The sequence below is a fragment of the Acomys minous genome, assembly GCF_964271855.1.
Source record: "Acomys minous genome assembly, chromosome: 13".
NCBI lineage: Eukaryota > Metazoa > Chordata > Mammalia > Rodentia > Muridae > Acomys > Acomys minous.
The window spans coordinates 4870165-4989980 of NC_140495.1; the positions used below are offsets into that span (position 1 = coordinate 4870165).

General features: G+C 51.2%; 3 protein-coding genes and 1 long non-coding RNA gene across 9 annotated transcripts; 1 reads left to right on the plus strand and 3 right to left on the minus strand.

Annotated features, from left to right (window-relative positions):
• Window positions 1–17065: 17065 nt before the first annotated feature.
• EXOG (exo/endonuclease G) lies at window positions 17066–41166 on the minus strand. 2 transcript variants are annotated; one of them, XM_084754928.1, is made up of 6 exons: window positions 40792–41166; window positions 38870–39019; window positions 35648–35787; window positions 34431–34507; window positions 32115–32229; window positions 17066–17754 (listed from the first exon to the last, which is right to left on the minus strand). In XM_084754928.1, the coding sequence occupies exons 1-6, from the start codon at window positions 40952–40954 to the stop codon at window positions 17293–17295; spliced, it is 1107 nt and encodes a 368-aa protein (XP_084611054.1). In that variant the 5' UTR covers window positions 40955–41166; the 3' UTR covers window positions 17066–17292. The 2 variants fall into 2 exon arrangements, with proteins under 2 accessions (XP_084611054.1, XP_084611055.1); XM_084754929.1 differs by lacking the exons at window positions 35648–35787; window positions 40792–41166 and having other exon boundaries at window positions 38870–38989.
• Window positions 41167–42566: 1400 nt separating this feature from the next.
• ACVR2B (activin A receptor type 2B) lies at window positions 42567–77618 on the minus strand. Of its 5 annotated transcripts, none has more exons than XM_084754917.1 (11): window positions 77196–77618; window positions 56532–56739; window positions 56130–56239; window positions 55855–56006; window positions 55620–55763; window positions 54322–54465; window positions 53993–54141; window positions 53143–53257; window positions 51793–51931; window positions 51578–51708; window positions 42567–51161 (listed from the first exon to the last, which is right to left on the minus strand). In XM_084754917.1, exons 1-11 carry the CDS (start codon window positions 77245–77247, stop codon window positions 50967–50969), a joined length of 1539 nt encoding a protein of 512 aa, XP_084611043.1. In that variant the 5' UTR covers window positions 77248–77618; the 3' UTR covers window positions 42567–50966. The 5 variants fall into 5 exon arrangements, with proteins under 5 accessions (XP_084611043.1, XP_084611041.1, XP_084611042.1 ...); XM_084754915.1 differs by lacking the exon at window positions 77196–77618 and adding an exon at window positions 71171–71883; XM_084754916.1 differs by lacking the exon at window positions 77196–77618 and adding an exon at window positions 59142–59451.
• A 6753-nt stretch (window positions 77619–84371) lies between these two features.
• Window positions 84372–119449, minus strand: XYLB (xylulokinase). The gene is made up of 19 exons (XM_084754920.1): window positions 119278–119449; window positions 117961–118043; window positions 115566–115635; window positions 111834–111914; window positions 110033–110119; window positions 109198–109326; window positions 108086–108151; window positions 106177–106249; window positions 104856–104974; window positions 102508–102589; window positions 100340–100380; window positions 99718–99833; window positions 98846–98961; window positions 98196–98269; window positions 95977–96073; window positions 92764–92822; window positions 90412–90499; window positions 87126–87220; window positions 84372–86230 (listed from the first exon to the last, which is right to left on the minus strand). The coding sequence occupies exons 1-19, from the start codon at window positions 119377–119379 to the stop codon at window positions 86153–86155; spliced, it is 1656 nt and encodes a 551-aa protein (XP_084611046.1). The 5' UTR covers window positions 119380–119449; the 3' UTR covers window positions 84372–86152.
• Window positions 85142–108030, plus strand: LOC311582152. Its single transcript, XR_014774020.1, has 2 exons — window positions 85142–85212; window positions 107469–108030. It is a non-coding gene; the product is annotated as an uncharacterized lncRNA (long non-coding RNA).
• Window positions 119450–119816: the final 367 nt, after the last annotated feature.

Sequence of the window (119816 nt, forward strand, 5' to 3'; positions counted from 1 at the left end):
GAAAACTGTACCTCAGAAATACCAAACCAGAGCCAGCCTCAGGCAGGGCCACTGGCTGGCTGGGACCCTTGACTTGGCCTGGTCCTCTCGTCCCCTCACTCCTTGCTGCCACATGACCACGTGCCACATGCTCTGCTAGCCTACAGGACCTCCTTGTGGCTGGACTTAGTAGCATCCCCTCTGTCCTCATCTGCAAATCCTTACCTCTCGGTGCGCAGCGGGTCACCCAGGAAGTGCTTCCCTCCCCTGCCTGGAAACCGCCCTTTCTAGGCTTTACCTGCTGCTTTCGCTCGGTTCAGTTATTTTTTAACAGTAGTAAAACACGCATAGTACTGAGCTCACTGCCTTAACCGTGTTAAGCATGCAGTTCAGTGATCGTCACCGTCTTCCCACCCACCCACCATCCATCTCCAGAATGCTTTTCGTCTTGTAGAACGGAGTATGTGTGTCCAGCAAGCCCGTCCTCAGTCCTGTCCACTGCTGTACCTTGCTCTCTGACTAACAGCTCTCTAAGAGCCTTATAGCCAACCCTTGTGGTTGGTTGGTTGGTTGGTTGCTTTTACTTTTCTCTCTTGCTGCCCTGCTTCCTCTTGGCTCTTGACTGTGCCTTTCCAGACCCACACGAGGCTTTGAAGACCCTTTCCTGAGCTGGGCCTCTCCACTGAGCCCCCAGCCAGTGGTCAGCAGTCTATGCTGGGTTATTACTGGACCTGGCAGCCAAACCACCCAGTGCTGAACTCAACTCCCTTGCCTGGCTCCAGGCCCATCAGTGCCATCTTAAATGCTGACCCTGACATCCAAGCCCTGGGGCCCCACCTCCTGGGTGACTCTGAAATCCCACTGCTCCGTTCTAAACTGTTCTTGTTGGGTTACGGGCTCTATGTCTTACCTCTTGGAGACCATCAAGATGTTCCTCTGCTAACTTCATCCACTCCAAATTCTTCCCTCAGTGGCCAGGGTGATATTTCAAGCCAAGATTACTAACTCTGAATAAAGTTGCTCTGTGGCTTCCTGATGCTTTAGGATCAAGGCAAAACTGTCCAGGCCTCCGGCCCTGCTGGCCTCTGTAACCACATCTCTCCAGCCCCCAGGGCTCCAGGCTCTCAGCCTCGCCAGCTGCTGCTCCTTCTACCCACGATACTCCTTGCTCTTCTTCTCTGGGTCATGACTCTCCTTCTCCATGGCCCAGCTCCCTACTCATCCTGACGCTTCCTGTCTCAGCTCCCCTCTCTACAAATGCCAATGGAGTGGTGAGCAAACAGGACCCCCGATGTAAAGGAGACAGGTCTTGCCTAGTGGGAACCCCTCCCTGGACCTGAGTGGGAACAGGCAGGGCCTGTGGCACGTCTGCTTGGGGAACACCAGTAGCCTCTGCCTCAGCCTGGCATGAGCATGTGCAGTGCTAGGGGCAGGGTGGTTTCTCTCAGGGCAGGGCGGCTGGATGGTTTCTCCCAGGCCAGGTGTGCAGTTAGGAGAGCTCTGCTGCACCTTCTCCCTGCGGTTTCCCAAGAGAAGCCCTGAAGGCTCAGTTTTCTTAACAAATATATTTTATTACAAACTTATTAACCGAGAGCACCTCACTTATAACCCAACTAACCTGAACAATAGGAAAAGAAGATTAAAGAACACAATAACGAAACTGTAAGGATATCAGTTCCGAGGAATGAATCTCCTGCTGGAACCTGGAGCAACCAGAACCTGGAACCTCAGCCGGAGCCCGGAGCCGGGAACCCTGAAGCCTTCCCTCAAGTGGTTCTCTCTAGGAGCATCTCGGAGTGGAGCGATGAACAGCCAAAACTATCCCAAGTCTCCAAAGGCCCCGCCTCCTGTTTTTGGCTCACATTTATACCTCCTCTCAGAATTTGTTCAAGGATGTTTTTCAGCTGGTTAACAACCAAATCTCCCTCACATGGTGGTTCAACTTCTAAGGAGATAAACATCACCTGCTCTCTCACAAGTATTTTTCTCATCCCTGACTTGTGATCTAAACAAAAACCATGTTTATCTCTCCTTCAAAGCCCCTTTCCAGGATCCCTGCTGGCCTTTGTCCTTGTCCCCAGGGATTCACGCCAAGATGATCACCATGTACTTGAGCTTGCTGAGGCCTAGCAAGACGTCATCCTCCACGTCACCATCCTCCATGTCACCATCCTCCATGTAGCATCCTGACACCCCCCACCAAAAAAGCCCGAGTGTAGAGGTGTCACACACCTGTCTCCCAGGACCTTCCTCAAGAGGAGGCTCAGGGGCCTGGAAACAGCACAGTGATAAAACTCGCCAAAGGAACCTGCTCACAGCTGCCCTCGGTTCCCCTCCTCCCTCTTTGCAATGAGACCCAGGGGTCTGAGTGGCGTTCACGTATGAATGATCCCCAAGTGAAAAATAGTTGTCTGACACTGTTGGTCACTCCCTTGGTCACCTCCTTTGTTGTCTTTCCTCCAACCAACCAGGGCCTTTCAAGGGACAGTCCACATCCTAAGATAGTAGGCCACAGCCAGTGTTTTAATAAACATGAGAACCCCAAACCTCACGACATGTGTGATTTTGTGGAGCACTCAGGAGTGCCTGCCTGTATGGTCCCTGCCAAGTGATGACATAAATGTCTCATGAAAACATCCACAGGATAGAATTTGAAGAAATACCAAAGGGACTGGTGAGAGGGCTCCGTAGTTAGGAGCACTAACTGCTCGTCCCAATGAGCCAGGTTTGATCCACAGAGCCACACCCATCTGTAACTGTGGTATAGCTCCAGGGGACCTTACCTCTGCTCTGTGGGCACCCGGCACAAAGGGGCAAGGCATCCGTATACATTTAAAAACAATAAGAGAAACACAAGGAATGGCTTCATATTCCTTTCCTCACCACTGTGTCCCTCAGAGGCTGGGTGTGCAAGGACTTCAGTGGCCGCCATAAAGTGAAGAAGACTAAGGAGTCTGGGGCTGCAGCCCCCACCACAGGACCGTACGGGGCTTGAGTCTTCTCTCTCCCAATCTCAGGGACACTAACTACTCCCTCAGGCTGGATCAGCATTTTCCACTGCTCTGGAAGCCAGGACTTGGAGTCTGGGGCTCTTGACGGCCTATCACTAGAGCCTTCCCCAGTTCCCTGAGGTGAGAGCATTCAACTGTCTTAGAGAGTTTTGCGATTGGACCAAGTGGGGCTCTGAGAGAAGGCCTGTCCTGTACCTGCTAAAATGCCACAGCTGCCACCAGGCCAAATGGGAGTAAGGCTGGGGTCTGGGTAGCAGATGACTCTATGAGTGGCAGATGCCAGCTCCTGTGTCAAGGGGGAAGGCATGCAGCCGGGAATCTCAGTGCTTGGCAGGGAAAGAGATGCCCCTGGACAGACATCAGCTCTCACCCCCAGGCCACGGCATTGGCAGCCACCCTGGCCCATGCCAGCAGCCCTCCATCAGCCCTGACAGCCATGAGACTCAGTGTCCAGGAGATGGGGAGGGGCAGGGAGAAAGATGCCTGGGCCCTGCTAGAGGCAGAGGCCACAGTGAGGGAAGTGACCAAGGGCAAGGCAAGGGTGTAACAGATCTGTAGTGGACTCAGGGGAACCCCCACATCCAGTGCCTCCCAACCCTGGCAGCTTCTCAGGATTTGTGCCGCCACAGTGCCTCTGTGCCCTGCCCCCAGTACCCTGAGCACACATATCACGGCCATCCATCACGCTAAAGGCTGCGGCAGGCTGGGCCAGGCTCATAAGGTTTACAACTTTGTCTCCAATCCTAGCCTAGGTGCCCTGCACAAAGGAGGCATGAGGATGTCTGTAGAATCTATCAGTAGACTGGTCAACCAATCCGCTGTGTGGCTTCACCTGGACCATTTATCTGAGCCCTTCCTGTCCCTGAGGTCTCCAGCCCTTTCTCTCCCTAGCAGTCGTGCCATCTGCTCTGTTTTTCTGGAAGAAGGCAAGATGCAGGCCCTTTTGGGATCTTCACCTGGATGGGTTCCACCTATATCCAAAGTGCCAGGAATGAATCTCAGGCTTCCTGTCCCAAACCCACTCAGGCCACAACAAGCCTCAGGATATTCCCAGGGGGCAGAAGTAGGCTGACAGGACCTGGGGACTTCAAGCAGAGTGGCTGCTGCGGGACTTTGATCAGAAATGATCGTGAAAGGTCAACAGCTGCCCAACAGTCTGAGGTGCAGGGTGTCTCAGGGCGGCCTTAAGGCCGAGCAGTTGGCACCGCTCTTCGTGGTATCCCAACCATCTTGAGCACTAGCAGTGAGAGCTGAGGAGCCTGAGCCCAGCACGGGTAATGACCACTCTAACAAGCACTTCCTCCCATGCCAGCTCACAGGGCTGGCATCCTGGGCAGCCGCCAGGCACCTGCTGCTGACAAGAAAAGACCCATCGCCCCAACCCTTATGGGGAGACAGGCCGGCTCAGATTCCTGAGAGGCATGTAAGGTCCCAGCTGAAGCCCTTGCCCGGATGTGGGCTGAGTGGCCAGCAGTATGACCTGTCCTCCTGTCACTCCCGACCTATGCCTGGCTGTATATGGGGCACAGCACAACAGGGAACATGCTGGGATGTAAGTGCAAGCAAAGCAGGGCTAAGCTTGCCTCCAGGGGAATCACCCTGTCATGGAGACACCCCTCTTCGTGGACAGCCAGAGCCGGTCCCCTTCTATGTGCAGGACTGTGGAGACATCTCGAGGTAGGAGAAGCAAGGAGGGCTAGGCCAAAAGAAGAGGCCAGGTTAGCAGAGATGACTGAGCCGCCTACATCCTGTCCCAACCCATCACATTTACAGCCTCCACTCCAGACAGGAGACAAGGAAGCGACAAAACCAATAAGCTCATAAAGAAAGTGTAGAAGAGGATCCAGGATGCACAACCCATCCTGAGCTGAGAGCCAGGAGCAGCGCTGACCTGAGCCTCCCTCTGCCTCTGCCTTGACTTAACCCACAGGTCCCAGGAGACAGCTAAAACCACTAAGCAGTGCCCACGGTGGTGCCCAGCCGGATTTCCAGCTTCCCAGGCCAAAAGCCTTGATACCATCCTTGCCTCTTCTCTTTCCCTCACACCCCATATCCAATCCGGCAGGAAATCCTGTTGGCTCTGCCTTCGGAACACATCCCAAGTCCAGCCGGTCTTCAACGCCACCCCAGTGCGCTGAGCACCTCCCTCCACTGGCCTCCTAACTGGTTTTTGTTCCTGGCTGTTCTTGGTGCATCAGAGAGTAGGGAACCAGTTAACATGGCTCGCTTATACCCACCACTCTGCTGAAACTGTCTGGAGTCCTCCATCGTGGTCCTCCGAGATAGGCACAGCTCCCCCTTACTGGCTTCTGGGCCGCACCAAGCACCATGGGCTGAGGCCTCTGCACTGGCTGACGCTCTGCTGGACTGCTTTTCCCAGGGGGGTCGGCGTCACCTACTTCTATGCCCAAATCATTTTATAGATTTCGCTCTTGTAATGACAATGTGACACAGTGACCATCCTGTCGCAACCCACTATTTTTAAATCAGATTTATTTAGTGAGGTATAATTTTTTCATAATAGAATTCAGCCTTTTAAACACTTTTTAACCTTATTTAATGGGTGTGTGTAGGAGCAGATGTGGAGGTCAGAAGAGTGCTTGTGGGAGTCAGCTGAACTCACATCACCAGGCGCAGTGGCCAGCACCTCTGCCACCATGCCATCCCACCAGCCGTCACACTCCGGGTTGGGTCAGTCTTTGCATTTTGCCATCAGCATTACCTATCGCTTGATTGCTCGCTTGTTTTGGACAGAGCATCTCAATATAAAGATCAGCCTGGTCTCAAACCCACCTGCCTCTGCATCCCACCTGCTAGTATTAAAGGTGTGCACCACCACACCCAGATCTTAAATAGTTTTTGGTTGGTTGTTTATTTTTGGTTTTGGTGTTTTTGTTTGTGTTTGTTTGTTTGTTTTTTGCAGGGTGTTTTGTCAGGTTTTGTTTTGTATCTCAGCAATTTCATTTTGGATTTCCTCAGTGACTAATGACTGAGCCTTTTTTCATGCAGTGATTGGCTGTCTTTCTATTCTTTGGTGAAACGCTTGCCACTGTTTCTAACGCTCTCTATGAAGACATCTAAACACTTTCAGCATCATTTGGAAGTACAGGACCCCCCAGGTGAGACAGTGTTCTGTTGCTGGGCTGGGGCTCGCTGTATGATCTGGCTCTACCTCCTCAGCTGTGACACGGGGAAGGGAGTGACACCTCCCCAGGCTCTGGCTCTACCTCCTCAGCTGTGACACGGGGAGTGACACCCTCACGGGGGTGTACGTGACTTTGCATGCTCACACGAGGAAGGAACTCACAGTGTCCCCAGGATATAGTACGCACCCAATGAATGTCCGCATAGTGATGGTTGCTGGGATTGTCCAAGTGTCCTGTGTGTTCAGATGCTGAACTCTGAGGCCCTGAGATCTGCTTGCAGTCTGGACGACGGCATTTGTCACATACACTGATCAACGGTGTGTAAACTTTGCTCCCTAGTTATCTCTGATTGGTTAATAAAGAAGCTGGACAGCCAATTTTGGGCAAGAGAGAGGTAGAGAGCTGCCATTCCCGGTCTTGGGGTCTGAGGTAGGGACCACGAGAGGGGGGGAGGGAGGGAGGGAGAGAGAGAGAGAGAGAGAGAGAGAGAGAGAGAGAGAAGAGGGAGAAGGAAGAAAGTATAGAGAAAGGATGTGACCTGATTAGCAGAAACAGCCCAGACAGGACCAATATGGCAAGTAACTTGGGGCGTGTAGCTAGGAAGTTGCCACACTAGCATAGAGGATTAGAAAGCGTATCTGCCCAGCTACTAAACCTAAAGCCTATTAATAAGTCTAATAGATCTGTCTCATTAATTTGGGAGCTAGAACAGGCGGTTAGAAAGGCCCTCCCAAAATATAAACTATCTTCATCAGATGGTCATGACTAACTCCTGAGTGACTCTCCCCGGCTAACCCTTGTCCTTTTCAGACCTTGTGTTTCTGTGTGGATGGTTGTGTCTCCTGGACAGGGGTAGAGAGCTAGACAAACAGCACCTCTCAACCACAGTGCCAGCCAGCGAGCTCCAGAATTATTGTTTGGTGTCATCCTCCAACAGGTCCCTTCGCCATCCCAGGGTCGCCCCCAGCAGCCATGCCAGCATGGAGATAGAGCTATGCACACAGGACAGCAAGAAGGTGACCTCATCACCTGACAGCCCCGCCCCCCTCAATGGCCCAGAGCGGTTCCTCAATGAGTGATGGAGAAGGCGTGGGGGAAGTAAAATGGCCTTTGAGGGTCTCATCTACAACTCTGCAGACTCCATCCGCTTGCCGGTCTACCACATGACTCTCCCCGACTCAACTCCATTGTTCTGTGTGGACCCCAGTTCATGTGTCTCTCGTCCCTGGGCCTCCTCCCTCCAGGGCAGTGGGGTGGGAAAGGAGGGCAGCTGCGTTAGGAAATCAGCACAGGCAGATGTGGGGCCAGTGCCAGGGTGCCACAGAGACGGAGGAGAGGTGATGAGAGGACACTGCAGCTCAGCAGAGCCCGCCTGGGGGCCATGGGAGGGGAAGGCGCGGAGCTGGGGTGCTGGGGTGCAGCTGGGGCGCTGGTGGAAGGAAGGAGCTCAAAGGCTGAAGCTTCCAAGTTCTAGGAGATCAGAGGGAAGCAGAGGCACCCAGAAGCCAGGGTGCAGAAGGGTAAGGAAGATGGAGGGCAAGAAACAGGGAAGACTGGGGGAGACCAACCTCTGCCCGCCCCAGCCCAGCCCTTCATCTCCACTAAACACACTCTCCACACTCATTGTCACCTCCTTGACTGCCACAGGGTTGTCCTTGGCTTCACGTAGCTCACAGTCAAGTCGGAGATGTGAGCAGCCGTGCAGCACTGCCTGGAGCTGCTGTCAGGGAGGCAGCACATGAACAGTGGGTAAGACTTGTGATGACAATAAACACCTTGGGCATTGCTAAGGTACACCGTAGCTGGGGCTAGGTCCTTTCCAAAAGGCATCAACTGAAAGAAGGGAACCTCTGAATGTAGTGGCGCCATCCCATATGCCGGGGTCCTGGACTGAATAAAAGAAAAAGGGAAATGTGCTGAGCCAGGCATTTCCATCCCCACTTCCTGATCTGCCCAGATAGGACAAGCAGGCGTGTGCTCCTGGGGCCACAGCCAAGGGCTGGTCTTTTGTTATTGTTATTTTGTTTTTGTTTGTTTGTTTGTTCAAGACAGGGTTTCTCTGTGTAGCCCTGGTGGTCCTGGGACTAGCTCTGTAGACCAGGCTGGCCTTGAACTCACAGAGATCCACCAAGAGCTATTCTTTTTTTTTTTTGTTTTTTGTTTTTTCGAGACAGGGTTTCTCTGTGTAGCCTTGGCTGTCCTGGGCTCGCTTTGTAGACCAGGCTGGCCTCGAACTCACAGTGATCCGCCTGCCTCTGCCTCCTGAGTGCTGGGATTAAAGGCGTGCGCCACCCAAGAGCTATTCTTAATCACCTTGTTTTCTCCAACATGCAGGCTTGCACCTTTGAAAACAAGCTCTCCACATTCCTCACGTCATTTCTGGCCAGGAATTGGTCACTGAAGTGAGAACAGTGACCAATACAACATTAAGGGACAGAGCTGGGGGAAACCATTTTCGATGATGGCGTTGAATTCGACCGTGTGGGCCTTTTCAGGCAGAGGGACAGGTAAGTGTGAGATGCTGAGGTGGAGGGGACGTGCTCTATTCAAGAAGGGCAGCATGGCTCATGTGCGCGGAGCCAGCGAGTAGAAGTGGTGCAGGCTGGCAGGGTCCAGGAGAGCGCCTGGGGCACGTGAAGCTGCTCAAGAGAGTGACTCCAGCATATACTTTTGTTTATGAGGGAGAAGGCTATGCCTCCTCACAAGGCCTGTGCTTTAGCAAGACTCTACACTCTGCTCTGCGGAAGGAACTGTGCGAGAGAAGAACTGCAGGTGAGAAGTGACCCGGTGGCCTCCACAGGAAGAGGCAGTGGAGGTTAGGCTGAGGGTAGATGAGGGGACACTAAGTGGCTTCCTTGTTACTTCCTGGGGAGACACTCCTACCCCAGCTGCCCCCTTGACACTGCGAGAGGAACTGGTGAGCCCCTGGGGACTCATTCCATCCAAGAACTAGTTTAAGGTCCCATCTGATGGACCCTCTCACAGCAGGAGCTCTAAAAAGTTCCCTGTTGGAGGCGGCACAGGTGCGTGATCACTAACAACTGGGGGAGGGGGGGAGGCGGGGGGGGGGGGGAGGCAACCCTGGCTTCTCTGGTAGTGTAAATGTAGCTGTGGTAACTACCTTCTCGGCACATAGCATAAAGGTGCAAACTTTTTCTGTGAACTAATCAAGAATGCACACGAGTCAGGTGGTGGCGGCGCACACCTTTAATCCCAGCACTTGGGAGGCAGAAGCAGGTGGGTCTCTATAAATTCAAGGCCAGCCTGGTCTACAGAGTAAGTTCCAGGACAGCCAAGGATACACAGACAAACCCTGTCTCCAAAAACCAGAAACAAGCAAACAAACAAAAAAAGGTGGACACGGCGGCACCTTGCACTCCCAGCACTTGGAAGCTGACATGCGAGGATCACAGATGCAAGGTGAGCCTGCACTAAGTTCAATGCCAGCTTAGCCACACGATAAACCTGAACCCATGTCTTAAAATTCAGAAAACGTGGGCCAGCAAGATGGCTCATCTGGTAAAGGTGCTTCGTTGTAACTCTACTGACCTTAAGTCCGATCTCTAAAACCCACATGGAAGAAATGAGAGACTCCTGTGAGTTGTCCTTTGACCTCCACAGGTGTGGCATATGCACTCCCACGTGCACGCACACGCACGCGCATGCATGCACATACAGTTGGGGGTTGGGGGTGGCGGTGGATAACCAGCATTGCCATCTTGCTTTGAGGATGATCATAGCATCCTTACTGTTCCAGCACAGACCACCAACCGGGAGACAGTCAGGAAGGGCCCAGGGGCCCCACTTTACTTCCCACCCTGGATTCCCGTGGACGGCTGCAGCCGCAGATCACAAAGCACAGCCTGAGCATTAAGGAGTCTCTAGAGTGCTCAACAGCAGCCTGAGCAAAAACAAGGCTGGGCCCTTGTTAACCTGTCACCACAGGAGACTCCTAGTCCAAAGCTTTCACTGCGGATGCCTGACTACACCTCGCTAGGTCTCCTTCGCTTTAACCCCAGGGGGCAGCCTCCCTCCAAGAGGCTCCAGGAGGAACTTTGAGTCTAATGTCAAGAGGGAACCAGGGAAGAAACTACAGCTACCCACCCATCCCACAGTTGCATAAGGAAGGAAAGCATGTGAGTGGCCTTCATTAGATTGTGACTTCTGTCCTCCACTGTCCCCGCCACTTGTGATAGGAGAGTGGTGCCAGCATTTAAAACCTCACAGTTCTCAGAGTCCTAAGGTGTCTATGGGGAGTGGACCCCCAATGGATGCCCAAAGCCAACCTCCACTGGGCTTAAGACTGAGTGCTCTCATACAAAAGAAACACTTCCAGGTGGAAACCTTCCAAATGTGTCTTCCCAGTCACCTTGTCACCAGATTGTCCTAAGCACAAACTTTCTCAGGAATTATCTTTGCCTTTGGCTCGTCACACAGAAAGGTCACATAGTTGTCTGCCTCTGATAGCACACACAGAGCAGGGGAAATGGCTTCGGAGGTTTCCACAGCTGGAATGCCCAAAGGAATGCTTGACTAAGGGGAGATGAGGTCATGATGACTGAAGGAGGGGCGGGAGGCGGCAGGGAAGGACAAGGGACCCTCGCACAAGTCGTCCCACTCTGTCTCCCTCTCCTCAGCCACCCCATCACTGCATGCTAGTGAACAGACATACAGAAACAGCTGGGGGCTGGGACACGGCAGTGCCGATTAACACCACCACCTAACTCTTCGCCTCTGGTATCATTGTCCACTAAAAAGAACCAGAATTCCAGGTGAAATGGGCCATTCAGGGGTAGAGCAGGAAAAAAGGACCAACTGTGACTGTGTTGTGCTAGGACATAAGGTACCAGAAGACAGATGGACAGATGTCCAAGGGCACCGGAGGCAGCGCAAATGGGATAGCCAAGAAGGGCGAAACCCAGTGAATAAAGCTGGTAAGACCAGAGGATCACTGGAGTTGCCCATAATTACGTGTTAAGAACAAGGAAAAAGGGATCTCATAGAAGACCTGGCAGGTTCCACTGAAACTAGGCAACCAATGGGTGGATAAGGACACTGTGTGCTGCCTGACGTCAGAGACACCCAACGTCATCTCTGCAATCATCTTGCCCAAAAAAAATGCACAGCCTGAAACTACCAGACAGCATCAAATGGACTGAGCAGCTGCACCCTACAAAACTGCTGTCTTGTACTCTTCAAATGCCAAGTTCAAGACACACAAAGAACGAACGATGATGCATGATCTCTCCCAGTCTGAAGGCTAAAAGCCCATGACAATTAAATGCAATGGGTGACCCAGGGTCAGCAAACAACGGAGAAAAGATGCAGTCAACTGACAAGGTGTGGGACTAGACGACATTGGATCAATGTTAGAATCCCTGATTTGGGCAACTACACTGTGGCTTTACAAGGGTATATACACTTCCACCAACAGATAGTGAAGAATTTAGAGGGTCAAACACCTGTCAATTTATTCTTAAATAATTCAGAAAATGTGTATGAGTTGTATTATGTGTGACTTCATAGATGTATAATATAGAGATTATGTATATACATGAGGAACGAATGATAAACTAAGTGAGCAAAGCACAGACAATGACAGCTGGCACCAGAGGCCATTTCCTGCGATGTTTCTTTGAGTTCGCCATGGCATTAAAGTAAAATTTACTAAAATATTAGTCGCCAGCAGTCATAAGGTGCACACTCTGAGGCCTGCTTGAGTTCACTCTGTGAACTCACATGGTGTTCTGTGCAGCTATCTGTCATTAAAATCAGGTGCTTTGGTTTACAGAGGGGGGGTAACAGAGGCACACAGAGATTAAACTGCTTGCCTGAGCTTTCCTATCTGCTAAAATGACAGAGCTAGGATGTGACACCAAGTCAGCCTGTCTGGCTCGAGTCTGTGCTCTTAGCCAGTAAACCGCTCTGCCTCTTGAGCTGTTCAGAAAGCCGAGCATGGAAACACAGACAAGCACGCGGAGCGGTTCCCATCTCCCTCCCCCCCCCACTCTCACACACACTCACACACACACACACACACACACACACACACACACACACACACACACACACACACACACACACACACACACACACACGCCTCTGGTACAGAATGTCTGCAGCTTGAAAAATCAAGACAATGTTCAGACTCAAGGATTTTAGAAGGTGGCCTTTCAGCGTAGCGCCCTAAGCCTTGAAGGCTCACAGTACAGAACAGGGACCTAGGGCCCCTGCAATCTGAGGGTGACCTGCAGCTTCAGGCCCAGCACAGATTTGTCTTCTCTAGAGACCCAAACTTCAGTTTCTGTCTCCAAGACTTCTCTGCCCATTATTCCATTCTTTTTTTACTTTCCTCCTCCCACCCCCCACCCCCCAACCAGAGACAGGGTTTCCCTCTGTTAGCCCTGGCTGTCCTGATAGACCAGGCTGGCCTCAAACTCAGAGATCCACCCGCCTCTGCCTCCCGAGTGCTGGAATTAAAGGTGTGCGCCACCACCCCCACCCCCACCCCCATGCCATTCTCATTAATGCATGCGTCTATGCGCACACGTCAAGGCACATGTGGAGATCAGAGAACTGACGAGAGTTTGCTCTCTCCGTCTATATGGACCCTGGGGGATCGAACTCGGGTTGTCAGGTTTGATGGTGACTGCCATTACTCCATTACCCACTGAGCCTCCTGCCTGGCCTGGAAAATGGCCTTCTGGTCAATGGCTACAGCCATTGGAGGAAAATGTGGACCCAGACAGAGTGGCTGGAGGGTGGCAGCTGACTGACAAGAGGCTCGGTCACTGAGGTGATAAGAAATGCTGGATGTGCCAGGCCCAGCAACAGGGGTCACTGCAGGAACCACCCGCGGGGGGGGGGGGTGAGGGGTGGGGTGGGGGTGGGGGATGGGTGAACACCTTCCTTGGCACTCTGCCAGAAAACTGGAGGAGATATAGTCCTCACCAGGCCTTGGGCAGCAGAGAAGACCATGGCAGAACCAAGGCTGAGGGTCAGGGATGATACCACTTCACTGGGCCGGCCTAGCCCCGCAGGGAAGTGGAAGTGAGGGGAGAAAGAGGCTGACGTCTGAGCTCAGAAGTGGAGCGGACCCTCCCTGCCGAAGGGCCTGTCACAAGGCGGCCATGGCTCACACCTGCTTATCAGGGCTGGGGTGTGGAGAGGGTGTCTCAGACAGGAGATAGAGCTGGGACAGGGCTGTCCACACCAGCTCTGCTCTGCCTCCCTCATTCACACCTCCTCAGAGGCCCTCAGTCACTCTGCCCCTGCGGCCTCCTCTGAAAACCACCCCTGCAGAGGGCCTTTTCCCAAGGAAGGCTGGGCCTATACAACTAAAGGACCCCAAGTCAGGAGGGACCCTGAAGACTGTCTAGCCCATCCCCTTACCTAACAGGGAGGGAAACTGAGGAATAAGGTGCCGCTAACCTGAAATCATATCATAAACACACCTAAAAATCACAGTCAGAATCCAGGTACTGACCCACACCAGACATGCGAGGGTCCAAGGCACAGCACAGCCCAAAGGTTTAATGCAGGGGAGTGGTGGGCATGCGTCTTTGTATGTTAGTCTGAGTTTTAGACTTACATAGGGAAAGAAGACACAGTGACATTATGCTGTCCTGGCTCTATTCACCGGGGACAGCACGGTCAACGTTCCATCTCAGCCCACAGAGCAGAGAAGGTCTCCTTCACCTGTGTCAGATGACAATAGCGGGCAAGGGGTCTAAGGCTCTGTCCAAGGTAGTGAAGGGTAGGGAAAGGGAAAGGGGGCATTGTGAGATCTGTCTGCCTCTGCCTTCCAGAGTGCTGGGATTACAGGCATGCGCCACCACACCCAGCCCACTTCTGTTGTCCTGTATCTACTAAATATACACTTGAGGAAAATAAAGCTACTAGTTTAGCATGGAAATCATGAAGCCTACCCGGTGGGGTAACCTCTGCTCTCCTGCCAGGCCTCAGGCCACAGTCTGAGTGTGAAGCTATCACAGCCCAGCCCAGCTGACTCCTGTGGAGATGAGACCATACTGACCCCTAGAGGCAGCCTCAACAGTCAGCCAGAACACCCTAACCCCACACTGGTCATGCCCATAACCAATCCCATTGTCCTCAAGTACATGGGGTTCCCGTCTCTGGTAACTTACTGATCTCCACACGTGGGGCTGAATGCAGAAGACCCACGGCCAGGGTGAGGCCAGCCCATCAGCTCCACCAGGACAAACCAGTGAGGCTCTGGGAAAGGCCCACAGCGAAGAAACGGGGTGAAGTGCCGAGGGCCTAGTAGGAGCAAGAACCAGTCGACAGGGTGCAGTTAGGGTAGGTCACGTATTACTTCTGTCACTGTGACAAATAAACTTTTTTTATTTTTTGTCAAATAAACTTTGGGTTTATTTGAGCAGCAGGCATTCCAGTCCATCCGGGCACGGGAGGCGGGGCAGCAGGAATGGCTGCCTGTGTGCAGAGTGTGAGGCAGACGGTATTTACATGGTGGCAAGGCAGGAAGGCAAGCACACAGGCCAGAACTGAGGGGGCGTGCAACCTTCAAAGCCTCAACTGATCTACTTCTACCAGCGAGGCCTCCCCTCCTAAGAACTCTACAGCCTTCGAAGCTGCACGGGCTGGGGTTTGTGCTGGTGGCGCACGTGTCAGACGCTAGCTCTAACAGGTTGTTAACAGGAAGCCTGCCATCGTAACTGCAGTGAGGTCAATAATACCCTCCGAGATGAGGCAAGGGACACAAGTGACAGGGCAACACTCAGGATCATTGGTGTCAGGCTGCAAGGTGAGTGCAGCTCTGCAGGAAGCCAGTCAGGACCAGACTGCCTTTCCTGCTGGGCACTAATCAGAGGCCTAAGAGGCAGAGGTCTCTGTTGGTTAAGACGTAAATGCGGAAAGGCCACCCTTCCTAACCTTTGAAACTTTTAGAGAGGCCTTTGCTGCATCCAACTTTGGCCAAACAGCCTCAATCCAGAGGCTAAAGAATTGAAGATGTCACTAGAAACTGAGAAGGATCAGGGATTAAGTCCCCTCCTCACAGGCTGGGACTCCCCAGGCCACAGCCCACCCGCCTGGTCATTTCTCTGACCTGGAACGGTAAATGGCCCAGAAGGCAGTGGCCGGGCTCAGCCTGAGAACCTGAGGGAACCTGCTGAGGAGATGACTGGACAGTGACCTGCTCTGGTCTGGCTGGTCACAACGTTGGTCTCTGACACATCTTATACTCAAATGAGGCCCTGGAGTCTGGTGCATTGGAACCCAGAAAAGCGGACAGCCACACTGAGGGGACCACAGTGACCTGATCTAGAGGAAACTAAGTGTTAAATGTTCACATCAAATTCAAACATCACTATTGAATACCAATACACTTTTTGCACATAAAAAAATGAGGTCAGTGATTAAGAGCACTGACTGCTCTTGCAGAGGGCCCAGCGTTCACATGGCGGTGGCTCAGAACCATCTGCAATTCCATTTCCAGGGGATCCAACAGCCTCTTCTGACCTCTGTGGGCAACAGGCACTCATGTGGTGGGCACGACACATAGAAACGCTCATATAAATGAAGATTAAAAAAAAAAAAAAAAAAGAAAGAATGTGAGGTCTAGCGCATTGTCTTTTTGTTTTGTTCTTATTTCTATTTTCCACATCGACCAAGTAGACAGCATCTTTCATAGGAGACAGAGACTTACTGATACAGCCGAGACTCCTCATCGTCCAGGAGGCAGGAGTGAGGAGGGCATGGCAAGCCACTCCAGCCCCCCAGCCGGTCAGGGGGCACAGGAGAGTGGAGCATGGCCACAGGAGTGGGGCTCACCTGCATATACATGGCAGGGACCTGCGATACAGCCCACGAGGCACCCGCCTCCCTCCCGGGGCCCCACCATAACCTTCCTCCTGAGGAGAGAGAGTAACAGATCTTTTTTGGTCACGGTGACATTCTGGCTTTCCACCCTTAGAAGGACTGGCACAAGCTAATGGGGACAGCGAGATAAAACAGAATGGCATCAATCAGCGACTGTGCCCTACACCCGGCTTTCTCGTCTTACTCAAACGAAGGAGCAGAACACGGTCATGTCTTTGTTGTAAAGCCGTGGCATTTCCATCAGAGGCAAACATGCCACAAAGAGCACCCTTACTGCTTCGACAGCCAGTGGCAGAGTGACAGATTCGCACAAGTCCTTCTTCTGGAAGCTGCTGACTGTGCGTGCTTAGGACAGCTCAAGATCTTCGTAAAGTAGCCCCGAGATCACACAGAAAGCAGCTGCTCTCCCACTCCTCCCCCCTCCCACTCCCCACCCTATCACCCCTAGAAAGAACTGGCTTGGACCGTGGGCCTAGCCCTGTCTTCCTGTGGTGTGCTGGCCTGGTGAACAGCAGGACCAGAGGTACCTGGTAACGCTCAGCGCACACCTTTCTCGGGCTCCTTCAGAAAGCCCCTTAGTGAAACAAGAAACACACCTACGTGGTACCACACGATCCCTGGAGGGAACTGCAGGCTCTGATTAAACCCACAAAGGGACTCCATCTTTCAAAGACATAGTCTGTTTCTTCCCACAGAAATAAGGCTCTCACTCACTCCTCCTTAGGAGACAAACTTAAAAGGCCAGACCCTTCTCACCAAGCAGATCACAGGACCGGAAATAGCCATGGATATAGGTACATACTTGAGTCGAACCCCCACCTAACCTTGTCTTAACTCTGAGGTACCCTGGATGACTTCTGCAGAACACCAATGGGGAAAGCACCAAGTCCTGTGCGCCTCAACTTCCCCACATGTAGAATGAGAACAGAGGGATCCCGCACAGAGGATCACGGGCAGACAACGCAAGCAGAGCACTGGGTTTGCACAGCATACAAAATGCACTAGGGACGCAGTCGTCGGGTGCTTCAACACAGGTGGGAAGGCTTTCAGGTCATGAGGAAGAAGCGATGGGGTAAATCATAATGCATTTGGACAGGATGAGAGGGATTCTAAAAGCCATCGCAGCCAGCTCACCCTAGCGAAAGAAGACACCACTGAGTTTTGAGCTAGTGAGTCTTCAAAGGGATTTTTAGTCAGGATTCCATCGTTTCTTGGAAATAAATCTGCTAAAACACATGTGCCTGGAGACGCACACCTGCTCATCCATCACAGGTCAGTGCACACGCAGGCGAGCACTAGGACTGCTTCTCCAGGTGGGTGTCTGTCTGCTCCTTAGCTTTCAGTTCCTCTAGTTTCTTCCCATAACGACTCAGGAAGTATTCGTCGGGCTCCACCCCTGAGTTCTTCAAAGCTTCCAGGACCTTCTCCAGTCTGGCCACGGACCGGGCTCCATCGATCTTCCTGGTGCTCAGATACAGAGTGAACTCCTGGAAACCCAAGAGCTTGCAGGTGTCCACAGAGCAGATGTTCTGGATGTCCCTGGTTCTATCCAGACGGGGGAAAAACACCAGGCCTGCCATCTTCTCCAGGGCCTGGAGGCTCACCTGGAACTCTGGTAACTGGGCCTGGAACCCAATGGCCTTATTTGGCACCACAAAGGCCCCAAGTGCCATCGGTTCAGTCGATTCCGGGCTTCTGCGAGCCAGGATCACCTTGTAAAGGTGTGAGGGGACTGCCACATTGTCCTCACCGATCACCTAAAAACAAAGCAGCCCAATTAGCGGCACCAACGGTTTCCAAGGTTCTGTTCCCACAACTTCTTACATGTGTTACCGGAAACGCTCTTGTGAGCAGCCTCTGCGTACCTCGATGCATTAAAGTCCAACTGCCAAGGAAAGTGAAAAAGATTCAAAGTTCTAAGCAGTCTTTAAAATAGCATTATCCCTGCTGGGCAGTGGTGGTGCATGCCTTTAATCCCAGCAGAAGCAGAGTTCACAGGGTTCAAGGTCAGTCAGGTCTACTGAGCTAGTTCAAGAATGACTAAGGCTACACAGAGAAACCCTGCCCCGAAAAACAAGCAAACAAAAGTATTGCCCCCAGAGCAAGAGTCCCAGCATCACAGGTCAGAAGATGACAGGCATCATAAGCAAGCACTGAACTCTCAAAGGGAAGAGGCTGTGCTCATCTCCTCATCCCTGACCTGGAACTTGTGATGCTCTAAGCACAGAGGTCAACTCCCAGCTTGTACAGTTAAGAACGTCTCGGCCCAAACCCACCAAGAAACAACAGGCAGCCTTTGCACAGAACATTCTACACCCCTCCATCGCAGCTCACATCTTAAAGTTAAGTACATGTAACTGCTTTTGCTTAGTTTCAAATGCTCTTGGACTACCATACACTGAACTTCTAAATTGTGTTGTCAGCCACAAATGAGGAAGGCAGAGACAGAGAAACAGCTGCCTATGTGGGTTGGCCATATTAATGACATAACAACATTATGAAGCCTCTTCAAATGTCCTTCCAATATGCTAAAAAGCTTCGTCTGTTGTCTAAGAAAACAAAAGCTGAATGTCCATTTCCTTAATGGTCCTCGATAAAACGACAAGACCCAACTGAGCAAGCTCAGAGTGCCCCTTGCAGGCCTTTGCCTGCTGCCAAGCTTTTCTCTGCTGACCAGACAGTTCTGGCTATAGATTCCTTGTCAGAAGCAGCAAGGGTCAAAGCCAAAGAGGATTCTTTTCTGATTTTACAAACTCCTGTCCACACTGCACACAGCCAGAAGCCCCTGGCCATGTCTGTCTGTCACATATTGCCGCAGCCAACCACAGGGCTTTAGGGAGACCACTGTTGACCATACTGAAAGACGTTAGTCAGGGTTCAGTACACACTGTCCATAGGTTGAAGATTCTTACACCCAAGAATGACGTGCAACTAGGATCAGGTCAAAGCAAAGAGGATGTGAGGAAAGCTGTCGTATGTTCACCTCTGGCTCACAGATATCCGGGAGATGGGAACCAACGATGCTCAAGGGCCTGAGCCTTGCACGGACCCTCCAGCACAGTGCAAAATGAGCGTGGTGGTGCAGCCAGTAGTCTTAGCATCCAGGTGAAAGCAAGGATCAGAAGTTCAGGGCATCCTTGGCTTTACACTTAAGAACTCAAGGCCAGCCTGGACTATACATCTCATTAAAAAGAAAAAGAGGGGAGCAACAGCAACTCTGCTCTTATGCAGCGACCTATCTGAGGGGGGAGCCAGCTCCCACACTTTCCCTGTAGGCAAAATGCTAAAGATGATAAACAACCACAACCAGGGCCGAGCCAGAACTAAGGGCACAACTGCTATGGAGCCATGTTCACAAGGCTACGAAATGAGCTTCCCGAGACCCACAGCGGCTGGGGACGCAGCTGGCAAGCAAGCGTTTGGTGCCACCTGGTGGGCTTCCTACACTACTACAACACAGCGTGAGAGCCATGGCAATCAAGTCCATGGAGAGCCTTCTCCTCCGTCCTCTTCTCCTCCATCCTCTTCTCACAATAGCTCGAGGACCTTCAGTGCTGCGGTCCAGCTCAGTTACATCTCAGTCCCTGACAATAAGTGACTCTTGTAGCCGAAACCTTCCTGACAAGTAAGAAAATGAACCCACATGTCTGAGTCAGCACTTTGTTCTCCGCACGTGGAATTCTAATACCCACTGTCTCTTCCTTAAATGTGAGACTTAGCCAGGTGACAGTGGTGGTGGCACACACTTTTAATCCCAGCACTGGGGAGGCAGAGGGAGATGGATCTGAGTTCGGGGCCAGCTTGGTCTACAAATGAGTTCCAATACACAGGGCTATACAGAGAAACCCTGTCTCAAAAACCATACAGCAACAAATGTAAGGCTTATAAATAATTTTACAATAACAGGGTTCTCTTCCTTATAGATAAGTCAGCAATACACACAGTGTTTCTCCCTCTGAGAAAATCACTTCCAGAAAATGCTCCTAGACCGTACACACAGAAGCACACAGCTCAGTGGACGAGACAGGCATCTGTCAGGGTCCACTCTGCCGTAAGCTGCACTCACACCAGGGCTCCTGCCTACATTTATAAACAGCACCCGTACCCCAAATGCCCCACAGATCTGTCGTAACAACAGACTGACGTGCTATTTAAAAAAAAAAAAGCACATGCCTTTAATCGCAGCACATGGGGGCAAAGGCAGGGGAACTACTGCAAGTCTGAGTTGGGGTCATCCAGGGTTATATAGGGAGACCCTGTATCTAAAACCACAGGGGATGTGATGGTGTGCACTTACAACCCCAAAGCCTTGAGAGGTAGAAGCAGGAGGATCAGGGCTTCAGGACCAGCCTAGGGTACAGGGGACCCTGCTCCAAACAACAACAAAGACCTCCAAATCATCAAGACCTATAAAAAACGACTTTTTGTAGCGGATGTCGGGGTTAGGCAGGTTTTGCAGAAGGATGGTGGGGAAATGAGCTCCAGCAAGATTAGAGCAGTTCAAAGCCAACAGCGGCGAGTCAAGACTGCAAAGGATTTCTGTATGGCTTAACCACGGACCAGGCTCTGAATATCAGTACATCAGCAGCAAACCTTTTCACAGAAGACTCGGCGGAACAATGCTTTACAAAGGAGATCGCCACTGCTATTAAAACACTCAGGGGGGAAAAACACTCAGGAACCCTGAATGCTTGTCAAGTCTAACAAAAATTGGAAAGCAACCAGGTGGAAGTGACCAGAAAATACAACACACATAACATCTGTAAGACAGACTCTTGTGTGAGCTGGTTATTGCCTAAATACTGGTGGGAGACTGCTTCCCTCCTTCTAAGCGACAGAAATAATAAATTATCCCTATCATAGTCACAAAGTTCACCCCCAGTTGCAGAAGGTGGCAAGAAACAATACAGGTTTACCCTGCTGTTTGTAATGTCATATAGTTATTGTGTCTTGAGTGAAGTTCTTAAGATAAATGTATTTAGTGATGGTATTCCCAGTAAGACAAGAAGGAAAAAAGAAAGTCAGACCAAAACTAAAACTGCTGGCAAACGACAGAGACCAAGCCCTTAAAGTGCGAGTTATACGAAAGAAAAAGAAAAGAAACAAAACAAAAAAACAAAAAGATGGTAGTTTGAAAAACAGGGATTCCACACATACATAAGGACAGAAGGAAGAAGAAAAGTGAGCGAGGCAGCACAGAAGTCCACAGGAATGTTGGTCCACGCCCTGCAGAGACCTGGTAGGAAGGTGGCTCGGGCTGGGTAGAGCCTCCACCTGCTGGGCAACTGCCTCATGGAGTTGAAAGGGAGCAAACTTCCCCTCTCCTACCCCAGGATGCCAGACTCCTGGAGCAGGTTTTGGGTTTTCTCCCTCCCTGCGAGTGACTGGCAGAAACCTGAACTGTGCAGGGCGGCTCACATTGCCACCACACTGCAGGTCGTTTACAATGCTCACACCCACATCTCCAGCTTTGTTTCACTTGTCTGGACTCAGCCCCTCTTGTAACAGACACACTGGAGGAAGCACACGGACGGCCTCGGCTCCACTCGGGGTGACTATGATTCAGGCTGTCATGATTCACTTCTCATAACATCACAGCTACCCATCCTCCCTGAGGCTCACATGCACTCAAGTTCTAGGGTGCTCTGATCAGTCCCCCCAGATTCTAGTGGACATTTCTGCCTGGCTATCAGGAGCCCTCTTGGCCCATTTTCTACTATTTCTGCATGCTAGCAGACAGCCCTTGCAACTGGCCTCCACCCACATCACTGATGGCAGCTCCGGACACTCAGTCACCCCTTTGCCACAGACCCTTGAAAGCCTCAAAGGACAATGCTCTGACTAAGCATGCAGCTTGCGGAAAGACAGATACAGGTTTGGATCGCGCCTTGTAATGATGACCTGGATTTGACCCCTGCAGTCCTCAGTCTTCTGTGTGTGAAAGAACAGGGCTTCTTTTTGGTTAGGGTTGCAGTGCGGACTGATAGGGGCAGCGTGGTGAAAGCTACTGTGGTGAGGCACAGTATAACGGGCCTGCTGAACGCCAGTCGATCTGTCTCGCTTCTCCAGAGTCTAAGTGCACACGCTCCAGGCCTGCACAGCAAACCCAGGAAGCGCTCACACTGGCTGTGTATGTCCCCCTGAGGGGAGCCTATGCACAGCTGAGACCAAGCAGAGCCTGAAACACCACGTGACTCGGACTCGTCAGGCCTTACTGCCAAGCACCGCCTCCGAGCGCTCACAGTGCATACTACTCCTGGACAGCCGTGCAGTGTGCCCCCTTCCCAGCACCGTGGCAGGACACCGCTGGACCCAGAGGTGCTTGACTGGAACTGATACATGCTAGAGAGCCACCTGCACTTTAGCTGGACTGTCGGGTGTCTGCCACCAGGCCCCAGTCCTTCGTCTCGTCTCTTCTGCATAAATGTACTCTCTGCTTCTCTACACAGGCTGCCTCTCCCGACTCCTCCCAGCCCCTCCTCCCCTCGACTGTGCTGTCCTTAGAGAAATTCCAAGCTTATATGCATCTGTGTGTGCATTCAAACACAGTTTTGTCCAGTTGAATTCTCTCTTATTTTTTCCTTTTACTGAAAATTATTTGCCTGTCATAATACACAGCTTATAGTTTCGCCCCCCTCCACTCCTCCCAGCCCCTCCCCACCCCCATCCGGATCCACCCCCTCTCTGTGTCTAACTAGAAATCAGACAGGCTTCTAAGTGATAATAATAAGACAAAACTAGCACACTGGAATAAGACAAAACTAGCAAACAGAAGGAAAGAGCACCAGAGACAGACACAGACTCACTCATTTACACACTCAAGAATCTCATAAACACACAAACTGAAAGTCCTTACACACTAAGGACTAAAGACCTTAGGGTAAAAAGGAGAGGGGAAAATGTGTGTGTGTGTGTGTGAAATTAAAAAATTTTAAACAAGATTATTTCTTTTTTAAGCCCAACACAAAATTATCAGACAAGGAACTGCCAAACATGCCCTAGAGCTCTTTTCTGTTGGCCATCTGCCAGACCTGCACCCTATCCTTAAGAGTTGTTGGTTTCCCCAGGGAGACTCGTTTGGAGAAAACTATTACAGAAACTATTATAGAAAACTATTTTATAGTTATAGAAAACTCCACTATTGAAAGGAGTAAGTACATTAAATTAGAAGTCACATTACAGGTCCCAGGGAAGATGAAAACTAGATTCTAGGATCAAGTGTTATCAACACGCAAATTGTCAACACGCAACTTCATACACATATATATATAATTTTTTCCAACATATAATGGTTAGTGACAGGTTCGCAAACTCCCTTCTCAAAAACCACAGTAAGAAAGGCCTTCTAGACAGTGAGCACTGAAGGCAGAACTGGACTCGACCCTTCGGGGCTCTCTGCCCACTAAAAGGGTTAAAAGTGTATGTAGTGGACACAGGACAAGCCAAACAGCACACACAAGACCAGCTTGTCCAGACCTCAGAAGCAGGGATCCTGGAGAGGCTGACAGAAAAACCCACTGCAGAAGCAGCGGCCTTGCTCTGCCTGGAGGACGGTGCTAACAATTCCCCAGGGAGGGCTTCTCAACCCTATGGTCCACGTTAAGATGCACTGGGGAGCTTGTCACATATGGAAATTCCAGAACCACACTCCTAGAGTTTTAGGATAAACAAAGACTGGAAAGTTTATCTCCACTGCCTCTTCCAGAAAGTGAGGCTGAACCCCAGCATAACACAAGAGAGGTAAGAAGAGGGGTAGGTGGAACTTAAGACTAAGTGGCCCTAAGCTGGAAGTGTAATAAAGACACAGTAACAGACAACTGATTTAAAACTAAAACTGCTCATGAGTCTCCAATGGCCAATTAATTCCCCCTGAAATATCCTGTCAGCTTTAGGCCGCCCTCCCTTTTTTCCTTCCACTTTAAAGGCTACTTTCTTCCCCTTAATCACAGTCCCTAGACCTCTCAGGCCTCACTGTATCCGGGAAGAAGCTCCATCTGTCCCGCCATCTATACCCACTCATCGCATCGTGGCTTTAAATACCACACGTGTGCTCACGACTCCCAAGCTGGTCTAGATGCCAGGCCAGCCCTCTGAGGTCCGAACTCATATCCTGCCTACACAGCGTCTGAGTGGTCGTCACGTGACACCAACTCTACAGAGCACAGCCCCGTGGTTATCCCTGCTCCTCTCTGCCGTTTTCATCTCAGACTGAATGTGACTAGACTCTTTCCTCTTCTCTCAGAGGAACCCCCAGGAAACCTCTACCTCAGCACTCTTGGCCGCAGTGACTTTCTCTCAGCCACACCAGCCTCTCACTGCTCAGCTCCCATTTCTACTCGTTCTCTTCACAAGCAAACTGGGGTCTGCGATGTAAACCAGATTACACCGTTCTGCCGACCAAAACCCTGCAAGTGTCCTGTGTCCACAGCCCAGGCTTCCTCCCAGCTCTGTCACCAGCGACTGCTCCCTGCACAGCACAGGGCAGTGCTCCCTGCACAGCACAGGGTAGTGCTCCCTGCACAGCACAGGGCAGTGCTCCCTGCACAGCACAGGACAGTGCTCCCTGAACAGCACAGGACAGTGCTCCCTGCACGGCACAGGGCAGTGCTCCCTGCACAGCACAGGGCAGTGCTCCCTGCACGGCACAGCCCTCACTTCCCCACGTGACCGGCCCTGCCTTCTTTCCCACCCTCCTCCCTCTTCTGTGGTCCTTTACCATTCCTCTGTCTACGTGGCTTTTGTTTGCCTTTTCACTGTATGAGAAGCAGGCCGACCTTCCAGGTACACACTAGAAGCTTAGTTAAAATGTGCTGAGCAGCTGAGGTCTATCCTGGCTACGTGAGAGCCTACTGCAGGACTGCCTGACCCCAAGGGTTCCAGAACAGCCTGGGGACCGGCAACACTGTCTTTACAGCTAAGCAAATAAACGTAAAAATGAAAGGGAGGAGGAGGAAGCAGGGGAGGGAACAGAAAGTTAAAGGACTCTAAGAATAATGTCTTCAAAAGCCTCATTTCTGAATTAGAAAGTAAAAGCACATCCCTGCATTCCTAAAGACAGCGCCTGCGGCTCCCTGCCACCTGCACCTTCCACTCTGTGTCTCTGCTGTTTGTTGTCATATTTATCTTCCAAGTGGCACAAACTAAAAGACATAGAATTATATCTACTTCCCTACGGGTCCAAACACAGGACACAAATATGTGCACATGCACACGCGCGCGCGCACACACACACACACACACACACACACACTTTGTTTTGTTGTTGTTGTTTGGGTTTTTTTGACAGGGTTTTTCCGTGAAGCCTTGGCTACCCTGGACTCACTTTGGAGACTCACTTTGGCTGGCCTTGAACTCACTGTGATCCGCCTATGCCTGCCTCCCCGCGTGCTGGGATTCCAGCGCCACTGTGCATGGCTGGTTGTGTAATCTCAGGGACCAACAGGGGCTGGACAGGGATGCAGAGGAGGGAGACCACCAGGAAGGTGCTAACACAGGAGAGGAGCGGGTACCCCATCTAGGAAGCAGACCCTCTTCTAACAAGCCGGCCATCAATGAATATGGAGAGAGAACTGTTATATACACTGGAGTATTGCTTACTGTGTAGGTTCCTCTTATTTCAAGAACTGTTGCATATTTGGTCACGTTTTAGTTTTGCTTTTTTTTTTTTTTTTTTTTTTAGCAAAATTACCAATTTACTCTCATCCTAGTAGATTAAAGGAACTTTAATCCCAATTACTAATGTTACCAACTAAAATACAAGTAACAGACATACTGTCACATGGAGCCTTTGTTCACACCTCTGCTGTAGACAAAACAAAGTCCATGACCGACAGAAACTAGAGTTGTGCAAAGGTACAAGTTATATAAGAACAGGCATTTCCTAGATAAAATAACAGTTAGTAATGACAAGTCAAAATTTTAAAATGTGGCATAGCCCTCTTTAATGAGACGAAATGATCAGTAGAAAGCAGGGGTGACACCTGTCATCCCAGCACTGAGGGGCTAGAGCAGAGGACATGCTATTTGAGGCCACCCTGGGCTACACGCTGAGGCTTTGATGTTTGAGGCAAGCCTGGGCTACATGCTGAGGCTTTGATGTTTGAAGCAAGCCTGGGCTACATGCTGAGGTTCTACCTCAAAAACAAAAAGGCCCCTGAGATGACTTGTTGACATAAAGGTGACTGCCATGCTAGCCTGCTGACTCAAGCTCACTCCCAGGACCCACATAGAGGTGGAAGGCCTGGGTCCACATGCACACTGCACACACGCTAGCCAATTTACCATGTACACACAAGGCACACACAAAAGAAGGAATGCAACAGACAATATTGTTTGGGAAATGGCACTTACAGGTGCACACCTCCCTCCCACATGGCAGGCCTTTGTGGAAAACTGAACTAAAGCTCTGCTGATGTAAACATCAGTAGGCCCTATAAATTAAGATGCATGGGATATGGGCTCAGAAGCCCAGAAAGGACAAGTAAGGCTTTTAAGATAAAACTAAAGTCAGCACCATCACTCAAAGCACACCCTCTGAAAGCTAACCCTGACTGACACGATCACTGTGAGGAGAGCTGACAGTCTCTAGAAACTCTTCCTCATCACTGTGAGGAGAGCTGACGGGTCTCTAGAAACTCTTCCTCATCACTGTGAGGAGAGCTGACAGTCTCTAGAAACCCTTCCTCATCACTGTGAGGAGAGCTGACGGGTCTCTAGAAACTCTTCCTCATCACTGTGAGGAGAGCTGACAGTCTCTAGAAACCCTTCCTCATCACTGTGAGGAGAGCTGACAGTCTCTAGAAACCCTTCCTCATCACTGTGAGGAGAGCTGACAGTCTCTAGAAACCCTTCCTCATCACTGTGAGGAGAGCTGACAGTCTCTAGAAACTCTTCCTCATCACTGTGAGGAGAGCTGACAGTCTCTAGAAACCCTTCCTCATCACTGTGAGGAGAGCTAACAGGTCTCTAGAAACTTTTCGGCTACCTGAACACCTAGAACATCATCCGTGTTGTGTCACTGCATCATCACTTGCTCCAGTTAATGAACACTGAGACCAGAGACACAGCATCTTTATGGTTTTTTTTTTCTTTCAATTCTGAACTTCAAACAGACTTGGTGAGTACTCCAAGAACTTCATTACTCAGCTACTCCAGCAACTGTCAGCACGTTCCCTGATTTCTTTATCATTCTCTTTCCTGTGCCCCTAAACTTACTTAAGTCACAGGCCTGGTCCCACAGGCCGTACTGAGAACAGAGACACTCACTCACACAGTCACAGGCCCATCGCTTGGTCCCACAGGCCGTACTGAGAACAGAGACACTCACTCACACAGTCACAGGCCCACCGCCTGCTCCCACAGGCCGTACTGAGAACAGAGACACTCACTCACACAGTCACAGGCCCACCGCTTGGTCCCACAGGCCATACTGAGAACAGAGACACTCACTCACACAGTCACAGGCCCACCGCCTGGTCCCACAGGCCGTACTGAGAACAGAGACACTCACTCACACAGTCACAGGCCCACCGCCTGCTCCCACAGGCCGTACTGAGAACAGAGACACTCACACACACACACAGTCACAGGCCCACCGCTTGGTCCCACAGGCCGTACTGAGAACAGAGACACTCACTCACACACACAGTCACAGGCCCACCGCCTGGTCCCACAGGCCGTACTGAGAAGAGAGACACTCACTCACACAGTCACAGGCCCACCGCCTGGTCCCACAGGCCGTACTGAGAACAGAGACACTCACACACACACACAGTCACAGGCCCACCGCTTGGTCCCACAGGCCGTACTGAGAACAGAGACACTCACTCACACAGTCACAGGCCCACCGCCTGGTCCCACAGGCCATACTGAGAACAGAGACACTCACACACACACACAGTCACAGGCCCACCGCTTGGTCCCACAGGCCGTACTGAGAAGAGACACTCACTCACACAGTCACAGGCCCACCGCCTGGTCCCACAGGCCGTACTGAGAACAGAGACACTCACTCACACAGCCACAGGCCCACCGCTTGGTCCCACAGGCCGTACTGAGAAGAGACACTCACTCACACAGCCACAGGCCCACCGCCTGGTCCCACAGGCCGTACTGAGAACAGAGACACTCACTCACACAGTCACAGGCCCACCGCTTGGTCCCACAGGCCGTACTGAGAACAGAGACACTCACACACACAGTCACAGGCCCACCGCTTGGTCCCACAGGCTGTACTGAGAAGAGAGACACTCACTCACACAGTCACAGGCCCACCGCTTGGTCCCACAGGCCGTACTGAGAACAGAGACACTCACTCACACAGTCACAGGCCCACCGCCTGGTCCCACAGGCCGTACTGAGAACAGAGACACTCACTCACACAGTCACAGGCCCACCGCTTGGTCCCACAGGCCGTACTGAGAACAGAGACACTCACTCACACAGTCACAGGCCCACCGCCTGGTCCCACAGGCCGTACTGAGAAGAGAGACACTCACTCACACAGTCACAGGCCCACCGCCTGGTCCCACAGGCCGTACTGAGAACAGAGACACTCACTCACACAGCCACAGGCCCACTGCTTGGTCCCACAGGCCGTACTGAGAAGAGAGACACTCACTCACTCACACAGTCACAGGCCCACCTCTTGGTCCCACAGGCTGTACTGAGAACAGAGACACTCACTCACACAGTCACAGGCCCACTGCTTGGTCCCACAGGCCGTACTGAGAACAGAGACACTCACTCACACAGCCACAGGCCCACCGCTTGGTCCCACAGGCCGTACTGAGAACAGAGACACTCACACACACAGTCACAGGCCCACCGCTTGGTCCCACAGGCTGTACTGAGAAGAGAGACACTCACTCACACAGTCACAGGCCCACCGCTTGGTCCCACAGGCTGTACTGAGAACAGAGACACTCACTCACACAGCCACAGGCCCACCGCTTGGTCCCACAGGCCGTACTGAGAACAGAGACACTCACACACACAGTCACAGGCCCACCGCTTGGTCCCACAGGCCGTACTGAGAACAGAGACACTCACACACACAGTCACAGGCCCACCGCTTGGTCCCACAGGCCGTACTGAGAAGAGAGACACTCACACACACACACAGTCACAGGCCCACCGCTTGGTCCCACAGGCTGTACTGAGAACAGAGACACTCACTCACACAGCCACAGGCCCACCGCCTGGTCCCACAGGCCGTACTGAGAACAGAGACACTCACTCACACAGCCACAGGCCCACAGCCTGGTCCCACAGGCCGTACTGAGAACAGAGACACTCACTCACACAGTCACAGGAAACTGAGTCAATCATCTGGTCTCCAGACCGCAGCCGTAGCCAAGGGCTCCACATCAGTCTCAGCACCCTTGCTCTCTGCCTTGAAGGTTTTGTTTTCCTGTGTTTTAGTACACCCTCCCCTGGGCTCTGCCACACAGTGCAGTTGCATGTTATGCACTTTTGTAGAAGGGGCAGAAATGCCAACTATCAGTAATTGTCATTACTAAGGATATGGGCACTGGTCATTTGGTTGGGAAGGGAAAGTTTTTTGATCATTAAATGGCTTACAGGGGTAAGCGGCACCCTGTTCCTCACAGAACTGTGCCCGCCTACACTTGGGCGTCCACTGACGGTACCTGCTTGAACCGCTGTGACTGTGATGGCCACAGACTGACTCTTCAGGCTGCCTCCCTGACAGCTCCCAGCCGACACCCGTGCAGAACGTGCCAGTAACCAGTGTGCTCACACACCCACGGTGCTCTGACTTAGCCCGCAGGCTTACATACTTAGTCACAGACACAGTGAGTGGGTGCTCCGTCCAGCTCGTGCCTTGGGGTGATGTCCATCTCTGGGCTTCCCTCCTGGACTCTGAGGGGAGCCAGGCCCTTCTCTGCAGTGCTGGGGCCATTTTACAAGAGGTGATTTTCAGAAAAAAGAACTTCCTAGGGCTTAAAGCATGGATCATTGCTTCTAAGCCCTCTCTGCACAAAGAAGCAGGACACGCATTTTTATAAATTGTAGTTTGGAAAAAGCATATCCAGTAAGAAAAGGAATACATAAAATGTACATTTTCTATGACCAAATTTGACCAACACAGGTTAAAAAATAAAACAAAACAAATAAATAAATGAATATGAATAAATAAATGGTTTTTTTTACCTTTTATGGTATTGCCTTATCTGTCTTCTTGATGGGGGGGTTATTGTATTAAGTTTTTGTTTGTTTTTTAAGAAATAACTTAAAGTTGGGAAGGGAGGGAGAGGGAGATAGTCTAGAAGGACTTGGGGAAGGATATGATCAAAATATATTTAATTTTAAATTTTGACTTATATAATAAAAAAGAAAAAACTGAGGTAAAAGATTCTGAATTAAGAGTTAATTTTTCCTTTTATACTGTATAAAATTTTATTACATAGCAAGCTCTTTCTATAAATCTCTCAATTTCATAAACACAAGGCAAGTAAAAATGTAAATCATTTTAGGTTTATGAGTCACCAGTCTTTTTTGGTGGTAAAAGCAAGAGGATTTAGACAAAGCAAAGAATAATTATATTCCCAAATTAAAATAACCAACAGCTTTAAGCACTTTGGTCTGAAGACTTAAAAAAAAACCTAACTAAAATTAAATTAAGTTGGTCAGAAAAGAAAACTGAAAATGAATTAGTCTTAAAACTCAAATTCCTCTGCCTTCCTTCACCATGGTTAAGAATGAGTGGATTCCCGAGGAGTCTGCTCAAACTCCTGCACCAGCCAAGGACAATACGTGCAGTAAACATCCAACCCCTTCTCAGGTCTATCCAGTGGACAGGACGTTCTCCACAGCTGAGTGGAGAGCAGGGACTGACTCGGATGTGAACTCTGGTGCCCCATATGTGACCACGTCCCTGTGGTGGGGAGGCCTGGTGTCACTCAGAGTAAGGATAAGCAGGCTACCCAGATGAGACTTGACAGCCTATGACCATATACAGGGGGAGGGGAATAGGGTGAAAGTGGGAGGGAGGGAGGAACAGGAGGATACAAGGGATGGGATAACAACTGACTGGCTTCCACGACCCTGGGAACCTGGGAGAGCATTAGGCGCCCACCCTGCATGGCACACCCTGTCCAGACCGCAACCAGCGGCATTGCTCTCCAGCTGCTTCCTCAGCCTGTGACCACAGACTCTGGCGGTCTAACCTAACCTGCATTTACTAAACACCTGCTCTATTCCCAAAATTAGTGTCCCTCTGCAGCACGGCCCCCACAGTGCCACTCGTGGCATGATCCTCAGGGTGCCTTTCCACGGAGAGTCCCGACACACTGTTAGAAGAACACTCAACCTTGCTAGTGCATCACTCCGTGGGATGCCCAAAAACCCCACACTAGAGCCTCCTACAGGGCCCCGGCAACTAGAGCCTCCCACAGACCCCCACCACACTGGAGCCATGGACCCCCCACACAGTGAAGCCTCTCACAGAGCCCCCACACTGAGGCCTCCCACTGATCCCCCCCCCATACTTGGGCCTCCCACGGATCCCCCCATACTTGGGCCTCCCACGGACTCCCCACACTGGGGCCTCCCATGGACCCCCCATACTTGGGCCTCCCACGGACTCCCCACACTGGGGCCTCCCACGGACCCCCCACACTGGAGCCCTACCCCACAGACCTCCCACACTGGGATCTTCCCACAGAACCCCCCCCACTGAAGCCTCCCATGGACCCTCCCAGTGAAGGCCTCCCCCCCAGACCCCCACACTGAAGCCCCACCCCACGGACCCCGACACTGGAGCCTCCCCTCCCCCCTCCCACCCCCATAGCAACTACAGCCTTCCTACATCACTAAGAGCTCCCATACAGTCAGCCTGTTTCCTGCAGTCCAGTGTCTTGAATGTGAAAAAGACAGAAAAACACCTCCTCATAGTTGGATGCTGAGAATCCGAAGTCAACAGCTGTTCTTACTCGTCCCTCCGTCCTCTACTCCTACAGTCCTAACAGGCACCAGGAACCAACGCCGAGGAGATGAAATCAAAAGCAGAGCGCGGAACGAGGCCGTAAGCGTGACTGTTACAAGCCCCTGCAGAGCGCGGAATGAGGCTGTAAGCGTGACTGTTACAAGCCCCTACCTGGTAACTAACTGTTTTCGTTCCGTCACTTCTAGTGTGAGGTAAGGTCAAAGGTCCTGATACTATCCAAACATCTTCAAATCTCTCCGTCAGCTCACGACAATACATCTCTATTCTGAAAAACAAACCATGTAGGAAACATGTAAGAAAGCAGCAAGCCACCCAGTCCCTAAGAAAGACACCAAGACATCTCATTTAAGAAGTTAACTTTGGGGCTGGAGAGGCGGCTCAGCAGTTAAGAGCACCGAGTGTTCTTCCAGAGGACCCGGGTTCAACTCCCAGCACCTACATGGTGGCTCACAATTGTTTCTAACTCCAAGATCTGACACCCTTGCATGCATGCAGGCAAAACACCAATGCACATAAAATAAAAATGTTTTAAAGAAGTTAACTTGGGGCTAGCCACGTGGCACACACCTTTAGTCCTGGCACCGAGACAGAGGCAGGAGGATCTGTCTGACCAGACTAGCATACAGAGTTCCAGCAATCTAAGGCTACATAGTGAGACCCTGCATCAAAAATCAAACAAACAAGTGAAAATTCCTAAAAATTACAAACAGTATCAAGACTGCAGCTCTGAACCCTACCCTATGCAGGCTCATCTGACCCTGAGACGTTTCTCAGACCACGTCTCCTGCACTTGCCTGTAAAAGTAAAAGCTAAACTGCAATCCCCTAAGTCCGGGCCACTTCTAGAGCGCAGTGTCCTGAAAGGCCTGCTGGGCTCTTGTCGCCAGAGGCTAATGAGACTGGGGTCGTGGACTCCTTTACTGATCGTAAGACAATGAACGCATAGGTTGCGGCCATCCCAAGCAGCAACTGTCTCTGGTCAGAGTCATCTACACAGCACAGCGGAGGGACAGAGGTGGAGGTTCATGACAGGACCGTCCACTCTTTATACTGCGCCTGGACGCAGCCTACGGCGATGGCCACCACTCCTGTCAGTTTCTCTCACAGTGCAGATGCCTGTTACAAGGTGAAGTGTTTCTCCCTACCAGCATCTCCGAGGGGTGTGCAGTCAGCAAACACAACGTGACAAGGAATGAAAAACCAGCCAGAACCTCAACAAGTTGAAAGAGAAAGAGCAAGGGGGCCTCTACAAGGCCTGAACCTTAACTGACGCCAACAGCAACAAGACACTCAGGGAATTTGAACACTGTAAAACCGGCACTAAGGAACCACTGTTAACTTTTTAAGGGCAGTAGTACTACATTTTAAGACAATTCGTTTCTCTTAAATTATACATCTATAGAGTCGTATCTTATCATCTGAGCAGGTGGTAGGGGTCAGAGATACAGATGAAACACATTACAGGTTCACTTCACAGCTTTTTGTGTGTCTCTATGTGCATGTGAGCACACAGATGCAGGTGCCACAGGACAGAAGAGGGTGTGGGGTCACTGGAGCTAGATTTACGGCCGTGGGCTACCTGGGACAGGTGCTGGGAACCAAACTCCTATCTCCCGGAAGAGCTGCCTGAGCTCTTCGCACCGAGCTGTCTCTCCAGCCCTAGAGTCTTTTAAGTATGGGGCATTTTTGTAATAACTTTTTTTTTTAGATTTATCTTTTTCTTTTGTGTGTGTGTGTTGTTGCCTACATGTAAATGTACCACATGAGGGCCTGTAAAGGACCCTGGATTCCCTGGAACTAGCATGACAAACAGCCGTGAGGCACCACATTGGTGCTACACACTGAACCTGATGCCCTGGAGGGGCAGCCAGTGCTCTCAAAGGCTGAGGCCTCTCCAGCTCATTTTTTCTTTCTGGTCTTTTGTTTGTTTGGTTAGGTTTGGGTTTTTTTGGTAGTAGGGATGGAAGCCAGGACCTCTGCGCACCTGAAACAAGCATTTATCAATGAACTATACCACTAGCTCTACTCTGAACCAAAAATATTATATAGGAAAAGCACACCTGCCTGAAACCACCTCAGTCCGGGCTAGCCTCAGGTGGCGGAAGTCAGCACCGTCAGAAGCAGCAGAAGGCCCAGGTGTCTTCCAGCTTCTACACTACAATGTCGAGCTGTACCACAGCAAAGCTTTCCTCCTGCAGAGCGCAGAAGCACGCCAGGGGATGGTGCGCGCCTGTCACCTCAGAACTCGGGAGGCTGAGGAAGGACAGTCACAGCTGGAGGAGCCTGGGCAGCTGCCTGAGCCTTCCCCACAAAGCTTAGAAACAAAGCGCCTTTCCTGGGCGCACTAGCAGGAGTATCAGAGAGGCAGGCTGTCTCCCAAACACGGCAGGGAGGGCGGCATGGGAAGAGCAGACACTGAAATGGCACAGTCACTCCAGCACTCCCGTCACCCACCGTGCACACCTACCTATTCCAATAGCCAGAATTATTATCAAAATTCTGAGGCACAATATTCGAAAGGTAAAAGGTTTCTGCCATGGCTTCCTGTGAAGGAAAAGGAAACAGTTTGTTATTCTAGAATGCCTTCCCTCTGCAGTTCCACAAGGAGATGAGAGTTAACACAACAGCTCTAACAGACAGACGGTGACTACACTCACCACTCACCAGGGCAGGGATCCAACCGCAGCCCAGCCTGTGCCAGGCAACACGCTACCCCCATCTACACCCCCAACCCACTAACGTTCATTTAGATAAACAGAGACGTAAATAAGCTATGGCTATGCAAAATAACCACTCCAGGGCCAGTGAGATGGCTCAGCAGGTAAAGTGTTTACCCACAGAAACACATAAAGATGGCAGGAAAGACCTCTACAAAGGTGTCCTCTGGCTTCCACATATAATCCACGCATGCACGCACACAAGATAATCTTAAGTTTAAAAAAGGACTACAAGCTGGGTTCAGTGGTATGTGCCTATCATCCCAGCATGTCAGAGGTAAAGCAGGGGCATCCTAAGCTACGTAACAGGTTTTAGGCCAGCCTGGGCTACATAAGTCTGTCTCAAATAGTAATAATAATAAATAAGAGCCGGGCGGTGGTGGCACACACCTGTAATCTCAGCACTCAGGAGGCAGGTAGGTCACTGAGGCCAGCCTGGTCTACAAAAGCGAGTCTGGGACAGTCAAGGCTACACAGAGAAACCCTGTCTCAAAAAAAAAAATAAAAATAAAGTCCAAGATCTGACACTCTTACCCAGATACACATGCAGGAAAAACGCAAATGCATATAAAATAAAATACATTTGAAAAACCACAAGACACAATTTTTTTTTGTTGTTGGGTTGTTTTTTTTGTTTTGTTTTTTGTTTTGGTTTTTCGAGACACGGTTTCTCTGTGTAGCCTCCTTAGCTGTCCTAGACTCACTTTGTAGACCAGGCTGGCCTCGAACTCATAGAGATCTGCCTGCCTCTGCCTCCCAAGTGCTGGGATTAAACGTGAAAAAAAAATTTTTTTAATTAAAAAGAAGGGAAAAAATGAGTAGCTTGAGCTCCTAGTGGCTTTTCAGCCCCTTTACATTTAGAATTTAGCTTTCAGAGACAGGCAGACAGACAAGGACATCCTGGAGCCTTACAGTTTGGTCCCAGACCATCAGCCACATAACCCTGTCCGCTCAAAGGTATGCCTACACTGGAAAACTTGTTATTTCCTGCCGGGGCCATGTGTCCTCGTGACCAGCCACTTCCAACATAGTCCTCATTGAGAGCACTGAAGGCTGGAGGGACGCTGGGGTCAGGCTTGAATTTACAGTGTTTTCTGTCCGCATCACCTGAAGAAAAACAGAGAAAATGATCATCCGTGGGTCCTCTAAGGCAGGCAGTTAGCTAGTGTGGGGAGGTACAGAGTCCAGCAACTGGTATTCGGGGCCACACACATGGCCTAAACCAGTTCAGATTTTCACCTGAGGTTGGCACGGGTTGGTCTAGGACAGGATGCCCCCCATACAGAGAAGCCATCTCACATTCTTTTTCTGCCCTTTCCAGTTAAAAGAAAACTGCCCTGGACAAAACTCAAGTGAAAGCAGTGAGTAGCAAGGGGCACAGAAAACCTCACTACTGCTGGGCGTGGTGATGCACACCTTTAATCCCAGTACTCGGGAGGCTGAGACAGGTGGATTGCTGTGAGTTCGAGGCCAGCCTGGTCTGCAAAGCGAGTCCAGGACAGCCAAGGCTACACAGAGAAACCCTGTCTCAGGGGAAAAGAAGAAGAGGGAGGAGGAGGAAGAAGAGGAAGAGGAGGAGGAGGAGAGAAAGAAAGAAAACCTCACTACCAAATAAACCTGTTCTATGAAAGTACCATGGTGTAACTCACAGTGCTCCCATAGCATGCCCAAGATAAAACCAACAAATGGGGCGGGGAGGGAGGGGGCACTTGTCGCCAAGGCCCACTTCTCTCTGAGGAGCCACTGGTGACTGATGGCTGTTGGGAGAAGGAGAGTCAGTTACTTCAAGAATGCTGCCCCTAGAAGCCACCCACGCTCCAGACAGCGCAGGCAGCACTAAGGGGTGGGGGCGGGGTGGGGGATAGGGGAGGAACTGAAGGGAAGGGAATGGGTGGACTTGATCAAAACTCATTATATGCATACTGAAATCATCCAACAATTAAAAAATAGACCCTGCGTATTGTGTTTCACTGTTATATTCTGGCAAGTACTGTGTAGAGGAATTTTAATCCAGCAACCAAGTGGAGACAGGAGAATTCCCAGGAGCTTGGAGACAAGCCAGCCTGGAGAACAGGGGACCTTGTCTCAGACAAGGCGGAGGAAAAGGAAACCAACCTCTGCGGTTGTCCTCTGACCTGCACACATACATGGGCCAGTGCAGGCCCACACTCGAGATGCGCGCGCACACATGCACAAACTCACAAAAAAGTATGACCGACTTCCGACTTTCAACTTCCACAATTGTTTTCCCATGAACAAGGACATTCTAAGGTCCCTACTCTGTCGCATTTTGATGTGATTATTCTTTTTGTTTGTATGTTTTTTTTCAAGACAGGGTTTCTCTGTGTGGCTCTGGCTGTCCTGGAACTTGCTCTGTAGACCAGGCTGGCCTTGAACTCAGAGAGCTAGGATTAAAGGTGCGGGCCACCATGTCCAGCTTTGCTGATGGGTTTTTCTATGTCTTGGAAAGGTATATGCTCTTCCTAATATCAACATTTGTTTTGTTTTTCGAGACAGGGTTTCTCTGTGTAACAGTCCTGGCTATCCTGGACCCACTTTTGTAGACCAGGCTGGCCCTGCCTGCCTCTACTGGGATTAACGGCATGCACCACCACACCCAGCTTAATATCAGCATTTTATTCCTCACAGACAACATATGTTCTTGATCTCTTTTGGTTTTTATTTTTGTTTTTTGAGACAGGGTTTCTCTGTGTAGCCTTGGCTGTCCTGGGCTCACTTTGTAGACCAGGCTGGCACTGAACTCACAGCCATCCACCTGCCTCTGCCTCTGCCTCCCCAGCGCTGGGGTTAAAGGCGTGCGCCACCACCGCCCTGGCTACGTATTTAGTTTTTGAGGCAGGGTCTCTCTGTGTAGCCCTGGCTGGCTGAGAACTCCGTTTGTAGAGGTGGCTGACCTTGAATTCGCAGACATACCTGCCTCTTCTAAGATTGAAGCTGGGCATCACCACATCCAGCAGCATGGCTTTTAAAAGACTATCCCACGTACCTTTAATCCTAGAATTCAGGAGGCAGAGAGCAAGCAGATCTCTGGGAGTTCAAGGCCAGCCAGGGATACATAGTGAGATCCTGTCTTAAACAAAAACAAAAAACAAAAAACTATTCCAACTTACATAAAAAGAACAATTCCCAGAATACCACCTTTCGGTGACAACAAATGCAGTAAAATCAGCTATCAGACTGGTAAAGGCCACCAATGCTCATCACAAGGGGAAGGCTAGGAGGCAAGACACCCAATAGTGGCAGCGTAAACTGAGAAAATCTCCTTAGAAACCAATTTGACATTCCTTATCAAGGCCTGGTGATTTAGCTAGAGAATCTTCCAAGTGACAGAGGACACACAGGGGGACTTCACAGGCGGCAGGCTCCAGCCTCACTGCACATCACGTTCTCCCCGCTGCTGCTGCTGCTGCTGCTATACTCTGGCTTTCCGAGGCCCACCCCACCCAAGCCGGGGCAACGCTCATCCACTCTTCAGTCCACTTTGTCAGAGAAGCAAAACCTTCTATGTGCTGTTCCTTAATTATATTGCCCTTTCCAGCACTCTGTTCCTTCAGAAAGGTTACCAGACATCCTTATTATATGCTCATAATTATTTGGCATGTCAACCTGAGTCCCTAATTCAAAATGTCACAGGACTAGAGACTACTCTAGTCACAGCTTTATCGTCCACAGCTTTGTGCCACCAGGCAAACACATTAGTGTTTTGTTTTGTTTTGTTTTTAATCTGTTAGCTGGGCGTGGTGGCACAGCCTTTAATCCCAGCACTCAGGAGGCAGAGGCAGGAGGATCTTTGTGAGTTTGAGGCCAGCCTGGTCTATAAAGCCAGTCCAGGTCAGCCAGAGCTATTACACGGGGAAAGTCTGTCTCAAAAAAACCAAACAGAACAAAACTCAATCTGTTGTGGTGAAGAGGATGCTCACTGCATCAATGTCTGCGATAAAGCCTTGAAACTCAAGTGTTGAAATACAGATGTTCTCAGCCCCTGAAACAGCTGGGTAGGGGTCTTGGGGCTCCCTGGATACTAGCTGGATCCGTTTAATCAAAGAGCAAACAAACATCATTTTCAATGTGTGCTAGGAAGAACAAAAGTTGAAAATATTACCAACAGGCCCTTATTCTAAACTTGGAAATCCTTCCATCAGTGTCTGTACTTTCCCCAACCACCTACCTATGATTTTGTCCTTGGATATGTGTTCAAGAACCCATCTGGGCACCCGTTTTGCCTGATCGTAAGACAAGGCATGGTTAGTGTAATGCCTCGTCTCTGTGCCAGTCAAAGGGACTCCAAACTGTTCCAAGACAACTTTTTCTGCAGATTCTAAGAAAGAAAAATAAAATAAAATAGAACATTATGAACAAAAACAGTAATTAGTGACTCTTATTAAGAACAAAAGATTATAAAGACTACAGTGATCTCTGAAAACATCATGACTCATAAACTGTCACTAAGGGGTCTGTTCCCCAATATTGCATCAAGAAGGGCCTAATCAAATAGACCTCATCTTTGCGGTCACTTTTTAAGTTCAAACAGTTTAGCAAAAGTCCTCCTTTGCTCTTAACCCGTGGGGTATTCATAACACGTTCAGCTCTAAGAGACCATGTTCTGTTTGGTGCTGGGGAGTGAGCACAGGGTCTCATCACAACTGTGAACTCACTGCGGCCTAGGCAGGCCTTGAACTTTAGTTCATGCTGAGATTACAGGGACGATCTTAGCTTCTAAAGGCCCGGCTGCAAGTGTGCTGGGCGGAGGCAAAGCATAGCACAGGGACAGAGCTGTAGCTTCAATTCCTGGTACCAAAAAGAAACAAGGATCCATTCTAACTAGTTTTCCAAATCTGCCTGCACCACAAACGATATATAAGAGACCTCAGTAGAAAACCATCATTTTCTTTTTCTTTTCTTTCTTTCTTTCTTTTTTTTTTTTTTGAGACAGGGTTTCTCTGTGCAGCCTTGGCTGTCCTGGACTCACTCTGTAGACTAGGCTGGCCTCGAACTCACAGTGATCCACCTGCCTCTGCCTCCCTGAGTGCTGGGATTACAGGTGTGCGCCACCACCGCCATCATCATGATATCTCAATCTGCAGGTTAAGTATTCATTTTAGTTTTCCAAGAGACCATAACCCCATGAGTGGGTGCACACACCTATTACTCCGACAAGTTTGATGCCTGGCGGGTCACAGTGAGCACTGGCTCAAAACAAACAAACAACAACAAGAAACCCCCAACCCACCCAAACTGTCCCTCACTGACATCTCCCCAGTGTCTTAATACAAGGAAAAGCTGACATCTTCTGCGCGGGAAGGCTGGGAAACGGACAGAAACCATGCACACACTCAACGGTGAGCTGCTCCATGCCCTCCCAGAGGCCAAGCGCCTAAGTAGTCCCCTGGCAGGCACGATGGGCAAGTATCAAAGAAACAGGGCCTGCTGTTACTCCTCTGACTGAAGACGGGTGCCCTGTTAACTGAAGGATCTACACACTATGAAAACTGGGCGGCAGATAAGTCTTCACGGAGGCACCTTCAAACACACCTGCTGTGGGGATGGTTAGTGGCGTCAATTTGACGGAATCTAGAAACACCTGAGACAGGCCTTTGGGTTTGCCTATTGGGGGGCGGGGTGGTAATCTCGATTGTATTAATTGATGCGGGAACCCCACGCTTAATAGTGGGCGGGGCCATTCCCTGCCTGGGATCCTGCGCTATACAGATTGGAGAAAAGGGAGCCGAACAGCAAGCAGCATGCAAACCGTCCCTGTCTCCTGATCGTGGAAGCGACGTGGCCAAGCTGCTTCGAGCTCCTTCCCCCCCAGTCCGATGGGCTGCACCTCGAACTGGGCGCTAAAAAGGAAGCCCTTCCCTTAAAGTTGCTTTTGTCCGGTTTATCTTGTCACAGCAACAGGAAAAGAAACTAAGACACTTACTGAAGGCCAGTTCTGCACCAGGCACTGTGCTGCACCTAAGGTGGAGAACAAACAAGTCTCAGCTCGGCGCGGAGCTAAGGATGGAGGGGCGGTGACGTGTGAACCCGCAGAGCGAGGTGAAGAATTTGGGGGAGGCCCCGGGCTGGAGGCCGACCCCGCAGACTCACCGTGCGGCTGCCTCGCCGGCCACGCAGATCCCGCGTCCCGGCGCTGGAAGAACTGCAGCGCCGTCAGCCCTGCTCCCGCGGCGCCCACTACAGCCCCGGCCAAGAAGCCATTGAGAAACCGCCGCGAGCCCCTGAGACGCGAGGAGAAGCTCTTAGCAGCCATAGCCGCGCCCGCCACCACTTCGCCTCTGCCGCGCTTGCGCACGCCGGGGCTCCCGAGCCAGGCTGGCCCAATCCCGAGCCCGGGAACGAAGCACGCATGCGCATCTGGAGCCGCCTCCCGGAGGCCTTCGCTGCTCAGGAGCTCCTGCGCCCCCTAGTGACTAGCAGGGACAGGCGCCCCTGCGTCCATCCCTGGTCAGGCCAGGGCCAGTGACGGATGAGTTGAGGGTTTAATGTTGTGTGTGTGTCCTGTCCTCAGAAGAAAAATGCCTTTAGTCGCCTCTAATAGTGAGTAAACGCGTGCTCGTGATCCACCAAGGGTCTTCTAAGCAGGGATCCAACTCGGTGTGATTCCAAAACCTCTGCCATATTACATCTGTTTGCGACATCTGGGTTCAACGTCAAAATGTACGCGTAACTCTACGTGTTTGTACCTCCTATCGAGTTTCTTGGCAAAACAGTGCTCCACGGTATCCAGAACTCTGGACCTGAGCTCAGAAGTGCAAACCCTGCCAGGGTACTCAAGTATGTCAGTCCATCATGTCTCCTCTTGTGTGAGCGTGTGCCTGGGCCAGCAATATGCCTCAGCCAGTAAGAGTGTTTGCCACCAAAACGGACAGCCTGAGTTCATTTATTATGTATACAGTGCTCTGCCTACTTGTACCCCTGCAGGCCAGAAGAGGGCATCAGATCACATTATAGATGGCTGTGAGCCACCATGTGGTTGCTGGGAATTGAACTCAGGACCTCTAGAACAGTCAGTGCTCTTAACCGCTGAGCCATCTCTCCAGCACTTTATGTAGCTGATGGACCTGAATGCACGATCCTTCTGCCTTCACCTCCAGAATGCAGATTACAGGTGAGCACCACTATGCCCAATTTAGTCAATGCTGGGCGTTCTAACCCAGAGCATGCATGCTAAGTAAGCATGCCCTTAACTGACCCACAACCCTAGGCAAATCCCACTTCTTAACTGGAAACAATACCTTTCATCTGCCCTCAAGGTGCAATTACTCACGCAGGAGGCCATTTCTAATGACCACCTAAGTAGAGGCTTTTAAGCCTCAGAGAAGGCTGCTTGCTTGAGCTAGGCCAACTGCCTTTTCTGTTATAGGTCTGATAGACTCTCTAGGAAGTAAACCTGTGATTTGCCAAACTATCATTTCCAGCCAGGTAAACAACTGAGCAAATTACAGAGCAAATCTCCACCAAGTACAAGTCTGAAGGACTTGCAGCTCTATGACTCCAGTTCTCAAGGCTCCGGAAGCCCACCCTCCATACCTTGTCCCAAGACAGGTGGCCACCTCACCCAGGTCCTCCCACCACAGCCCGATAGCCTGATCACCAGTGTTGGCCTCTCTAGGCATCCACAAGACGACATACAAATACACAGATAAAGATAAAATACAAGTTTTTAAAAAGACAGACAAGGTTATTTTATTTATTATTTTTTATTTTCATATACAAAAAGATAAAACTTGAAATAGTTCTAGACTTTTCCTCCTATTCTGTTGGGGGTGTGGCTGCTCCTTCACATGGGGAGGGGGGGAGGCTACATTCACATCGGTTTGTTTGAGGACCCAGTGCAGAATTCAGCAGCAAAACCCCAACTTAGCAGATCTAACTTCAAACTTGACACTCGTTTCTAAAATTACCACAGAAAAAAGGAGCAAAGATCCACTGCAAATGAATGAACTATGATACAACGTTCTTCCTAAAATGTTTGCATTTTGCAACTGTAGTTACACGAATGTCTGCTTCAGGCCATTGAAGAAGGTGTGTGTGTGTGTGTGTGTGTGTGTGTGTGTGTGTAATATATATAAATCAGCACACTTTTCAAATCCAGATAGGGCAACAGCAACAAGCTTAACTCTGTGTGTGTGTATATATATATATATTTTTTTTTTTAAAAGACATGATACTTTAGTATAACTTTTGTTAATTCAGTAGTACAAGCTATTTTCTGTTCTACAAAATGTTTATTTTATAGCTACACGGGTGAAAAAGTGTCCTACTACATTTACACCTCACATACTCTGGCGTACAAACAGTACTTAATCGAATTTGAGCCCAAAACTAGAAAGTCTTTCATCTTAGCCCTTCGGAGAGCTCCCTCACTTCTACAGCTGGAAAGCATAGACTTCGCAATGACTCGTCATTTTAAACTGTGAGAAACAGATGAGCCCAAACTTTTAATTACAATTCATATATACAAGTTAGACAACACAGCTCAGTGACTCTTAGCTGCCCATCCTAGGGGGCAGCACACACGTTTCCACTATCTTAGACAAGCCTTAAGGTTTTTCTCCCAAATAATGTACAAATTTAGAAGTAGCTGGTAAAACTGATATAGAAGATGGTAAATAAAAAGCAACATTTTCTGTTGGTTCCAAAATTGTCCCTGCAAAATCCCGTGCTCTGCTGTTTAACTCACTGGCTCCCACGCGCCCAAAGCTCTTCTTCCCAGGAATCGACATCAAACTCGATGCAAGGTTAACAACTTTACAGTACTGCCTAACAACATACTCAGATTCAGTGACAAATGTGGAAGATATTAACAGGTGAAAAGTTTGGCCTTTGACGTCACCACCGGGGTCGTGTGAGGTTCGATAGCAGGTTCTCTTGTACAGTTGAAAAAATGGCATCGTGCGGATTTGTAGCATGGAACTGAAGTCTAGAGGTAAGTTTCTAATCTGCAGTAACCCTCTCCTTTCACTCTCGAGTACCACTCAACTTTCTTTGCATTTTTACAGAATTCTGGGGGGGAAAAAATAAGGGGGAGCAATTGTACCCTTGCTGGTGGGCCTAGCATTTCAAACGAGATCTCCTGCCCACATAACAACTGCCTGCTCCCACAGCCTCCAACAACTAGTCTTTCCTACTCCGGGCTCTGCGGAAGTAGGCAAACTTTCAGTGATCGTGCTTTTTCCTTATAGAGAGATCATTTGGCTAAACTCATACACTTACTCACGGCAGTGCTCTGGGAAAACCCCACTTGGGCTAAAGCACGCACCAGAGCCGAGGTCAACAGTCCTCTAAGCCGGGCAGACACCAAACACCCAGAGGGCTGAGCTGAACAAAACCCACCAGGAACACACTGACCTTGGTGTCCCATGGTCAGTGGGACTGCACGAGAGCTCAGAGCAGGCAACTCACGGCTGAGTTACCGCTTTTCATCTCGGCCTGCCGTTGATGCCCCAGAGACAAAAATTCAGATGTGGTGACAGCTGGTTAGTTAAGCTTTTTGAACTGGTAAAAAAAGGCTCTTTAAAAATATATATATTTATTTATTTAAAATACATCAAAATGACAAGCAGCCATATCCCACAAGGCCTAACTCCACAGCAATGTATACTATAGACATCTTCCCAGAATGCACTGCGGCAGTGGATGGGGGCTTCTATCCTGCTGTTTGAAGGAATGTTCTATGTCTGAGCTCCAGCAACTGGAAATGTGTTATGAAGAGCTCATCTTTGGAGCTGATTTGTGAGACCAGCCATTTAGGTGTCTTTGCCTATTCAGACATGTGAGAATACTGAATAAGACAGAATACACAGGACACAGGAAGCACCTTTCGGATGACACCCCCACCAGCCCCACCACAGTGCCAGGACAGGCCTGCCAGAGCCCCTGGTTCCATCCTCGGGAAGAGTTTGCCCGCACTCAGCAGGCCTCCTGCATGTGTGCTAGGATTTCGCAGGATCAAGAGGGCCCGGATGGTGACACTGTCCAACATGAGGTCTGAGGTAACTGGATCACACAAGCGCATCCAGAAATTGGGGCTGGAAAAAGGGAGACAGGGAAGGGGTGGGGTCTAGAAAAGACAAGTAGAAAAAAAAAGCTCACAGCAGTTGCTTTTGAGGAGTGGGTGAGGAAAACAAAGGCACAACAGAATTACATTCCAAGACAGGCGGCTGGAGAGCACAGAAGTAAGTGTTCTTTTATGGGAAACAGAAGTTGGGGGTGGGGGTGGGGGGTTCTCCCAGGATGCAGCTGGATCTGGAACTAAGCAGCATTCTAAGCCAGGATGAACAGAGAGACAGCTGGTTTGACATGACACACTACGACGCTCTTAGCAGAACCGCCCCGTCCAGTGAAGTTCTATAAGCAGCAGCTAGAGCCAGCAGGCAGGGCGCAGGGACCAGGCCTTCAGCTGGACCCCAGAACTGACCATCGTGGACAACAGGACTGACCTGAATTCTCCACCTCCCCCACCCTCAGGCAAGGTCCCACACATGCAGCCTTACACTCTCTCCCCAAAATCAATCGGTGAGGGAAGGCTGCGGTGGCCTTTTCAGAAACCCTCTACAGGCATTTGAAAGACACCCTGCTGTGGGGCTGGGGTCCTGACCTTCCTCCCTTGGTTCCTGATTGACTCAACAGAGCAGAAAGCAGCCTCCAAGAGGGCCCGGACCAAACATGCCCAACAACTCTCCACTCCACCGCTGGCCCCGGTGGCCCCACTTCCAAAGAATCTCTCAGTTTGGTCCTAGATAGTTCTGGTTAGAGGAACGCAAAGCCACCAATCCCCATTTCAATGTTTTCTGTACCCAAATCTTTCTCTAGACACGACTTCTGTCCTACCGCTTCCTAACCCACTCACGTGACAACCTCCTATGGAAGGAGCTGACAAACTTTCAACCTCAGAAGCCTTTGCTCAGCAGAAATCAAACCCACTATGGAACTGCCTCCCCTCACGCAGCCACTGTCCTCACCACAGGCAGGGAGCAGGACTGAGATGTCACTGCCCTGTGAGTGGGAGCTGGAGCCAAAGGGGACCCACAAACCAACTCCAGGCTGCCAGTGTATTCAGGAAGCCATGCAAGCCCTAAGCTAAGCTCCCAGCACTCGGGTCCAGTGTGCACACAATCCTGAAAGTAAAGCTCATTGGCTTGGATTACAGAAGCATCGTCACTCCACCTAACTAGTTTATAAAAATAATCTGTGGTATAAAACAATTTCCACACAGTGTGGAGGCAATCTGTCAAGAGATATAACTAAATATATGTGTAAGCTATAGACTTCTTAAAGTAAAATTTCAAGTGGCGTCTGCTATGTAACCTACTCTTTTTATTTACAATACTATCTAACAACGCTGATGGAAAGTGATCAGGATCAGGGAACGGCCCGTGCAGTGAGGATGGGTGCTCCCAGACTGGAGGCAGCATTTGTTTATTCATGAAAAACCCACCTTCACTTGCCCAAAAAACTAATGGGTCACACTTTTCCCAACTGTAAACTCAAAAACACAAAGTCTACAAATGAACCCAGGAACTGTCATCTGCCGGTGTCCAGAGCACCCCGTTTAAACAGTACCACATATGCCCACATGGCTGCATACACTAACCCAGCCTAGACAGCTTGCGGACACTGGCCTGGAGAACGAGAGGCCAGTGAGGGCCCATTGGACCACACTGGCATTTTGGGGAACATGTATTGTAATTCTTGAGGAAAATCATCGCCAGGGGCCACTGTGAATCGGGAGAAACAGCACTGGTTTGGGCACCAACTGAGCAGCACAAATTCAATCTTGCTTCCTTCACATCTGGAAGATGCTGGCATGAAAATGCTACAACGTGGTTGGGGGGTGGGGAGTGGGAGGGCATGCCAACATTCCTGATCTCAATTCAAACTGTCAGCCCAACAATAATTTATAGTAACCACAGCTACGTCCAAGAAGTAATACCCCACAGCCCACCTAAGAACTTGGTATATTTATTGACAGTTTATGGGCCTTTTGCACCTTTTTAAACATAATCAACTAGTTGATTCCCAAAGGAGTATTTTAAACATCATTTTCCTTTTTCTATAAAACTAAGTATCTCCAAACATTTTCCTAAACCTCTTAAAGGTCCGGGTACATTCACAGGAGGACTGCTGGCTACAAACCAACGACCCAGACCCACGCATGAAAAACTAGGCACCTGATCTTGAATGCGCGGAAGGTTGAGCATCCAGACTGTAAAGCACTCATCAGATGACTCACTGGGCCTACCATGCTAGCTGCAATTTAACATCATCACCAGGCCAAGCAAGGAAGCTGTTTCCTACTTCTCAATTTAGCCTTTACAGACAGCCAAGGACGGAGGAGAATTCATGTCACACAAGCGGAGAGAAAGGGACGCCGTGACACCATCCCTTTCTGGCTGTTTCCCCAGTTAGTGAGTGGATGGGTAGAGGGCACACTGCACTTCTGGGACAGGCGTCATCTACAGTCCTGAAATGAGGACCAGGCTGTCACCAAAAGCCCGAAAAGATGATGTAGCCGATGCTGCAGCTCAAGGTGGGAGAACTGGAAAAGTGCTCTCTGACTCTGGGTGCAGAGAGTGACCTGAGTCCTCAAGAACAACAGCAGGAATCCAACTTACAGTGCAGTGTGCTTTTACTGTGTTAATTATTTAGGGGAAATAAACAGGGCCTTCTCCTATCCACCAGTATACACCAGGAGCGTCACACACAGTGTGTGTGAGTGAGAGAGCCATGCAGCCCTCCAGCTCCTGATGGGACAGTCACTTCCTTGCCTCAGTGGCTGAGCATAGGAACCACGCCACGACGCTGTGTTTCTGGCTTTCCGAGCCAGAAGGCGCATGGCCACCTTTAAACATATGTTAGGCCAGCTACCAAGAAAAATCCTTCACACAAGCCCTAAGGCAGAGTAGCAAGTCAGAGAGGGTGACAGGTGTGGTCCAGGGAGGACAGGGCAGAATGAAAGGATCACACACTGTCCTAGAAGCTCAAGCCTTGTCAGGAAGGTCAGTCCAGCAAGCCTCATAGCCCAGGGATGAGAACAAGAGCTGCCCTTCGCTCTGGGTGTGTGAGCAGAAGGCTCAGCACTCCCTTGCATCTGGTGGCCATGGCACCGGGCCAGCCCATGCTAGCCCAGATGCTAACGACTGTTCACAGCCTTCCTTGCCATCCCAAGCCCCTGACTCATCAACTCTGTCTTCACTTGCTTGGCCCCTTCTCTGACTTACTCACAGAAATCTCCCGGCAACAGATGACTGCCTGCTATTGCGGGTATTTTCAACCAGAACCTTCCTCTGCCAAAGCCCATTGCCACAGGAGCCTGTTTGGACCACAACACGCAGTGGAGGAAGGAGAAAGCACCTCTAGCTATTTCTCTCCCCTGACTTGTCTCATCCTTTCCATACACAGGGACTTCCTAGTCTTCCAAAAAGCTTAGGGGAGAGGGGACTAGAAAGGAAATGACAAGAAATCTAAGGGAAAGTGCAAGGCAGAGGTCCCAGCACTCAACTGGGCACAAGAAGAAAAAAGAACAAGGCCCACGCAAACTTCCGGGCCACACCCTAGATTACCACCCACCTTGCAGCTATAAGCAACCGGGTGTGTTACCTGCTACGGCCCCTGTTCACAGACAGCGCCTCCCAGAGTCTCCCTTGTCCTGGTCACAGCAAACAGGAACCACTTCTTGAGACTCCATTCTGACCAGAAAGTCTGACAAGGACACCGCTGTGGCTGGTCAGCAAAGAGGAAGGCCACCTCAGAAAAGGTGTCAGGCCTGTCCCACTGCATTCGTGTCCTGCCTGGGACGTCCCACACCAGAGCTTAGCCAGGCCAGGATGCTTCCTACAACCAAGCCAGCACGCAAGAGAAAAGCCACCCAAGGTCCAAAAGACCACACGGGAAAGCCAGGTTCATGTTTGGCACAGCATGTGACTGGTGACTGGGTCACTCCTACATCAAAGCAGCTACATTTCTTAGTGGTTGGTTTGTTAAGGGTCAAAAGTAGAGGTGTCCCCACTGCCTGAGGAGAAAGCTAAAGAAGTAGATATGGCACTTCTCAATAAATATTTAAAGCTTCTTAAAGAAATAAGTGGAGAAGAAAAGCAACTGCTGTAAGACTTCTTTTGCCAGTGAAAAGCATTCTGAGAGAGAGGAAAAAAAAAAAATACCACAGCACAAAAATCAAATGGGGGAGAAAGGGACACACATAGCTTACAGAGACAGATTATATGACCCCCTAACTACTTAGCCAGCCCACATTGACCCATGGAAACAGCGACTACAGTCTAAGAGGGAAGCCAGCTGGCCTTCCTCAGCACCCTGTGCACAAACACCCACAAAGAAGAACAAGCCCAGGGCTGCCCCAGGCACCACACACAACATGCTGAGGGGAGCAGCTGCGCAGCTGTGAGCTGTACCCTCCCAGATTTCACAGCACGGTTACAGAATCCACCCGCTGCCGCAGGAATTAAATCAAGTAAAGTTACCTAGCATGGGTCTGAGGGCTGTGGTATTGCCAGGTTAAAGTGGGGGTGTTATTCTGAGTTCTACCCAGTGGCCTTGTGGAACAACGCCTGACCTCTAAGCAATCCGGGAGGAAGCGGCCTACGCTCAAGATCAAGAGATGTGCTGTTTAAATAATACAGTCTAAACCAGAGTGATGAACGGCCAGACTCGGCCCAGACAGCCGGCCTACAGCTGACGACAAGTATTTACAAGGGAGCTTTTATCAAACAAAAATGGTAGGACTGACTAGAAGACACAACCTTTTTTTTTTTCTCTATTTCTTTTAAACGTCCTTGTCATAAAAGCCAACTTACATTAAAATATACTTCCTACAAGACAACACAACTAACAAAATATATAATTAATAAAACATACACAAGTAGAAAATTCTGAGGTATTTCTGGTCTGAGGTGGTCTGTGGTCGTGAAGTTACTTCTTTTACTTTTTAAAATTTAAACCTCGGAAGCCACACAGCAAAGCATGTGTATGTATGTGGATGTGTGTGTTCTGTCTGAAAAAAAAAAATTTAGCATGTTTCATAAATTAAAAACAAAAAAAATCCAATGTCGAAACAGCAGCATTAGGAACATTCACCGCCTCGAGCAAGGTTACGGCGTAATAGAAACACAGTTTTTAGAATATGCACCACTTTAAAGGGTCTGGAGAAAGCCGTGTCCATGAGCCTCAGAAAGAAGTTGGTAATGCCACTGCACGGGGCCAAGCCAGAGCTGCAGATGGGCAAGACCCCCACCCAGGGATCCACTGGCCCACCCACACTGTGCAGGGGGTGCCCTGGGGTTTCCCCCAAACTGCCAAGAGGAGAATGCAGTTCAGTATCTCCCCCATGAGAGATCTGCAGCAGCACATCTCAAGAAGAGTTGTCTACTAAACCACCACGCCCTCACCTAGTCCTCACACAGGAGCAAAGCAGTGTTTCCTCCTGCGGCCAAGCCCAAGTTACTGGGAAGAGACTGGGCAGGAGGGGCAAGCTGGCCCCTGCTCTTGGGCTTTCTCCAGACCCTGTGCTTGCTAGTATTACTGCTCGGCCCCCACAAGGTCCTTGCCCTCAATCCCTTGTTACCTGAGAAAGTAGCCTCCATAGCCAAGGGTGTTGCTCCAAATGTGCCCAAGTCCAGTGTAGCTCTGTTCCTACCCAGAACCCTTCCCCCCTTCCAACCGTCCTCCTCATCTCAGTCCCCTCGCTGGGTCAGGATGGCACCCGTTAGATCCATGAAGACACATCTGCCATTCCTTAAGCTCACTGCCTGAAAAGGGAGAAACACAAAACGCAGGGGTGGGGGAGCCCTCTCCTGAGGGAGGCTATGTCCACGTAACAGTCTTCAGAGGCTCCTCTAGTAGAGAATTGCAGCATTGAGTTTCCTAAGACAGGAGATGGGTTTCTTTGTGGTACAGATTCTGAGACAACAAAGAACGCGCGGGGGAAATGACTCCCAAAGGGCAGGAGTGGCTGAGGCTCTTCAGCAGGGCGCTGGTTCTGCGTTCACAGCTCAGCACCTCAACGCCTGCTGACATGTCCGCTGTTTGCGATACAGTAGAACAATATGCTGGTAAAAACTCATCCGATCCAAAAATAATATTATTAATAATAATTATAATAATTATAATAATAATAAAAGTCACGGTAAAATAGCAGCTGCATTTTATGTGTTTGTTGGTTTTATGGGATTTCCAAAACAAAACACAACTTCTTTCCTTTCTCTCTTCAGATCCACTGAGTCTGAAGAGACGCTTGTGTCCTGGGCTTAGATGCTGGACTCTTTAGGGAGCAGGTCCACATTGGTGACAGAGGTCACCAGAGAGACTAGACAGTCCGAGGTAGTGCCGTTGACCGACCTCCTGATCAGGGACACCCGCTCCTCCACGCATCCTGCGGAAAGGCGAGCCTCTGCATCGTGGTCCCAGCACTCCTCAATGGTCACACAGAGCTGCGCCAGGCCCTGCAGAGCGGGGGGGGGGGGGGGGGGGGAGGGGGGGAAGGACCTTGTGAGGGCTACTCAGCGAGGGCAGCAAGGGATGCTGTATCAGAGGCCCAGGCAGAGCCTATGGCCCATCACAGCCATGGCAGGTTACCGCAGCCCCTGACTCCCTGCTCTCTGCTGGTCACCCACTGAGATCAGCCTCCCTCACAACCCCAGGGACTCAGAGCACTGGGACTCAAGTCAAATTACACACAAAGCCCAAACACAAAGCTTTGAGCCACAGCGGGGACAAGGAGAAGGACAGGGCCTCCCTTACTCCCCAGAACCTCTAGGATAGCTCCCTGGAGTTCAGGGACGGGGCAGCCTTCCCTCCTTGTCCGTCGGCTTCTGCCGACAAGGCAGGTCCCTTCACACAGCCCTGTAGTCTCCCTCACCGGATGCTTCAGCCAGTGATCCTTAATAGTGGGCCTCATCTTCTTGTGGACAACCACCTCCTGCAACTCCTCCAGGGAAGGGTGTTGGCCAATCTCCTCCTCAAAGGGCAGCATGTACTCGTCGACAGGCCCTGAGAGGTGAGGGCTGATAGGATCACCCAAGGCCCCGCTCCCAGCCCCCAACCCAGGGCACCCAGGGCCGCCACCTGACTCACCATCTGCAGCCTTGCAACGGGACACAAGCTCCCACAGCACCAGCCCCATGGCATACATGTCGATGCGCAGGAAGGCGTCTCTCTGGAAGTTGATGGCTCCCTCCAGCACCTCAGGGGCCATGTACCGTCTGGTGCCAACCTACATGAAGACAAAGGAGGGCAGGACCTTCAGAGCCCAGCCACACTTCACACACTCAGCCGGGAGGCGCGACCGCAAGTGTGGCAGACCAGGTAAGACAAGCCTCTGAGGCAAAGCTCGGCTCCAGCACATCTGAAGCAAGAGTTAAGAGTGTATCTGGTAAAAACTGTGAAAGTACCACAAACTGGAGACAGCGCTGATGCAACAGCTAGGCAGGTCCCAGACCATCCCAGCGAGCTACTGAGGCTTTGTACTCGGCTAAGATGAACAGCTAAAGCAAAGCTGGGCACTGAGAAGGCTGAGGCAGGAAAAGCAAGAGTTCCAGATCAGCCTGAACTACACAGGGAGGGACCCTCTAACAGACAAGGAGGAGACAAGGAGGTGACTTAGCTACCAAGGTCCCTGTCACCCACATAAATGTACCTGCCTGCAACATCAGCAATGGGAGACAGACATGAGGTCCCCAGAGCAAGCTGGCTAAACTAACTGGTGAGATCTAGGTTCAAGTGAAAGACCCAGCCAGCATTAACGAACAAGGTGGTAAGTGATCAAGGAAGATGCCCAGGGGCTTCCTCAGGCGTCCACACACAGACATGCTGCTCACATGGAAACAGGAAGACGCAAGCTAAATAAACAAGTAAATAAAGCAAAAATCAAAAGGCCGAAACAAAGCGGCAAGAACACATTTAAAAGCCCCAAGGGACTCTCCCAGGATGATTTGCTCGCTTAATTTTCACTGCTTTTTCTAGGCATTTGGCCGGAACTCTCTTTGTTTTTATTTTAATCTCACTTAATAACTACAACTGAGGGCAAGCAGTTGTCAAGCGGTAAGGGTGCTGGTGGCCAAGCCAGACACAAGGAACCCACATGCTAGAAAAACAACACTGACTCCCTAAAGTTGTCCCTTGACTTAAAACTGCATGCATACACGCACGCGCACACACACACAGACACACAGACACAGACAGAGAGATGCAGACATACTAAATGTACTTTGGAAAAATAAATAATTTTAAAAAACAAAGAGAAAGACTGAAATGCAATGAGGAGGAGCTGAAGCCAAGTGGAGACCCTAGATAGCTCAGCCGGCTGGAGGAAGCCTCAGCAACCTCCAGGCCTTGGTTTCTCTGCTGTTGAGACAAGAGCCTGGTTCTCTAAGTCGCTGGGTAGTCTGAGTCCCGGCCCCTCCTCCCGCTGCCCAGGCTCCCTACCTGCCCATGGGTGTCCCCTGGAGGCTTCCCTGGCTCAAACCGAACAGCCAGGCCAAAGTCGGCCAGCACGGCAGTGAGATCACTTTTCAGCAGTACATTCTTGCTTTTGAAATCCCTGTGGAAACAAGAGAGCAGCTGACACACAGCATTAAGCCCCGGCCCGCAGGTCGTACCCTGGTGGTTGGGCAGACCCTACACCACACCAGCCCACAGATCCTCAGAAGGCATGGCACAGTCTTCCCGAGAGGTTTTCAATGTTTAGAATGTGAACAAGAATTTAGAATCAGCTTGCTACAGTTGCAGCACAGGGCAGTGCAGGAACCAGTGCAGCCAGTCAACTCTACCCGGACTAGAAAAACCAAAACCAAACCAAACAAATGAAGAAAAGTATGGTTCAGAGATCCAAAGAGGTCCTAAGACAGTTTCCTGAGCCCCATGAGGGCAAAATATTTTTGTAAAATTCTATCATTTACCTTTTTTAAGCTCATCGGGGAGTATAGAGGGGCATTCCCCAGGGAATAGTGGCCAGCTAATGTCATCGTGATGACACATAAAAACACATGTGCCCTGTGCCAGCAAGCACCAGCAAATATAACTTACAAGGACTGGATTAACAGAGCCCTTCTAAAGATACAAAATGGTCTTGACCAAAATCTGAAAACCTGAAGAGATGGAGCCAGTGCTTCCTCATATGCCCAGGAGAGGGCGCAAGAGCACTGACCTGGGAAGGCCAGGTTTGCTCTCACACCCCACAAGCACCTCCAAGGAAGCAAAGGAACCTTTGGTTTCCAACACCAGCCCTCTGTGCAACTGCAGCCCATGTGCGGGGAGGGCTCCTGAACCCAAGTACCTGTGGGCAATAGAAGGCTTGTGGCCCTCGCCACGGCACCAGGGCACATCCTCATGCAGGTAAGAGAGGCCTCTTGACATCGTCTCCGCCACATGACACAGTTCGTTCCACGTGATGATGTTCCCCTTGAGGTAATCCGTGAGGGAGCCCTAAGAGAAGGAGGCTATGGGCAAAGGCTTCAAATGCAAGCACACAGTGGGCAGAATGGCAATCCTAGCCAGGGAAGTGACAGCCAGCGAGAGAGATGCACCTGACACAGGGGCCATCGCATCACACACCCACTGGGACCTATCTGTCCCATCTTGGGGTCTTCCTGGGGAGCCGCTCACCTTGTCGTGGAAGGCTGTGATGAGCCAGAGCTCCACCTCCAGGTTGGAGCCGCGCTTCTCAGCAGCAATGAACTGCAGCAGGTTCTCGTGCCTCATGCCCGGCGTGCTGAAGATCTCCCGCTCGCTCTGCCACGACTGCTTGTCCTGAGGCAGGGACGCAGCTCAGCCACCACAGCCTGAGCCGCCCCCACACACACACCCACACACCCTACTCCATCCTCAATCTGTCCCTGAGAAGGCTACTGAGTGACGTGCCCACTATCAGCTTCATTTGCTGAGTCTCTGGGGCCACTAACTGCGAGGTGCGGAAAGCCTCTGAGAAGATCATGAAAACCCAGGCGCTGAGGAGCGCGTGGTCGGTTGGTACAGTGCATGCCGGGCGAGCACGCGGACGCAAGTTCAGTTCCCAGCACCTATACAAAAAGTGCTGGAAGCAGGAGGGGCAGAGACAGAGGATCCCTGGGACCTTGCTTGCCAACTAGTCTACCCAATCAGTGAGTTCCAGGCTCAGAGAGAGACCTTGTCTCAAAAAAACTTTAAAAAGCAGAAGGCTGGAGAGGTGGCTCTGGCTGCTCTTTCTGGGCACCTGGGTTCAATTCCCAACACACACACTGCGGCTCACAACTGTCGGTAACTCCAGCCTCAGGGATCCAACAGTGCCTTCCGGCCTCCACAGGCACCAGGCACACATGCGCTACACACGGGTGCATACAGGCAAAACACCCATACACGTTAAAAAAAATTTTTTTTTCCAAGATAGGGTTTCTCTGTGTAGCCTTGGTTATCCTGAACTCACACTGTGGAGGAGGCTGGCCTCGAACTCACAGAAATCCGCTTGCCTCTACCTCCCGGAGTACTAGGACTACAGGCGTGCATCTCTGCACCCAGCTAAAAATAAATATTTCATTAAAAAAAAATTAAAAACAAAAAAATTGTAAAAAGTGGAGAGCCAGGCAAGGTGGTACACATCTTTAATTCCAGCAATTGGGAAGTGGTAGCAGGTGGACCTCTGTGGGTTCAATACTGAAATTCTGTCTCCAATCAATCAATCAATCAATCAATGAAAACACTCCGAGTCAATCTCTGGCCTCCACACAAAGACTTATGCATACATAAACCATGTAAACTGCATACATAACACTGAAGTAAGAGCAAAACCCAAACCCAACTTGGGTCACAGTCCGGCACAGCCTGACCCTGACCCTCTGGTGGACGGACTCTCACTGCTGAGTCAGGAGCCTGAATTGTGCTGTGGGACCACAAGGAAAGAACACGGCCAGGGACCCCCAGGGGCTCACCTGGAGTGGGAAGATCTTCACAGCTACGACGTCATTCATGAGCTGAGCCTTCCAAACGCAGCCAAAGCGACCCCGAGCTTTGATCTCCAGCAACTGTAGCGGCTTCAGGCCCACCAGAGGGGATGGAGGTGGAGGCCCAGGGTCCTGGGAAAGCCAGGGCTTAAAGAAGTCGGCCCGGCCATCCTTCCTTCCTCCCTGCCCTGCCCTGCCCTGCCCCATGCTGTCACTGTCTTACCTCCTGGATGTCCACATGGCCGTAGGGAGGCTTACGATGTCGATACATCCAGAAGGCCAGCAGGACGATGAGCGAGAGGCCCCCAATGGGCAGCAGCGAGTAGGCCAGCACCGTGAGCAGGGTGGGGGCTGTCGGGGGTGGCTCGTACGTGACTGGGGGACACATGGAGCCCTGTGTCACACAGCCCGCCCACTCCAACACTCCAGCAGGCTCCGCACCCACCCCCCACCAGCCCCCCTGTGCCACATTAGGCCCCTCTTCCCTCTGCCCCTCACCTTCTGGGCCCCCAGGCTCTGGCAAGTGAGTGAAGCGCTCGTTGCAGAAGTTGCCTTCACAGCAGCAGAAGTACACCTGGGGGTTCTCCTCAGTGGCCACACACTCCTGCCTGAAGGCCCAGAGTCCCCGTTACAAACTCCAGGGCAGAGGCAGCAAAACTTTCCCGGGCCCCTCCCCACAGACAAAGCAGCTCTGAGAACAACAGCAGGTAGGGTGAACCCACTTCCCCCAAGAGTGACCCAAGGCTGAGAGGGACAGCTAGGCACAGATGTGCTGCCTGAGCTAAGGCGAGCAAACACCCCAACAGGGATCCTGGGCACCGCCTCAGAAGATGCCCTGAGCTCAGTGGGTGGCGCAAGCTCAGCTGGGACTCAGGCGCGGGCGGGGACGCCCCAGGGTACCTGTCGTAGCAATTGAAGTCATCGAGCCAGCAGCCTTTCTTCACCAGCTCGATGGTGCCCGAGCTGTTGCGCCACGACGCGTAGCAGTGCAGCCGCTTGTCCTGCTCGCCCTCGCAGCGCTCCAGGCCGCTCTGGTTGGTGCGCTCCAACTCCCAGTTGGCGTTGTAGTAGATGCACTCCCGGGTCTCCGCCTCCCCACGCCCAGAACCTGTGCCCCGGAGAGGAGAGAGGCTCAGCGCAGCCCAGTGACCAGCGCGGAAGGCGCCTGGAGATGACAGCAACCCACGCCTCTGCCCGTCACGGGGCTCCTTGCCACTCACACATCCAGCACCTCTTCGGAAGACCAGGCTAGTGTACCTCCACTCCCGGCCCGCACCGGCATGAGCAGGGACCATCCTGTGCTCACTCCTTCTCACCAGGAGAGCCTACAGGAAAAGGGTAAGCTCCCAGGTCACCAAGGCTCACTTTTCTCAGACAGAAGGGCTAAGCTGCGATCACGGATCAACCTTGCAGCGGCTTTTGGCTGCACACCCACAGGTACACGCCAACCACTCTTACACACTTCTTTCCCATCCCAATGGCCGAACACTCCCATTCACCCTCCTTATCGTGGCCTCAGTCACCTACTCGTCTCTCCCATTAACCTTACCAAGAAGGCACGATCCCAACCACTTTACCCACAGCGACCCCAGGACCCTTTGGATGTAGGATGGGAAAGAGTACGTACACAAATGCCAAAGGTGGCCCTGCCCTGTCCCCTCATGGGACAGCCCCACGAGGGGCATGGCATCTACTACCTCCCTGCCGGAGAGAGGTCAGCTCGGACTCATCCTTACTGCCCCTCAGTCTGCCGGCACCCACCGGAAAGGTAACTGGGGACCCATGGAGGGGGCTCCCACCTGACCTGAGGCTGGCAGGCTGCTGGGTACTGGAGCCACCCTGGGAACACCGCCCCACCATGGTAGGAGTGCCAGCCTTAGGCAAGCAGCCAACCTCAAGGCTCCAGGTAGAACCCACAAGTTCAAACTGTTAGCCAATCAGAACGGCAGAACCCAGCCTCAGCTCTGGCCACCCAGGGCCATGACACTTGTGGTGACAACCTGATAGGCGGCTAGGGCTCAAACAGAGGTGTTTACTGTCTTCTCCCAACCAGGACCTCACAGAAACGCACACATGTGGCCCTGTCAGGACCTTATTCAAGCATAGGGCTTAAGTTTGTAGGCGACAAAGCCTGAGCAAGAGCCAGGATCCAGGGTGGCACCTACAGCGCCCACACGCCCCTGGCTGCGTGTGGCAGCAGCTGGTACTTGAGCTAAGTGAAGCACCCCGTCCCAGAGTACACAGCCACTTTGTACCCTTCGCCTACCCCGAGTCCCATGCATTGCGGCAGCCATGTTAGAAGGGAGCACCAGAGACATCCAAAGGTGTAGGAGAAAGATAACTCGACAACCCCCACCAGTGAAAGCATGGGCACCTAGAACAGGTGTATGACACGCACAAGGTTTCGTGGCCTCAGCCATTGCTTCCTTAGATGCCCAGCTCGCTCCACAAGCCTGGAGAGCCGTGCCCCCACCCACCAGCTGCCAGGTGCTGGGATAGGTTCGCAGAACAGGTGAGGTGGACAGAGGACTGTGGGTAAAGTGCTTAGCGAGTTCAAAAGGAGGGGCAGGGAGGGGACGGGCTTCCATACTAGCTGCTCTAGAGCTGAGGGTGGCGCCTACAGCTTCCTAGGCTTGCCTCTGCCTCAGGCCTACACTCCAGCTCAGACTCAACCACCCGCCTCTTGTTCAGGGTCAGAAGTCACAAGGGGAACAACAAACCGAGCAGTGTGGGCCTGAGGCTGGCCCAGTGCCGCTCCAGGCCACTGTGATGCAGGAGCCCCTCCAGCTCTGCCACGGGGACCCCAGGTGAGACGCCTACAAGGCCACAAGAAGGCTCCAGGTGGAAGACCCAGGTGTCAACTGAGCAACTGACCAGACCTGCCCCCCTGCGAACCCTGCTGAGCAGCTTTGAGCTGGCCAGACTCCAACTCCGGCTGCTGCCTCACAGCTGTGTGCCTGGGGCAAGTCACCTAACCACTCTCTGAGGCGTGATTGACAGCACCTGCCTCCCAGGGCCCCGGCCATCCTTCCAGGCCAGGTCTCACACCAAGCCTGCCTGCAAGCTTCGCATCCCTGTGATGTTCCACCCCTCCCACACCACACCCAGGCTCCGGCCAGCTGGAGACCCAGGGGGCCTCCTGTTTCCTCTCCCCTCCCTGGCTCCGTTTCTTCACACTCTCACACAGGCTATTTATAGTCCATGGCAAACCTCCAACCACAAGGCCACCTAGCCTTTTAATAGATGAGAGCCTTCCGCCCACAGCCCACGAACCAGGTCAGGAGTCTCCCCAACTAGTCTGCTCGTCCACCCCAACAAGAGAGAGCCCTAACCAAAGCTGTATTTCCACCCGTCCCCAGCCATGGCCAAGGGTGCCGAGGGATGGGGAACCTAAAGAAGAGAAAGGTGGGCAAGGCTAGAGCATCACACACACATACACGCACACACGCATGGTACATGCCCATGAACCCGGCAATGGCACACTGGGAGGAAGAACCCTACAGTACCTACAGCTTATCTGAGCATCCTTCACGCTGGGGCTGGAGATTTGGCTCAATGGTTCCTGCAGACAAAAGACTTCAGTTCCCAGCATCCACACAGCGTCTCATCTGTAACTGTAGTTCCAGGGGACACGATGCCCTCTTCCATGGCACTGTATGCACAGAGTGCACGTGCACGTGCACATGCATTCAAAATACCAATACCCATAAAATGAAAATAAATCAGTTTTTTTTCAAATCCTTACTCTAAAGAAGCAACCCGTTTAAATTTTGCTTTTTGACCTCATCTGTATTTATTTGTCATCCAGACTGACACCTGCGCGACACACCCAATGCACCACTGAACAAGACATGGGAGCCCTGAGCGAGCCACCTCACAGACGACAGAGTGAAGCACGGAGGGGCACGCTCCCTGCAGGCCGCTCCCTGAAATTCCACGCTTCAGATCTGTGGGCCCGCACAGTGTGACGTCACCCAGGCTGGGTATGAGTTATGGACAGCTGGGATGTAAGCAAAGCCATGGTGAAGCCTCTTTAACTTTTGTGTCCTGGAACCAGCGGGTCAAAGCAACTCTGAGTCAGTATCTACCGCCAAACCCTTCTCCAATATAGCTGAACCAGCCTCTCAGAGCAGCCCAGAGTCACAACCTCATCCATGCTGCCCCCGGAACATCTATCTGCTCTCCCTCTCCCAGGTCTCGAACCCCTGAAGCAGTGTGACCACTGGGTTACACTGAGAGCGCTTACCCTGTAGGGACTCGGATGCCACAAATGTTTTGTTTGGACTTTGCTTCTTTGTTTTTTTAGGAGACAATCTTGTTCCATAGCCCTGGCCAGCCTCAAGTTTGTGATGCCCTGATCTCAGTCTCCTTGGTTTAGTCCTGTGTCACCACACCCAGACTTGTGTTGGAAACTTAACTCTGGATACAGCCAGGTTGGGTGGGTGGGGGTGGGGGCCGCTTTAAGGGATGAATGGGTCACGAGGGCCCTTACTTCATGAAAGGCTCCATATCACAACAGACTGGTTTCGCTATCATGGAAGTGATTATAATACACAGCCCCTCCACCCAGCCCGCCTCCATGTGATCCTGTCCACTGAGTGAAAGGACAGCACTAAGGCGCCTCCCTCAACGTTAGAGCCACTCCTGGATTTACCAGCCTCCTTCCTCCTTAACTGCTCATCAGGTAGCCTGTGGTACCCTTACAGCAGCAGCAGCAATGGACTAAAACCCCTGCCTTAGCTACTTCTCTCATCACTATAACCAAACACCTGACCATGCCTAACTTAGGAGAGAAGGGCGTTATTTGGTCTCACAGGTCCTCACAGCGGGGAGACAGTGGCGAAACAGGAAGCCAGTCCTCTGCTCCTTTCTCCTTTTAATTTAGTCCAGTCCTGACCCAGGGTGGGTTGTTCATCCCTCCTGGCCCAACCTCTCTGGAAATACCCTGACACATCCCGGTGTGTTAAAGGCCTAGATTGTTTCTTTTGGGGAGGTGGGGGGGCGCGGGTCAGGGTTTCTCTGTGTAGCCTTGGCTGTCCTGGACTTGCTTTGTAGACCAGGCTGGCCTAGAACTCACAGCAATCCACCTGCCTCTGCCTCCTGAGTGCTTGGATTAAAGGCGTGCGCCACCACGCCCGCCCCTAGGTTGTTTCTTGATCCAGTCTAGCTAACAGGGGACATTAGGCATCAGCTACCCGCCCCCTTTCATGTTCTCCAGGTTTGTCACTTGCTAATTCCTTCTGATCCCGTCTCCAACTCACCATCTCTTCCTTTGACTAGGTCTAATCTGTGTATCTATTCATCCACTCACTCACTTATTTGACAGGGTTTCTCTGTGTAATGGTTGTCCTCGATCCGCCTGCCTCTGCCTCCCGAGTACCGGAATTAAAGGCGTGCGCCACCACACCCGGCTGTTTTTCTTTTTTAAGACAGGGTTTCCTCTCTGCAGACTTGGCTGTTCTGGTACTCCCTGTGCAGTCCAGGGTGTCCTGGACCTCACGGAGATCCCTTTGCCTCTGCCTGTCAAGAACAGTACCAGGCTTGCAAAGTACTTCAGAAACCCGGGGTCTGAAGTCCAGCACCGAGAAAAGAAAAAGGAAAATAACACCACCACGACCCACTAAAGACAGACAGACAGAAATACAGACAGACAGACAGACACAGACACACACACACACACACACACACACACACACACACACACAGTGTGTGCCGGGAATGGAACCAGGTCCTCTGGAAGAGACAGACACGCCCCTAGCCCCTACCCGCCAATCACCATCCTGGGTCAATTCTGAGCTTCTGTTCTTTGGATAGCTCCAAATCCCCCTCTAACTTTTTTTTAAAAATTCTCTTTTATTATTATTTTTGTTGTGGTTTTGGTTTTTGTTTTTCAAGACAGGGTTTCAGGTCCTGGAATTTGCTCTGTAGACCAGGCTGGCCTCGAACTCTGCCCCTGAGTACAAGAATTAAAGGCCTGTGAGTTGTGTGCGTGAGCGCAGGTGAGTACATGTAGTGAGTGACCTTCAAGGCCACAGGCACTGGACGCTCCAGAGCTGGGTCACAGGTGATTATGAACCATGGTGCTGGGAGCGCACGTCTGCCGTCCACAAGGGCAGAGTGAGCTGTTAGCTAGAACTGTTTCTCCAACACTGACTTCATGTTGTTTGTTTCTGATGACTTTCACTCATGGTAGATTTTTTTTTCTCTCAGATTTTGAGTTTTGAGTATTAAGCTTATGTCCTGAGGGGCCTTTCCTGTGAAAATACCACCTTCCAGACAGAGATGACCATTTTGGTTCTGCCAAGCCCCACACCAATATGGAACAGCTTTACTTTCTTGACTTGAGTTTCCCAGAGCAGGATGATGTGAGCCTCTAGCTTCCAGATCATGCCTGTAGTTACAAATCCTGCCTGCTCCTCCCTCTCTTCATCCTGGGCTAACACAATTCCACCATCTAGCTGACTTCCTTGCCAGCCATAGGCTGCACGTTCTGACTAAAGGCAGGATGCCAAGGAAACCTTAGGACAGACAGGAGGGCCTAAGTTCAACTCCATCTACTGAAGCTGCCTGTATCTCTAAATTATGGAAATGGTCAAGACTGCAGGAATGAGCAGTGTGTGTGTGTGTGTGTGTGTGTGTGTGTGTGTGTGTGTGTGTGTGTGTAAGAGTATATACCCTATGTGTAAGTCCCATGGAGGTCAGCAGTGGGTATCAGCTCTCCACAGGAGTTTAAAGCCACCAGATGTGGGTGCTGGGGACAGAACTCAGGTCCTCTGGAAAAGCCGGAAGCTGGCAACCCCTGGACCATGTCTGCAGCTGTGACTGGTAGAGGCACACGCCTCTGGTTGGTTTATAATATCTTCCCGCTCTTCCCTCTTGTCCCTGCACACGCAGCTATCTGCCTACACTGTGAAAGGAAGCTCGCTACACTTTTCTTAGCATTTCATAGGGCTTTTCAGCTCATTTGTCTGCTATAAATGCCACAGAGAGTCCAAGAGCACTTTCCAAAGTGACAGGAGGAAGCCAGGGCATCTCATGTCACCTCTAGACCAGAGTTCATAAACAAGTCCCTGGCACCACCACTCCACAATCCGGGGTGTGGCCCAGGACCTCCCGATGGCCCTGCGATTCCTAAAGAAGACTGCAGAGTGTCCTGATTCCTCTGCACAAGGAAGTCGTCTACAGCCTAAAGGAATAAGAGAGCCTAACAGAAAGGAAGGTCCAGAGCTGGAGAGCAGACAGCGAAGCGGGACCTGACCACACAGCAGCCCTCACCTGGCCATGGACAGCTGGGCAGCATGACGTCACTCCACACAGAAGCACCCAAGACTTGGCACTCTACGCCACCACATGTCACAGTAACAATGGAGTAAAAAGACAGAAGGTAGGCTGGCTGGTGCAGCTAGGCCTCAGACATTCTCATCACCTGTGACTGGAGGCTGCTTTGCCCCAACCCCAGAGCCAAGCTGATTCCTGGAGGTATGAAACAGACTCTGAGCAGAAGGAGCAGGCCACCTCAGGCCTGAGTCACACTGAATCCGAAGGAAGAGGGGCATAGCGAACACAGGTTCTCTCCTCTCTGAAGCTGGCAGGACCCAGCCTACCTTCCATCCCCCACTCCACCCCACCCCACCTCAGACTGTGAAGACCCTCCTCAGCAGGATCTAACTGGCTCCAAAACTCCCTAACCAGGTCTCCCAACCTGGCCAGCTCCACCTACAGGCTCAGAGTGGTCAATGAGCATTCAAACCCATCCTTAATATGACAAACTAAAGACGGGCAGGAGAAGACGATGGACAGCAACGGTTTAAGAACATTTACCCCCAGAGAGAGAGCAAACGCCAATATACCCATAAAAAGTAGAGCAGACAGCTCTGTGTGTGTGTGTGTGTGCGCGCACACGCGCGTGTGCACCCGCACGACTATCTAGTAAGAAAGAAACTGATTAAAAAGCTAACTGGCTGGTGCACACCCCAGCACTCAGGAGGCAGAGGCAGGTGGATCTTTGTGAGTTCAAGGACAGCCAAGGCTACAAGGAGAACTGTCTTGAAAAAATAAACAACAAAACAAAACAAACAAGCTGCCTGGCTTTTACCTCCCAACAAACAGTACTTGCAAGCTAGACTACAGTGGGACAGTGCTTTCCACTCACAAGTCCATGAACAGTTAACCATCAATGAAAAGGCTACAGGAGAGGAAAACAAGGTTACAAGGCTCTACCTCCCAGGCCTAGGGAGATGGCTCAGTGGTTACAGCACCCACGTGGTGACTCACAACCATCTGGAAACATAAAATAAATATTTTTTTAAAAACTATAATCTACCTTTATCTTCCCTTTATCAAAATGTACTGGCACCTGGGGTGCAGTGGCACACACCTTTATTCCTGAAGCAGATGCAGTCAGATCTCTATGAATTCTAGGCCAGCATGGTCTACAGAATGAATTCCAGGACAAGCAGGGCTACGCAGGAACCCTCTTGTGTATCCCCGTCTCTAAACAAACAAATACTACAAAGAGCTGGAGAGAGGATTTGGACTTTAAGAGCATGTACTGCTCTTAGAAAGGACTCAAGCATGCGCGTGCACGAGCGTGCACACACACACACACATACACACAATTTAACATAAAACGTATTTTTTTAAATGTACTAGAGAGTAGATGCCACCAAAATCAGAAATTTAAAAAAAAAAAAAAAACTTCACGTTCCAAACAGAGTCATGATGCACAGCATGCTCTGGGTGGGGTGACAGGCCAGGCCAGGATGGAGGCCAGCCAACTGGTCAACCCTCTAGCTGACCCTGGAACTACACAGGAGTGGGAGACTCCACACAACCCAACGAGCCCCAAGGAACAGGGCAGGGATTTTAGCAGCTGCTCACCACAGAATTCAGCCAATAGAATCAGCTGTTGCAGCAAACACCACCACCACCACCACCACCAGCAGCAGCAGCAAAATCAATGTCTTTGAGAATCTATATTCTCTGTAGCTGTCACTCACAATACTCTGACACAGGCCAACAAATTTTAAAATAAGTATAGCGTCCCTGTTTTTAAGAGAAAGCACAATAAATGTAGACCAGCCCTAAGACAAATGAATCCTGGAATTAGCAGAGTTTAAGGCATAAAAGAAACTATATCTGGGACCGGGAATAACACAGCTCAGCTAGGAGAGAACGGGCTAGCCCTGGTCTACAAATCTTGACTTCTTAGCTTGATGCCTTCAACCAGAGATGCTGTGTTTTCTCTGGCCAGTTCCAGGTGCCTTCAGCAAAAGGATTGGCACTAGTTTGCAGAAGAAGAAAGCTGTGTATCTACTTTTTATCCAGCTCTAGACATTTCTTCAGGACCACAATGTACCCCAAAGCAAGGTCATGTCTACACAGGTAGAAAACAGCCTGGATTCCAAGCTTTTTCTTCCCTCTCTGTGTTTTCAGACACTTACCAATGTCTGGGTATGCTTCCCCAGCCCTCGGGCCTTGGAAGCTCTACCCGACCTTCCACCACGCCAGCGCTTGCCAGCTCCGCCCTGAACACATGGCTTTCTCTCTTCGTCTCGTCACTGGTCCCAGCAGTTGCAGAGATTTACAGCTTGCATTCCCTCAAACAGTAGTAAAACTGCCTTAGGACTTCATGGGAGGGAGGGAGGGTGAGTGGGAGGGAGAAGACAGAGAGGAGACAGAAAGTCACAGAGTCCACCAACTTACACAAAACAGCCCATGGAAAGTGTTACAAGAGCAGAGACCAGCTGGCTGGTGGTAGTGCACACCTTTAATCCCAGCACTTAGGAGGCAGAGCCAGGTGGATCTCTGTGAGGCCAGCCTGGTCTATAGAGAGTCCAGGATAGCCAAGGCTACACAGAGAAACCCTGTCTTTGGGGGGGGGGGGAACAGAGACCACAAGACAAACCCCCTAAAAAGTAGCTTCCAGCTGAGCTTAGCAGCCCCAGCCTTTACTTCCAGCACAAAGCAGAGGCAGGGAAATTTCTGGGAGTTCAAGGCCAGGCTGCTCTACATAGAGTTCTAGGCCAACCAGGGCTAGAGATACTGTCTCAAACAACAACAAAATAAGTAGGTAGTAGAAGAGGTCAGGAAGGATCTTTTTATGAGGAAACTCTGAGTGCTCACAGAGAAAAGGCCACAGTGGCAGACAGGCGTCTGTAAGCAAGAGGGAACATCTCTCCCATCAAGCCTGTCCTCATCCTACTTGAGTGAGTGTCCAGTGCTGTGTGATTTTCTACTAAGTTCACTGTGCAGACAAAGGCACAAATAGCGTCATGTCACCAGGTGGACGAGAGAGCCAACTGGGTCATTAGCAACGCATACTAGAAACACTGCCACAAGTCCAGTGTCATCAAGTCCAAGAGCAGGGCCTCACAGCTGGGCTTAAGTTAGGACGGCTGAATAAAGGCACCAGGGAGGACCAAGGCTTTGGAAATCACAATATCCCAGACTGCCTTCCCTACTGTTACAGGTAATCATGGCAGAGGGCTGTATAAGGGAACCAGACACAGACGGAAATTCCAGAGCGCCACCACCACCCCATCATGAGGTCTTTATTACCATGTTGTAATCAGAACCCTGCATATTAAGTGGCATACACATGCACACATGGCTATCACAAACTCATGTCCACGCCTCCCAGCTAGCCTACTGTCATGTCCTCTGTTAGCACTGTGACCATGACACCGAACAGGAAGCAGCCTAGGTGCTGGCACCTTCGCCAGGTGTGGCTACTTCAACCTCTGTGGCCAAGCTCTTCCCAGGGTTGAGGCTAAAGTCTAGAACGCCAGAAACCCAAACACTACCACAGAGGGTCACCTGCTACTTTACCTATCTTCTGCATCTTCTGCTGCCACCTGCCATTCTCAGTACTTGTTAAAATGCAAAATATGTACTTCCTGTGTTCCAGGGGCTATTCTTGTCCTCCTCTACATATGTGATACACAAGCAGAAAGCCCAGCAATAGGAGGCCAGATAAACATAGTCTATACCTACACTTGAAATTTTTGCATGGCAATTAAAAAGAATAAACCAAGCATGATGGCGCACGCCTCTAATCCCAGCACCAGGGAGGCAGAGGCAGGTGGATCTCTGTGACTTCCAGGCCAGCCTGGCCTACAGAGTGAGTTCCAGGACAGCCAAGGCTACATAGAGAAATCCCATCTCAAAAAACGGAGAAAGGAGATAAAAAGTCAGTCAATCATGACGACGCAGTTCCTGCCCTACCTAGCAAAACACCAACAAGGTCTTGGTAGATGTGTGTATTAGAAAGCTTGCTGAAAGTGACACAGTGCGCAAGACGGATCCGCACACAAAAACCTCTCACAGGAGTGAATACCGTCACATGACTATAGCAAACAAAGCTAGTTTACACTGCTGGAGTCAAGGAAGGAGCTGGCTGGCTACTGTTGGGGGATGAGTGCAGCACCAGAGTGAGCAGGGGGGCTCGGGAGCACATCCGGACCCTGCCTGGAACCCTGAGATCCACTGAGTCCGGAGGGGAGTTCTGGGAGACTCAGGCTTGCAAATGTCTAATTCTTGATCTAGATGCTGACCAAACAGATGCATTCAAAGTTGTGAACACATGACACTCTTCCTCTTCACGTTTTTCTTTCTTTCTTTTGTCCTTTTTTATTGTTTTATTTTGGTTTTTCAAGACAGGGATTGAATCTCTATGTAGCCTTGGCTGTCCTAGACTCACTCTGTAGACCAGGCTTGCCTTAGAACTCCCAGAGATGCACCTGCCTCTGCCTCCCGAGTTAGAAAAAATTTCAAATCACTATTTTATTTTATGTGTAGCGTCTTGCCTGAATCTATGTCTGTGCATGCCTGGGCCCATGGATGTCAGAAGGCGTCACAGCCCCCTAGAAGTGGACTCCACAGGTGGCTGTGAGGCACCATGTGGATACCAGCACTCAAGTCCGGGTCCTTTAAATGTAGTCAGTGTTCTTACCTACTGAGCCATCTCCCCTAAAAGCGTCCACTCCCCACACCCCCATTTTTAATTTTTGTAACGTGGATCAAATCCAGAGCCCTGCACATGCTAAGCACTTTATACACCCCATGTCACATGGGCCAGGTCATGTTCCACACTTCACCAGTTTCCTGTACATATCTTATACCTCACCTGTGACATACTGCAACAGTGACACCAGTCTACTGAAAAAAAAGAGGGTGCCTATGTGACGTTTAGCAGGTAGAGACCCTTACTGCTAAACCTGGCAGCCTGTCTGATCCCAGGGACTCAGGAGACAGGAAGAGCCGATCCCCACAAGCTGACCACATGGGTGCCATGGCACCTGCCCACACACTTGTCATCTTTATTGACAATGTAAACAAACAAGTAAATAACAAAACTCTTTTTGTAAGTATCGCCTATAGTTGCCCTGTGAAGGGGAAAGAACACATATGTAAGATTCACCTGAGAGACGTGAGAACATAGCTCAGCTGGGAGAGCGTTTACCTAGCATTCATGAAGCCCTCGGCTTCATCCCCCAAGCTACAGAGGGAGGGATGCACCTCAAAAGGTAAGAGGCTTCCCACTCTTGAGCTCCGTTCCCATCACCCACATCAGGCAGCTCACAACCACCTGTATCTCCAAGTACAGGGGAGCTGACATCCTCTCTGGCCTCTGTGGGCAAAGCATGTTCATGGTGCACACACACACATGTACATGCACACAAATAAATAGCTTTGGGGGGGTGGCTTGCTCAGCAGACCCTGGGTTTTTGTTTTCTGATCTGTTTGTTTTTGAGACAGTTTCCATAGCCCAGGTTGACCTTGAACACCCATCCTCCTGCCTCTCCCAAGAGCTGGAATTACAGGCACGCACTACCACACCCAACTTAAGACCCCGCTTGTACCTACTAACAGCTGAATTTCTGCAACTGAATATGTGTATGTTACTTGCATGGCTATAAACTTAACAAAAATTAAAAAGAGGGAAAGAAAGTAGAGTCATCTCTTTTGCGAAGCTGCTAACCTGCACTCCCAGCACACTCAGGTAATCAAGTTTATTCCTTCTCAAGTCTCTGATGCAGCTGAAGGCCAAACAGCTTAGTCTTACAATTAAGCTTAGTTTTTTTAGGGCTGAAGATGTTTTTAGGTCTAGATAGATGTTTTAAGTTGATAATGGCAAGATGTGATGGAGACTGATTTGCATTCAGAATTTTAGACGCACCAAGATAGGAAAGATGTCTTCTTCAAGGTTGTCAAATACAAACAGTCAAGACACTAAGAATGTAACATTCATATCATTCCTGATTGTGTCATGGTTCTTCTCCTACAGATAGTCTACTGTATATGTGTGTAATAATATAAATGCATATGTAAAAAATAAAAACTGGGGCTGGAGAGATGGCTCAGAGGGTAAGAGCACTGGCTGTTCTTCCAAAGGTCCTGAGTTCAATTCCCAGCAACCACATGTTGGCTCACAAACATCTATACTGTGACCTAGTGCCCTCTTCTAGTGTGCAGGTGTGCAGGCAGAGCACTATATATATAATAAATATTTTTTTAAACTGTTTAATTAATAAAAAATAATAATAATAAAATAAAATAATCTGGGGGGAAAAAAAAAAGAAAGTAGAGCTCATGTGAGCCCTGCTCCATAGTAGTTACCCAGGAGACCCCTGGGTAAGGGAAGGTTCAGGTACAAAGGTTTTCCACTTAGAGCAAACAAGCTTAGACCCACTCTCAGGCAGTGGCCCCTCACCTTTCTCAACTAACCCTGTGTCCCTGTAGTTTCTAAGCCACTCGGTAGATGAACCTTGACCCACATGTTCTGTGCAGAGAATAGATCTCCCAAGGGGCCTGGGCCACAGACAAGGCTCCTACTGAACCCCATTTCAGATTCACATATAAAGGAAAGCCCCCGAATACGCAAAAGAGATGTTTCCTAACCCTTGGTTGCCAGCCCAGGGCTACGAGAACTTTCTTTTTTGTTTTTTAGTATTTTGTTATTATTGTTGTTGTTTGGTTTGGGTTTTGCTTTTTGTTTTTTCCAATACAGGGTTTCTCTATGAGATCTTAGCTATTCTGGACTCACTTTGCAGACCAGGCTGGTCTGGAACTCACTGCGATCTGCCTCCCTGAGTGCTGGGATCAAAGGTGTGCATCACCACACTTGGCTCCTCTTGAGAACTTTCTAAATCAACGAACAGATAACACTTCTTGGAGGTAGATGGTAAAGAGAGTTGACAGTAACACCGGACATTAGACGGCACTGTCTCCATACCTGGAAACACTGTGTGACACTGCATGACCAGAAAAAAAAAAGCCAGCCTGGCAGGGACAGTGCAGACAGCTCCCAAGTCAGCCTCTGCTCTCCCACTGGTCAGCCCTCCCTCTACACAGATGGACAGGCAACAGCTGGTCTGCTCACAGCCTCCCAAACACTCAGCCACAAACACGGAGAAGCAGCCTCCTCCACCTTCCAGCCAAGGGCTTGGGTTTCCAACAGCCTTCCTTTTCCTCCCCAGAACTAATTTTAGCCTCCTCGGTTCTCAGAGGTAGAACCGAAATAGTCCGCTGAGGAACACGTTTACAAACAAGACCATTGGCTTTGCCTCACAAAACACCTCAGCTGTAGCCCAGAAACTAGCCAGGGAGGAGAAGCCCATTGTCCAGGAGGCCAGACCCCTCCAGAACATTCCCCACAGACTTGCCCAGTGGAACAAGCTTTCTCTCCAACATCAGCTTCCCAGAGTCACGTGTCCACGAATGAAAACACCAGGCTGAGCTGCCAGTCCAAGAGTCTGAAAAAAGGCACATGTGTGTGCATCGCACAACAGAGGGGCTATCCAAGGCCAGAAGCCTCAATTAGTCCCATGCCAGGAGGCACCTCCCCAACCCTCAGTCCTGAAACAACCCCAAGGGGCCTTAGGTGATGGTTTCTGGCCCCCGCCATTGTCATAAATGGAGGTATTCTGCCCAGCTTAAGGACAACCGGAAGGCAGCAATATGTCCCAACCCGACTACCTGGGTGCCCAGAGGCAGCGCCAGCAGGCATGCAAGAAGCAAGAATGGCTGGACCTAGGGCTCAGCTGTAAGCCTGGCTGACAGTGAGATTTAAAAAAGCCCAGTATAAGGGGTGGCCGACCCGGAGCAAGAGTTAGTGATGGCGTGGGAGGAGGGAGCCAGACCCAAGGATTCTAGGAAAATAATCACATCATCATGAGGAAAAAAGTACAGAAGGAGGGGGCCTAGGAAGTCTCCTCTCATTCAGCACACACTTCACAGGGTGATGTAGGGCCCTTGAGAAGGCTCGTATCCACCCTGATGGCCCACCAGTAAGCAGCTCTGAGCACAGCAAGCCAACTTACTGAGTGGGGCCAGAAAGAAGTGGTCAGGGTAACTCGGATGAAAAGGAGCCTAAACGCAGTCCAGCCACAGGGAGCTGCCTGCCAGCAGAGGCCAACAAACAGGCCTCTGTGAAAGCCCACCGTGTCTGTCACAGGCTACAGTACTACATCTTTCTTAGGCAAGGCTTGCCCACCACACATACCTCCCAAGCCCCATGGGAAGAGCCAAGCCCATACCTTTGGGGTGAGGCTGCCCCCCTGCCCTGGCATCCTGGGCCTGGATCTTCCAGGCCCACAGCCACCGCGGCTCGTTGGAGCGCCACAGGGCAGGCCCACTGGGGGGATAGGGCATACCAGAATCCTGCTATAACCCCCGGGCTCGGCAGATAGGTACAGCCTGGGCTTGCCCAGATCCCAGGTGAGCAGAGAGGGGGGTGTCGGGCAGGCGGAGCCCCAGCAACAGGCACTTCCTGACATTCTGCGGGAGGGAGAGGCAGGAGTGCCAGGCTCAAGGCAAAGGCCAGAGCAGGTGGGCGGGTGCAGGCGGGCAGGCTGCCCGGCCACCCACAACGGGCCGCCTCCCTGAAACCCGAACCACTTCTGGGAAAACTCAAGGACGCCAGGATTCTCCTCAGAGGCAGCGGGTCCGCTGGAACCATTGATTCTGAACCAAACGCCACACACTCCAACAGGTTCAGCGAGCAGGAATCATCTAAGCTCTGAGGGAGGAGAACCCAGCTCCCTACCCAACTCCTGAGGGAGAAAGACAGATGAGCACTCCATAACCATTACCCCCATCTCCCACACAATCCACCCCAATAAAGGCTGAATGTTCTAGACCACCGGTTCTCAGCCTACCCAAGTATGTTTGTGACCCTACCACTTAGCAATGCCAAGAGTGGTTTTCACTCACCATCCTTAGAGATAGCTAAGCACCTGCCAGTGGTGTCAAAGTTTGGGAAGCCCTGTCCTAGAGAGGCCCACAGAGCCAGGACCCTAAGCCAGGACTGTTTATTCAGACTGCCTCCTAAAGTGTGGTGTAGGGGGCTGGGGAGATGAGTCAGCTGATACAGCATATGCCACACACGCATAAGGAGCAGAGTTCTGATAGTCAGCACCCCATAAAAAAACCAGGCCATAAGGTAAGCATCTGCCAGTCCCAGGGTCAGTGAGACCTGTCTCAGAAATGAGGCGAGGGCCAGGGAGATGCGGAGCCTTCATTCCCAGGACCCACTGTGGAGAGAATCATCTCCCAAGAGTTGTCCTCTGACTGCCACAAATGCAGTGAGCTAGGGCACATGCCCATATACTAAAAGAAACTTATTCTTTTTTCTTTCTTTCTTTCTTTTTTTTTAGATAGGGTTTCCCTGTCCTGGACTTGCTCTACAGACGAATCTGGCCTTGAACTCAGAGATCCACCTGTCTCTACCTCCCGAGTGCTGGGATTACAGGAGTGTGCCACCATGCCAGGCAACAAAATGCTTTTAAAAGAAAGAAAAAAAAAAACAAAAACAAAAACAAACAAACAAAAACGGAGTAGACAGTAATTGTGAAAGACATTTGATAGTGACCCCTGGACTCAACGTGCGCCCATATGCACAGGCATACCCACACAGACACAGGGGCCATGAATGAATATAAATGGTCCTGAATGACCCAGCTTTGATCTTATTCCTTAACCCACTGGACCCCAGGCCATGGTTACAGGTTAGTTAGTACCTGGCTCTGAACTCAGGCCTGACATCTTGTGTATCCCATCTACACCACTGACCTCCCAGGTAGAGGGGCTACATACATAGACACTCAGAGAGATGGTTTCCTGGGTGGGGATGAAACCATGGAAACAGGAGCGATGGGCAGAATCATAAGTACAAGAAGAAAAGGCTAGGATGTGTCCACAGACAGAACAGGGTAAGGAGGGGGTAACCTAGAGGAATAAGTCCAATGTACACACCTCCTGAGGGTGGGCGGGCTGCCCCGAGGGAGAGCTGACTGCAGGGCACACACAACATGCACCAGTGCCCACGCGGGCATTTATTTATATATTTTCTGGAGTTCTGTTTTCTTAGATTCTCAGAGCAGCACGGCAAAAGACAACAGGGGGCCTTCCCCTGGGCTCCCACCAAAGGAAGGACCTTAGTCCAGACACCTAGAGGATTGTGGGTGCCAGCAATAGCAGCAGAGGGGCACACCACAAAAGCCTGCCTAAGTAGGACACAGTCGAAGGGTTCTGTCTAGGTCTTAAGTCTTCACTCACCTCTAGTCTGGGAGGAGGGGCAAGGGTTGCAGCTGCTTTGTGAGAGCCTCTGAGAGCTGAGGAGGGCACCTACTCATTCCGAGGGCATAGCTACCAGCAGGCAGGTAGCCTGGGATGACCAGTGGATAGAGAGCAGAGGACATCCTCTCTAGGGACAGATTTTCATAACTCTGCACACCTTGGCCTCTCCCATGGCAATCGCCCAGAAGACTATAAAGGTTACTCTCTCATATGCACCCCCATCCAGAGGAAATGAACAAGAAACATCCTGTGTCATCGGTCAGCCAATGAGGACAGCTGGGGCAGGAGAGGACCTGTTAAGACCATTCTCAGCTGGGCAGTGGCGGGGCACGCGTTTAATCCCAGCACTCAGGGAAGTAGAGGCAGGCAGATCTCTGTGAGTTCCAGTCCAGCCTGGTCTACAAAGAGAGTCCAGGACAGGACAACAAAGGCTACACAGAGAAACAAACAAACAAACAAAAAGTCATTCTCAGCCCTGGCTGCACCCCACCCTGAAAAGACCTATGCTCTGAGCCAAAAACAAAAAACAAAAAAACAGAAACAGATGTCGGAGAATAGAGTGCAGAGTCGTCCACTGCATTGCAAGGGCCAAATGCCAGCCTCCCAAGGACATACTGGGCCAGGATCAGATCTAGACAGACTTCCAGATGTGTCCTCCGTTAGAGCATCCGTCGGCCTTTCTTTCTTGGCCTATGCTGTCCAATATGGCGGCTCTCCAAACATGACTAGAGAGCTTAAAGTACGCAAGTGCTAGGATTAAAGGTGTGAGCTACCACTGCCTAGCTATAGTTGGTATATGTTTAAGTATACACATTTTGGGGGGAGGCAGTTGGTTTTTCAAGACAGGGTTTCTCTATGTTATCTTGGCTGTCCTGGGCTCACTTTGTAGACCAGGCTGGCCTCAAACTCACAGTGATCCACCTGCCTCTGTCTCCCAAGTGCTGGGATTAAAGGCCTATGCCTGGTTTGGGGTGTTCTTTAAAGGGTAAGATACATGCCTTTCTTGTTTGGCTTTTTGTTTGTTTGTTTCTCGAGACAGGGTTTCTCTGTGTAGCCCTGGCTGTTCTGGACTCACTTTGTGGAGCAGGCTGGCCTCAAACTCACAGCGATCCACCTGCCTCTGCCTCCCAAGTGCTGGGGTTAAAGGCATGTGCCACCAGGCCCAGCTTACATATCGCTTCTTTTGTTGTTTTGTTTTTTCTTAAGGACAGTTAAAATTGTTTTCATGTCTCAGGCAGAAAAGAGCAGTGGTGGACAGTCAAGGATACACAGAGAAACCCTATCTAAAAAAAAAAAAAAAAATTCATGTCTCATTAGCTGTTTTAATAGTGAGTATATGTTGAAATGACCAATCTTTGTTAGCTTAATTCTATCCAACCATGAAAATGAGCAAGTCTCCACGGCCAAATTCATATGGCAGCGCACTAGGCACCAATAATCATTAAAGGTCTTTGGATGTGGGACCTCTGGGAAGCAGTGATGGCTGGGTTAGACTGGGAGGCTGGGATCCTTACTGCAGATCAGCTCTCCGGCCGGACCACCCCAGCACCCTGGCCTGGCTTCTAGAGTCATGTGAAAATAAGCACTACTGATTTTTAAATGTGTATATTTAAACATATACTAACTATAGCCAGGCAATGGTAGCGCATGCCTTTAATCCTAGCACTTGGGAAGCAGAGGCTGATGGATCTCTATGAGTTCGAGGCCAGCGTAATTTATAGAGTTCAGGACAGCAGGGGCTACCCAGAGAGATCCTGTTTCGGGGGCGGGGGCGGGGATACACACACACACACACACACACACACACACACTAAATATATGGCTATCTTAACATTATCCGAGAGTGTTTGTCTGCAGGTTTGTCTGCACCACATGCATGCCTGATGCTCTCAAAGCCCAGAGAGCATGGGACCCTCTTGGAAGTGGAGTTCCAGGTGACTGTGAGTCACCACGTGAGTATCAGGACTAGAAGCAGGGTCCTTGGCAAGCGCAGCAAGCACTCTCAAGCACTGGGCTACCTATCTCTCCAGCCCCAACACCCTGCTGCAATCACCCTGCCCTGTGGGATTAGAACAGCCAGAGCACACTGAGACGAAACTGCTTCTCTTTCCTTTACTAACACGACTATTCCAAGTTGTAGTACAGATGCTTTCTTTTTACCACAGGGCTCTGTAATTCTGAACACCAAGCCAAAAAGAAACACGAAGGAACTATCTGTGAAGCCGGAGGCACAAAAGGGCCAGCTCTACCCCAGCCGGAAATTCTCCTCCTCCTCCGATTCCTCAAAAGACAGAGCAGCCGCCACCACAGGAACCCCCAAGTGACCACCTTCCCCGAGGGCAGGACCACAGGCGTTGAGTCAGAACAGATGCTTCAGTCACTCGGCTTTGCGTTTGCCAAACAGTGCAAGGAGTGAGCAGACACTACCCTGCCCCAAGATGGGAAGTGACTGGTGAGGCCAAAGTGGGACAGTGAAGTACAGATTTCTAGTCTGAGGCATACTGACCTGAGAGGATACTTTCAACAAGCCTGGACTTTAAAGAGACAAGATATAAGGCCAGGAGTAGAAATCCAGGCAGTCAGGACACAGCTAGGGGGCCACTGTGTGCCCCTGGATCAGCCCTCTGCTGTCCTCCCCAGAGCACACCAACGTTTTCGGATCACTTCCGAGCCCTCGTTCTTGGGGAGAAAAAGTCTCAAGAGCAACTTCAGGGAGTGGCAGAAAAACACAAAGTGTTCAACCTGGGCACCACTTTGCCTCTACTGCTCAGGTCGCAAAGAAATGGATTCAGCCTTCTAGTTCGTGCACTCGTGCACGTTCCACCTCACCCAGGGGTGAGGAAAAACTCTCCGGGTCGGAATTAACTGCTAAACCTCACTACCTTGCAACAGAAGGGGGAAAATTTGTAAGTGGGGATACTAGGGAGAGGGCGCAAAGGGGTGCTCACCCCCGCAGCTGCATTGGGGGATCCCAGCCCTTCCCCTGCACTCCGGGCCCCGCCTCTCGCGGGTTTCCCAGACTCCGCGCTGCTGCCACCTCGGGCCGCAGGGGACCCGAGCTGCATGTGTAATGGGGGTTGGGAACAAAGACGCGCAGGACCCAGAGCCCCGGCCACCGGGAACCAGCCGTTCCAATCACCACGATCTTTTCTCTGGAGTCTTACTGCCCGATTGTCCACATTTCGCCGGACTGCTCCAAACCTGTCCTGGAGCTCGTACAGACTTGGGCACGCTTCAGCACATAGATCGGGACAGCGGTGCCTGGGCTTTAGGGGCAAAAGAGCTTTCCCAACACAACTTCGCGCGTACACACCCACAGGTCCTAGTCCCCAAGCAGACGCGCACCAGTTATTCACAGCCAGCAGCCGCCTGCGGGCTGAGAGCGGGTCACTCACGCCAGCCACGTGCCGGCCAGAGCGACCTGAGACCTGTTGGTTCGCCACCTCAACCTCCTATCCACTCCTAGTTGTCCAAAACAAAAGCGGTCCCACTAGGGCGCATCTGCGGCCCGCTGCAAGGAAAGCGAGCGCAGGTAGGAGCCACTAGCTCGAGGATCGCGACGCAGTGGCGGGACAGGGTGCAGAGGACTCCGGGCGAGCTGTGGAAAGCCGTCCACTTCGCTTTGCGACACCTATGGCTCTCAGAGGCGCGCAGCCTCAACCCAGCGCCCCGATTAGATGCCCGCCCTGCCTGGACGCCTTCCCGACGCTCAGATTTTCCTCGCTGTCCCTGAGGTCCGCGCGCCCGTGGAATCTGAACCCCGACTCTGACGCTCCAGGTTCTCCCATCACCTAGCCCCTCTGCGAGCCAGAATCGCGTATGAGGACGGCACCGGCGAGCTTGTCTCTACGAACGCGAGCAGAGCGCCCCGCGCGACCCCGATCCCAAGCAGGTGGCGCGGCGCCGAGGCCGCGGGGCCGCCCTTTGTTGGTAAACACCGCGCGCCCTGGGTCCTCGCACCCCCACGACACGCCGGATCCTTACCGGCGCACAGCGATCCCCAGAGAAGGGCGAGGGCCGCCCAGGGCGCCGTCATGTTCCGCGGCGCCGCCCCGCGGACACCCGGAGCCCGCGGGCAGGGCCGCGCTGCGCTCCCGGGGCGCGCAGGGCCCGGCGGCGGCTGCGCTCTGCTTCCCGCTCCTTCTCTGGGTCTCGCGTCCAGGCGCGCGCGCTTCTGCGCTTCGGTTCCCAGGCAGCGTGCGGAGATGGGGGTTCAGGGCCGCTGCGGGCGGCGAGCAGTGCGGCCCGGGCTATGGGGCGACACGGGGGCCGGGGGGCGGCGGCGGGGCGCGGGCCAGGGCGCGCCCGACGCGGGCATGGCGCAACGGGGCTGGGCCCGGGCCCCGGGCGCAGGGGCCGAGTCCGGAGGGGCCATGAACGGGGGGTGGGGTGGGGGAGGGGAGCTGAACCGAGTCCAAAATGGCTCCTGAGCGGTGGCCACGGAGCCGAGCCAGCGGGGAAACCCGGATGTTGGATACAAAGAGGCGGGCGAGCTGGGCGGGGAGGGGGAGGGGAGGCGGGCCCTCCGGCCGCGTGGTCCGCGCCCCCCTTGGGGGCGGGGCCGGAGAGGAACAACAACACCGAGGCTCCGCCCCCAGCCCGCGCCCTCTGGAGACCGCGCTTGCAGCACCACCAGGCTCTAGGGCCAAGCTAGGCGGGATCCCAAGCTGGTGGGATCCGGCTGGGGACAACTTGACTGATGCCTGCCCCAAACTATGGAGACCATGCTGCGTGATGCAAGCTCCTCTGAGACCCCTGAATCAGTAGGTAGCTCCTGGACCCCATAGACTGGACACCTCTGTCCTCCAGCTCCCGTGCATCTTTATTTATGGACGAATTAATTGGCAGAAAAAAAAAGCTGAGGTCTGAATTGACAGCCGTCCCCCACGATGCACAGTTAATTCCAAGCAGAGGACCCACAGAGCAGCTGCCGGTGGGAAAGAACTGTTGGCGACCTGAAGGGCCCTCAGCAGTCCCACATCCTTCAACACTTCTCCCACCCACTTAAAGATCCTTACACACACACACACACACACACACACACACACACCAGCTTCCTCCATTTCAAATTCCATACTCCTTATTACACAACCAGAGCTTGTGAGAGTAACCGGCCTCCCAGCTAGACTGGGAGAGCTAGTCCATCGCTCAGGGAAGAAGCCATGAAGTCCTCGGCAAGAGCAGCGAGGCTGGAGGTGACACCCACCAGCCTGGGTCATGTCATGTGTCTGAGCCTCAGTTTCCCCATATGAAAGTGACGGTGTTAAACTCCTCCAAGGTTTGTGTAGCGTTTCTTACTGCTGCGACTCTGTTTTTGAACCAGGGATTCTAAGCCTCCCAAGTAAGCTGAGAGCACAGGTTTGCACAACGCATGTTTGACCACCCTTGCTCTTTTTCTTCTCCTTATGTAACCCCTAGATGGCTTCAAGCTCTCCATCTTTCTGTGGCTATTTATTTATTTATTTATTTATTTATTTATTTATTTAGGGTCTGTGTGTTTGTATGTATGTATGTATGCCCAGTGCCCTAGCAGGTTAGAAGGTATCAGATACCCAGGCAACGAAGTTAGGAATAGGATGAGCTACCTTGTGAGTGGTAGGAACCTAACCTGAGTCCTGTACAAGCACAACAAGTGCTCTTAACCCCTGAGCCACCTCTCCAGTCCCATGACGTGTTAATATTATTTTTATCAGCCGGGCACCGTGGCGCATGCCTGTAATCCCAGCACTCGGGAGGCAGAAGCAGGCTGATCGCTGTGAGTTTGAGGCCAGCCTGATCTAAAAAGCGAGTCCAGGAAACCCTGTCTCAAAAAAACATTAAAAAAATAAAAATAAAAAGCAAGTCCAGGACAGCCAAGGCTACACAGAGAAACCTTATCTTGAGGAGAAAAAAAGTTATTAATATCATCATTATTATTGGTATTGGTATTTTTGAGACACGATCTTATGATGTGGCCCTGGCTGTCCTGGAACTCACTATATACATACAACAGGCTGGCCTCAAACTCCGATGGATCTGATTGCCTCTGCCTTCCGAGGGTTGGGATTAAAGACAAGTGCCACCACCCACCCACATCTGATTTATTTTATTTTATTTTTTATTTTTGGTTTTTGGTTTTTCAAGACAGGATTTCTCTGTCCTGGCTATCCTAGACTCGCTTTATAGACCAGGCTGGCCTCTAATTTACAGAGATCTGCCTGCCTCTGCCTCCCTGAATGCTGGGTTTACAGGACTGCACCACCACATGGTTTTTGTTTTGTTTTGTTTTGTTTTTTAAATAAGGTGATCGCTGGCGGGGCTAGTGTAGCACACCCTTAATCCCAATACTTAGGAGGCAGTGGCAGGTGGATCTGTGTGAGTTTGAGGCCAGGCTGGTCTACAGAGTGAGTACAGGACAGCCAGGGCTACACAGAGAAAAAAAAAAAAGGCGGTTACCACCTCTCGAATGCTATCTTTTGTTTGTTTGGTAGGTTGGTTTGGTTTTGGATTTTCAAGATAGGGTTTCTCTGTGTAGCCCTGGCTGTCCTGGAACTCTCTTTGTAGACCAGGCTGGTCTCGAACTCACAGCGATCCACCTGCCTCCTGAGTGCTGGGATTAAAGGCATTTTGCCTCCATATCACACCAGGACACATGTGCATCCATTCTCACACACAAAATAAAACAACTTTTTTGATACATAGTCTCATCATGTAGCTCTGGCTGGCTTGGAATTTACAGTGTAGACCGGGATGGCCTTGAACACACAGATTTGCCTGCCTCTGCTTCCCGAGTACTGGAATTTTTAAAATGTGCTGCCATACCTGACTCATTTAACTTTATTCTTTCATCCTTATCAGTGTTCCATATTATATGTTATATTTTCACTCATTGCTTTAATTATATGCCATAGATTTCATTGTTAATCACATTTGGGGGTATGGATTTTTTATTTAAAGATTTGTTTATGGGGGCTGGAGAGATGGCTCAGAGGTTAACAGCATTGCCTGCTCTTCCAGGGGTCCTGAGTTCATTTCCCAGCAACCACATGGTAGCTCACAGCCATCTATAATGTAATCTAATGCCCTCTTCTGTCATGCAGGCAGAGCACTGTATACATAATAAATAAATAAATAAGTCTTAAAAATAAATAAATAAGGATTTGTTTATTTGTAGTGTGGTACGTGCAGAAGCCGTCAGATCGCTGGAGCTGGAATTGCAGCTACAAACCTATTAGCTATGACTAGCAAGCCATCTCTCATCTGACTTTGTTCTTGTTTTGTCTTGTTCTGATCCGTTTTGTTTGAGACAGAGACAGAATCTCGCATATGTAGACCAGGCTGACCTTGAACTCACTGAGATCCACCTGCCTCTGCCTCCAGAGTGCTGGGATTAAAGGTGTGCACCACGACGTGGGCTGGGGTCACACTCAGGTTACCAGGCTTGGTGGCATGTACCTTTGCCTGCCCAGCCATCCTGCCCACTCTACATGATAACGTTTTACGCATGAGAATAGATCTATTTCTATTTCAGTGTGGCATGTTTGCGTGGGGATGACCAGCTGGTAGCATGCTTACCTCACAGCCTGAGTTTGATCTCCAGGACCCACATTAAAAGCCAGGCTGTGGCTTGTCTGTGAAATCCCAGTGGTGGCCGGATGGGAGGTTGGAGACTAGTGGATCTCTGGAAGCTGAATGCCCAGTGTCTGTCTCAAACAGCAAGTAGAAGGCGAGTGAGAAATGTCATCCAAGTTAGTCCTGAGCCGGGCGTGGTGGCGCGCGCGCCGCGCCTTTAATCCCAGCGCTCTGGGAGGCAGAGAGGCACGTGGATTGCTATGAGTTCCAGGCCAGCCTGGTCTACAAAGTGAGTCCAGGACATCCAGGGCTACCCAGAGAGACCCTGTCTCAGGGCGAAAAAGTTAGTCCTGACCTCCAGCTTCCACGTGTACATACACATGCACACACATGCACACCCATCGCGCACACACACACACACACACAGAGCCAAAGCAGAACATTCAATGTTAATAACCTCCATGTAGTTTTGCCACTTTAGCCTCAAATAAGAGAGTGGTAATCTAAAACTGTTATTTCCTGCTGTGTGTTCTCCCTGCTGCTGTTGCACAAAGCCACACATGTTGACAAGACACAGCTAATGGGGAGGAAGAGTACACAGGACTTTGACACAGGCGGAGGATTCCAGAACTTTATGTCAAGCTGACAAACCAAATAGCTGGGCCTGTGGCACAGGCGACTAGCATGTCCCTGCTGTGAAGGGAGGCTGTCACCGCTCTGGCGTCCCTCTCTCGGCTTCTCACTTCAGGAGCTCTGCCCTCCGTGAGGTGGACCTTGCGGTTTCTGCTTTCTGTGGGTTTTGTCTTTGGACTGTTGCTGCCTACTCCACGCCTCAGTGTTTTTGAGTCGCTACCTTTGTGCATTCTCCTCTAAACGCTCCATTGTCCACTGTTTGGAAACTTGTTTTCTCTTATTGGCGGATTGAGGGCTCTCACATTTGCTGACTGGGCTCGTGCTGGGACTTCTGTTTACTGTGTGCACAGAGCTACAGCCACCATGCCTTACTCGTTATGTGATCTGTTGCCTTTTCTATAAACACTGAGGGATATTTGTGTTTCTAGATGTTCTTGTGCGCATATGAGGGAACCTATGTACCAGGCACCCGTGTGGAGATGAGAGGAGAACATGTGAGAGTCAGTGCTTTCCTTCTGTCATCTGGGTCCCCAGGCATGGAGCTCAGGCGCTAGAGCCTGGCAGCAAACTCTTTTACCTGTTCACCCATCTCCCTGGCACTAAGATTTGCATTTTTTTCTTGCTTTTCAAAAGCAATACCAATTATATAGATTTTAATACTAATGTCTTTAATAGTACTGAGTAGTTTTGTTGCTCAGTCCTCCTTTTTCATTACTTAAGCCTCAAGTATTCGCTTCGCAATTTTAAATGTTTTCGACACCTCGAAATTGGGTGTGCAACAGTGAACTTTCTGTTCTTTCCTTTTCTCCTGTCCTAGTTGGCTTCAGCTGTCAATCTGACAGTCTAGAGTCATCGGAGGGACGCTCAAGTGAGGAGCTGCCTAGATCAGATTGGCCTGTGGCCATGTCTGTGGGAGACTGTCTTGACTGACGATTGATGTGGGTAGGACTGGCCTATCCTTGGCAGCACCATTCCTAGGCCTGTGTGCCGGAGCTGAGCTGGAGTCTGTGATGAGGCCAGTAAATAGCCTTCCTCACAGCTTCCTCTGCCCTGACTTCCCTCAGGGAGACTGTGACCTGGAAGGACAAATGAAATTAACCCTTTACTCCACTAAGTTGCCTTTGATCGTGGTGTTTATTACAGCAACAGAGAGCAAATGAGGGCATCTCCTTTCTTCCTGTGCTAGCTCATAACTGGCTAAGTGGGCCACTTGCATTCGTCCGTGTCAGCACCCATGTCCCACTCAGGCTCCCACATCATCTCCTGGTAGGGCGGCAGCTGTCTTTAGAATGCCAAGAAGCTACTGTAATCTTGACACTTGGATAGCTTAGCTAGGTATAGACCTGAGCATACTTCAGTTACACAGCACAAGTGTAAAGGACAACTAACTGGAGTTGGCTTTCTCCTTCCACCACATGGGGTCTGGAGCTTGAACTCGGCCTCGTAAGTCTTGGCAGCAAACCCCTTCACCCACTGAGCCATCTCATTAGTCCTTGTATTTTTTTCCCCCCACTCTTTGATAATGTTCCAGGGAGCCTGTGTAGTCAGTGACCTTTCCTACTAGTCTTCCTGTGGAGTCTGGTGTGGCCTGTGGCCTTACTGAGATGCTTCAAAGCCTTAGTAAGAATGTCTGCGTCAGCTGGGTGCGGTGATGCACCCCTGGAGTCTCAGCACTCAGGGAGGCAGAGGCAAGTAGATCACTGTGAGTTTGAGGCCAGCCTGGTCTACAGGACCAGGATAGCCAAGGTTACACAGAGAAATCCTGTCTCAAAAACAAAACAAAACAAGGGAGCTGGAAAGATGGCTCAGCGGTTAAGAGCACTGTCTGCTCTTTGAGAGGTCCTGAGTTTAAGTCCCAGAAGTAGATGGTGTCTCACAAACATCTATACTAGGATCTGATGCCCTCTTCTGGCCTGCGGGTGTACATGCAAACAGAGCACTGTATACATAATGAAATAAATCTTTAAAAAACAAAACAATTCTGGGTCCATGAAAGCCTACTATACTCAAGTTTCCTGGGATGGGATTTGGGTAAGAATGGGACCTTTATCCTGTATAAACCAATGAGCGATGATAAAAGCAGTAACACTTTAAGTCTCCAGGCCTTCACCTGCCCTTAGCCATCATTAACCACTCTGACTCCACTCAAGCTGAATCATGTTGACTAAACATAAGCTGGGAATATGGAATATCAGCATACACTTGCCAGAGGTGCGCTATGAAAAGGAAAGTTTTGTTCCATTGCTACCTTCCTCTGGAGAAATCCGACACCAACCTGGCCTGTCTTCTGTAAGAGACCACATCTCCTGGCCTTGACTTTTTTTACATTCAACACACAAAGTGTGATTTGTTACACAGTATATGTTGTAATAGTGCGTTTTGGTTTTTTTATTTTATTTTGAGGGGAGGTTTGAGACAGGGTCTCTCTGTGTTAGCCTTGGCCGTCCTGGACTTGCTTTGTAGACCAGGCTAGCCTTGAACTCACAGAGATCTGCCTGCCTCTGCCTCCTGAGTACCACTATGTCCTGCTTGAGTTTTGTTTTTTTAACAAAACTTTATATGTATGGCTGTTTTCCTGGTTGTATGTCTGTGCATCACATGGAGTATGGAAGAGGCCACAGGATCCCTTGGGACTGGAGTCACAGGTGGTTATAAGCTACTGTGGGGGTGCCAAGAATCACCAGGGTCGTCTGGAAGAGCAGCCAGTGCATTTAACCTCTGAACCATCTCTGTAGCAACCCCGCTCCCCTGCCACCTCAGTTTGTTTTACATTCTAAGAAAAGCCTTTTGATGTTGGGTCAGTGGTACACAAATCTCAAAATACTGCTAGAACACATCTAAATTACAAGGTAGAGCTTCAGGGCGGTTTTTATTAAGCTGGCAGTACACCTCAGTGAGAGGGGTGTCTTCAAAGTCACAGGTTCAAGCCCCAGCACTGCTGGAGGGGAAATCAAGGAGGTGGAGGGAAGAGAGCAATTTCAGGTATTTTCAAATATTTGTTTTTATTCTGGGTAGTTTTGTCACCTATGGTGTCCTTTTTCATCCACAATTGTCGGATTTATTTAAGAAAGATCTATGTTGGACTGTCATCCCAGTTTGCTGTTTTGTGGTCCCAGATGCCTTTGATGTTGATCAGTAGTGTAAAATCTCTGCAACAAGCCACATCCCAGTGGCTGTTTCCTCCTCACCATGTGTTTGCTGTGGTCAGGATGGCTGCTTGCTGCTTCTTTCCCGCTCCTACACAGAGCCCTCCCTTACAAGTGGCTTCATGGTGAGATACAGCGCTCTTCCAGGCTCCTTTTGATTTCCCAGCAGTCCCTGCTCCGACCCACTGGTCTCACACCTGTCTGCAACACCTTGCTGCTGTGCCAGATCCAGTGGTCTGGTTTACAACAAGTCCTGCGTGCAGCACAGCCTGTGGCAGAGGAAAGCTCTAGGGGGTGATGAAGGAGTGAGGTGACGGGAAATTGGAACCAGCGTCTGTTCAAATATAGGACGACATGTGGAAGGTGAAGGGCATAAAGTGTGCCGTGTGAAAAGGAAGTCTAGGCTGGGGATGTGGCGCAGCAGGTACCCTGCTTGCCTAGAAGCCCGAGGCCAAGGGCTAGGTCCCCCGATACCGCATAAACCAGGTGTGGTGGCACATACTTGGGAGATGGTAGCAGGAAGGTCAGAAGTTTAAGGTCACCTACAGCTGCAAAGAAAGTGTGAGGGTAGCCTGGGCTACAGGAGAACCCCCCCCCAAAAAAAGAGAAAAGATGTGGGGCATGGCGGCGCACACCTTTAACCCCAGCCAGCACTCGGGAGGCAGAGGCAAGTGGATCTCTGTGAGGCCAGCCTGGTCTACAAAGTGAGTCCAGTCCACAGTCAAGGCCACACAGAGGAACCCTGTCTCAGAAACCAAAACAAGCAAACAAACCTTTCTCATGGAGAAACACACAATTTTGTCACCGTGTGAACTACAATGAAATAGGGAAGAACCTTAAAGTGTATAGCCCGGGAGAGGGTCCAGCCAGGTCACCTGGTGGACCCGTCAGGCAGTCTCTGGACAGATGTGGGATGAGGCTCCGGAAGGATACTCAGCAGGCCCGTGAGGGGCATCTGCAGAGGGAAGTGGAACCAGCAGCTGGGAGGGTGACAGGTGGGAGAAAAGTGGACAGCTGGGAGGGTGACAGGCGGGGGGGAGAGAAGAGGCTTAAAGTCTGTTTGAAGGGAAGATGGAGGGAGTGGTCCCCGTGTGGGTGAAGTGGGTGACAGAGAGGATGAGGAGGAGTGGTCAGAATCAGGGAGGAGGCTGTCTGATTTGCATTTGGTCCTGAAAGAAAGCTTGTGCCTTTGAAAGGGGAACATGGAGCCAGATGCAGTGGCGCACGCCTTTTATCCCAGCGCTTGGGAGGCAGAGAGGCAGGTGGATCGCTGTGAGTTCCAGGCCAGCCTGGTCTACAAAGTGAGTCCAGGACAGCCAAGGCTACACAAAAAAATCCTGTCTCGAATAACCAAAATAAAAATAAAAATAAAAGGGAACATGACTGTCTTTGGTGGCCATATCCTACGCTCTGAAATGGAAGACAGAAAAGAAGAAATCGCTTCCCCAGCCCAGGACATGCAGCCCACATGTCTCCAGGGAGTGATGGACAGCTTCAGGATGGACAGAGCAGGGCAGCACAGGCCGGCCCTGCTCAGATCAAGCATTAGGACAAGTGCCACTGGGAAGTCAGGTCAGGTGGGAGGCAGCAGGGTGCCTGGGCTCGCAGGATTCATTCCAGAGGCCCCCGGGCCTGAGACAGGATTCTCTGTTCAAGTTCTGAGTATCGAGGGAGAAGAGCCTCATAGACCTGGAGGAGCAGAAAGAGCAGGTTAAAATGGGGAAGGGGAAATGACTCTTACCTCTGCCTACAGCTCGCAATTTTAATTTTTTTAAGGATTTATTTGTTTTATGTGTATGAGTGCTCTATGTGCATGCATCAGATCCCATTTTATATGGTTGTGAGCCACCATGTAGTTGCTGGGAATGGAACTCAGGACCTCCTAGAAGAGCAGACAGTGCTCTTATCCACTGAGCCATCTCTCCAGCCCCAGCTTGCAATTTAAAAGATGTAAATTCTGGGGCTGGAGAGGTGGCCCAGTGGTTTAGAGCACTGGCTGCCCTTCTAGGGAACCTGGGTTTGAGTTCCAGCACCCACACGGTGACTGGCTATGGTCTGTAACTGCAGTTCTACTGGACCGACACCTTCTTCTGACCTCCTCAGGTACCAGGCACACATATGACGCATAAACATACATGTAGACCAACCAAACACATAAAATTTTAAAAATTTAAATAAACATATATTTACAAAAACATACTTCAAAATTTCAAAAGCCTTGTGCAAAACGAATGTGGATTATGACATCATAATTTCTCTAAGCAGTTACGTGTTAAAAGATGATGGTTAGATACATTAGACTAAGTGAAGTGTGTTGAAAAATGAGATGTTGAGTAGATGGTGCAGTGGTTAAGCGCATGCATTGCTCTTGCAGAGCCCCAGGCTCAGCTCTCAGTACCCTTGGCTTCCTCATATGCCAAGGATGTGACTCAGTAGTCGCCGCACGCTCCGTATGGGTGAGAGCCCAAGTACTGTGGAGGTGGAGTAAGGTTTCCTCCAGGTTAAATACAGAGGAGAAAGAAAAACTTACCTTTTTAAAGAAAAGAAGACCCAAATTCTAAGAGAAAATCTCACGGCTTCTCACCTGGGAAGCGCCCGGGCTGGGGGTGGCAGCCAGGCTTGGATGTGGGGCTGATTTCACAATCTCTGAGAAGGCCACACCTGTCCCTCCTGCAAGGCCTAGAGGGGAAAGGTCATCTCACATTTGTGCACATGGCAGATAGGAAGAACCGTGGTGGTGATAAAACACCGTCAACCAGGCAGGGCAGCATGGCGGCAGGAACCTCCTCAGCATGCACAAAACCCAGCCTTTGGCCCAGAACAAGAACACCCAAGTGTTTAACCTGGAGTCGCCCAGGTCAGAGGAATTATTAAAACAACAAAATTCAGCAAAATTGCTAAAAATAATAGATATTGAAGAATGGCAAATTCAAGGCCCACCTGGAATCCAGAGTGAGTTCAAAGTCAACCTGGGCAACTTAGTGAGAGAGACCTCATCTCAAAACAAAGAGTATATGAGGGAGGCGGGAGACAGGTGCTGTGAGGGAGGGGGAGGCAGGTGCTGTGAGGGAGGGGGAGGCAGGTGCTGTGAGGGAGGGGGAGGCAGGTGCTGTGAGGGAGGGGGAGGCAAGTGCTGTGAGGAAGGGGGGAGGCAGGTGCTGTGAGGGAGGGGGAGGCAGGTGCTGTGAGGGAGGGGGGAGGCAGGTGCTGTGAGGGATGGGGGGAGGCAGGTGCTGTGAGGGAGGGGGGAGGCAGGTGCTGTGAGGGAGGGGGGAGGCAGGTGCTGTGAGGGAGGGGGGAGGCAGGTGCTGTGAGGGAGGGGGGAGGCAGGTGCTGTGAGGGAGGGGGGAGGCAGGTGCTGTGAGGGAGGGGGGAGGCAGGTGCTGTGAGGGATGGGGGGAGGCAGGTGCTGTGAGGGAGGGGGGAGGCAGGTGCTGTGAGGGATGGGGGGAGGCAGGTGCTGTGAGGGAGGGGGGAGGCAGGTGCTGTGAGGGATGGGGGGAGGCAGGTGCTGTGAGGGATGGGGGGAGGCAGGTGCTGTGAGGGAGGGGGGAGGCAGGTGCTGTGAGGGATGGGGGGAGGCAGGTGCTGTGAGGGATGGGGGGAGGCAGGTGCTGTGAGGGAGAGGGAGGCAGGTGCTGTGAGGGAGGGGGGAGGCAGGTGCTGTGAGGGAGAGGGAGGCAGGTGCTGTGAGGGAGAGGGAGGCAGGTGCTGTGAAGGATGGGGGGAGGCAGGTGCTGTGAGAGAGAGGGAGGCAGGTGCTGTGAAGGATGGGGGGAGGCAGGTGCTGTGAGGGAGAGGGAGGCAGGTGCTGTGAGGGAGGGGGGAGGCAGGTGCTGTGAGGGAGGGGGAGGCAGGTGCTGTGAGGGAGGGGGGAGGCAGGTGCTGTGAGCGATGGGGGGAGGCAGGTGCTGTGAGGGATGGGGGGAGGCAGGTGCTGTGAGGGAGGGGGGAGGCAGGTGCTGTGAGGGAGGGGGGAGGCAGGTGCTGTGAGGGAGGGGGGAGGCAGGTGCTGTGAGGGAGGGGGAGGCAGGTGCTGTGAAGGATGGGGGGAGGCAGGTGCTGTGAGGGAGAGGGAGGCAGGTGCTGTGAGGGATGGGGGAGGCAGGTGCTGTGAGGGATGGGGGAGACAGGTGCTGTGAGGGAGGGGGGAGGCAGGTGCTGTGAGGGAGAGGGAGGCAGGTGCTGTGAGGGAGGGGGCAGGTGCTGTGAGGGAAGGGGGAGGCAGGTGCTGTGAGGGAAGGGGGAGGCAGGTGCTGTGAGGGATGGGGGAGGCAGGTGCTGTGAGGGATGGGGGGAGGCAGGTGCTGTGAAGGAGGGGGGAGGCAGGTGCTGTGAGGGAGGGGGAGGCAGGTGCTGTGAGGGATGGGGGGAGGCAGGTGCTGTGAGGGAGGGGGGAGGCAGGTGCTGTGAGGGAGAGGGAGGCAGGTGCTGTGAGGGAGGGGGCAGGTGCTGTGAGGGAAGGGGGAGGCAGGTGCTGTGAGGGAAGGGGGAGGCAGGTGCTGTGAGGGAAGGGGGAGGCAGGTGCTGTGAGGGAGGGGAGGCAGGTGCTGTGAGGGAGGGGGGAGGCAGGTGCTGTGAGGGAGGGGAGGCAGGTGCTGTGAGGGAGGGAGGAGGCAGGTGCTGTGAGGGAGGGGGAGGCAGGTGCTGTGAGGGAGGGGGAGGCAGGTGCTGTGAGGGAGGGGGAGGCAGGTGCTGTGAGGGAGGGGGGAGGCAGGTGCTGTGAGGGAGGGGGAGGCAGGTGCTGTGAGGGAGGGGGGAGGCAGGTGCTGTGAGGGAGGGGGAGGCAGGTGCTGTGAAGGAGGGGGGAGGCAGATGCTCTGAGGGAGGGGGAGGCAGGTGCTGTGAGGGAGGGGGAGGCAGGTGCTGTGAGGGAGGGGGAGGCAGGTGCTGTGAAGGAGGGGGGAGGGAGAGGCTGTGAGGGAGGGGGAAGCAGGTGCTGTGAGGGAGGGGGAGGCAGGGGCTGTGGGGGGGAGGCAGGTGCTGTGAGGGAGGGGGGAGGCAGGTGCTGGTGATACAGCACACATAGCACAGACAAGCACAAGGTCTTGGGTTCAATCCCCAGTTCGTGGCTAAGGAGTAAAAATTTGGAAGTTCCGTGGTGGCGCATGTCTTTAATCCCAGCACTCAGGAGGCAGAGGCAGGCGGATTGCTGTGAGTTTGAGGCCAGCCCGGTCTACAAAGTGAGTCTAGGACAGCCAAGGCTACACAGAGAAGCCCTGTCTTGAAAAAAAAAAAAACCACACACACACACACACACACACACACACACACACACACACACACACACACAAACTCTGGAAGTTGTGTGAGGTGATGGAGAGAAAGGGCAAAGGGTTCGTTATTAGGAGAACTGCATTTCACCGTTCTTTTTTTCAATATCAAAGTTTAAGTGGATGTGTTGAGAAGTGAAAAGCAAACAGGAAAAGGATGGAGTCCTGATGCACTTGCCGTCAAGGAGTTCCCCAGCAGGCAGATGACAGGTGTAACAGGCTAGGCCTCACTCTGAAGTTTCAGGGAGACAGCCACAGAGCCAGGCCCCCAGGAGCTGTCCACGGTTCTGGACTTCCTGGCTCTGAGGCTCTCTCACCACTGCCTCATCATCTTGCTCTTCAGGATTTCACTTACAGACTCCGCTTTCCTCTCCAGGAGGCCCACACCCATGTGCACGCCCTGTGGCCTTTTCTGGACAGGCTTCATGCAGTCTCAGTTCTTCCTCCCTTTCTCCACTCTGACTAGAGCATACAAGACAAAGGGTTCGGCTAACACTGCTGAGACTCCAGTGACCTTCACACTGGGAATGCAGCCTCTTCTCAGCCCAGTGGTGCCCAAACACTTCTGAGACAGCTGGGCCCCATCCATCGACCTACCATGGAAAGCTCGGTACGCGGAGCCCACGCAGGCCGAGCTCGTGGTGTCTATGACATACACAGGGGCCCCGAAAACATCTGCCAGCACCTGAGGACACAAAAAGTTGGAGTAGGTGAGTCATGACTCAGATCACTGAGAACCTTCTCGGCTCTGCCCTCGTGTCTTCTGGTGCCTTCCATTCAACCACAGCTGCCTTAAGTGCACTTAGGCACGTGGTGCTGGTGATGACAGGGTGACCAAAGGGGAGATGCCAGAGAAGGGCGACAGTCCTCAGGGCTGTCTCTGCACCGTTAAAAGACAAGATCCTACCGTAGAGCGCTTGCCAGCCTGAAATCTGCTATGTAACCAAGCTATCCTCAAATTCATCATCTTCTTGCTTTGGCCTCCAGAGTGCAGGGTCCACAGGCAGCACGACCACACCCTGTGCTTTTTCTTTTAAGATGGGGTCATACACTATATAGCCCTGGCTAGCATAGCCCTATTTATACCAGGCTGGCCCAGAACTCACAGATCCACCTGCTGCTGCCTCCTGAGCACAGGGGTTAGAAGTGTGCACTACCACCTCCAGTCCCCTGTACTTTTGTGGTAGGGGGTGGGGGTGGGGTCCTGAGAGGAATCCTCATGTGTACAGGTACATGTGGAGGTCAGAGGTCAACATCAGGTGTCTTCTTCAGTCACTTCACCTGACTGTTTGAGAGCCTTTAATTTGGCCTCCAGCTCACAAATTGGCTAGGATGACTGGCCAACACCCTCCCAGAGACCTTCTGTAAGCCTCAAGGTGTGCAAGCAGCTAGGCCCTGCTGCCCAGACTTCTCTAATGGCTGAGGGAAACTGGCCTGGCCCTGGCCTACAGGAAGAAGAAGAAGAAGGAAAAAAAAAAAAAGCCTAAGATCAGGCCACAAAATCCCACCAATCCCCGAGCTTGCCCCAAAATCAGTCTCCCAACTGCCTGGAAATCTTTCCCCTCACAGCTGTAACACTTACCCCATCTTGTCTGTTTCCACTTCCCCAGTGTTGGGATTACACACAAGCGAGACTGACTCTTGTTTTTTGTTTGTTTCTTTGTTCAATACAGGGTTTCTCTGTGTAGCATTGGTTGGTCTGGACTCTCTTTGTAGACCAGGCTAGCCTCAAACTCACAGAGATCCGCCTACCTCTGCCACCCCAGTGCTGGGATTAATGGAAAGACTGACCTTTTATGTAGCAGTTTGAACTCAGGTCCTCATGTCTACATGGCAAGCACTTTACCAACTGAGCCATGCCCCAATCTTTTACCTGTTCTTGTTATTGCTGTTTTGGTTTTTTGTTTATTTATTTATTTAGTTTTTTTAGACAAGGTTTCTCTATGTAATAGCCCTGGCTGTCTAGGAACTCTCTTTGTAGACCAGGCCGGCCTCAAACTCACAGAGATCTGGCTGCCTCTGCCTCCCGAGTGCTGGGATTAAAGGCATGCGCCACCCCGCCTGGCTGTTGTTTTGTTTTGTGTCAACTAGACACAAGCTAGAGTTATTGGAAAGAGAGAACCACGGTTGAGAAAATGCCTCCATAAAGTTAGCCTGAAGACAAGCCTGTGGGGACATTTTCTTAATCAGTGACTGATGTGGGTGGAGCCACTCCTGGGCAGGTGGTCCAGGGTTCAGTAAGAAAGCAGGCTTAGGAAGCCATGAGAGGTAAGCCAGTGAGCAGCACCCACTCATGGCCTCTGCTTCAGTTCCTGTGCACAGGATCCCACCCTGGCATCCGTCAGTGATGGACTCACCAGCTGTAAGGTGAAACAAACCATTTTCTCCCCAAGATGCTTTTGCTCACAGGGTTTTATCACAGCAATATAAACCCTAAGTTTGTTTGTTTTGTTATTTTCAGTGCTTGGAATCAAGTAAGTGCCACAAGACAAATGTACAGTGAGCTGAAAAGATGGCTCATTCTGTGGAGTGCTTGCTTTACGTGCACAAGCACCTCAAGTTAAACTCTGAAGTTAAACCCCCAGAATCCACGTAAAAAAGTTCAAATGTGCAGCATGTACTTGTAACTCCAGCCCTGGGAAATCAAGTCAGCCCTTGGGGCTCACTGGCCAGCCTTCCTATTCAACCCCTGGGGCTCGCTGGCCAGCCTTCCTAGTCAACCCCTGGGGCTCGCTGGCCAGCCTTCCTATTCAACCCCTGAGGCTCGCTGGCCAGCCTTTCTAGTCAACCCGTGGGGCTCGCTGGCCAGCCTTTCTAGTCAACTATGTGAGCCTTGGGGTCAGTGAAAGACTCCATTCCCCAAGATAAGGGGGAGAGTAAATAAAGAAGCCACCTCGCTCCTAGATGCATGACAAGGAAGACGCTGTGGTGCAGGGCCACCACACATACCTGCAAAATGTCCTTATTGTGAGATGCTCCTCCTGTGGCCAGAATCTTCGTCTTGGGCACTGTGAGAAACAGAATTGAAGTGGCTGTAGCAGTTCTCCCAAGGCAGAAGGGGCTGTCCCTCAGCCGAGGACGGCCTGTGCTGAGTCTATGGTTCTTGCTGCTCTTCCAGGGCTATGGAGAGACTCAAGGCTTGGCTTGTCCAGGAAAGGCGCCTCGTATGTAATTTGTCTGGGAATCTACAGTCCCTCTGACTTTACTAAGAATTTAGAATACAACTTGGGGTTTGGGGATGTGGCTCAGTTGGCAAAGCGCTTGCCCAGCAAACACGAGGCGCTGAGTTCAACCACCAGCAACCCACTTTGCCCCACCATTAATAACCCCCAAAAAGAAAAAAAATCTCCTAACAAATTAAGAAAGAATAATAGAAAGAATTTTCTTCAATTGGTAAGGGCCTCATATCCAAACCTGACAAAAAAACTACGGTGGGGTTACTGTCACAGTGGACGTCGTCGTCGTCATCATCATCATCATCATCTTGCTCTTTAGAAAGGATTTACTTCATTTTATGTGTGTGGGTCTGTGTGTGTGAATGTACATACGGGAACCTGTGGAGGCCAGAAGAGGGTGCTGGGTCCCCTGGGTCTGGAGTTGCCTTTGAATGTTGGGAACTGAACTCATGGCAGGCATTCTTTTTTCTTTTTTTCCAAGATTTATTTATTTATTACATATACAGTATTCTGCCTACATGTCTGCCTGCATACCAGAAGAGGGCACCAGATCCCATTATTGATGGCTATGAGCCACCACGTGGTTGCTGGGAGTTAACTCAGCACCTCTGGAAGAGCAGACAGTGCTCTTAACCTCTGAGCCACCTCTCCAGACCATGGCAGGCATTCTTAACCGCTGAGCCATCTCTCCTCCACAACCCTTTGACAGGGACTGAGGAAGGATTTCACATAGCCCAGGCTAGCCCCCAAACTCTCTATGTAGTAGAAGATGACTCAGAACTCTTGATTTACTGGAGCTCACCTCCCAAGCACTAGGACTACAAGGATGTGCCACCAAGCCCAAGCCAGCCTAACAACAGTCTTTTTTACACATATTTGTTTACTTATGCATTTATTTATGCATGTGTGTCTCTTCTTGAAATCCCCTTTTTATTCTTAGACACTATTAAAACTAAATGTGATGACAACAGACCAAGCACAAAATCTGAGACGGGCCAGGCGGCAGTGGCACATACCTTTAATCCCAGCACTCAGGAGGCAGAGGCAGGTGGATCGCTGTTAGTTTGAGGCCAGCCTGGTCTACAAAGTGAGTCCAGGACAGCCAAGGCTACAGAGAAACCCTGTCTCAAAAAAAAGGGGGGGGGGCAGGTCCCCCTCAGTCATAGACCTAGGGGAGGGGAACAGGATGAAAGCAGGAGGGAGGGAGGAACAGGAGGATACAAGTGATGGGATAACAATTGAGTTGTAATCTGAATAAATTAATAATATTTTTTTAAAAGTAAAAACAAAACAAAACAAAAACCTGAGACGGCTAATCCACTCAACAGGCAGGAGAAGCACACACCCACGTGTGCACCTTGCTGTCTGCAAGCACATGTATTTAAGAGATCTTGTTTGAAAGCTGGAGATACAGCTCAGGTCTTGGTATCCGGCCTATCCGGCATGAGGTCCTGGGTTCCATTGCCAAAGTTAAAAAAATAAAAAGGGCTGGAGAGATGGCTTAAAGGTTAATAGCACTGACTGCTCTTGCAGAGGAGCCTGGTTTATTTCACAGCACCTGTACGGCAGCTCACAACTGTCTGTAACTCCAGTCCCAGGGCCGTCAATGCCTTCCCCTGGGCACTGCAGACACCAAGCATACAACAAAGACATCTATATGGTTAAAACATTCATACACATAAAATGAATTTGTTTTGTTTTGTTTTGGTGTTTGTTCATTCGTTTGGTTGTTTTTTCAAGACAGGGTTTCTCTGTGTAGCCTTAGCTGTCCTGGACTCCCTTTGTAGACCAGGCTGGCCTTGAACTCACAGCGATCTGCCAGCCTCTGCCTCCTGAGTGGTGGGATTAAAGGCGTGCACCACCAGTGCTTATAAAAAAAATTTTAAGGGGCTGGAGAGACGGCTCAGAGATTAACAGCACTAGCTGCTCTTCCAAAGGTCTTGAGTTCAATTCCCAGCAACCACATGATGGGTCACAACCATCTATAATGAGATCTGATGCTCTCTTCTGGCGTGCAGGTGTTATATGCTGGCAGAACACTGTATACATAATATAATATAATATATAAATCTTTTAAAAACATTTTTAAAGACAAAAAATAATAAATAAAACAAATCTGCTGAGCGATGGCTCACGACTGAGGTGCTTGGTGGCAAGCTTGACATCCTTCAGTCCCCAGAGCTCACGTGGTAGAAAGGGTGACTGACCTCTGATCCTACTCGTGCTAAATTGTATGTGTCTGCCCCCGTACACAAATAAGCATACTGAAAAACAAAAAAGGAGCTCCCCCTAAAACCAGGGGTCTTGTTTGAGAGAACTCAGCAGGGCTTGCAAGGCAGGATCGAGTCTGCTTTTTAGCTTGCTAACAGGACACATGTCCTTATGTTCTCTGTGCAGCCCTGGCTGTGCTGGAACTCATGCTGGAAGCCCCCTTAGAGCCCTCACAGAACTCATATGTCATGAGGGATGTGGTGAACACAGGGGCGACATGCAGAGCGACGCTCCACAGCAGCATGAAGTCCTCGGGACACGTAGACCTCGGAGCGCTGCTTCTGAGACCCCACTGTGGTTGGCTAACCGGTGGGCCGCAGGTCATGAGCTCCAGAGCTGTTTTGCTGTTCCTCCTGCATGGCCCCCAACACCCTAGAGCACAGCCTTCCACCCACATGTCCATATCCGGGGGCTTCAGAGCTAGGACACAGCTGGGGGCACAGCAAGACCTCTCCTGATGCCTACAGTTCATGACCTAGAGAGATCAGGTAAGTAGCGGCAGAGCTGAGAAGCAGGCCACTCGGCCTCTGCACCTGTGCGTGCTCACAGGCACCTGGATCACTTTCTCACCCCGCTCAGGACCAAGTGCACCCACCTTCTCCCCCACAGCACCCCATAAGGTAAGATTCTTAGTAGGCACGGTCTCTGAGCCTCTGTCTCTTGCCCCACCGCCCCCACAACCTCCCCCCCTGCCCCCAGCTGACCGCTCACTTACTGACTCGGTAGCCTAGGCCTTCTGCATGAATCCTCTTAGCCATGAACTGTCCTTCAATCAGTGCTCGAATCTCCACATCCGCAGGGAATGCTGAGACCTGTCTCCAGAAAATAGGCACAGTGTGAGGGGCTCTGAGTGCCCACGTGCGTGTCTGCGTGCACGCGTAAGTGATGTTACTTTAACCACCAATTTCGCCTGTCGAATCTTCATAGACACAACTCGCACACGCATACCTCATGCCTTACCTGTGTGCCCCTCTGAGGCGCCAGCGACATCACACCGCTGTCTCAGGCAGCCAAGGGTTCAAGGTCTGACTCTGACACTTCCCCCCCCCCCCCGACCTTGACTATCCAGTGGATCTTCCTGCCTTGTCCTTTTTCCTAACCCAGGACTGCAGTGGTGGCACCTGGTTTTTAAGATCACCATGATCAAACTAGATTGAGAAAGCTTAGAATACAGAGTCCGTGTGTGACACTTGAGAAGCCACGAGCTTATCCTGAGTGTTTACAATGACACCTCTGGGACATGACGACAGCTCTGACAGGAGTCATCCCCAGCCTGGAGCCCACTTTTCCAGCCCCTCAGACCAGGACGTAAACCTGCCACTCTCTCTGACTGGTCTTGCAGAGGACCTGGGTTCGGTTCCCAGTACCCACATGGCAGCTCACAACCATCTATAATTTCAGTTCCAGAGAATCCAATGTCCTCTTTTGGCCTCTGAGGTCAACACACACACACACACACACACACACACACACACACACACACACACACACACACGATCCCGCATACATCCATGCAAGCAAGAACGAAACCTCTACCGAGTGGAGGAATGAATGAAGAACCGTCCTTTCGCTTTGATAAGCTTAGGCCTGAGGCACGTGAGAGCAGGCATCTGTACCCTTTCTACATAAAACAGAAACCGGACTTAACCACAACCCCAGGACAAGGATGAATTTTCTATATTTTTGTTTGTTGTTTGTTTGTTTGTTTGAAACAAGGACTCTCTACATAGGCAAGCTGTCCTGGAACTCACTATGTAGACCAAACTGTCCTGGGACTCATAGAGATCCCCCTGACTCAGCCTCCCCAGTGCTGAGGTGAGAGGCACGGGCCACCAAGCCCAGCAAACTTTCTGCATTGTATCTAAAGCACGCTACTGCACACGTCATGCCTGATTTATACCCATATCCACCTGACTACAGAACAACCAGTGTCTCCCAGAAGTTACCCCAACATCCACTGGGGTCCTCCAGCTCCAATCCCCAAAACTGTGGGGCCACCTCACAGCAACTATCAGAAAACCAATTCCAAACAGGGAAATCTCCTAGAAGGGGTTGCCTAGAAAGGAAAGAAATGTGGCTTCTAGCCAAGGTCTGGGTTAGCGCCTCCTCCAGCACCTGTGACCTTGTGACGCTAGGCAGGTCCTTAAGGCTGGGCCTCAGCTACCCCATCTGTAAAAAGGGCTAGTCACACCTACTTCACAGAGTTGCTTAGAGAAAGAGGATAAAACTAAGATTACAAACACGACGCCTGGAGCCTAACGGTGCGCAATAGATATTGCTGTCTCTCCCACAGGCTCTTCCCAAGGGCTGCTGGGAAGTGGAGGCTACATCTACCAAGGCTGTACCAAGGCTACAGCTGCCCTGTGACGTCAGTCTGGGAGCAGACTAGTTCACTAGTGCTCTGGTCCCCTGTATTACTCCTTGGGTGAGGGACAGGGTCTGTCTAAGCTCCTGCTGAGACCCCGCCTCCAGGATGCACCCCTGCACATCTGTAGATGAGAGATGAATGGACCCCTAAAAGCAACATGGTCTGCTGGCAGGTTGTTAATCAGAGCGCTCGATGACACTCAGTGTAGTTCTAAAGCCAATGGCATATGTGGCTGGGGAGATGTGGGTGGTGGGGGGTAAGGGGGGGGCAGTTCTAGTGTTTGCTGTGTGAGCAAGAGGACCTGGTTTTGGAGCCTTAGAACCCACAGAAACACTAGGTGGGCGTGGCAGCTTGCCAGCAATTCCAGCCTCTGAGGGTGGAGACGGAGAATTCCCTGAACAAACTCTGGGTTAGAGAGCCTATCACAGAGAGTAAGGTGGAAGAACAGCCCAGGAAGACTCCCAGGGTCAACCTTGGGCTGCCACATGCATGCACATTGGCAACACACATGCAAACACACATGCACACAGGCCATACAAATATACACATGAGGAAGACATAAGTACCTCAATGTTTTCTGCATTAAACCTATGACGCCCAATAATTTCAGGGGTGATCTCCATTACATCGAAATAAAAACCTGAGGCGAAACCAGGAAGGGATTAGCTGTCAGCGGCACAGAGCAAAGAACAGTTTCTCAGAAGACCTCAGAAAGGACAAAGCAAAGTTATGTCACCTGTGCCTCATGCCTCCTCTCATCCCCTAGAGGAGCCTGGGATACCCTTGGCCCTCTCTCTCCCACATGACAGGCCTAGGTCGTCCACCTGGCAGCTCGGCTAAAGAAACAGCTGCCTCACTAACCCTGAGCACCAAGCGAGATGTGCTCTGGGAGACACATCTTATCTTCCACAGAACGTGGCCTGGTACTGCCTTCGGTCTGGGACGGAAAGCTGCTTCTGAGAAGCAGCAAGGAGCGATAGCTCCCAGGGACACCATGTCTGAAGCTGTCACCACGGGCTTTGAAAGCACAGACTAGAGTCTGACCTTTCATCAAGGGTCATGGAGAGCCTCGTGACCCGACCCACCCTCCAAACCTGGGGGCCCACAACAGCTCATGAGGCTACACGTGGAGACAGAAAGGATACCCCCGATTTATCCACGCCTCCAGTTCACGGCACTCCGAGCCTTGCTGGCCCGACACGCAGGCCCAGCCTACCCAGGTTTCCATTGTTCCCCATCTCCGTGGACTGCAGGGCCTTCGAGAACTTATTCCAGGAACCCGAAGCAGACTCATCTCGGATCTTCTCTCTCATGAGGGATCCATTTTTAAAGCTGCAGAGGCACACACAGTATGAGGCCTGGGCTCCCAGGTTTTGGGGTGCTAAGGTTGAAACCCAGGTGCCTTGCACGCTAGGCAAGGATTCTACCACCAAACTTTACTCCCACACTGAACCCAAGGGTGCTGGAAGAGTCCCAGGTAGAGTGGTCTCTAGGTCAGGCTAGACGGCAACCTATGGGCGGGCACAGCAGGCAACCGGAAGGGCAAGCATCTGAGGCCCTCCTGGGGTTCCATGGGTGTCCTGGGAGGTGCTGGGAGGTTCTGTTTGTGCTGGGGATTACCACAGGGGAGCCCACTCAGCTGACACCTTGTACCAACTCTCCAGTGAGGCTGTGGACTAGCCCAAGCAGATCTGAATATTCCCCGGGGCCTTCCAGGCCAGGTAGCCTCCAGCAGGTACCAAAGGCCTGTGGTCAGGACAGGGGACACAGGTCCTGGGAGAGCCCTCAGGAAGCAAGCTGTTCCCCCCCCCCCCCAACCATCTGCTGAGCGTCAAGTTAGATACGTCAGAGCACCCTGAACTAAAAACCAGCGTCACGGAGGACCGCGCTGGAGGCGGGAGTTCGTGCTCAGGCTTAGGAGACTATAAGTCTTGGGCTCTTCCTCAGGTGGTTCTGCCGTCAAGCAAGAACTTGTGTGGCCCCTGCGGTCTTGGCTACCCATGAAGCAATTTAGCAGAGTGACTTGGGGTGTCTGGTTGTGCACGACCTGTCTGCACCGCCTTCCCCCGACAGAGATTCCAGGATTACCAAAGAAGTGCCATGTAGTGGTGCACATCCACTGGGTTGCAGAAGATGTGGCCTTCCAAGGCAGGCATGGGCTCTTGGAGCCAGAGAAACAGGGTGTCGCTGGTGCCCAGGCTGACCTGAAGAGAGCAGGGCAGGGGGTTAGGTGCCTAGGGCTTGCCTACAAAAGCTCCCTCTCTGCCAGTGATGCACTCGGCATCCCGCCCCTCCCACCTTCACCCAATCACTTCCTTCCTCACACTGCAGGCGACAAGCTCCACCTCCTCAGAGACATTTTTTTTTTTTACTCTCCTCATTCCACATGAGTTAAAGGTCTGCTCCCTAGATAAGCTCTCATGGACACATTACTGACTTTCTAGAACTTTCCCAAATGGCATCCCCCGTAGAAGTAGAAAGTCACAGATTAAATCTTGCCATGCACCAGGGAGCTCACAGCACCCTGACCCACGTCTAACCCTCTGCCACTGTGCCTAGCAGACTAGTCTCTGTCAAGCAGACGGAGGTCATGCTTGACATCTGCAAAGGGCAATGATGTTCTGAGGAAAGACAGTGGGCGCCACACAGCTGAGGCTCAGCAGCCTGGTCCCCAGGACAAAGTCTGTAGGCGTGATGAGTGTCACCTTACCGCAATGTCACCTTCCTCCAGCCTCATGCCTGCCAGTGATGCTGAGGAGAGAAGAGAAACCTCTGGTTAGCAGGAGTCACATGGGTGCCACAGAGCCAACTGTAGTGACCACCTAGACAGCAGCACAGATGTCTTAACCCACAGTTCAGCAAGCTGAGAGTTCAAGGAGCCAAAAAGGTGACAGAGGTCAAAGGGTGGACCTCCTCCAGCAAAGGCCCCTGCAGTCTTCTCCCTCAGGGATACAAAAGCTCACCGCCACTGCCAGGTACTTCGAAAAGTCCAGACAACAGCCTGGCGGTCGTGGCGCATGCCTTTAATCCCAGCACTCGGGAGGCAGAGGCAAGTGGATCTCTGTGAGTTCAAGGCCAGCCTTGTCTATAAAGTGAGTCCAGCATAGCCAAGGCTACACAGAGAAACCCTGTCCTGGGGGGGCGGGGAGGCCAGACAACCAAGGAAAGTAGGCCAAGGCATCAATACATACATGACAGGGAAGACAAAGGTAAGACAGGAGTCACCCGGGAGATCATGCCAGGGCCCCTCAGACACAGCGTTCCCAGCAGCAACCCTTCTTGCCCTCTTTGCTGACACACCCCCTCCACTGAAGAGGACCTGGCACACAGCTGGCGCTCCCTAAGTGTTGACTGAACCAACAGAGCAGAGGAGAGATGAAACAGAAACAGACACCCTCGAACTTGGCCAGTGGGGTGTGCTTCCAGGCTGTGCGCAGCTCCCTTCACAGGAGGGGAAGGAGGGGCAGGACAGCTGACGCCCCAACACCAGGACAGCAGGTTGACCAGATGAACGAAGGCTCGTGTATGAGCAAAGGAAGAAGTCGACAAGGAGAATCCTCCAGTATTAACTGTCCTTTTTTGGTTTTTCGAGCCAGAGTCTCTCTGTGTAGCCTTGGCTGTCCTGCACTCACTTTGTAAACCAGGCTGGCCTCAAACTCACAGCAATCTGCCTGCCTCTGCCTCCCGAGTGCTGGGATTAAAGGCGCGCGCCACCACGCCCAGCTCTTAACCGTCCTTTGAAGGCTCACTAGGAAAAGGGTGGACTTCCCTGTGGATCCGGATATACCGCACGGCATACTCCTCAGTGTGGCCCACCTGGGCTTTCTTGAGAGGCCAGAGGCCTTGAGCGTCCCTGAAGAGAAAGCAAAGCGGAAGGCGCCACAAGAAGCAAAGCGAAACGTGTTTATAGCTCAGCAGTGTCCTGAAGGAAGGCTGGAGGGCTGAGATGGAAGCTGCAACAGAAAGGAGGTGGGGGTGGGAGAAAACCACCTTCTCTCCGCCCACCAGCCTTCACCAAGACAGCCCAGGCCGGAGCTGGTGCCCCAGCAGCCTTTGAGGGTGGTGAGGCCAGGCTGGGGTTGAGACAAAGCCAGAACTCACAGGGAAAGGAGAACCCCACAGAAGGCAGCATGGAGAAGCTGGACTGTGGGTTGGGCAGGGTGAAATCTGCCAAAACCCCAGCATGGGGGAGATGGAGACCTCTTTGATTTTTGAAGCTCTACAACCAGCCAGCATAGTCTACTTGGAAATTCCAGGTTAGCGAGAAACCCTACTTAAAAAAAGAAAGGCAGAGCCAGGCGTGGTGGTGCACCCCTTTAATCCCAGCATTCAGGAGGCAGAGGCAGGTGGATTTCTGTGAGTTTGAGGCCAGCAAATCCAGGACAGTCAGGGCTACACAGAGGAACTCTGTATCAAAAAACAAAAACAAACAAACAAAAAGGGTAGGCAGCGCATGAGGAATGGCAGCTGAAGTTGTCCTGCACCCACCCACACGTGACTACACACCCACACACACAAGTGCACCTGCACACACACATGTACACACAGAGTGACAGGACCAAGAGGGTGGAATGGAATTCTTTACAAGTCCAGTAAGAATCCAGCATGATGGCTCACATCTGTATTCCCTGTACCCAGGAGGCTGGGGCGAGGGGACCAATGAACATGTGGGGTCAGCCTGGGCTACGTAGTAACATCTAGGCCTTCAGAGAGAGCAAGACCCCATCTCTGTGTGTGTGTGTGTGTGTGTGTGTGTGTGTGTGTGTGTGTGTGTGTGTGTGTGTGTGTAGTATGCATATGTGCAAAGGGAGGAAGTCAGCAACCCTGCTGGTCCACTTGTAGAGCCACCTGTCCTGCACTGATTGATCCAGCACTCACCTGGATTGTCCCCTGTGAAGGCCACCACTTTACATCCTGGAGAGAATCCATAGCGATGGACATAGTAAGAAGAAATGGCTCCCTGGGGAGAGAGAACACCTTTATTTTCTGAGGCGGCCACAGCCTGCTCAGCATAGCCATGTAGGTAACTCAGGAGACTCCTGTGAAGAGTGAGTCTTCCACACCTGGGGCCACCAGGATGCTGAGGGCGTCTGTGGCAGAGCCTGGATGCCATCATCCTTCTGAGGAAGGGACTCGGGACAGATTTGGAGCCACAGGCCTGAGGTCACCTCGAGCACTTGCTGCTGTAGCAGGGGACCTGGGCTCAGTTCCCAGAACCCACACACAAAATAAATAAATCTTTAACATTTAAACCAGGCATGGTGGTGTGCATGTACTCAGCACTCAGCCAGCTTGAAATAACAGAAACTGTCTCAAAAATAATAATAATAATAGTAATAATAATAATAATAATAATAATAATAACAACAAAACAATAACAACAACAGCTAGGCAGTGGTGGCACACACCTTTGACACCAGCACTTGATCCCTAGGAGAATAAATGTCCTAACCTCAGAAGCCAGTGTGTGATGGAGCTGTACACAGGTTAACTTGGAGGGGTCACTAAGGAGCCTAAATGCACTGCCCCACTGGGCATCCCAAAGGCAACGGAGGCTGAAGCCACAAAGGAGGCTTACAAGCTGGGGTTAGTCCTAAGAACTGTCTCCCTGGGGAAAAGCAGGGAGTGGTGAGTCACCCGCAGGCTCCCGAGCTCGCTCTGATGGTGGCTGTCCTCCACGTTCACGGGACACAACATGAGTGAGGGAAGTCCCAGTATAAAAGTTTGGTTCCAGCAGGGGTGACACCTGCATGAAGCCATGATGACTTCTCATCATCACTTGATGCATGGTCAACAAGTCAAAATGCGTTTTTTCAGAACCAGTTCTTTCCTGTTCCTCTAACACTTGCCTCAGAGAAGACGCCTGAGAGGCATGCTTGGTGTTAGGTAAGCAAAGCCTATGTCTTAGACAAAGCTTGGTCTCGATTTCACGTGAAACAAAAGGCCACGAGTGGCAGTAACACTCCAGGGCGTTGGTGTACACAGAAAATTCCCACAATTCAACAGTCAGGCCCAACCACTGACCTGGGCCTTGAACCTGAGTGGCTGTCCTAGACTTGCTTTGTAGACCAACCTGGCCTTGAATTCACAGCAATCCACTTGCCTCTGACTCACTGATGAAGTGTAATTCTTTTTTTTTCTTAAAATTTCTTTAGATATTAATTTATTATGCATACAATGTTGTATCTGCATGTACAACTGCATGCCAGAAGAGGGCACCAGATCTCATCATAGATGGTTGTGAGCCACCATGTGGTTGCTGGGAATTGAACTCAGGACCTCTGGAAGAGCAGTCAGTGCTCTTAACCTCTGAGTCATCTCTCCAGCCCCATGGAGTGTAATTCTTAATGAGCATTGCATGTTATAAATGCCCCAGTCTCCAGTGAAACAATGAATGCTGTAACATCTGCTACCCAACAAGGTAACTTGGCATCCACTTGTCCACGCTATGGGAAGAGGGCAGACCAGCTAACTCCCCCTGGCTGCTGAAAATGAGCCCTCACCCACTTACAGTCTCTACAACCAACAGGGCTGGCCAACCAGAGCACACTTGGGTGTGCCCAGCCCACAACCATTGAAAGGGGTGGCACTACACTCATGGTCAAGTGCCCAACCACCATCTGAAACCCTCGCAACATCCTCTATCTCATGCCACGCACAGGGCCTTGTACATAGCATTGTCTCCAGATGCGGAAACTGGACACCGATGAAACAGAGGCAGGCCGAGCTACGTGTGGTGGCACACACCTTTAATCCCAGCACTGGGAAGCAGAGACAGGTGGATTCCTTTGACTTCTAGGCCAGCCTAGACTACACAACAAGTTCCAGGCCACCTAGCGCTGTATAGGGACACTGCCTCAAAACAAGAGCGATAAACCCTACGCAGGCAGGTCTGAGTAGTCAGGTTTAGTCTCAGTTGGTGTGACCCCAGGTCCTGGTCTCAGGCTGCGTGACTGTGTGCCTGCCTGCTGCAAGTTTCCATGCTACAGCCAGAATCCAGCGCTCTGTGCAGTTTAACCCTTAGGTGTGCAGAACCCAGAAATCCTCAGAGAGTTTGGGAATCTAGCCAGGGACCCAAGCACTGCCTTGTACAAGCTCCAGTAGCAGATATTCAGATATCCTGACTAATATCAAATGCTAGGCGTGTGTGTGTGTGTGTGCACGTGTGTGTGTGCACCAACACAGCTGCCATCCACAACGGAGTCACTACTGGAAAGAGGACTTACCACAACTGAACATGAAGGGACTGGCGAGCCGAGCTTTTCCTCCAAGTGGGGGGCACAGGCGCCAAGGCAAGCTTGGGACCAGACTTTTTCCTGGATCTGCAACAAGTTCATTCCAGAACCTAAGGAGGGAAGGAAACAAAACATAAAAACACTTGACGGGGTGGGAGGGGCTCTGGTGGAGACTATGATGGTAGTTTCTATATGTTTAAGTTTTATTCTTTTTAGTTATATAAGCAATTTTTTACTTTTCTAAAAAAGATTTATTATTTATTCAGCATTCCGCCTGCACGTACACCTCCACACCAAAAGAGGGCACCAGATCTCATTATAGATGGCTGTGAGCCACGATGTAGTTGCTGGGAATTGAACTCAGGACCCCCGGAAGAGCAGTCAGTGCTCTTAACCTCTGAGCCATCTCTCCAGCCCTAAAAGTGTTCTTGTAGGAACTGAGCTTCAGTCTCTAGCACCTACATCAGTTGGCCCCCAGCTCCAGCTCCAGAGCTCCAATGCCTCCAGCCTCCATGGGCAACACACACACACACACACACACACACACTCTCTCTCTCTCTCTCTCTCTCTCTCTCTCTCTCTTAAATAAAACAAATATATTTTTTAAACCCTAAAACAAAATCCAAAATGCAGAGTATGTTGTCCCAGAAATTAGAAGGCAGAGAGAGGAAAGAAGGTCAGGAGTTCAAGGTAGTCCACAGCTTCACTGTGTAAGTTTAAAGCCAAGGCTAAAAGAGACTGTATCTCACAGAATAAAATTAGGCTGAATAATAAATAAACAAATAAACACATTTCATAGTAAGTTTGACAAGAATGAACAAAACAATGAGCCGCTTGTTCAAGCCAGGTTCCAAGATGGTCCCTGATGGCCTTGGCCTCTAGAACTCACACCTAGCAAGAAGCCCCAACCTTGTCCCACATTGGTCCCTGTGATCAGAAGGATGAAACTGCATGGATGACTCTGTCACATCCACGATCAGCAAGGAACAACTGCTTGGACCCTTCTCCCTCTGCTCCACCGCCCCCTACATGCCCCTCCTCTCAGCACCCCTCCCTTCAGCAACTCTGGGACCTTGGAAGCCTCCTGCCGAGGTCGAGTCAAGGCTGTGAAGCAGATCCCCAGTCCCTGTGATGCCTGCAGCCCTGGCTGCTGGTCTGCCTGCTACCTTCTGAGCGATCTTGAGCCAGGACCACCCAGTCCAACTATGATGAGGGCTGCCCGACCAGCACCCACCCATGCTGGATGAGGCGCCTGCAGTCCCCAAGACCACCCTTCATGTGAACAAGTGTTGCTGTGTGTCCTCAGGCTTACCATCACTGTAGTCAATGGGCGAATAGCCACCCAGGAACAGCGAGGCAGCAAAGCTACTGACCAAGGAAATTCTCTGGGAAAAAAGGAGACAGGGTGAGAGAGGATTCACTTCTCTACACCGTAAGCTACAGAGCACTACACACACACACACACACACACACACACACACACTCAGGCACACACAACAGAGGCACACACCTACTCAGGCACACACACACACACATACACAGAAGCACACATAGGCATACACAACAGAGGCACACACAGGTGCACACACCCACACATACACAGAAGCACACACAGACAGAAGCATACACATCAGGCATACACAACAGAGGCACACACATACACACACACATATATGTGCGCACACCCACCCACCCACCCCATGAGGAGTCAGAATGGAAGCTGAAATCTCAGCAGGCAGTGATGGAGACAGAGCATCCATCCAGAAGCAGCCTGAGTTCTGGGCAGCACTGGTTTAAGGCAACAAAACCATCATGGTTGAGGACGGCGAAACCCCAGGCCCTGTGAACACACCGCACCTAAGGAGGCCGGTTTTCCATCTGGAATCCATTCAGACACCCTCAGCTCATCACTCCACTTTGTGTCTTTGACATTCAGTCACAGAAAGTGGGTGTGTGGCCACAGAACACAGAACGAGCCAAGACCCTCAAGGCTACCACCAGTTTAAAGACAAACTGTCTGCCCCTCCCCCACCAAGAAACCACAATCTCTATCCTGTCCCCAAGAGAATCACTGATGGCCTGGGTCTTTCTAAAGCTATGTTCACGCCAAGGGCTCCTCGACTCAGGGGAGGGCCGCCACCTCTAGTCCCCATCGGGACACCCCCCCACCCACCCACACACTGCACACACATAATTTTAAGGACGGTTTTCATTCTTCAGTGGCTAATGCGGCACAGTAACCGGAAGCCTGGAATCATCACCTACTAACTCGCAGCCAGGTGTGTGGAAGAGTCCAGGAATCTCAGCACTTGAGGCAGAGGCAGGAGTTGGAAGCCAGCCTCATCTACATAGTGAGTTCAAAGCTAGACTGGGTGACACAGCAAAACCTGCCTTAACGGATTGCCGTGAGTTCGAGGCCAGCCTGGTCTACAAAAAGAGTCCAGGACAGCCAAGGCTACACAGAGAAACCCTGTCTCGAAAAACCAAACCAAACCAAACCAAACCAAAACAAAACAAAACAAAAAAACCTGCCTTAAAAACCATAATCAAAGCCAGGCGTGGTGGCACACGCCTTTAATCCCAGCACTCGGGAGGCAGAGGCAGGTGGATCTCTGTGAGTTTGAGGCCAGCCTGGTCTACAAAGTGAGTCCAGGACAGTCAAGACTACACAGAGAAACCCTTGTCTTGGGAAAAAAAAAGCCATAATCAAAACAAAACAGAAAATGCTGCGTGTGTGTGCTGCACATCTGTAATTCTAGCACTTGGGAGGTGGAGGCAGAAAGACCAGGAGTTCAAGGTCATCCTCAGCTGCAGAGAGTTTGAAAACAATCTGGGCTACATAAGACTCTGTCTCAAAATAAAACAAAACAAAGTAAGTTTTTAAAGAAAATGTTTCTAGGCCGGGCTCAGTGGTACACACCTGTAAGCAGCCAGCCAGGCCAGAGCTCAGTAAGAACAAGAAAGGGTGAGCTTATTAAGCAGTTAAGTCTCAAAAGCTGAAAACATTCTAGGCCCAGGTCAGACCACACGGAGGCTAGAAGATTCCAGGACCAGGCCTAGGTGAGCAGCCAGGCAGTAAGCCTCTGAGACAAGAACTGAAGCAGGCAGACAGAAGTTCCTTTTACATTAGGCAGCGCATATCATGTAAGATGTGTTTGCGTTCAGGTGAGTGTGACAAAAAGGATTTAACTAGTTTTGATGGAACACAAAGGCTCACCCACCTCGGAGTGTGAGTAGGCCTCAGGGTTCTGCTGGGAGAGCTTCGATATCTGGTTCCCTGTGAAACGCTGGGGAAACAGAAGAGCACAGATTCTTCCAGATGCTGCACAGAATCATTGTAAAGGGAGGTGGGCACGGCACGATCGGGATTCGGTGCTGAATGCAAACAGCTTCGAACAAAGCCCAAATCCAGAAACGCCTGTTACCAGCTGGCCACCGAGATGGTGCATTTTAGCCTTTGAATTCTGAATGTTCTTAGTAATGAGCTCTTAGGGAGTGGGCAGTCCCGCTGCAGCCATGGACAAGGCAGTGACCTCAGCTTCCTGGGAGGGCTTCTAACGCATCAATCAGCTCTGTGCCCAGCCCTTACGGTCACTGCCCTTAGGGGCTGGAGAGATGGCTCAGTGGGTAAGAGCACTGGCTGCTCTTCCAAAGGTTCAATTCCCAGCACCCACATGGCAGTTCCTGATAACTGTCTTTAAAGTGTGTGTATGTGTGTGTGTGTGTGTGTGTGTGTGTGCGTGTGTGCATGCACACAGTGTATGAGCAGGAACCTACGGACATCAGGAGATGGCATGGATCACAACGGACCTGGAGCTGTCATGTAGGAACCGAACCCAGGTCCTCTGCAAGAGTGACCAGTTCTCTTGGCCACAGAGCCCCTTCCAGACCCGTGAGAACCAGAAGCCGGGGTGGAGGCATGTGTACGCCTTCCTCCCATAAAGAAAATGTATGTGTGTGTGTGTGTGTGTGTGTGTGTGTGTGTGTGAATGTCAACACGGATGCCCGAAGAGGCTGGAAGAGGGTGTCTAATACCCTGGAGTGGGGTTACGCGAGGTTACAGACCATGCGTCTGAGGCAGCACAACCCTCCTCCCACACAGAGGCTCCAGTCAGAGGTGTAGCCATGTTCATACCCTAGCCCTGTATGTAAGGACGCGGTGGCCTCTGCAGGCACCAGGCATGCATGTCTCTGCTGAAGACAGATCAGAACCCAGGGCCAGCTCACTCCAAGCCGGCTTCAGCACTTCAGATGATCTTGGCCCCGAGGCTGGGTGCCCACTCTCTCCTCCCAGAGCCCTAACCCGCCCCCCACAAGCTGGCATGTTATCTACCTCATAGGCCCGGGACCCTGTGAGGCAGCTGAGAGCCCGGGCCCCACCCACGGCAGCCTCCAGCTGGCGGCACTGGGCTGTGGTACTGGAATCCATCCATACTGGGCAGTCGCTGATGGAAAAGCAGGCCTGGAAAGAACAGTGGAGGTTCAGGCTTCCCTTCCACCACAGAATACAGGCAGCCCAGGGGCTGGTAGTCACACTGCCCATCATAAACCCTCTGCGGGGGCCAGAAAGCCTGAGCTTGGATGATCTCCTCTGCTGAGGGCACCTGGGCAAGTCAGGCTGCAAGAGATAGGCAGCGTCGGGCAACAGGGGCACCAAAGTGCAGGTTTAGCTGGGGCTTTGAAAACACAGGAGGGCTGGAGAGATGGCGCAAAGGTTAAGAGCACCGCCTGTTCTTCCAGAGGTCCTGAGTTCAATTCCCAGCAACCACATGGTGGCTCACAATCATTTATAATGTGATCTAATGCCCTCTTCTGTCATGCAGGCAGAGCACTGTATACATAACAAATAAATAAATGAAAAAAACTTAAAAAAAAAATGAAAACACAGGAAGAAAAGGGGTATTGGAGACCCACTTCCCAGCATCACCAAGGAGCCCACAGCTGTTCAGTGAAGGAAGGAACTCACTAATGAGGGGTCACGGCACCCCTGGGCAACCCCAAGGAGACTTCAGCTGGGAGGGGGCTGGGCAGAGTGTGCTCACTGAGCTATTGTCAATGCCACCTTCAAACTCAGGCCACTGCCGAGAAGCCCCAGACCGCAGGGCTCACGGGACACAGGGGTTCCTCCGCCTGCTTTGCACCTTATTGTATTTATTAAACATCTTCACCTGCAGCTGCTGATGTAACGGGAGAGCCGGTGACAGGCTTGACAGCGCCAGGCTGGCTCCAGCCTTCCAGTAAACGCTTCCGTGTTGCTGTTGAGGGAACGCAAGCACACATTCAGGTCCTGTGCCCTGGAGTCACAAGCTCCTACAGATGCAGACCCAGATCTCAAGCCAAAAAGACAGTCACCAAGCCTGTCTCTGCCACCTCTCTTTGTCACCCAGCTCAGTGACCTGGCACTCTGGTCAGCAGATGCCTTTATGATACTAGGTTTTCACATTCGTAAAATGAGCGGGAACCCCATCCTATCACCTCAAAACTTGCAGGAAAGGTTCTAAAATCACTGGACTGCACTTTGGTATCTTTTACCAAACTGTACTAATATTCCAAATATCACCTACAGTATTACTTGAAGTTGATTCCTGCCATTTATTCACTTAACACACGCAGTGGGCACCAAGATCATGGCAGGCACAAAATAAAAAGGTTATTCCTGACCCAGATATCCAGGACAATGACTTGAGTGAACACATACACACAGACACACACAGACACACACACACACAGACACACGAAAAAAAACATAAAACTGTTCATTGTTAGGCTCACTTCCTATTGCTTTTCCTTTTAGGAACTAGAAAGAAATTTTGGTGCCACCAAACCACATAATAAATCCATATCTAATGTTTCCTCCATCCCTTTATAGGACCTGTACATAGCTCCTGTTTTCCTTTGGGTCTGGTCTGTTGAGTACTGGGGAGTGAACCACCACTGAATTCTATCCCTAGCCGCCTGCTTATCTTGAGACAGGGTCTCACTCACCTCCCCAGCCTAACCGCAAACTCGCCCTGTAGCGCAGGTAGGCACGAAACTTAACCATCTTTCACCTCAGCCTAGGAATTAGCTAGGATTACATGCCGACACCATCAAGCCTAGTTAAATGTCGTGTTTTATATCACAGAAGCCTCTCAGATTCTTGTGCCAAGAAGGCCAGCCATGCACTTGGGAGGCAGAGGCAGACAGATCTCTGTGAGTTTGAGGCCAGCCTGGTCTACACAAAGCGAGTCCAGAACAACCAAGGCTACAACAGAGAAACCCTGTCTCAAAAACAAAACAAAACAAATCAGGCCAGCCATCCAACCCGTAAGGTGAAAGAGCTAGGGGTATTGCTACTACCAGAGAAATGCGTACTCAAGTTTAAGGCCAGCCTTGTCTACAGAGCAAGCTCTAGGACAGCTAGGGATATACAGATAACCCGGTCTCAAAAAACTAAAAAAGAGCAGGGTGTGGTGGCGCATGCCTTTAATCCCAGCACTCGGGAGGCGGAGGCAGGCCAATAGCTGTCAGTTAGAGGCCAGCCTGGTCTACAAAGCGAGTCCAGCATGGCTAAGATAACATAGAGAAACCTTGTCTCGAAAAAAACAAAAACCAGGGCTGGAGAGATGGCTCAGAGGTTAAGGGCACTGACTGCTCTTCCAGAGGTCCTGAGCTCAATTCCTACAACCACATGGTGGCTCACAGCCATGTATAATGAGACCTGGTGCCCTCTTCTGGCCTGCAGGTGTACATGCAGGCAGAGCAATGTATACATAATGAATAAATAAATTTTTAAAAAACAAAACAAACAAAAATCCCAAAACCAAACAAACTGAACTAAAAAAGGAAGGAAGGAAGGAAGGAGAGAAGGGAGGAGAGAAGGAAGGAAGGCAGGCAGGCTCATTCAGTCCACGGAGAGTCATCAGCTCAGCACCCATCCACTGCTGAGATAGCTGAGTTCCCAGGGCTATAGAGCTGCTGTTGACAAACCTGGCCTGCTCCGGATAAGGCTAGAACTTGAGAGAAGTCAAAGCCAGAAGCCTTCATCTTGTCCAGGATCAGGTCCAGAGCCTGAGAGGAAGAGTAGAATCAGCCATGACTCAATGGAACCACTGAGTCCTCGAGCCACAAGCCTGAGCATAGCATGCCAAGGGCCCTGCAGAGAGGAGGGTCTCCATGCAGGAGCTGTAAGTGTCAGCACAGCTGGTTAAACAAGCAGGCGGCAAAAGAAAGGGTCAACTTGGCAGAACACATGCTTTTGTGTTTGTCTGCTTTAAGCATTTATTTTTATTTATGTGCCTGTGTACATGTCTATGTGAGTGTATGTCCCATGTGTGCAGATGCCTGTGTATGTGTCTATGTATGTCCCACGTGTGCAGGTGCCTCTGTGGGTCTATGTGAGTGTATGCCCCATGTGTACAGGTGCCTGTCTATGTGAGTGTATGCCCCATGTGTATAGGTGCCTGTCTATGTGAGTGTATGCCCCATGTGTATAGGTGCCTGTGTATGTGTCTATGTGAGTGTATGCCCCATGTGTCCAGGTGCCTGTGTATGTGTCTATGTGAGTGTATGTCCCACGTGTGCAGGTGCCTATGTGTGTCTATGTGAGTGTATGCACCATGTGTGCAGGTGCCTGAGGAGGCCAAGAGAGGTCATCAGACCCCCTGGAGCAGCCTGACGTGGGTGCTGGGAACTAAACTCAGGTCCCATGGGAGAACAGCAGCAGGAACTCTTAAGCACTGAGTCATCTCTTGAGCTCACTTTGGGGTTTTTGAGAGAAGGTCTCATGTAGTCCAGGCTGACCCCAACTCATGATGTAACCAAGTTTGGGGGTCCCTGAAGGTACCCAGGCAGGGAAGTGAACCGAGCAAAAAGGGAAGAATGAAAACTTGGTGCAGGTTGACTTCAAACCAGGATCGGACTTCGGTGAGTCTAACAGCAGGTGGCTTCCTGCCAACATATTTAAGCCCATTGTAATCTGGAATAAAAAAGTCTCCTGGTGTGTAATACAATCCCCCAGTGCACAAGGAAGCATTATTACCCAGAAATTCAACCCAGGGTAATTGTCACTTCTCGCAAGAAGACGGGTTCTAGAGATACATTAGCTATACTAACAAAAGGCCTAACGGTCTGGCCTGGTCTCCGTCATACAGACAGCACAGAGGTCATCTGGGCCATTAGCCACCTCGGTCCTGGCTCAAGGTGCATGGGGGAGCCTCTGGCTATAGGAGTCATTTGAATTACTAGCCAACTCCGGCCCTGGTTGTAGGAGCTTGATATGGCCTGGCCCAGCAGATAGCGCAGATCACCAGGCTTATTAATCACTTCCAGTTCTCAGCTTTCTGGGTGGAAGAACAGGTTTTTCATATTTCCCACTGGAAAGACAATGCTGTATGCTTAATGTTCCTGGAGACCTGTGGCTCCCAACAACTAAGAATGACCTTGAACTCCTGACCTTTCTGCCTTCATCTCTGAAGAGCTGGGATTCCAGGATTTGGACCACGCCTACTCTGGCTAAGTAAATGTTAAAGAAATGAAAGCATGCCAAGCTTAGTGGGGCACGCCTTTAATCCCAGCACTCGGGAGGCAGAGGCAGGCGGATCTCCGTGAGTCCGAGGCCAGCCTGGTCTACAGAGCGAGTTCCAGGATAGCCACAGCTCACAGAGAAACACTGTCTCAAAAACAAAACAAAACAAAACCAAAATAAAACAAAAAAATTGAAACCATAACCCAATCCTCAGGATTTCCGTCTCCACCTGGCGTCTCCTAAGCACTAGGGAAGAAACAAAGCAAACAGCTCAAGTTGCTTGTTTTTCTTCTACTTGCAGTTCTGCTCACTGAAGTACCACAGAGAAGGGCAAGCCAGGCAGAGGCTGCGTCAGGAGCGTCATCTGCCTGGACAGAGTCTGCACACAGGAGCCTGAGGCTAGAGGAGTGGGTGGAGCCAGTGTCTGCGCTGTCAAGAGTTGGGATCTCTTTTTCTAGGGGTGGGTGGGATGGTGGTGGTGTCCAGTAGAATGTGCCATTACTGCCTAAGACCTCATGGCCAGGTGGGCTGGGATGCAGCTTAGCTGGCAAAGCGTTTGCCTACTATACCTAAAGCAGTGGGCTCTGTCCCCCAAATCACATAAAACCAAGCATGGTGGCGCACATGCTTATTATCTTAGTACTTGGGAGACAGGGTTGGGAGGATTAGAAGTTCAAGGCCACCCTCAGCTATTTGAGGTCAACCTGGAACATATGAAAACCTGTCCTAACATGTATATATTTCAAGGCAGCTAAACAGACAGACAGACAGACACATAGATATAAACACCACCATGGCAAGAATTTGAGACTTCATCGCAACTTGTATCTCCTGAGGTCAGCTTTTGTCTAACCTGGCAACCACACTCCGTGCTAAGATCACTCCTGGCCCTGACAATGCTGCCTGTCAAACCTCAGGCAGGAGCGCAAGGACTGGAAGGTTAGAAACTAGTCCAGCTATAGAGGCTGCCACCGCTCAGCGACCATCCTGGCTCTTACCCACCCACCCTGGCACAACCCTTAATCTCTGGGACCTCTTGGCAACGGCCTTCCCCTGACCTCCCGACGCCACCTTAGGTCTGGCTCAGTGTCCTGAAGTGAATTTCAGCCAAACTGTCTGGCTGGAAGCCAGCCTTAACTCCACTCTCCCAGCGTTTGACCCATGATCAGGCAGACAAAAGAGAACTCACACTATTCTATTTTTTGTTTGTTTGTTTGTTTGGTTGGTTGGTTTTTCGAGACAGAATTTCTCTGTGTAGCCTTGGCTGTCCTGAACTCATTTTGTAGACCAGGCTAGTCCCGAACTTACAGAGATCTGTCTGCCTCTGCCTCCCCAGTGCTGGGATTAAAGGCATGTGCCACCACCGCCTAGCTTACTCTATTTTTAAAACAGAAATAATAGCTGGGCTTGGCGGCACATGCCTTTAATCCCAGCACTCAGGAGGCAGAGGCAGGCAGATCGCTGTGAGTTCGAGGCCAGCCTGGTCTACAAAGGGAGTCCAGGAGAGCCAAGGCTACATAGAGAAACCCTGTCTCGAAAAAACAAAAAACAAAAAACAAAACAAAAAAACAAAAAACCAAGAAAACAGGAGAGATGAGTCAGTTATTAAGATCACTGGCTGCTCTTCCAGAGATCCTGCGTTCAATTCCAGGCACCCACATGGCAGCTTACAATTGTCTGTAACTCCAGTTCCAGAGGATCTGCACCCTCTCACAGGCATACATGCAGGTAGAACAGCAATGCAAATAAAGCAAATTATTAAAAATAAATAAATAGTGGTGGCGCACAACTTTAATCCCAGCACTTGGGAGGCAGAGCAGCTGGATCTCTGTGAGTTCGAGGCCAACCTGGTCTACAAACAGAGTCCAGGACAGCCAAGGCTACACAGAGAAACCCTGTCTCAAAAAATCAAAACAAACATAAAGCTTCAATGGCAGGACTTGCTAACTTATGTGGCTCTGGTACCAGGGAGTCCTTTGTGAGTCCTCTCAGACAAGTACAGGCACCAGTTAAGGCTGGCCTGCCCTGGAACCACTCTGACTTCCGCTAACCCCAGAGTTATACAGTCTCTCTGTTTTGTTTGTAACGCCTGCGAGTTACATAGTCTCAATGGATGTCTCCATGAGCTGCCACTGTGGGGCCAGCAGTGGCCCAGGCTGGATACAGGAGAGGCAGGGGAGCCTTTCTATGCTTACCTGGACCCACATCAGGACCGGAGAGGTGACCGTCAGCCTGTCCTTGTGTACATGGACACCGCCCTGAGTTCTGCAGGGAGAACAGGTATGTGGGATGGAGCCCTGAGCAGGCTAAGCTCTGAGGAGCTGGCCCCTGGTGGTAGAGGCCTCCAGGTGAAGGACAACACTCCTTGAAGGCATGGAGCCTTTTTTCATATGAAACAAGACAGGTTTGTTTGGTTTTTTTTAAGTTTTCATTTTATCTATATGAGTGTTTTGCCTACATATATGTCTATACCACGTGTGTGTGTGTATGTGTGTGTGTGGTCATCTTGGAGGTTAGATGAGGTCATAAGATTTCCCCCCTAGAACCGGAGTCATAGGTGTTGTGAGCCACTATGTGGGTGCTGGGAACTGAACCCAAGTCCTCTGGAAGAGCAGCCAGTGCTCTTAACTGCTGGGCCGTCTCTCCAGCTCTTAAGGAAAACAGTTCATAAAAGGCAGATTCTCAAAAGAGAAAGCCTTGCCCAGAAGGCAGGAGTGGGCCTCAGGACTGAAAAGTGGTTCCCTCCCACCCCACACACACCCAAGAGTCTTTCATCGTAGCTCAGGCTGGCCTGGAACTCGATCCTGCTTGCCGAGGTTGCAGGCGCACACCACACACCCCTTGAACAGGTGACCTTATATAAGAGAGGCTGACGGTATAGCTAGCTTCATGATACACCGAGCGAGCGGGTACTATGGACAAAGCCCTCCTTGATGCCCAGGACAAAAAAAAAAAAAGAGTAAATTTCTTACAAAGGAGCAGCCAGCCAGGTGCGGTGGTACACACCTGCTCCACTCAGGGAGGGAGAGGCAGGGACTCTGTGAGTCCGAGGCCAGCCTGGTTTACAAAGAAAGTTCAGGACAACCAAGGCTACACAGAGAATGCTGTCTTGAAAAAACAAAAACAGCAATATGAAACAAAAAGCCAGCCAAGTGTGGTGGCGCACTCCTGTAATCCCTACACTCAGGAGGGAGATACAAGAGGACTACGAAGTGGGGGCCAGCCTGGGCTACAAAGTGAGCCTTTGTCTCAAAACAAAACAAAACAAAACAAAAAACCCAGATGAGGTGGTTGTAATCTCAGAATTTAGGGAGTAAGGCGGGAGGATTAGGAGGTTAAGACTATTTTCAGCAGCCGGGGACGGTGGCGCACGCCTTTAATCCCAGCACTCGGGAGGCAGGCAGATCGCTGTGAGTTCGAGGCCAGCCTGGTCTACAAAGCGAGTCCAGGACAGCCAAGGCTACACAGAGAGACCCTGTCTCGAAAAGACAAAAACAAAACCAAGATTATTTTCAGCTACAGCTACACAGTGAGGTACAAGAGACCCTGTTTCAAAAAGAGGTACGGGGCTGGGGGCTGGGGGCAAGGGGAGCAGATACACACAGATGCACATGCCATGAGCCAAAAGGGCTCTTGAGAAAAGGCGGCTGACAGATGTAACCATTGGACTTTGGATGTGAACATTTGTCTTTATAGCTTCTCCAGTCTGTGGTACTCTTCCTTTTTTTGAGTCAGTTTCTCTGTGTTACAGCCCTGTCTGTCCTAGAACTCACTCTGTAGACCAGGCTGGCCTCAAACTCAGAGATCCGCCTGCCGCTGCCTCCCGAGATAAGAGGCGTGCACCACCACAGCCCAGGTTTGTGGTGCTCTTTCCTTAGTAACAGAAGATGGCCAAGCACAGCCATCAAAAGCTACACCCTGCACAGTGTAGAAAACAGATCTCAAATCTGTGAGTGAATGACTGAATTGAACTGGGAAGCAGTAGTGGAGAAATCACTCTGTGTATAGAAAGAAAAGAGTCTCAGTGGCTGAAGAGATATAGCTCAGGGGTTAAGAACACTGGCTGCAGGCCGAGTGTGGTGGCGCACGCCTTTAATCTCAGCACTCGGGAGGCAGAGGCAGGCGGATCACTGTGAATTTGAGGCCAGCTTGGTCTACAAAAGCGAGTCCAGGACAGCTAAGGCTATCACAGAGAAACCCTGTCTCAAAAAACAAAAACAAAAAAACCCAAAACACTGGCTGTTCTCTCAGAGGACGTAGGTTCGATTCCCGGCACTCTACGGTCGCTCCCAATGTCTGTAAACTCTCCAGTTACAGGGGATCTGATGTCCTCTTCTGGCCTCCTCGGGCACCAGGCAAGCATGTGGTGCACAGACAGACATGTAAGCAAACACCCAATCACATAAAGTGATGATAACGATGATGATGGTGGTGGTGATGATGATGGTGATGACAGAGGATGCTCATGGTCTACGTAGACCACCCCTCTCTTGCTCAGTTAAATCAGAACAGTACAGCTGATAAACGCAAATGGTTTAGGGAGGATTCTCACACTGCCCACCCACCCACAGATGCGCATCAGGTACATACCCAAATTCAGGAAGGTCTCTGTCAAAATGCACACTGTCTTCATAGAAGACGCTCAGCTCTGTGTCGACAGCAACAACTTTAACCTGGAAGACATTTATGAAAACGGTATACAGAATTTTCTCAGCCTCTACCGTGCCCAAGAGACCTCTAATGTCTGTCAGGGTTCAGCTACTGTGCATCAATGTAACCATAACAACGTAAGTTTCATGGGCACATTCTCAAAGATTTAGAAGGGGGGAAAAAAAAACAAGCCAGGCCTTTAATCTCAGCACTTGGGAGGCAGAGGCAGGCGGATCGCTGTGAGTTCGAAGCCAGCCTGGTCTACAAAGTGAGTCCAGGACAGCCAAGGCTACACAGAGAAACCCTATCCTGTCCCCAAACAGTGGAGGCCATGACTCTGAACCTGGCAAGGATGCTTGTCTCCAGGGGGCTGTCCCCCAGAGCCATGACCCCCGTCAAGCCATATACGACACCCTCAACGAAGCCTTTCTAAGCTCAGGGAAGATGGAGAAACAAGTCTAATGGCACACGGTGGCTCTCTGAGACCGAGGGATGTTCCTTCCCCTTGGGGACTAGCGAGTTCTGCCTCTTTTCACCCCTCTGAGTGGGTTTTACAGCCACTGTACTTATTCCCCAAGGACGGATGTTGAGACACCACTGGGTGTCCCGTGCTTACTTGGAAGCAAATTTTAATTCTCCTCAGCTATCTGCTGGCAACACCAACCTCTCTGACCAGTAGTCCTGGGATTACAGACCCTAGCACGCTGGTGCCAGCCAAAAGAGGTCACGGGGTAGGGGACAGGCAAAGTCCACTTGCACACTATGCTCACTTCACTTTTAAAAAGTAAAGATGCCTGGCGTGATGGCACCTTCCTTTAAACTCAGCACTTAGGAGGCAAAGGCAGGTGGCTGGAACTCTGCTGAGTTCGTGGCCAGCTTGGTCTACACAGTGCGCCCAGGCCAGCTAAAGTTACATAGTGAGGCCCTGTCTCAAAATATTAAAATAAAATAATAAATAACTAAATACTTAAAAATAAAGTAGAGGTGCTCAGCTGTGACCCGGGTCTAGGTTATGCATGGGCGCACACCTTTGCCAGCCTGTGGGCTCCGTTGTTTTCGCTGAGTGTCCCGGGGCCCTGCCATGCGAAACCCGAAACCCGCGTGGACTTCTCGAGTCACTTCCCCCCCGCCCCCCCCCTTACATGTCCACGGGGCTCCGCGGGGAGGCACCGCGGTTTCCGGAAGGACGTGTGTCGCTGGCAGAGAGCATCGCCAGGCTCCCACTCCGCGCAACGCGACCCCCCGCCCCCCGCGTACCTGCTGCGTGCTGAAGTCCCAGCCCAGGCAACAGCGGCGGCCCGCGCGCTCCGCCATGGTCCTGGGGGTCCCCGCTGCTCGTCGGTGCGTCCGTCCTTCCATGTGTCCTGCGGCGGGTAGACTGTGGCCGCGCTTTCGCTCCGCTCCGACGCCCGGAGACGCCAGGGCCCGCCCCCGCCACGCCCAGCAGGACTCTGGACTGGAATCACGAGTCGGGACTACACTCTGGCGCCGCCTGCAGGAGGTCGCGAGTAGGACTGCGTCTGGCTGGGGCGCTTGATGGTCGCTACCGGTGCAGATCCCTCAGGGTTCACACCACCTACATGTGCCCGCGCAAACACCCTACACACACTCACGCACAGCACACAAACACAGGCACATGCACACACACCACGCACGTGCGCACACATACACTCTCATGCACAGCACACACCACACACACACACCACACACGCACACAAACACAGGCACATACGCACAGACACAGGCACACACACACACACACCCGGCTTTCCTTGGGGACAAGTGGGACACAAGTT

Coding starts and splice junctions, on each gene's coding strand:
- EXOG (XM_084754928.1), bottom strand. CDS start 40,954: ATGGCTGCTAAGAGCTTCTCCTCGCGTCTCAGGGGCTCGCGGCGGTTT. Junction 32,230..34,430: donor AATTCTGGCTATTGGAATAG/GTAGGTGTGCAC, acceptor TTTGTTTTTCAG/AATAGAGATGTATTGTCGTG. Junction 17,755..32,114: donor CGAAAACAGTTAGTTACCAG/GTAGGGGCTTGT, acceptor CTTTGTTTTTAG/GTGATCGGTGAGGACAATGT.
- ACVR2B (XM_084754913.1), bottom strand. CDS start 56,926: ATGGTCCCTGCTCATGCCGGTGCGGGCCGGGAGTGGAGGTACACTAGC. Junction 53,258..53,992: donor AAGCCTTCTATTGCCCACAG/GTACTTGGGTTC, acceptor TTGTTTCCACAG/GGATTTCAAAAGCAAGAATG. Junction 51,162..51,577: donor ATCACTGGCTGAAGCATCCG/GTGAGGGAGACT, acceptor CCCGCTCTGCAG/GGCCTGGCGCAGCTCTGTGT.
- XYLB (XM_084754920.1), bottom strand. CDS start 119,379: ATGGAAGGACGGACGCACCGACGAGCAGCGGGGACCCCCAGGACCATG. Junction 108,152..109,197: donor CAGGGTCCCGGGCCTATGAG/GTAGATAACATG, acceptor CTGTTTCCCCAG/CGTTTCACAGGGAACCAGAT. Junction 99,834..100,339: donor TGGAGGAAGGTGACATTGCG/GTAAGGTGACAC, acceptor TGCTCTCTTCAG/GTCAGCCTGGGCACCAGCGA.